This window comes from Dendrobates tinctorius, unplaced genomic scaffold (assembly GCF_039654945.1).
Source record: "Dendrobates tinctorius isolate UK_male_01 unplaced genomic scaffold, ASM3965494v1 ptg000116l, whole genome shotgun sequence".
NCBI lineage: Eukaryota > Metazoa > Chordata > Amphibia > Anura > Dendrobatidae > Dendrobates > Dendrobates tinctorius.
The window spans coordinates 36983125-37127303 of record NW_027361784.1 but is presented as its reverse complement, the minus strand read 5'-3'; the positions used below and the strand labels follow the sequence as shown (position 1 = coordinate 37127303).

Sequence of the window (144179 nt, the reverse complement as noted above, 5' to 3'; positions counted from 1 at the left end):
AGGGCTCTCAGGCTCTGCCTCCCTGCCGTACTCGGCCCCCTTGTCTTGCCCTTCCCCGGCCTGTCCAGGCGCTGCTTCCTTTCTATCCTCTGTGCCCCTCTCCTCTGGCCCCTGCCAGTCCTGGCCCGTCCTTTTGCCATCTCCCGTATTGTGCTTCCCCCTGTGCCTCCGGTCCCCGTTTGTATCTCAGTCCTCCGTCTCCCGAGCCCCCTTAGGTCCGTGGAGCCGTCCCTCTTGGTTCCGGCTGTCGCGCCTCCGTCCTCTGTGGCCCTGCCCCAAACGATCCCTGTATAGGGGTCGGTCTTCACCTGGCGTGCTCGGCCCAGGGGCTCCGGATCCGCGATCCAGAGGGTCCACTCTCTGACGTAGTTTCACCGTAAACACTATACTCACTGTGAGCAAAAAATAAAGTATGCTGCTTGCGTCAAGAAGTGTCAGCGCCTTTCCAGTGGGAGTAACGAGAACTTTCAGTATAATTTATCAAGTCAGAAGAACAGAGCTTAACATTGTACAGATAATATGCATCATAATTGCTAGCAGTTTGGAAACTATAGTTATATCAAGCCCTCTTTTTGGAGGCCATGTCCCTCCATATTTGTTTTTTCCCCTTTACACCCTGTTTACCAATTGAATGCCATGGCTTTGCCCACTGGCAGACCATTCCACCATTACTCCCAGTGAACCATCCAGGAGTTGTAGAACTGGTGCAAAGTTAAAAAAAAAAAATACTTTCTTGAACTTTTTTTTTTAACACATTCTTACATTTTGCAAAATAGCTTAAAAATGTTCTAAAAAACTAGCTTACTTTATACTACAACAGGGAGAAGTGTGTGTGGGGGGGTGGGATTATGCCAAATTTTGTGACTTTTTGACTTTTTTGAATCAGGAGAAAGCATCGGGAAACATTTAACTCTGTCCACAAAGCAGAAATGGAATAAAAGACAGGGGAGGGCATGTAAAATAGACATAAAAAAGGTGCAAAAAAGGCACAAAAATAGACAAAAAAAACAGGTGTAAGGGCAATAATGGTAGTTTTTTTCAACTCATCTCCCCATTTTTCAGGAGCCTCTTAGATATTTTCTAAAGCCTTTTCGCCTGCGGAGTGCAACTACTCCATTGGAGACCGAGAACTACTTGCCATTAAGATGGCCTTGGCTGAATGGCGGTATTTACTCGAGGGGGCTGTACATCCCTTCACCATCCTCACGGACCACAGGAACCTGGCTTACCTGCAGTCTGCCCAAAGACTCAATGCCCGGCAAGCCAGGTGGGCCCTGTTTTTCTCCCGCTTCGACTTTCAACTTCACTTTCGACCTGGTAATAGGAACTTCAAGGCCGATGCCCTTTCCAGGTTGTTACAGTCATCGGAGAGGGATGAAGTCCCATCCTATATTATCGAGCCTACCAAGATGATCACCGTGGCCCCTGTGAAGTTTTCTATTTCTCCGCCTGGTAAAACTTTCGTTCCTCAAGGCAGACGTACAGAGGTATTGCGCTGGGGGCATTCCTCCAAAGTTGCTGGACACGTTGGGGCTAAGAAGACTCTCTTGCTGCTGTCCCGGTACTACTGGTGGCCCACGCTTCGCCAGGATGTGACGGACTATGTAGCCTCGTGCACAATCTGTGCCCAGAACAAGGTGGCTAGGGCTCTGCCTGCCGGTCTTCTCCACCCTTTGCCAGTTCCTGAGGCCCCCTGGCAACAGATCGCCATGGATTTTGTGACTGATTTACCCTGCTCAGCGGGATGTACCACCATCTTGGTCGTAGCAGATCGTTTTTCCAAGATGGCCCACTTCGTTCCCTTACCGGGACTGCCGTCCGCCCCGAAGTTGGCTGAGATCTTCATCCACCAGATCTTCAGGTTGCATGGCCTTCCTCAGAGGATTGTGTCGGATCGGGGGGTCCAATTCACCTCTCGCTTCTGGAGGGCCCTCTGCCGGCTTATGGGTACATCTCTCGACTTCTCCTATGCATACCATCCTCAGACCAACGGGCAAGTGGAGCGAATTAATCAGGTGTTAACCACCTTCCTACGCCACTTCTCCAACGCCCATCAGGACAATTGGGTCGCGCTCCTACCTTGGGCTGAATTCTCACACAATAACCACCCCAGCGAATCTACCTCCAAGTCTCCTTTCTTCGTGGTAACCGGTCAAAACCCAGGTATTCCGTTACCATTTTCCACGTCTACGGGAGTGCCCGCAGCTGATTCCCTCGCAAAGGAATTCTCCCGGATTTGGAGGGAGACCAGGGAAGCACTCAAGGTTGCCAACAACCGAATCAAGAAACATGCAGACAAAAGACGAAGGGATGTGCCTCCATACCATCCAGGTGACAAAGTCTGGCTTTCAACTCGACATATCCGCCTGAGAGTTCCCTCCTACAAGTTGAGTCCTCGATACATTGGGCCGTTTGAAGTGATTGGACGCATTAATGAAGTGGCTTATAAGCTGAGGTTGCCTGCTTCGCTGCGGGTTCCCAACGCTTTCCATGTCTCGCTCTTGAAACCCGTAGTCCTCAATCGGTTCCAACCAGTTTCCATCGTCCCTCCTTCACCGGTTATCTCGGACAACGTCTTTGAGGTCAAGGACATCTTGGCTATGAAAAGAGTCAGGGGTAAGACCCTTTTTCTTATCGATTGGGAGGGTTTCGGCCCCGAGGAGAGGTCCTGGGAGCCTCGAGAAAACATCAACGCTCCCCGGATTCTGAAAAGATTTTTGGCCAATTTTAGTAGAGGAGGACGTAAGGGGGGGGGTACTGTGACATCGGCGGCTATGCCCGCCGATGCCCCTCCTGCGGCTGCACGCGCCACAGCGTTCCCTTACCTGCGCGCTCCCGTCCGGGCGCGCGCCCGTCGCACGTTTGTCCTCACTGCGGCTCCTGGCACCCGCCCCCTACCACGTGCACGCCCCCTCCCGCTCTCTCTCTCCAGCGGTGGGCGGCACTGAGGGGCTGGACTGAGGACGCACTTCCGGGGGTTAGTATATTTCAGGCGTCCTCGCTGTTAGGAGGACGCCTGATGATTGTGTAGTATCTGCACCCTCTGGCCACTACAGTATCCCTGTAGATCTTTGTTCTCTGCCTTGTTCTCCGCCAGGACTCTCAGGCTCTGCCTCCCTGCCGTACTCGGCCCCCTTGTCTTGCCCTTCCCCGGCCTGTCCAGGCGCTGCTTCCTTTCTATCCTCTGTGCCCCTCTCCTCTGGCCCCTGCCAGTCCTGGCCCGTCCTTTTGCCATCTCCCGTATTGTGCTTCCCCCTGTGCCTCCGGTCCCCGTTTGTATCTCAGTCCTCCGTCTCCCGAGCCCCCTTAGGTCCGTGGAGCCGTCCCTCTTGGTTCCGGCTGTCGCGCCTCCGTCCTCTGTGGCCCTGCCCCAAACGATCCCTGTATAGGGGTCGGTCTTCACCTGGCGTGCTCGGCCCAGGGGCTCCGGATCCGCGATCCAGAGGGTCCACTCTCTGACGTAGTTTCACCGTAAACACTATACTCACTGTGAGCAAAAAATAAAGTATGCTGCTTGCGTCAAGAAGTGTCAGCGCCTTTCCAGTGGGAGTAACGAGAACTTTCAGTATAATTTATCAAGTCAGAAGAACAGAGCTTAACATTGTACAGATAATATGCATCATAATTGCTAGCAGTTTGGAAACTATAGTTATATCAAGCCCTCTTTTTGGAGGCCATGTCCCTCCATATTTGTTTTTGCCCCTTTACACCCTGTTTACCGATTGAATGCCATGGCTTTGCCCACTGGCAGACCATTCCACCATTACTCCCAGTGAACCATCCAGGAGTTGTAGAACTGGTGCAAAGTTAAAAAAAAAAATTACTTTCTTGAACTTTTTTTTTTAACACATTCTTACATTTTGCAAAATAGCTTAAAAATGTTCTAAAAAACTAGCTTACTTTATACTACAACAGGGAGAAGTGTGTGTGGGGGGGTGGGATTATGCCAAATTTTGTGACTTTTTGACTTTTTTGAATCAGGAGAAAGCATTGGGAAACATTTAACTCTGTCCACAATGCAGAAATGGAATAAAAGACAGGGGAGGGCATGTAAAATAGACATAAAAAAGGTGCAAAAAAGGCACTAAAATAGACAAAAAAAACAGGTGTAAGGGCAATAATGGTAGTTTTTTTCAACTCATCTCCCCATTTTTCAGGAGCCTCTTAGATATTCTAATAGAGTTAGATTCTGAAATAATCCCAGTATGGTGGTTGTCAGCTTAGACATGGGAGTAATACATTTGGCAGAGCTCCTAATAAGGATTGGGACCCATTCTGAGTTTTGTTATGGGGTCTTATGCTTTCTATGTTTTTTTTTTTTAATAGAGATGTTATCAGACAAGACGTACTAAAGATTATTCAAAGAAACAACCGAAGCTGAAAAAATCTAATAAAATACAGAATTTTTCTTTGATTTAATTAGAAGGTTGACATCGAAGCCTTGTCGATTAGGAGCAGCCACCCCGCCTGATAAAAATAGATGTTTTCAGTGAGTAAGGTCACACACTCAGCATGTCCTCCTTCGCAAATAACAGTGCACAAACATAAGGCATAGAACAAATTAATTAACTCATACATCTCAGAGGTTAAGTGCATATACATAATACATAAACTTCAGAGGGAGATCTGTCTGGAGAAGGGATGTGTGGTTAGAGGGGGTTCATAATGGCTGGGGGGGCTTCATGAATACTGAGCGAGAGGAGGTTATTGAAGGGTCAATGGGATGAGAACAATGAACTATTTAAGCACAGAACAAAATTACTTTTTTAAAGCAGAACTCCACTTGCAGAAAATATTTGCTCTATTTTAAATGTACATTATATATATATATATATATATATATATATATATATATATATATATGTATATATATATATAATATTGTAGGGGTTTATACTCTCGAGTAGCTGCTTGGATACACATGGCACAGGATTTTACAGTATATAATTTGCTGTCAATTGTAAACTACAGCTACGAAATGAAAACATCCTTCTTTCAGTATCAATGGGTAACATAAACAGTCCTTTTCTTCAGGCAGAATGAAACAATGTAAATATAGCAGCATCACCTACCTCGTTACTCCCAGCAGCAGCTAACATTTGCATTAAATGTGTTCACCAAACTGACACCTGTCTGTTTGGCTCCAGCGCACCTCTCTTTCCAGAGCAGACTATCCAGCAGCTCTGCCTTTCTCCAGTCTCATACTCCATACTGCTCAACTTACCCAGCTCCTGATAATAAGCCTGAATCATAGGATAAACTTTTCCCAGCCAGGTTCATTTGGTTACTCAAGAAACCCGGACCCAAAATCCAGTGACCTTAAACCCTCTCAGTAACCTATTGTAACTGGTATAGCTACATTACCAGCACATATCATCCACCTGGGACATCTCATTCTCTTTATCCTTTCTTTTCTCTCTCTCCCCTTAATTTTGCTGGTTGTCACCTGAATCATTCCTTCTACATGTTCTGATACCTCTTTCTACCCAGCTAGTAATGATCTCCAGTATTGGTGACCACTCTGTCTATACATGGATTATACACCATAGCTATGGTCACTGTAAGTTCTTCTGAGTAGAGGCAGATAGAGACCATTGCAAAGTGGTGTCAGGTAAATGTACAAGATGTTGGTGTAAATGTCACTGTTCTCCTGAATCCGGCAATGTTTTTCTTTTGTTCCTGCTCTTCTCCGCTCCTAAGATATGGCCCTCTCTTTCCTGTGTATAAATACAGTGTTAATTCTAAGTGGGCGTGGTCCTCATCTCTTCTCTATGGGCGTCTTCTTAAAGATCACACCCATTTGGCTAAAATACTAGATTTATATACAGGGAATAAAAGTCCATATCTCAGGAATAGAGAGGCGCAGGAAGACAAGAAAAACATTACTGGATTCAGGAGAACAGAATCATTTACGAGAGTAAAAAAAAATAATCTTTATGTTAAATGATAACAATACAGGCTTATGATATAGGGCAGAATAATGGCTCCTTGAAAATCTACAGTTGGCCTTTAAAGCGTTATTCCCACAATTATAACTGTAGATAAAATATTATAAATTATTTATTTCGACCAGGAAACAATTTGTCAACACGACACCTCACCATCACCACCCAAGTGCCGAGCAGCACCCTAGAATCAAAAGTTCCCCCCAATCCAACTGGGGTCTTGAAAGCTCCTTCTTAAATAGAGCGGGGGGGTGCACATGCTTGACCACTAATGCAACATATTGTCTATTGTACTAACGGAAAAAGTCGAGGGTCCACTATTGATCTAGGCATGACACAACATTATTTATGTATAAATATATACTCAGGGGAGGAAAAGCAGGAACATCTAGTGAACCCTTCCTTATTTTCAAAGATGTTCTACAATAATTTCTAAATAAACTGGGACATTATATGGCACAATGAGTCACAAAAGCATTTTTGGGTACTTCATACCAATCACTGTTGACTGATACAAATCTCCTCTTAACAGAGGAAAGGTGAGCAGGGGTGGAGAAGATGGAAAGCAGGGGAGGGTCCAAATATAGAGCAAAGGGGGAAAAGAGTAAGGATTAAAACCTGGGATAATAAAGTAGGCGTCAACCTTGAACTCATCACTGCGGTATACTTTATATCTCCAGCTCTGAACAAATTATTTATAGATGTAAAAATGGAAATTCACCAATATCTATACATAAATTCTATATCGCTGGAAGGTAAACTGTCTGCCCTAGTCTTAGGAGAAGCATTTTTACTACTTGTCAGTGATTCTGATCCATGATATGAGACTTCTGATGCTCGCTGTGACATTTCTCACATGCTGGAAAAATAATTGGCTTGTTAATTCACTAAGCAGATTTTTTTTTTACAAACAGAAATCCCAAACAGCAGGCGCCATATTACCCTCATGCATAATCACACGATGTCAGTACATCGGGGGGGAAATAGGAGAGCAGGGCAGGCCAGACAGGTTCTGGTAGTGGGAGACTCAATTATTAGGGGAACAGATAGGGCAATCTGTCACAAAGACAGGGATCGTCGAACGGTGTGCTGCCTACCTGGCGCTCGAGTCCGACACATCGCTGATCGGGTTGACAGATTACTGGGAGGGGCTGGTGAGGATCCAGCGGTCATGGTGCACATTGGCACAAATGACAAAGTTAGAGGTAGGTGGAAGGTCCTTAAAGATGATTTCAGGGAATTAGGCTGTAAGCTTAAAGCAAGGACCTCCAAGGTGGTATTTTCGGAAATACTTCCTGTACCACGTGCCACGCCAGAGAGGCAACGGGAGATTAGGGAGGTTAATAAGTGGCTCAGGAATTGGTGTAGGAAGGAGGGTTTGGGTTCCTGCAGAACTGGGCCGACTTCTCAGTTGGCTACAGGTTCTACGCTAGGGACGGGCTGCACCTCAATGGGGAGGGTGCAGCTGTGCTGGGGGAGAAAATGGCTAGAAGGTTGGAGGAGTGTTTAAACTAGGGACGGGGGGAGGGTATTCCTTTTATAGGAGGGGAAGACAGTGCAGATAGAGACCTGGGCACAAATAATGACATTGGGGGTGGGGGTGGCATGGGGGGGTGGGGTTAGAACAGTTAATTATTTAAGAAAGAATAGAGGTACAGAGAGATACATAAAGTGCATGTATACTAATGCCAGAAGCCTCACCAACAAAGTGGAGGAATTGGAGCTAATGTTGTTGGAACATAATTATGACATGGTGGGGATATCTGAGACATGGCCGGACGAGAGCCATGACTGGGCGGTTAATTTACGGGGCTATAGCCTGTTCAGAAATGACCGAACAAATAAGCGAGGGGGCGGCGTGTGTTTATATGTAAAATCATCCTTAAAACCCATCCTTCGTGATAATATATATGAATCTAATGAAAATGTAGAGTCCCTGTGGGTAGAGATAAGGGGAGGGGGGAAAAATAATAAATTACTGATAGGGGTTTGTTATAAATCTCCAAAAATAATGGAAGCTACAGAGAATATCCTCATAAAGCAAATAGATGAAGCAGCGACTCAAGGAGAAGTCATTATTATGGGGGACTTCAACTACCCCGAAATACATTGGGGAACCGAAACCTGCAGTTCCAGCAAAGGTGACAGGTTTCTGACAACGATGAGAGACAATTACCTTTCACAACTGGTTCAGGACCCAACAAGAGGGGGGGCACTGCTAGACCTAATATTAACCAACAGGCCAGACCGCAGATCAAATGTAAGGGTTGAGGGTCACTTGGGTAATAGTGATCACAAATTAATAAGTTTTCATGTATCCTTTAATAAGATGTGTAGTAGAGGGGTTACAAGGACACTAAACTTCAGGAAGGCAAATTTCCAACGGATGAGAGATGATCTTGGTGCAATTAACTGGGACGATATCCTGAGACATAAAAATACACAAAGAAAATGGGAGACGTTTATTATCCTCCTGAATAGGACCTGTGCACAATATATACCGTATGGGAATAAACATGCGAGAAATAGGAGGAAACCACTATGGCTAAATAGAGCTGTAAGGGGCGCAATAAGAGATAAAAATAAAGCATTTAGAGAATTAAAGCAAGTAGGTAGTGATGAGGCATTAAATAAATACAGAAGATTAAATAAATTCTGTAAAAAGCAAATCAAGACAGCAAAGATTGAGACAGAGAGACTCATTGCCAGACAAAGTAAAAATAATCCCAAAATATTCTTTAACTACATAAATAGTAAGAAACTAAAAAATGATAGTGTTGGTCCCCTTAAAAATAGTCTGGGTGAAATGGTGGATGAGGATGAGGAAAAAGCCAATATGCTAAATGACTTTTTTTCAACAGTATTTACACAAGAAAATCCCATGAGGGATAACATGATCAGGGATAAAAATTCTCCATTAAATGTCACCTGCTTAACCCAGCAGGAAGTACGGCGGCGTCTACAAATCACTAAAATTGACAAATCCCCGGGCCCGGATGGGATACACCCACGAGTACTGCAGGAATTAAGCACAGTCATAGATAGACCACTATTTTTAATCTTTAAAGATTCCATAATAACAGGGTCTGTACCACAGGACTGGCGTATAGCAAATGTGGTGCCAATATTCAAAAAGGGGACAAAAACTGAACTTGGAAATTATAGGCCAGTAAGTTTAACCTCAACTGTGGGTAAAATCCTGGAGGGTTTTCTAAGAGATACTATACTGGAGTATCTGGAGAAGAATAACCTTATGACCCAATATCAACATGGGTTTACAAGAGACCGTTCCTGTCAGACTAATCTGATAAGCTTTTATGAAGAGGTAAGTTCCGGACTGGACCAAGGGAATGCAGTGGACGTGGTGTACATGGACTTTTCAAAAGCTTTTGATACGGTGCCATACAAAAGGTTGATACATAAAATGAGAACAATGGGGATAGGGGAAAATATGTGTAGGTGGGTTAAGAGCTGGCTCAGGGATAGGAAACAAAGGGTGGTTATTAATGGAGCACACTCGGACTGGGTCACGGTTAGCAGTGGGGTACCACAGGGGTCAGTTTTGGGCCCGCTTCTTTTTAACATATTTATTAATGACCTTGTAGGGGGCATAGAGAGTAGAATTTCAATATTTGCAGATGACACTAAACTCTGCAGGGTAATTAATATAGAGGAGGACAATTTTATATTACAGGAGGATTTATGTAAACTAGAAGCTTGGGCTGATAAATGGCAAATGAGCTTTAATGGGGATAAATGTAAGGTCATGCACTTGGGTAGAACGAACAAGTTGTATAATTATGTGCTTAATTGTAAAACACTGGGCAAAACAGTCACTGAAAAAGACCTGGGTGTATGGGTGGACGACAAACTCACATTTAGCGGCCAGTGTCAGGCAGCTGCTGCAAAGGCAAATAAAATAATTGGATACATTAAAAGAGGCATAGATGCTCATGAGGAGAACATAATTTTACCTCTATATAAGTCACTAGTGCGACCACACTTAGAATACTGTGTACAGTTCTGGTCTCCGGTGTATAAGAAAGACATAGCTGAACTGGAGCGGGTGCAGAGAAGAGCGACCAAGGTTATTAGGGAACTAGGGGGTCTGCAATACCAAGACAGGTTATTACACTTGGGGTTATTTAGTTTGGAGAATCGAAGGCTTAGGGGTGATCTTATTACAATGTATAAATATATGTGGGGACAATACAAAGACCTTTCTAATGATCTTTTTACTCTTAGACCTGTGACGGGGACAAGGGGGCATCCTCTACGTCTGGAGGAAAGAAGGTTTAAGCATACTCACAGACGCGGATTCTTTACTGTAAGAGCAGTGAGACTATGGAACTCTCTGCCATATGATGTTGTAATGAGTGATTCACTACAAAAATTTAAGAAGGGACTGGATGCCTTTCTTGAAAAGTATAATATTACAGGGTATATACACTAGTCTCCTTAATATTGCGTTGATCCAGGGAGCTAGTCTGATTGCCGTATGTGGAGTCGGGAAGGAATTTTTTTTCCCCAATGTGAAGCTTCTGTTGCCACATGGGTTTTTTTTGCCTTCCTCTGGATCAACATGTTAGGGCAAGTTAGGATAGGATATGGGTTGAACTAGATGGACTAAAAGTCTCCCTTCAACCTTAATAACTATGTTACTATGTTACATTGCATTCTCTGTCGGAATTACAGTTGGGGTATGTGCACACGTTGAGTATTTAATTGCTGAAATTTCTGCACCATTTCCGCATCTCCTGGCAGGAAAACGCAGCTTCAAAAAACATTGTGTTTTTACCTTCGTTTTTCACCTCTTGAACGCATCGGGAAAAAAAAAATGCAGGCAAAAACGCACCAAATCTGCAACGTGCGCACACAGCCTTACCGTTTATCAAATAGAGACATTTTATTCTAAATGCTTCATATTAGGAACATTTATTAGCATGTATTCTATGCGTGAAAGAAAATAAAGGAATGGAGAAGTCAATTATTCCAATCCATTACCGATGAGAGGGCTACCCTGAGTGATGGCGTGTCAGAAGACAGTGGGAAGTCAGCAGTGGAAGTAGTATAAGCTGCTGGCTGAGAGAGATGACTTTTTCACCATAAAGACTCCGTGCTTTATAAGATATCTTAAAATCCGTGAATTAATAGAACCACCAGCACCAAAAATGCAGACAACACATAAAAGGAAAAGCCAGGGGGAAGTGCCTGACCCTACCCTACTGCTGACTGGCCCTGCCTTGCCACGGAGTTGGCACCCTACAATAATGCAATCGGCGCTCCTGCTCACCGGTGGCTCACCCTTCTGGCCCTATGAGGCCTTAGAATGAAGGGGTACAGAAACAATTCATCAGGCCAAATTTTTGACACAATATCAACCAAAATGCCAGATACATCAAAAGGTCAGATTCAAAGATAAGATTAAGCACTAGCACCACCATACGCATGTGGTCAGCAGCAATGGCCACATTTGGTTAAATAACCTTCTCACCAATAAAGGACTATGGGAGTATTTAAACATGTGCTGTCCCTGCCTTACAGCGGGTGTTGGCATCCTATGATAGCGTAGATAGAGCCCCCACTCACCGGCGGCTGACCCTAAGGCGTAACAAGAATGAAAACTTACATCAGGTCAAAAGAACATGCCTTCTACCAGGAGATATAATAGACAGCTCTGCTCTCTGCAGCTACTGTGTAGAGTACAGCTTAGCTGAGTGTGATTACATACATTTCCTGCAGCTTTTATTCCAAAGAAGTCAGCGTTGGGGATGGGGAGTAGAGCGGAGTCATGTGTGCGTGCAATCACATCTGCAACTGCAGCTCTCCTCTCACGGGATTGTCAGATATGTCCTTTCCCACACATTGACAGCAGTAAGAGAAGATCTCAAAGTGTTTGTACTCACACTAAGGCTATGTGCACACGTTGCAGATTGTATGCGTTTTTCCTGCGTTTTTTCGCCACGAAAACGCTGTGAAAACGCTTACTCAATGGAACCCATTGAGCTATGCTGTGCTAATGTTGCGGATTTTTCCACGGCGGAATCACATCGCAGAAAAATACGCAGCATGCTCATTCTTTGTGCGGAATCGCGGCGATTCCGCACTCATAGGAATGCATTGTTCCGCTTACTTTCCGCATGTGACTATGCCCACTATGTGCAAAGTAAGTGGATCATGTGCGGATGGTACCCAGGGCCTGGAGGAGAGGAGACTGTCCTTCAGGCCCTGGGTACCATATCCCTGTTAAAAAAAAGAATTAGAATAAAAAATCGTGATATTTTCACCTTACAGGGGACCCCGGAGTCCTTCCCGCCTCTCACCACGCTGCCGGCATCTTCTGGTCCCAGCGATGCCTTGCGACAATGACCTGTGATGGCATAGCGCTCTCGCGTGATGCTACGTCATCTGGGGTCATTGTCGCAAGGCATCGCTGGGAATGGGAGTTGCCGGGAGCATCGCGAGGATCGGGAAGGCTGCTGGGGCCGCCGGAAGGTGAGAATATCACGATTTTTTTTTTTTTTTATTATTTTTAACATTATATCTTTTACTTCTGATGCGGCATAGGCAGCCTCAATAGTAAAAAGTCGGTCACACTTGTCAAGCACTGTGCTTGACAAGTAAGACCAACCTGTCAATCACATTTCCAAAGGATGCTTGAAATCGCTTGCAATGTGCAAGCATTCCGCAAGGGAAAGACGCTTGCAAAACGCTTGTTTTTCATGGGAAAATCGCATGCGAATTTGCATGCGTTTTACCCGCGGCGGGAGTTGTGGATATATTGCGGAAACTTCCGCAGCATTTCCGAGCGTGTGCACATAGCCTCAGGCCTCATTCAGACATCAGTGATTTTCAGTGAGTTTTATCAGTAATTTGGATCACAGTCTCATCAGAGTTTATTCACCTTCTTCTATCTATCAGTCCATACAAACAGACAGCATAGGGAAATCATCAGAGTGCTGTCTGACTTTTTCATAGATTTTCATTACCTAGTTTCCTCTAATACTTTGATCAATATCACACATATCTCCATGACTTTGCATGGACCAAATTTCACGGCAAAAACTTCAAAACGCATGGATGCGTGAACAGCCCCATAAATTAACACAGGTGTAAATGCTATCCCTGAAAACCACAGATACGGGAAAAGGGTCTAACTGCCCCACCCCCCACACTAACTGCTGTGAGATGGAAGCTGTCGGGGTTTGTTATCACACACATACTTTACACAGCAGCTGCAGAGATCTTGGTAATTTTTATTATTTGTCTCACTGGAGAAACGAAGTCACCGCAGGCCACTGAAGCTGCGCTCTGACACTCAGTGTCTCCTGGATGCAGGGCTGAATGGTCGCATCATGCCACAGTTCAGCAAGGGATTCAGATGAAGCAGAGATGGATTTCAGCTTGGGACAAATGAATTATCGTCAGACAGATGAGAAATATGTTTTTTGTTTTCAAAGTGATAAATAGCTAAAAGAGGGAGAGGAATGTTTATTATTATTATATATTATTGTTATTATTTATTTCTATAGCACCATTGATTCCATGGTGGTGTACATGAGAAAAGGTTACATCAAAACACAAATATCACTTACAGTAAACAAACTAACAATGATAGACTGGAACAAAAGGAAGAGGACCCTGCCCATCCAGTCTTACATTGTACAGGATGATGGCGATGGAGACAGTAGGTTGGGGGGGTGTTGTGGCGCCCCTGAGGCTTCAGTCACCACAGAGGTACTGCACCTTCTCCTAAGGTGTAGTGCCCCACCATCCAGGTAAGGTGGGAACTCCTGAAAACACTCCACACCTGCATTCCACACACAGGATAGTTCAGTGGGGCCACCTAACAGCTTCAGGCTGGGGGTTAGCAGAGCACCCCTCATGGAACCCTGCTTCATAACACGAGATGTGCTGGGAGGCGGGTGGAGTGAGATGACAGAGACGAGAGAAGATGGGTGTCTGAGGGACGTGCTGCAGCAGGTCCCAGTGATCTGGGTTGCTGGCACGAGAAAGACCAGAGAAAGAGACTGATAAGACTGATAACCTAACCTTCCATAAGAGAGATAGAACAGATCGTAACGAAGGAGAATAGAAGGACGGTGGGAAGCCGGTTGAAGAAAGATAGAGAACCCTTCCAGTCCAGAGAGCGCAAATGCTGGGGCCCGGTCCCTGAGGTTGATTGGATCTTTATGTCCGGCAACAGACACCGGAGGAGTAGTGAGCCACTAACGCCTTGCTCCCATCATAGACTTGGGACACAACAGCAACTAAATAGAGAACCGGGACGCAGTGAGGAGTCCCCGAAGCAGGCTACAGCTGTCTTTCATACAAGTAGGGACTAGGAACACCTAGAGAGAGGCATTCCAGGGTAACTAAGTACTGGAGTGCTTCGCATCTAAAGGCGCATTGGAGGAGTCATTCAGTGAAGGTACATGTTGGAGGAGTGTGGAAGGGAGAACCCTATCTGGCCTGGAGGTTGGCTGGAGCCCTGACCTGGAGAACACAGTACGGAGGCGGGCGTGTGTGTGAACTGCAAACAGTGAGTAAAGCCTTGGAACCGCACACCCTGGTGTCCTCCAGTTATTTCAGCACCGTTACACCTGGGTAACAACATCTATACCATTCTGCGCCTCTCCTCATCCATTGCACCTACACTGCCCTGGGACTACAGCTCCACCTGTGGGGAGCTACACAATCTTTGCTGCACCACACCATCAGTCCCAGCGGATCTGCCCGCATCATTGGCTCAACATCTTACTTGCCCAACACCACGGGTGGTGTCACGAACTATCCATATAAACTGTATTACAACATCACCGCCATTGATATTGGGCACCCAGGGCCACGGACCGGGTCACCGCTGCTGTGACACGCATCCCCCTGACACCGGCACGGTACTGAGTACCACACAGCCCTGGGTGAGACGGGGCGACCCAGTGGCAATGGCTCCGGTAGTGGTGAGGTGGCAGTGGGGTCATTGCAGGTTGTAAGTTTTAATGCAGAGGTGGGTTTACAGGTTCCGTCTGAAGGATCCCAATGTGGTGGATAATCGGACGTAGTGGAGCACAGAATTCCAAAGGATGGGGGCTATTCGGGAGAAGTCTTGGAGGCGATTAGTTGAGTTATGAATAAGTGTGGAGGAGAGAAGGTGGTCTTAGGTGGATCAGAGATTACCTAAGGGAAGATATTCGTATCCGAAGATTAGTTTGAAGATGTATGGAGGAGAAAGGTTATGGATGGCTTTGTATGTCAGCGTAGTTTGAACTGGATACACTGGGGTAATTGTGAGCTAATGAAGGAATTTGCAAATGGGAAAAGCAGGGGAGTAGCGAGGAGAGAGATTAATTAGTTGGGCAGCAGAGGTAAAGACGGACGGGAGACGTGAGAGTGTTAGAAGTTGGAACACAGAGGAGAATGCTGCTGTAGTCAAGGCGGAAGATGATGAGGGTATGCACAAGCATTAGTAGATTGAGAGTTGAGGAAAGGATAGATTCTGGTAATATTTATTAGCTGGAGACGACAGGAGATGGCGACAGTTTGGATGTGCTGTTTGAAGGACAGGGTAGAGTCAAGGGTTACTTCGAGGCAACGGATTTCCGGTACAGGGGAAAGTGTGATGTAATTTATTGTGATAGATGGATCAGGTAGGGAAGATACACAAGGTGGAGGAAAGATAATGAGTTCAGATTTGCCCACATTGAGCTTGAGGAAGCGAGAGTAGAAGGAGAATATAGCTGATAGACACTCCGGGATTCTGGAGAGCAGAGAGATGACGTCTGAGCCAGAGGAGGCAGATCTGAGTGTCATCAACATACAGAGGGTATTGGAAGCCATAGAATTTTATGGGTTGTCCCAGCCCAAGGATACAGATCGAGAAGAATATAGATCCTAGAAGGGGCTTCAAGATAGAGAGGGCAGGATGAGGGGGCAGTGTGGGAGTAGAAGACGCTAACTGTGCAATTGGTAAGGTAGGAGGAAATCCAGGATAGAGCAAGTTTTTTGATGCCAAAGGAAGACAGGATCTATAGTAAGAGGCATTGGTCAACTGTGTTGAAGGCAGAGGACAGGTGAAGAATTAGGAGCATGGAGAATTGTCTTTTAGCTTTGGCTGTAAATAAGTCATTAGTAATTTTGGTCAAGGCAGTTTCAGTGGAATGGTGGGGTCGGAAGCCGGATTGTAGGTTATTGAAGAGCGAGTTACATGAGAAGTGGGAGGAAAGTTCAGTGTGGACATGCTGTTCAAGGAGTTTGGAAGTAAATGGGAGCAGCGATATGGGACAATAGCTGGACATAGGTCAAGGGATGGATTTTTGTAGATAGGCGTAATTGTGGCATGTTTGAAAGCGGAAGGGAAAGTACCAGAAGTTAGTGTTAGGGATGGTATGTGTGGTGGTGAGGTAGGGGAGGAGGTGGGATGGGATGGGTTCAAGTGCACAAGTGGTGAGGTGTGATTTGGAGAGGAGATGAGTAAGCTCTACTTCAGTGATGTTGGAGAGGGAGGTTATGGGGTGAGGGCATTGATCTGGTATACTAAGAAGTTGGGATGGTTGAACAATAAAGACTTACCTTGTTTTGTCAATCTTATTTTTGAAGTCTGTAGAAGAGTCCTCAGCAGAGATTAGGAAGGTCGGAGGAGGCAGTGGAGGGTGGAAGAGGGAGTTAAAAGTGTTGAATAACTGTTTGGGTTGTAGGATAAGGAAGATATAAGGGATGTAAAGTGTGACTGCTTAGTCAGACAGCTGAAAGGAAAAAAGCGCAATAGGGTCTTACCCGAGTAAAGATTGATATAAAGTCAAATCATTATACTCACCTTATGTAGGAGAGTTTCAGACATATAGGAACGGAAGGTCAGGCTGCTGCACATCCAAAGGGCCACTCCGTGACCACGAATCATCAGATTGTAAGGGAGAAAGTTTCTGGATTAAACGTGCGCTGCTTGACAGATCACTCTTTCCAGATTATGTTAATTGTACTTTTATTTCCCAACGCGTTTCGAAGTTTACACTTCTTCCTCAGGGGATGACATGTCATCCCCTGAGGAAGAAGTGTAAACTTCGAAACGCGTTGGGAAATAAAAGTACAATTAACATAATCTGGAAGGAGTGATCTGTCGAGCAGCGCACATTTAATCCATAAACTTTCTCCCTTACAAGTGTGACTGCTTAGCAGAGGTGAGGGCTGATATGAATGCAAGCACTGCTTGTTTGAATGTGGTGAAGTCATCTGGCAAATGGGTTTTCTTCCAATGCCACTCCGCCACCCTGGACGTTTGCCGAAGCTTTTTAGGGAGGTTATTGCACCAGAGTTGTCTATTGATTCATTGCACTCTGCCATGCATCAGAGCGGCGACCGAGCCGATGTGAGTGGCATTGTAGAAAGCAATTGCTCTATCTGTGTTGTGTTTTGGAGTGAAGATATGGATGCCAGTGGTAGAATAGAGTCAGAGAGTGTGCGAGTGTCTAGATGTGTGAGGTTTCTGTGGGAGTGCTCTATTTGCTGGACATGGGAGGCAGGTGAGGAGGACAGAGATGAGAACGTGAGTAGATGGTGATGAGATGGGAAGAGGGGAGGATGTGGGGTTAGATAGAGAGTAGAGGTGGGTGAAGATAAGATCTAATGTATGTCTGTCTGTGTGGGTTACTGAGGAGTGGTCCACTGAGTAAGCCCAAAGGATGAAGTAAGCGACAGAAGTTAGGAGGCTGCTGACTGACAATTGTCAATGGAGATGTTTAAGTCACCCATGATGATGGTGGGAATGTCAGCAGAGAGAAAGTGAAGGCATAAAGGCATTGGCCGGGCCTGGAGGTCGGTATATAATGGCCATTTTAAGGTGGGAGGGAGAACAGATGCGGACAGAGTGGACTTCAAAAGAGAGGTGGATAATGGAGTGTAGAGGTGGGATTGGGTTGAAGGTGCAGGTGTTAGAAAGGAGAAGACCCATTCCTCCACCATGTCTGTTGGGAGGGCATGGAGGCTGCCATAACACAGCGCACCAAGGGAGCCTGTGTCGAAAGGTGTCAGTCATGTTTCAGTGAGGCCCAGGAAGGAAAGATTGTGAGACATAAAGAGGTTGTGAATTACATCTTATTGCAGACAGAGCGCTCCAGAGAGAGGGAGCAGTGGGGTGGGCGTCAGGGGAAAGGGTTCTACGTAGGAGAGATTGCGGTAGTTCTTATTAAGTAGGGAGCAATAGGAGAGGGAATAAAGGGAAGTATCAGCTGTGGGGGTCCAGGATTGGGAGATATGTGGCCAGCAGTGAGGAGAAGCAGAGAGCGGGAGAGCAGGTGGGAGAAGGAGAGTGGCCGTCTTGTTGTATGTTTTAGTAGGATAGATCTGAGGTTGACGAGCAGGTCAGCAGATGAGGTCAGGTGGGGAGGTTAGGCTTGTTTCACACATCCGTTTTTTGTGTCCGCCAAACGGATCCGTTTCCGTTCTTTGCCGCAAACGGATGCAAACGAATCCGTTTTTTTTAAAAACGGATCCGTTTTTGACGGATCCGTTGTAACCACTAATGGAAGTCTATGGGACAAAAAAAACGGATCCTCCAAAAAAATGGCGCATCCGTTTTTTGACGGAAACCAACGGATTTTGATGGATTTGAAAAAAAGGAAGTGTGATCCAGGCCTAAGAGGGAAGTAGAAATATTTATTTGGGTAGAGGGTGCTGAGGTTTGGGGATAGCGAAGGAGAGTGAGGATTAGTGGAGTATAAACTGTAAGGGCATAGGTAAGCATCGTGAAAAGCAAGTGTGGGGAAAAAGAAAAGCTAAGCACCTATAGTGGTTACTCATACCTTCTGGCATATTTCTGTTGCACACTTAAAGAGCCACAGTTGAGGGAGCCAGACCACGGTCAGACAGACCAGGGACTCTAAATTTATAAAGTTTTAAGTGCACATGTAATAGGCCAAGTGTGAGCAAGGGGAAGGAGCCACAGGGAGACACAGAAAAACAGGAGGGTAGAATTATGAGACAGAAGCTAAAATTGCATTCAGGATGAGTTTGCATTCAGGAAATAGATCAAAGTAATCAGATCTAGGCAAGTGTGTATTAGCATCAATGAATTGAGAAAACATGCAGCAAACAACATACCAGCAAAGACAGATAGATACACTGTGAAAGGGAAGCAGGAAAAAGTTTATTTCAAACAATGACGTCTGTGTCTTTCTTTCAATTAAATGACTTTATTCTTGCTGTGTATTTTTACACAATATGACTATGGGGTTAGTAATGGGGGTGTCTTACAGATGCCTCTCTGTTACTAGCCTTTGGGCTTAATGTCACTTGAAAATGCAAAATTGACATCAACCACAACCCTATTACCTCACTTGCCATTGCACCAGGGCAAGTGGGATGAGCGAGGCTAAGCACCAGATTTGGGGCACCTTATTGATGTGCCATTTCTGGGCCCTCTGAGGACTGATGTTATTAGACTGGGGGGGGCAATATCTCTGACCTCTTCCCTGGCTATTATTATCAGCCCACAGCTGTCTTTTTAGACTTTGCTGGTTAGAATTTATAGGTGAACTCTATGTTTTGTTTTCTGGGGTTCCCCTGTAAACTAGCTAGTAGGGGCTAAGCAAACAGCTGTGAGCTGTTATTAATAGCCTGGAAACATTTAGGCTAATGGCCCCTTTCCCACGTTATTAACATCGGCTCCCAGCAGTCTGCTTTCCCTCAGCTGGTTTTGAAAAATACACGGGAGCCCACGCCATTTTTTTATATCAATGTATTTATTTATTCAATAAATTTAAATATACTGTTGGAAATAAAACACAATTCCTGTAATTAACTGGTTTACAAAGGAACCTAGGCAATTTTCCTCAGCTTACACAAATTAAATAAATTAACTATCATACATTTTATTTCCAGGACAAAATACGGACGTTGCATATGGATACACGGCTGCCACACGGACAAACGGATGGCACACAGTCACGGACCATGGGTCACATCAGTACTGGTTTTTCCTGTACAGGAATCACCAGGACGTGTTAAGGGGGCCTAAATCTGCTTCAAGTTAATCCTGCCACTTCTGCTCTATCCTTGTGCTCGGAGCCAAGTTTGGGTTCAAAAGGCCAAACACAAGTTCTGACCAGTTTCTATTTGGTTTTATGTATTCATCTGCAATGTTCCCATTGCCCTTACTCCTATTAAATATTCAATGCAAATCAAGGACAGAGAAGTGAGAAAATGCAGAAAGGTCTCTGATCTCTGGGAAATTAGTCTTTTTATGTTAATAATGAAAAAATGGATACATTTGTAATGTCCGATGTTTTATGTTTCTCCATTTATGTATTCCAATTGTTTCATCAGTTTTGCTGCAGCTCCATTTATTTAACATATTAAAGGCGGCAATTCCTGCAGAGACAGAAGATAGACTTCTCTTTTTCTCTATATTATTCTTAAAGTTACAGCTTTGTAAAAAAAAAAAAAGCATGTCTTGAATAGTAAAATAGCCCATATTGTGAATATTGATACTGATTGATTGTAGTTATACATGCATGATGAAAATATTGTGCTTTATTTCACAAACGCTTGTTCTTTATCACATAAATACTGTACTATTACTCATGTTTTGCCACAGACCCAAATTTCCTTTCTTGACTTATGCCTTCAAACAACATACTGTGTGACTGATATTGCTGCTAGATGGAACAATCCTTGAACTGGAACCAGTGATTTTGATTCCTGGCGACATTTCGGTGCAGCCCACTAATTTGGTGCAGCCCCTTTAAGTCTTCCAGAGCTCCCTTAGATAGTGGAATGAGCTATGGTCTGCATCAGAAGACCTGAGCAGAGAAGGAAGGAGTTAAGCTCTGCATGGATAAGACATTGGAAGTTGTACTTTGATAGTGGCCTGGAACCCCAAAGTAGCTAAGCTGAGTTTATTATTAATGAATACTACTTGCCATTGAAGTTCACCTGCTAGTGTGCAATTCCCAATTTCTATACCTTCAAATAGTGTAACCTCTAAAGTCCATGCCTCCTAGTACTGTAACTATCAAGCCTATAAACTACTCGTCTTATATAGTGAACGGACAAGCTCATTACTGATCTGTAGCCATCAAGCTCATTGCCCCCTTACTGAAGTATAACTGCCGAGTTTTGTGCCTTCTAGTAGTGTAACCATCAAGCCTATAAACTACTCATCTTGTATAGTGAACGGACAAGCTCATTACTGATCTGTAGCCATCAAGCTCATTGTCCCCTTACTGAAGTATAACTGCCGAGTTTTGTGCCTTCTAGTAGTGTAACCATCAAGCCTATAAACTACTCATCTTATATAGTGAACGGACAAGCTCATTACTGATCTGTAGCCATCAAGCTCATTGCCCCCTTACTGAAGGGTAATTGCTGAGTTTTGTGCCTTCTAGTAGTGCAACTATCAAGCCTATAAACTACTCATCTTATATTGTGAACGGACAAGCTCATTACTGATCTGTAACCATCAAGTTCTTTGCCCCATTACTGAAGTGTAACTGACAAGTTCTGTGTCTCCTCATAGTATAAACTGCTTCTCTTTTACTGCTAACTGCAAAGTCATTACCGATGTGTAACCATTAAGTTCCTTGCCTCACTGCAGAAGTGCAACCACCAAGCTCTTTTCCTACTCCTTGAAGTGTCACTGTCAAGCCGTGTGTCTTAGTAGTGTAACTTTTCCACATAATTAAATAGTCCTGGATAACACATTTAACTGCAGCAAATTGCATGTAAGAGGACTTGACCAGACTGTCCTTAGCCCCTCTTGCAAGAAATAATTCCAGTTTTTGTGTTTGTTGGATATGTTGTTCATCGTGTTGGTGACTTATTAGTTGGACGTATCTCTTAGGCCGGTTTCACATTTGCGTTTAAGACCGCAGTGTCGGCCTGCGCATGGCCGCCACTAAGCCCCGCCCCTGTCACGCCTCCTCCGGTAGCTCCGCCTCCGGGCGCATGCCGCTGCATGCGTCCCCTATCTTTATCACTGAGGACGCAGGCCGTGCGCAGTATGTGTTTGACGGCACCTGCGTCCTTTTGACGATGCGCCGGCACAACCAAATTGCAACAGGTTGCATTTGGCGCTGGTCGGTGCACCGGCAAAAGGACGCAGGCGCCGCCAAAACGCATACTGCGCACGGCCTGCATCCTCAGTGATAAAGATAGAGGACGCATGACTCATGCAGCGTCATGCGCCCGGAGGCAGAGCTACCGGCGGAGGCGTGGCAGGGGCAGGGCTTAGCGGCGGCCATGCGCAGGCCGGCGCTGCAGCCTTAAATGCAAATGTGAAACCGGCCTTAGAGTTGAAAATTTATTATATGTATTTTTATTTGTATATATGCGTCCAACCGTCTGATCCCTAACAGTATTTCTGGGTGAGCACCTAGGTGGTCCAAGGAAATTGGACGTAATTTACATAAGGGCTGCACTGTGTCGTACTTGTGTGGCGTCAAAGTACTTTGAGTAGATTAAAGCTGAGTAGGCATATGAATTCGAAAAGTGGGGCACACTTGGGGAGAAGCCTCAGAAGAACGCTTCCAGCGTGCCCCAATGTATAAAATGTTGTATTTCCCCCTAACAGAGGTAATTTGCCAAATGTTTGAGGAACAGGTGAGTGCCACAAAATTTGAGAACACCCTCGACATATAGGTGAGGGACAACCATAAAAGGTATACAATGTTTTGTCTCAGACGATAATATTAGGAAGAGAAATTGCCTCCATGACTGTCCTGGGCATTGAAGATCAGTCACCTCTAGAAGAGGAACCCACCACCAAGAGAATATGAGTGGCAAAGTAAGTGCCACAGAAGGTCTCTACTCATGGACCCAAAGAAGGGTAGATCCAAACAATAAGAGACTTCAGTGTGAAGACTGTGATCACTAGAGCAGAAGTGCAATGCCTGTGAAATCGAGTGTGTGAGCTTCTCTTAGGTGAAAAGGTGAGAAGATCTGTGAAGACAATGTTGTGATTGAGTCCTGCAGAAAGATGAGTTATGAAGGTCAGAGTAGGCCTGAGTGAAAGCCTAAGGTCGCAATGCTGGATTGGGCATCAGTAAATCACACTTATGCAAAAAAAACAGTTTAAGCAGTCACTCATTCTGAGCTTCATCGGATCCACTAATCCTGAAAGAGGCCACTTCCAACAAATAGATCCAAGAGTCTGAAGCTGAAGGCTAAACCCGGAAACTATAGAGAACCCATAAGGGAAGGCGTTACTTTCATACAAAACAAGTTGTCAGTAAGTAATTTGATGCGTTTCTGTATCGCAGCAGCACAAGATAATCAGAGCAAAGAAGAGATGGTATCAGATAATTGAAACCGTTTATTCATGAGGAACGGTTAATAGCTTGCATATTTATGAAATCATCTGCATGGTACATGAGGAGAGACATAATGTGCGGTCAAACAAAGATTGAGATGACTTTTAATATGAATTTTTTTATTACAATAGTATTGTATTACATTTATTTTGGGCAGAAATTGCACCAAAACAACTTAAAATTAAGACAAAGTTGGAGTATGGGCATGGTGTTCAAATAGGAAAACCTGCCTGTGTTGCCCAATGCAGACAATCACAGCGCAGCATTTGTTTTTTAAAAGCAGAATATAAAATTAATGCTGTGTTGTGATTGGTTGCTGGTTGCTATGGGCAACAAAGATGCTATGTCTTTTAGACCGTATTATAAATCTCCCCCCATTGTTTCTATCAAGGGGTTCTTCACTGTTCCTTATATTTACAATAGTTCCTTGACCAAAAAAAAACTCCATTCATACAACTTACTGTAACAGTACGTCGGAGGAACACACTGGGGGGGTACAAATTTACAGAGGCCACTTTTAAAAAAAAATATGGCAGCATATACCCCCCAATTTGCACAAAGGAGGCCAAAAGAGTGTCCTTTTATCCTTTCATGTGAATAGAGGCCCACATGTACAGATACTTAATGCATTCATGCATAGCTCCCAACCATCCCGCATTCAGCAGAACTGTCTCGCAGTCTCGGCACTTCATTGATTTGTCCCGGCTTCTACTTGAACAGTATATTCTTCTCTCTGTCATCTTCATCGCTCCTCTGGGGCGGGGCCACTTACGGTATCTCTGCATAAATTAAATTTAATGTATTCACTTCTTCCTGTGATCAGGACTGTTCAGGATTACAAACTCACTTTTTTATGTACGCAGGCAGCAACTTTATAGAGGAGCCACAGCTCACAATGATAGACATAATAGATTTTGGTAATCTTGACCTGTATTGCAGGCAGTGACCCCAGAAACAGATTATACATGTACATTTGACTTTGTACTTGTATACTGAAGTGAAAAGAGTCAGATTTTTTTGTTCCTATAAAACTAAGAAAAATAATAAAAAGCTACTGTCGAAACATCTTTTTTTGCGAGTCTCCCACGTAATTGACCCTTAAACCGTCAACACTACAGGTAGGAGTTGAAGATACTGAGCCACAGGCTCTGGTGATGTCATGGGGAGAATTCTGTGTACTTGATCTGCACTGCAGGCTCTGACTCCACAGGAAGATTATACTGTTACATTGGACATGGCAGAGTATTTTTATGTATTTGTATTCTAGAATGAGAATAAAAGAGATTTTTTTTCCTCCCTATAAAATTAATAATTAAAAACACTTAAAATATTGTCAATTTTAATGAGCTTTTTAAAAAATAATAAACATCACAAGTCAAGAAATAGCAAATCAGGAGTAAGTAAGGGAGTCAAAGGTGATAAGTATGTAAATCGGCAATACAAATTTTATTCAGTATTTAGCATATAAAATCACACAATAAGTCACAATACACAATGGAATCCAAAACAGTACAGACAAGGAAAGGAAAGGAGACCTCCCATTAAATATTAAGTGTAAGGGACAAACAATGGTCTCATTAACAATATCCCACCAGGGTAGCCCATACTCAGATCCATTGTAACAGCAGGGAAAGTTCCCATCAAAAAATAACAATAACCAAGGGGCTTACCAGGGTTTAGGTGACAGCAAAGAAGAGGTCCCCAGACCAAATGTCCACCCCGATGCGCGTTTCGCTGGCTCACAACGCCGCTTTCTCAAGGGGAGAAATAGTATGGACAAATCTGGTGTCTCTTTAATCATAATGACCAGCATAACACAACGATCAGATTATTTACAGGAATCAGTAAATGATGTAAAAAATGGCGTGATTGACAATTTTTCTCTATTAAACGTATAAAAAAAAGTAATAAAAATGTAACTCTAAGGCCGTGTTCACACAAAGCATACATGCTTCGTTCTTTCTACTGCCTTTTTTCTGTAGGTGTCCGCGCCACATGATGCAATAACAATCTTCTCTGACTATAGTCTTTTCAGTGGGTTTTTTTTATGTGTTTCCCCCTTATTTGATGCATTTTTGGTGCAGATATGAATCAGAGTTTTTGACGCTTTTTGAATACTACAGAAATTTTTTGATACTGCTCTTAATTGCAACACTGATTTCTTTTTTCCAGGCGTTTTTTTGCTCAGAAGATGCCCATAGAGATAAAATGCACCAAAACCTCTGATTTCAGCAGCGTCTTTAGACGCACAGAGGGTGGAGTTTTCATGGAATCACATCAACTTTGCTTAGACATTTAGACCGTGTTCACATGCAGCGTAAATGCAGCGTTTTTTCTGCTGTTTTTTTTTGCTCTGAAATTCTGCTGTTTAACTGTCCAAGCAAAGTGGATGAGATTTCATGAAAACTGTGCCCCTGAGCGTCAAAAGACGAACTGTGATTTTTTTGGTGCCGTTTTTTCTCTGAACGCATCTATGTAAAAACTGCGGAGGGAACCTGTCACCCCCCAGGGCATTTTTAAGTAAAAAAGCCACCTTGTGCAGCACTAATGCTGCAGTCTGTCAAGGTGGCTCTTTTATTTAGCGTCCCTTCCACCACAGAAATAAGCGTTTTAAAAATGGGTCAGACATGCCTGAAGTTTGACCAGGGGGCAGGTCTTTCCCTCTCTGACACCGACGCGTCGCATCCATCTGTCATGTCCTCCTTCAGTCTTTGCTCCGCCTCCTCTGTGTTCATTTCAAATTATGGCGCCTGTGCTGTACTATATTTTCTTGGGCATGCGCAGTTAGCGTTGCCTGGGCTGTCACATCACTTCCTGGCCTTCCTATCGTGCCTGCATGGATGTGCGGCCAGAGTTCCCGCCCCGCAGTTGTAGGGTATGGACAGGTTCTCAGGATGCAGTGACGAGACACGAGACTGAGTGTGATTTGTAAAATAAACGTTTATAAATTGGTGCCGCTGGGGCTTTGCTGAACAAACCAAATAGGCAACAACAAACTGTCCTCGCAGGGACTCAATAACACTTACAACACTTTTTCTTATATTAAATGCGACTAATCCGGCTAGTCCGGGTGTTGCAGGCCACGTACGGCCGAACTAAGGGTCCTTATTTCCTATGGACAACTTATCCTCCCAGGCGTCGTTCAGGATCGCAGATGCGGCCGCTCAGAGGTTGCTGATGCGGCTGCCTTGATGCCCCGATGTCCCGGGATGATTGGATTCGATGGGCCCTGGAGGATCTGTGCTGGTGGGCACAACAGGCCCTGAAGAATCTGTGCTGACGGGGCACAACAGGCCCTGATGAATCTGTGCTGGCGGGGCACAACAGGCCCTGAAGAATCGGTGCTGGCGGGGCACAACAGGCCCTGAAGATTCTGTGCTGGTGGGGCACAACAGGCCCTGAAGAATCTGTGCTGGTGGGGCACAACAGGCCCTGAAGAATCTGTGCTGGCGGGGCACAACAGGCCCTGAAGAATCGGTGCTGGCGGGGCACAACAGGCCCTGAAGAATCGGTGCTGGTGGGGCACAACAGGCCCTGAAGAATCGGTGCTGGTGGGGCACATCAGGCCCTGAAGAATCGGTGCTGGTGGGGCACAACAGGCCCTGAAGAATACAGCGGGGCAGGCCTTCCAGGAAGTCTTTACCGCCTCCCGCCTCACAGCATAGTCATGACGCTGTCTCTAAAATGACGGTTGGCCGGCCTCTGCTCAGGGTCCCCCAGTAAACGGAACGAGGACCTCTATGGCCGCCTATGGCGAGGTGGCGCCCCCCTGAGGCCGGTGATGACAAGGCCGCAGCTGTGGGAGAAGGCGGGGGGGCAGTGTCCTGACCGCTGTAGCGGATTGATGTTTAGCCGAAGCGGCCGCTTGAGGTTGCGGACCTGTCACAACGGGGCGGGAAACAGCGGGTGCGGCAGTGTGCGACCGTGTGCGGGGAGCGGCCTCAGGTGAAAGTCTCTCACGTGTCACTTGTCGGTGAGTCCGTAGCGTCCCCCCTCACAGACCCCTGACGGTCTCTCCAAAACACACCGCCCTTTGCCTCGTTTCTCTCTATGTCACCCGGCTTCCTGTCTCCTGTTAGGCTCTCTGCTAACTGACACCTGAGCGTGCCCCCTGCTCCTTTTATCCTCACCCCGCCCCCTGTTGCCCTGACAACTTCAGTCGCATGTCTCCCTTCGTTGTCCCCCCGGTGTGGTTCTTTCAGGAACCCTGATGGCGGTTCCCTTGGTTCCGGCCCAGTCACTTTCCGGGGGTCCTCCTCCCCACACAGTATCTTCTGATTTATTCACACTGTGGGGCGGGATCTCGGGCCGCGCGTCCATGCAGGCACGATAGGAAGGCCAGGATGTGATGTGACAGCACGGGCAGCGCTAACTGCGCATGCCCAAGAAAATAGAGTACAGCGCAGGCACCAGGATTTGAAATGAACGCTGAGGAGGCGGAGCAAAGACTGAAAGAGGACATGACTGATGGATGTGAGGCGTCTGTGTCCGAGGGGGAAAGACCTGCCTCCCGGTCAAACTTCAGGTATGTCTGACCAATTTTAAAAATACTTATTTCTGTGGTGGAAGGGACGCTAAATAAAAGAACCACCTTGACAGAATGCAGCATTAGAACTGCACAAGGTGGCTCTTTTACTTAAAAACACCTGGAGGGGGTGACCGGTTCTCTTTAAGTGCAGAATCAAAGCTTTTCTGTAATATAAAATACACATTAAAAATGCGGCTTTACATCTACCCCAAAAATGCATCAAATAAGGGGAAAAGGCCTAAAAAATGCAGCAATAATCAAAGAAGATTGCTATTGTGTAGTTTGGTGCTGATACTGCAGAAAACAAAAAACAGTATTTCTGCAAAGTGTGAACAAGGCTTTACAGACACAAGAAAAAAAACAAAACAGATGTCGTATAGTGAAGCTACATAAAGATGAGAAAGTTCTGGCGACTCCGACTGTGAATGACCAAAATATAAATCCACAGGTCCCCACTAGAGATGAGCAGGACGCACAGATGACGTCGCACCAGCCCTGGGTAAGCAAAAGCTGGAGACGCCAGAACAGAAGAGATTCGAGGCCTTGTGTCCAGCTCCCAGGCAGCAATCATCTGGACGCTGGACTGGAGTCCCGTGAATCGATCCGCTCGTCTCTAGTCCCAACTGTCCCAGATACAGTGAACAGTCCGGATTTGAGTCTACACCCTCCCGTCACAGGCATCTGCCAGCGTTCCTCTGACAACTCCTCCTGCCAAGGTAGAAAATAATGGTACATGGGTGTGGATTGGGGTGTGACCAGGGGCGTCGCCAAAATGAACACCAGCCTAAACAGATGACAAAGTGTCCCGCTGATCACTCAGTGACCGACTGTAATCAGTGGGTAATCTAGCACCAAGTGTTTCCTGTTAATTTGCCAAACATCACAAAATATACTGAGAAATTCAATTTGTAGTGAAGTTATTATCTGTGAAATTAATGTTCCTTACTATATTCTAGGTTCTCTGCAGATCTTACAGCCAAATAAATATTATTAAGAACAAAATATATTTAAAGGGAATTCCCAAGAGCAAAGTTGAGTTTAATTAATACATCTTGGAATAATAATAATTTCCACAATTGGATGTACTTAAAAATAATCTTCCTGTTCTGAGATAATCTCATAAATGTGCCCCTCCTGTGTACTGTGCAATGGCTGTGTCTGACCGTGCAGGAACATGGTCTTATTATACCACAGCTCATGGACAGGGGAAGAAGCAAAAGATACAGACAGGACAGCACAGGATCACATGAGAGTATACAGACAGGACAGCATGGGATCACATGAGAGTATACAGACAGGACAGCATGGGATCACATGAGAGTATACAGACATTACATCATGGGATCACATGAGAGTATACAGACATTACAGCATGGGATCACAATTATTTTGAAAAAAATATGGTTGCATAAGTATTCACACTCTCTTATAATTGGGGATGTGGTTTTGCATACAGAATTAGCCAATCATATTTACACTCATATTACACAATTTTGCTATTCTAGTAGGATTTTGCTGACATTTTCTTAGTTGCATTTTGCAGTAAAAGCCACAATCCATAAACAGCATTAAACACAGCAAAGGGATCTCACTATTGAACTTTCAGTCAAGAGAAGGGCACAAACAATTTTCCAGTGCATTAGATTTACCATGGGGAGAGTCATCAAGAAGTGGCTTAAAATTGGCACAACAGTGAAAGGAAAAGAAGAAAATTGGTCCAGGAGGCTGCTAAGAAGCGTACAGCAACAGTAACAGCCTGGTCCAGATGAATTACATCCTAGGGTACAGAAAGAGTTAGGCCGTAGTCACACTAGAGAGAAATACGGACCAGTGCGAAGCGCAAAAACAACACATTGCACTCGGACCAATGTTTCTCTATGGGGCAGCTCCCATCAGCCGATATTTTTCTCAGCCGTATTTTACGGGCTGAGAAAATCGCAGCATGCTGCGATTGTCAGTGTAATCCTCAAAAATACGCCAATGCAAGTCTATGGGGGCGAGAAAAATATGGATTACACATGGACCGGATGTGTGACTTGCGAGAAATACGCACCGGTGTCCTTTAGCAAAAGCCGGCAATTCAGTGCGCTATATAGTAAAATCACACTGACATGTTTAATAAAGAATAGAAAGAATAGATATAGACACATATGTGGTGCCCCTGTGGGTTCAGTAGCCACAGAGGTACTGCACCTCATCCAGAGGTGTGGTATCTCATGACCGGGTAAGATGGGAGCACTTGACCACACTCCTAACACTGCGCCCAACACACACTAGTTAGTCAGGGCATCTGGGTGTACCCTTCGGGAGGATGGCCTCATCCCAGACTAGCTAGGAAAGGGTGTTGGAGGGTTAGTGGGGAAAGTAGGAAGAAGGGGAGGAGCTTAGAAAGTGGAGTGATTTAAAACAGCAATCATTGACAGCGAGTGGGCGGAGCTTAGGGAAAGAGTGGGAGATTTGAAGTGAGTAGTGGGGAGTTCCCTCAGGGGGAGAGCAAGTGGAAGGACGTGTTGGGGGGCAGCTCCTTTCAGGAGGAGCTGCTGGACTGATTGGCTTGGAAAGAAAGGCTCCCAGAAGGAAGGAGTGATTCTTCTAGAGTCCCACGCTGATAGCTGTCACGTGGGGGAGGAAATTAGGTCGCAGAAGGGTCTCAGCCCCTAGCCTAGTGAAGTGAACATCGAACTTCACTAGCAAGCGGACAGCTGTGGTTACTGTATGGGCCACAGCGAGCTTCCACAGTTACCTTCTCCAGAAAGGCTGCCACGTAGGATCAAGAAATCGCCTGAGTTACGAATTCTGACAGGATCCGCGGCAGCTAGCCTGGGACACTGACTGTGAGATGCTGATAGGAAGGAAGGAGTTAAAGAAGCATTGAGGAGACGGCCTAGGAAGGAATATACTGACAGGGAGTGCTGGAGGGGTGTACTTATTTACCTGGGAGTTTACTGGACCCCTTTGCCTGGAGGACTCAGCACCGAAGTGGGCGTCTGTGTGCACCAGACTGTGAGTAAAGCCCTTTGGAACTGCATTCAACTGAGTCCATTGTCTCCTTTCTGCACCAAGCACCCAGCACGGCTACATCCACCACTCTGCCTGACAAAATCGCCCCTAAAAACAACTCTCAACGGCTTTGGGACTATTGCTCTACCTGTGGAGAGCTATTTTCACCTCAGCTGCGACACACCAACAGTCTCAGGGGAACAACTCCACAGCGCTGGTCACCTCTGACCAGAATACCACAGGTGGCGTCACGTATTCATATATATAACTTTATTCTCATTTTATTACACTCCAATAATAACTCAACATTTTCCATTTGACCGCCTGGGGCCACGGACCGGGTCACAGCCATCGTGACATCCCCCATTGAAGTCGATGGGCCCGGTATCGAGTACCGAGTACTCCACGGCCCCCGGGGCGCATCACATAGAATACATATATACTGTACACTCACTGGCCACTTTATTAGGTACACCTGTCCAACTGTGTGTTAAGACTTAATTTCTAATCAGCCAATCACATGGCGGCAACTCAGTGCATTTAGGCATGTAGACATGGTCAAGACAATCTCCTGCAGTTCAAACCGAGCATCAGTATGGGGAAGAAAGGTGATTTGAGTGCCTTTGAACGTGGCATGATTGTTGGTGCCAGAAGGGCTGGTCTGAGTATTTCAGAAACTGCTGATCTACTGGGATTTTCACGCACAACCATCTCTAGGGTTTACAGAGAATGGTCCGAAAAAGAAAAAAAATCCAGTGAGCGGCAGTTCTGTGGCCAGAAATGCCTTGTTGATGCCAGAGGTCAGAGGAGAATGGGCATACTGGTTCGAGCTGATAGAAAGGCAACAGTGACTCAAATTGCCACCCGTTACAACCAAGGTAGGCAGAAGAGCATCTCTGAACGCACAGTGCGTCGAACTTTGAGGCAGATGGGCTACAGCAGCAGAAGACCACACTGGGTACCACTCCTCTCAGCTAAGAACAGGAAACTGAGGCTACAATTTGCACAAGCTCATCGAAATTGGACAGTAGAAGATTGGAAAAACGTTGCCTGGTCTGATGAGTCTCGATTTCTGCTGCGACATTCGGATGGTAGGGTCAGAATTTGGCGTAAACAACATGAAAGCATGGATCCATCCTGCCTTGTATCAACGGTTCAGGCTGGTGGTGGTGGTGTCATGGTGTGGGGAATTTTTTCTTGGCACTCTTTGGGCCCCTTGGTACCAATTGAGCATCGTTGCAACGCCACAGCCTACCTGAGTATTGTTGCTGACCATGTCCATCCCTTTATGACCACAATGTACCCAACATCTGATGGCTACTTTCAGCAGGATAATGCGCCATGTCATAAAGCTCGAATCATCTCAGATTGGTTTCTTGAACATGACAATGAGTTCACTGTACTCAAATGGCCTCCTCAGTCACCAGATCTCAATCCAATAGAGCATCTTTGGGATGTGGTGGAACGGGAGATTCGCATCAGGGATGTGCAGCCGACAAATTTGCGCCAACTGTGTGATGCCATCATGTCAATATGGTCCAAAATCTCTGAGGAATGCTTCCAGCACCTTGTTGAATCTCTGCCACGAAGAATTGAGGCAGTTCTGAAGGCAAAAGGGGGTCCAACCTGTTACTAGCATGGTGTACCTAATAAAGTGGCCAGTGAGTGTATATATATATACATGTCATTGAAACACACATATATACACTCACTGGCCACTTTATTAGGTACACCATGCTAGTAACGGGTTGGACCCCCTTTTGCCTTCAGAACTGCCTCAATTCTTCGTGGCAGAGATTCAACAAGGTGCTGGAAGCATTCCTCAGAGATTTTGGACCATATTGACATGATGGCATCACACAGTTGGCGCAGATTTGTCGGCTGCACATCCCTGATGCGAATCTCCCGTTCCACCACATCCCAAAGATGCTCTATTGGATTGAGATCTGGTGACTGAGGAGGCCATTTGAGTACAGTGAACTCATTGTCATGTTCAAGAAACCAATCTGAGATGATTCGAGCTTTATGACATGGCGCATTATCCTGCTGAAAGTAGCCATCAGATGTTGGGTACATTGTGGTCATAAAGGGATGGACATGGTCAGCAACAATACTCAGGTAGGCTGTGGCGTTGCAACAATGCTCAATTGGTACCAAGGGGCCCAAAGAGTGCCAAGAAAAAATTCCCCACACCATGACACCACCACCACCAGCCTGAACCGTTGATACAAGGCAGGATGGATCCATGCTTTCATGTTGTTTACGCCAAATTCTGACCCTACCATCCGAATGTCGCAGCAGAAATCGAGACTCATCAGACCAGGCAACGTTTTTCCAATCTTCTACTGTCCAATTTCGATGAGCTTGTGCAAATTGTAGCCTCAGTTTCCTGTTCTTAGCTGAGAGGAGTGGTACCCGGTGTGGTCTTCTGCTGCTGTAGCCCATCTGCCTCAAAGTTCGACGCACTGTGCGTTCAGAGATGCTCTTCTGCCTACCTTGGTTGTAACGGGTGGCAATTTGAGTCACTGTTGCCTTTCTATCAGCTCGAACCAGTCTGCCCATTCTCCTCTGACCTCTGGCATCAACAAGGCATTTCCGGCCACAGAACTGCCGCTCACTGGATTTTTTTTCTTTTTCGGACCATTCTCTGTAAACCCTAGAGATGGTTGTGCGTGAAAATCCCAGTAGATCAGCAGTTTCTGAAATACTCAGACCAGCCCTTCTGGCACCAACAATCATGCCACGTTCAAAGGCACTCAAATCACCTTTCTTCCCCATACTGATGCTCGGTTTGAACTGCAGGAGATTGTCTTGACCATGTCTACATGCCTAAATGCACTGAGTTGCCGCCATGTGATTGGCAGATTAGAAATTAAGTCTTAACACACAGTTGGACAGGTGTACCTAATAAAGTGGCCAGTGAGTGTATACTGTATATATAGATATATATATTATATATATCTATATTTCATAGAGTTCTACATAGCAGAATAGCCGCTAAATCAATTGCCGGCTTCTGTAAAATCATTACAAAACCCAACATGAAATGACACCTGGTTACATACAGTAAACCATTTCATTTCATTTATTTTTTTATATGTCTTTGACTAATAATTAGATTAGGGTATGTGTGTAAAATTTTGAACATGTAGGTGTTAAATTATTGGATAAATTCGTAGAAAAAAATTGTGTGTGCTCCCGCGGTAATTTCTCCGCCAGAGAGGGAAAGCCAGTGAGTGAGGGCAGATATTAATAGCCTATAGAGGGACCATTGTTTTTGCCCCCAGCCACCCCAGAAAAGGTGCATCTATAAGATGCGCCTTTTCTGGCACTTAACCTCTCTATTCCCATTTCCTTTAGCGGTGGCTAATGGGTTAATAATAATGGGTTAATGTCACCTTGCTATTGAAAGGTGACATTAAGCCGGGTTAATAATGGAGAGGTGTAAATAAAGCACCTATCCATTATTAACCCTAGAATAGTAAAGGGTTAAAAAAAGACACACACACATTAATTAAAAATTATTTTAATGAAATAATCACACAAAGTTTTTTGACCACATTTATTATTCTGCTAATCCAAAAAAAGCCCTTGCTCTGTAAAAAAATAAAATAACAAACCAACAATATACATACCTCTCCGCTGTTCAGTCAGGTCCCCCGCTGTTCAGTCAGGTCCCCTGCTGCAATTCATCACAAGGGGTTAACTAGTTTTCAACGGGGACCAGTGCTAATGCTACTGGCCGCACTGTAAACCACTGCAGAATGAATTAAATCATGCCCACGCAAGCGCCCCGGCTGACCGGAGATGAACTAATAAGCGTAGGAAATTTTCTGAACTTTTTCTCATGCTCCTGAGTTCACCTCAGGTCAACCAGAGACTCCACGTAGCCTCACTGACTACCGCTGACGTCACTGAGAGGAAATTGCACAACCACTTGTCAGAATCTTTGAAAAATCCTAGAAAATAGAAGTCCCAGAAGATTGGAGAAGGGCAAATGTTGTCCTTAACTTCAAAAAAGGAATGAAGACGTAGCCACGAAATTGCAGGCCAGTGAGCCTTACTGCTATAACACGAAAGATATTTAAACAAATTATTTAACAGCATGTATGTAAGTATATGGATAAGTATACAGTAATCAACCAAAAAGCCAGCATGGGTTTGTAGCAAACAAGTCATGCCAGACTAATTTAATTTCCTTCTATGATGGAATCACTGATTGGGTGAATCAGGGAAATGCGGTAGATATAGTATATCTCGACTTCAGCAAAGCATTTGATAAAGTATTACATACTATCCTTATTGAAAAAATTGCCAAGTTTGGGTTTGACAAGGCTACGGTTAGGTGAATTCATAACTGTCTCAGCGATCATACTCTAAGAGAGGTAATAAATGGTTGCACATCCAGTTGGAAAAGTGTTTCAAATGGGGTACCACAAGGCTCTATCCTGGCCCCAGTGTTGTTCAACATTTTTAGAAATGATCTAGATAATGGAACTGAAGCTAAATGAATCCAATATGCAGAATAGTTAACACTAGAGAAGACAGAGATAGGATTCAGTAGGATCTAAATAAACTTGAACAATGGTCAGCGACTAATAAAATGTTATTTAACAGGAATAAATGCAAGATTCTACATGTAGGCAAGTAAAAAGAAAATTATATCTATAGAATGGGAGGAATAGAACTAAGCAACAGCACATGTGAAAAAGACTTGGGTGTACTAATAGATCACAGACTGCACATGAGTCAACACATGTGATGCAGCAGTAAAATGGCAAACACAGTTCTAGGATGTATTAACAGAAGCATAGAGTTTAGATCACGTGAAGTAACATAGTAACATAGTAATTAATTAAGGTTGAAGGGAGACTTTAAGTCCATCTAGTTCAACCCATATCCTATCCTAACTTGCCCTAACATGTTGATCCAGAGGAAGGCAAAAAAAACCCATGTGGCAACAGTAAGCTTCACATTGGGGAAAAAAATTCCTTCCCAACTCCACATACGGCAATCAGACTAGCTCCCTGGATCAACGCAATATTAAGGAGACTAGTGTATATACCCTGTAATATTATACTTTTCAAGAAAGGCATCCAGTCCCTTCTTAAATTTTAGTAGTGAATCACTCATTATAACATCATATGGCAGAGAGTTCCATAGTCTCACTGCTCTTACAGTAAAGAATCCGCGTCTGTGAGTATGCTTAAACCTTCTTTCCTCCAGACGTAGAGGATGCCCCCTTGTCCCCGTCACAGGTCTAAGAGTAAAAAGATCATTAGAAAGGTCTTTGTATTGTCCCCACATATATTTATACATTGTAATAAGATCACCCCTAAGCCTTCGATTCTCCAAACTAAATAACCCCAAGTGTAATAACCTGTCTTGGTATTGCAGACCCCCTAGTTCCCTAATAACCTTGGTCGCTCTTCTCTGCACCCGCTCCAGTTCAGCTATGTCTTTCTTATACACCGGAGACCAGAACTGTACACAGTATTCTAAGTGTGGTCGCACTAGTGACTTATATAGAGGTAAAATTATGTTCTCCTCATGAGCATCTATGCCTCTTTTAATGCATCCCATTATTTTATTTGCCTTTGCAGCAGCTGCTTGACTCTGGCCACTAAATGTGAGTTTGTCGTCCACCCATACACCCAGGTCTTTTTCAGTGACTGTTTTGCCCAGTGTTTTACAATTAAGCACATAATTATACAACTTGTTCGTTCTACCCAAGTGCATGACCTTACATTTATCCCCATTAAAGCTCATTTGCCATTTATCAGCCCAAGCTTCTAGTTTACATAAATCCTCCTGTAATATAAAATTGTCCTCCTCTGTATTAATTACCCTGCAGAGTTTAGTGTCATCTGCAAATATTGAAATTCTACTCTCTATGCCCCCTACAAGGTCATTAATAAATATGTTAAAAAGAAGCGGGCCCAAAACTGACCCCTGTGGTACCCCACTGCTAACCGTGACCCAGTCCGAGTGTGCTCCATTAATAACCACCCTTTGTTTCCTATCCCTGAGCCAGCTCTTAACCCACCTACACATATTTTCCCCTATCCCCATTGTTCTCATTTTATGTATCAACCTTTTGTGTGGCACCGTATCAAAAGCTTTTGAAAAGTCCATGTACACCACGTCCACTGCATTCCCTTGGTCCAGTCCGGAACTTACCTCTTCATAAAAGCTTATCAGCTTAGTCTGACAGGAACGGTCTCTTGTAAACCCATGTTGATATTGGGTCATAAGGTTATTCTTCTCCAGATACTCCAGTATAGTATCTCTTAGAAAACCCTCCAGGATTTTACCCACAGTTGAGGTTAAACTTACAGGCCTATAATTTCCAAGTTCAGTTTTTGTCCCCTTTTTGAATATTGGCACCACATTTGCTATACGCCAGTCCTGTGGTACAGACCCTGTTATTATGGAATCTTTAAAGATTAAAAATAGTGGTCTATCAATGACTGTGCTTAATTCCTGCAGTACTCGGGGGTGTATCCCATCCGGGCCCGGGGATTTGTCAATTTTAGTGATTTGTAGACGCCGCCGTACTTCCTGCTGGGTTAAGCAGGTGACATTTAATGGAGAATTTTTATCCCTGATCATGTTATCCATCATGGGATTTTCTTGTGTAAATACTGTTGAAAAAAAGTCATTTAGCATATTGGCTTTTTCCTCATCCTCATCCACCATTTCACCCAGACTATTTTTAAGGGGACCAACACTATCATTTTTTAGCTTCTTACTATTTATGTAGTTAAAGAATATTTTGGGATTATTTTTACTTTCTCTGGCAATGAGTCTCTCTGTCTCAATCTTTGCTGTCTTGATTTGCTTTTTACAGAATTTATTTAATCTTCTGTATTTATTTAATGCCTCATCACTACCTACTTGCTTTAATTCTCTAAATGCTTTATTTTTATCTCTTATTGCGCCCCTTACAGCTCTATTTAGCCATAGTGGTTTCCTCCTATTTCTCGCATGTTTATTCCCATACGGTATATATTGTGCACAGGTCCTATTCAGGATGCTAATAAACGTCTCCCATTTTCTTTGTGTATTTTTATGTCCCAGGATATCGTCCCAGTTAATTGCACCAAGATCATCTCTCATCCGTTGGAAATTTGCTTTCCTGAAGTTTAGTGTCCTTGTAAACCCTCTACTACACATCTTATTAAAGGATACATGAAAACTTATTAATTTGTGATCACTATTGCCCAAGTGACCCCCAACCCTTACATTTGATATGCGGTCTGGCCTGTTGGATAATATTAGGTCTAGCAGTGCCCCCCCTCTTGTTGGGTCCTGAACCAGTTGTGAAAGGTAATGGTCTCTCATAGTAGTCAAAAACCTATTACCTTTGCTGGAACTGCAGGTTTCGGTTCCCCAATGTATTTCAGTAATTATCCCTCTCTAAACCTCCTTGGTCAGGCCTCATCTGGAATACTGTGTCCAGTTCTGGGCACCAGTTTTTAAAAAATACATTGAAAAATTGGAGCAAGTTCAGAGAAGAGCTATCAGGTCCTTCATATATCCGGCCTGTGGAGTATGGTGGCAGAATGAAAGCCTTTCCTTACAAAAAAAAACTTCCAAGCCAGGCTATGTTTTGCCAAAACCTACATCAAGTCTGCCCAAAGGCCAAGGTTTAACTTTTTGGCTATAATTCCAAAGGTACGATTTGCATACATATGACACTGCGAATCACCAAAACAAACCTTACCCACAGTGAGGCATAGCGGAGGAAGATTTATGCTTTGGAACTGTTTTGTAGCTGAAACTGGTGCTCTAGAAAAAAGGTGGAGGGAATAATTATGAATAGTTCAAAATATTAGTCAGTTTAGCATCAATACCTTCAGGCCTTCATGGAAAACTTAGGATGGTGAGGAATTTCACCTTTCAGTACAAAAGTGACCCTAAGCAACCTACAAATTAGCCAAAAAAAGAGTGACTTTGCCAGAAGAAGATAAAAGCTTTGAAATTACTCTACCAGAGACCAGACCTCAATCCAGTTGAAAATCTGTGAATGCCCTGAAGGGCACTGTACACAGGAGATGCCCTCACAATTTGACAAATGTGGAGCTACTGCTCTGGTTTGTTTCAGAATTTTTTGGAGGATTTTTTCCTCTTTTTGAGGTTTTCATGTTAGAGTAGGACTGGCAAGTGTAAGGAAATGTGGAGCTACTACAAAGAAGAGTGGGCAAAAATTACCAATTCTGGATGTGACATGCTCATAGATTCCTAGCCAAAGAGACTGAAAGTGGTCATAAATTCAAAGGGCACTTCATCAAAGTATCAGTTTAATGGCGTGCATATTTATGCAGCCATATTATTTTAGTTCTTTATTTTTTTCGTTTTCCAACAAAAAATATTTCAGTTAATTTTTCAATTGATTTTTACAGATTATGGGTGATATTGAAAAAGGTCTGAAACATAGGTGTGTGAACTTTTTACATCCACTGTAGATGTTACATTTTTGGCCGCCCTTTACGTACAGTACCTTTTACATTTTCATTACTCATACTCTCTTGAGATGTTTTTCATCGTGACAGCAATGTGGGAGCTGGTAATACACCTATTAAAGACTATTCATGATATTTAGCCTGTCTGAGTCCTTATCAATCACTGGGTCGTGAAGCGTGATATGCTTTGCTAATTGAAGACAAAAAGGCAATTAACTAGACTGTTCTATCAATCATTTCCCATCTCTGAGTGATTGCTGCTCAGCCACAGCTCCCTAACTAAAAAATTAAGTACAATCTGCAGAACCAAGATTTAAGCGACTAAGAAACGGAATTTGTCACCGATGGGCTATGATATCATAATGTGCAATGATTCCCTAGCATAGGACTGCTTCTTCTAACTCTGTTTTTGGGGACCTTTCCCCAAATCAATGGAAGGACCCAGCTTTCACTTGTGATTAGAGTTGAGCGAAACGGGTGGGTCAATTTCAAAAGTCGCCGACTTTCGCAAAAGTCGGGTTTCATGAAACGAAAGCCGACCATAGCGTGAGGTCGGCCACGAGGTCGGCGACCAGAGCGCCAAAGTCGCATTTCAAAAGATGCTTCCAGCGCCCTTTTTCAGCCAATGATGGAGGACGCACACTGTGGGCAACGCGATGACATAGGCAGCGGTCACCACCATCTTGGAGAAGGGCATGCAAGTGATTGGCTGGCTTTGTGTGGCGCCAGAGGGGCTATAAAAGGGCGTGCACGCCGACCACCATCTTACTTCTGCTGATCTCAGAATAGGGAGAGCTGCTGCTGCTGCTGATTCTGTAGGGAGAGCGTTAAGCAGGGAAGAAGATACAAAAAACTGCTTCTGCTGCTAGCGATTTTGTCTGTACAACACCCCATTTAGTGTGCAGTGACACAGGCTGCCTTATAAGGCTCCCTGATCGCTGCATTGCTGTTTCCACACTGCTGTGCAAACTGCTTTTTTAAAAGCAAAAATACTTTTCATCCTCTTTTTTGCTGAGTTACCAAGCGTTCATTTTTCTACACTTTTGTGTGCAGCAGTCCTGCTTATTAGGCTGCCTGCTGCCATACTTGGGACTGAGAGCATCATTGGCAGCTTGCTAAAATCTCTAGGGAGATTCAAATTCTCCCCAGTCCTATATAGACATTTTATACACCATCCAATTTCAGCCTGTTATATTGAGGTGTAATCTACACTGGGCCTGAGATATTAGTTCAGTGTCCTCAAGTCTGTAGGGAGATTCAAATTCTCCCCAATACTATATACACCTTGTACCTTGTTTTACAGTACCATATTGCTGGTGGTATTTTGGGTACATTTTCCCAAAATTGAGGAAGTGTGTTGGAAGAGGCCGTGGAAGTGGGCGGGGGTTGCCAATTGGTAATGATGGTGTTGGTGGTGGTGGTGGATCTGCTGGCAGTGGCAAAAGCACAATAGCACCTAATGCAGGAGGTGTTGAGCCTGCATCATCGTCTGGCTCCACAAGACCTCAAAGGCTCCCTTTTCTGGGAGTAGGTAAACCGCTTTTAAAGCCGGAGCTTCAGGAACAAGTTTTGGCTTACATTGCTGACACAGCCTCCAGCTCTATCGCCTCCTCTTATGAACTTTCAAAAAATAAAAGCACTGAGTCGTCATTGGAGGCTCATGGTCATGAACCACACCTTTCCTTGTGTCCTTCACCCCTACCAAAATTGAAGGATGCGGTAGGCCACACTACAGATTACTCCATGGAGCTGTTTTCACATACCATGCCTGGGTTATCAAGTCAAATCGTGAATTACCCAGTCCAAGAAGAATCTGAAATGGAGTGCACTGATGCACAGCCACTGCTAGATTTATCTGCTGGTACATTCACTCAGAGCAATACATTGTCCTCGCAGTGTACTGAGCCAGAACCTGACCCTGATGAAATTCAGGTGCCCCTTCCCGCATACTATACCACCTTACATGGTGACACAGAGGAAGGTGCACATGACATTGAAGAGGAGGTGATGGATGACCCAGTTGTTGACCCAGATTGGCATCCATTGGGGGAAGAGGGTGCCGCTGGCAATAGCTCAGAAGAGGAGGAGGAGCATCCGCAGCAGACATCGACATCGCAACAGCTGTTATCTGGCAGCCCAGAGCAGTCCAAAAACGGGTTACAAAAACCAAAAGAGTTTCAGGACAGCTTGGCCAGACGGTCAAATTAGCACAGCGTGCAAGGCCTCAAAATGTCTTCCATAGTAGGAAAAGTGCAGTGTTGCACTTTTTTGAACAAAATCCTAATGATCAGGCAAAGGTTAACTGTAAGAAGTGCGCAAAGACCTTTAGCCGAGGGAAAAATCTGAGAAATTTGAATACCAGTTGCATGCTTAGACATTTAACCACCATGCACTTGCAAGCATGGACGGACTACCAAACCTCAAGTACCACATGTGCAACTGCTCCCAATGAAGGTAGTCAGCAACGCTACATCATTTCCCCCACTGTAAGCCCACCGGTTAGCACACTACCAGCAGCAAATGTTGAGGTGTCGTCGCAAGGCCAAAGCAGTCAGGGAGTCACAATGTTATTGCTACGAAAGACTGAATCTAGGCCATCAGAAAGAACACCAACTCCATCACCATCATCAGCCCTCTCTCAGTCCGCCATGTCCACCGCTAGTTCCACCATATGCAGCTCTCAAGTCCAGCTCACCCTACCAGAGACTATGAGTAGGACAAGAAAGTACTCATCCTCTCATCCGCGTACACTGGGTTTGAATGCCCACATTGCCAAACTAATCTCGTTAGAGATGATGCCCTACCGGTTGGTTGAAAGCGAAGCTTTCCGCGAACTCATGGCCTACGCAGTACCACACTATGACCTACCCAGTCGGCACTTCTTTTCTCGCAAAGCCATCCTAGCCCTCCACCTTCATGTGAAAGACCGCATTGTCCATGCACTCAAGCAATCAGTGAGTGGAAAGGTGCACCTTACAACAGATGCATGGTCCAGTAGGCATGGCCAGGGCCGTTACGTGTCCATCACTGCGCACTGGGTTAATGTGGTAGATGTAGGGTCCACAGGGGACAGCAGCGGTGGGACAGTGCTGCCTAGCCCACGGTATAGGAAACAGTTGCGTGTAGGCGTTCGACCCTCCTCCTCCTCCAGAAGCGAAAGCTCGTCCACAGAGCGCAGTCGCACGAGCACTCCATCCGCAGATGCCAGTGTTGCACACTCGGTGTCCCACTATCGAACAGCTAGTGGTAAGCGTCAGCAGGCTGTGTTGAAGATGATGTGTTGGGGCGACAGACACACCGCGGAGGTACTGGCCGACTACTTGCAGCGACAAACTGAGTCATGGCTGGGCAGTCTACATCTTGAGGCAGGCAAGGTAGTTAGTGATAACGGCCAGAATTTTGTGGCAGCCATAGCCCTTTCAAAACTCCGACACATACCTTGCCTGGCTCACACCTTGAACCTGGTGGTGCAGTGCTTCCTCAATAATTATCCGGAGTTAACAGGCCTGCTCCATAAGGTGCAAAGACTGTGCTCGCACATCCGCCGGTCACCCGTACAATCCAGTCGTATGCAGAAGCTGCAGTGATTGCTCCAACTTCCCAAGCACCGCCTAATTATCGATGTTGCAACAAGGTGGAACTCCACCCTGCACATGGTTGAGAGGCTGTGTGAACAGAGGCAGGTTGAGGGCAGACATGGAGTTGTCGGGTGTGCAGTGGTCGAAGCTGAAAGACCTCTGTAAAGTCCTTCGGTGTTTTGAGGAATGCACACTACTGGTAAGCGCAGACGGCGCCATCATAAGCATGAGCATCCCACTTATGCATCTGCTCATGCAAACTTTGACGCACATTAAGGAGCAGGCGTCTGCAGCCGAGGAGGATGAGGAAGAGGAGGAGGGAAGCCTTGTTGACAGTCAGCCATTGTCTGCTCCGGGACCTCTCCTTGATGAGGTGGAGGAAGAGGAGGAGGAGGATGATGATGGGGATGATTATTTAGGGGAGGAGGATGCTTCTCGTGGGGCAAGAGAAAATGTTGGCATGGCAAGGTCTGGTACAAGGTTTGTGCGTGACTGGAGGGATGTGGATTTGCCAGAAAGTGCTCCTCCACCCAGCAGTGCATTATTGACACCTGGAACATTGGCCCACATGTCAGATTATGCCTTGCAGATCGTAAAAAGGGACCCCCGCATTGCCAAAATGATGAATGATGATGACTACTGGTTGGCCAGCATCCTGGATCCACGCTATAAAGGCAAATTCCAAAACATCATGCCACAGGAGAACCTTGACCTAATATTGGCTAACAAACAAGCAACTCTGGTAAACCGTTTGTTTGAGGCATTCCCAGCACACAGCAGCGGTGATGGTTCTCCAAAGAGCCGTAGGGGAAACATGGAAGAGGGGTTCGTGGTGCACACATCAGAAGTGGCGTTGGAGACAGGGGTTTCATGACCATGTTGTGGACTGATTTTTCAAGTCCCGCTTACACGACTGGTAATACTGCATCGATTGAAAGTGACAGAAGACAGCAGTTGTCATCTATGGTTACAAACTACTTCTCGTCCCATATCGATGTTCTCCCTCACAGGTCATTCCCCTTTGACTATTGGGCCTCTAAACTCGACGCCTGGCCTGAATTGGCACAATATGCCTTACAGGAGCTCGCTTGCCCTGCTGCTAGTGTGCTATTGGAAAGAGTCTTCAGTGCTGCTGGCTCAATCCTGACATAAAAAAGGACCCGTCTGTTGACCCAAAATGTTGATGATCTAGCCTTCATTAAAATGAACCATGCATGGGTTTCAAAGGATTTTGTCCCACCTTCCCCTGATGACACATAGGTTGCCAGAAAAATGGCTCGCTTTTGTCCTCCTCTTCCTCAGACTTCTCCAATTCCTCCATTTGCAGCTGCTGAATGTCCAACATCAACATTTGCCATTCTTTAAACCTCCCTAACTGGGCTGCCTCCCCCCCATGGCCGGGGTCACCACCTAGCGCACGCAACCATGCGAGTGCCATTGCCCTGGACAGGTGGGTGGGCTGACTCTTGGGCGCCGGCACTGGCACAGGGTCCCTCATTGTGCAATCAAGTGTCTCTGACGGTGGGGGTGCGTACTATGAGGGGCCCAGTGCCAGTACCGATGCCCATGAGTGGGCCCCCCTTGCTTGGGCAGGGCCCCAGCATTTGCAATATTTACCTCTCCCTGCTCCTCCGCTGTGTAGTCTGGGCTGTCAAATCCTTCCCTGGGACTGCCACTACAAATTTGGTGAACTGATAGATGATGGTTAAGACATAGCTATGCCCTGTCCAGCTGGCCGGGCTCTAGCTTCAGATGATCAATGGCTTCCATTTCTTATGGACGTAGACTCACAATGAGATGCAGTGGTGGTTTATCATCAGCTTTCACAGTTTTCCTACTCACAGACGTGTGACATTCCTGCCCACATTTTTAAATGTGTCCTCTCATGCCAATCCAATAGAATCGCCTAAGGCCTGTGGCTTGTGTCTTTTGCACTCCAAAGTTACCTGACAGATCATGATAGGCAGTGAGGACCATGTCTACATCTGTCCCTGTGATCAAAATTTGATGGAGATGAGTAACGGTGATGGGATCAACAGTACTGCGATACAGCAACCCTTTCTTCACAAAGAACTGTTTTCGCTGTCTCCACACACAAAGTAATTGAGGGTCAGCATCGCCTCTGAGAATTCTCCCGGGAGTTTTTCCCCTGATTAGTAATTCCTAAATTTCTGCAATCACTCGACTTTATGTCTGTACTATTATCCATCTCGTTTCCTCTTGCGGAGAGTCTGGACTGTCTTACTGAGACAGAAATATATATGAAGATTTAAAAATACCCCAAGAGTGTATACGGGTGTACGCTTCAAAACATTTCCTTTTTTCTACTTTTTAGATTGTTGTCTAATCCATACTGAGGCTGTGAGTGTCTTTGTCGGACTCCGGAAATAAACACTGAGATTTTAAATGTTTAAACTATGCTATATATACCTGTTATCCGGTGATACTGTACCCTTTCTCAACTTTCTGCAATCTTGTCGAATCCATACTGTGCCTGAGACCGTCTGAGTCTGCCTCCTGATTACAGATGAGTGGTGTTTGAGTGGAACTGTTGGCCAAGTTCAAATTCTAGCTGTTTTGGGCGTTGTTAGATCCGTTCGTCGAGCTACAACACTTTGATTAAAATTCGGCTGTTCGAGTTTCCGTTCAAGAACGTTTCGTTAAACAAAAGCGTATCTCTTTTTTCACATTAATAATGGTTTTCAATGATAATAGACAGTTTTAGGGCATAGTAGCGGTGTCTGGTAGCCAGCGGTGTAGTACACCTGTGAAGGAGCTACACCATGTGTGTTTCTAATAATTTTTTACCGGATATTGTCCTGAAAATCCTTTTGGGCCTAGTAACTGTATCTGCTACTCAGAAGAGGAGCCCACCCGTGAACCGACGTATGCCGCCTGTTTATGAAAGAACCAGTTTTTGACTGCATTTACACCACTTAATACTTTGGGCCTAGTAACTGTGTCTGCTACTCAGCAGAGTTGGCGACCCGTGAACCAAGCTATGCCGCCTGTTTATGTAAGAACTGTGTGCTACTCAGCAGAGGAGCCCAGCTGTTAAGCAAGCTACAACACCTGTGGTTTGGTCACTTAATTTTTTCACATTCTTTCTGGAATGCCGTTTAGGCCTAATTCCGGAATTACGGTTGACCTGCACTTACTGGGAAATGCTTGTTCGCGGGGAAGAAATGTAATCCCAGATCCCCATCACTAACATGGTTCAGCGTGTTATCCGCACCTGTAAGCGATACACGCTGGTCCTTTCATTGTAGCACGCATGCAGCCCCGGACATGTAAGGGCATGACAGACCTGTTATTGGCCGATTTCGCGTGCCAGAGCCTCGCGTGTCCCTCTAGTATGCTGGACGCGGACCATGGGGGCATGTCTGAGTCTCATTCCTTAACGGAATTAAGCTTGATATCTGTGTAGATTTTTTGTGGATGACATGGTTGAGGTTGCCCGTGTTGAGTCCAATTAAGCCGTAGGCTCCACTCCATGTGGTGCCCTTCTGGACATTCCTTTAAGGTTTAGCTTTGCAACCATACTGCCCCCGGAAGCCAAACACTTTTCCTGACAGTGACATTCTGGTCAAAGAGCGTGATGACATCACGTCTGTACGCCCTCTGCCTAAACAGTCCAAGTGCAGAGAGATGGAAGATGGGGACGACGAGGAGTCCAGAGTACAGGGATTCCCTAGCGAGGAGACTTATTTAATTGTTTTAAAGGTTGGGAGCAATTTTTGGGGAGCACGATACTCTGGAGAATGATATATGAGGCCCACCATACACTGGAGCATTCCAAAGGTGGACATCAGTCACTGGAGCAGCATTTACAGGGCCCATTATACACTGGAGCATTAGAAATGGGGCCCATTATATATAGAGCATTATTTGGGCCCATAAGACACTGGAGCTTCATCCATGGTGAACAACATATACTGTAGCATTATGTGGAGCTCATCATATACTGTATCGAACATTATATGGGACCAATAATTCTGTATGGAGAAATATATGGGCCTCATTACTCTGTATGGCGCACTATGCGGTGGCCATAATACTGTATGGAGGAATATACTGTCCGTTTTTGGAGCTATTGGAGAATTTAAAATGGATATCAGTCATGTGATGTAAGAATTGAAGTATTTTTCATTGTACTATACCGCTATTTCTCTGCCATATGAAAGGATCATGAATTGTGTCATGTGTTAAAGGAGGCCAGTGACACTCTTTGGCCCTGGGCCCCCTGGGTAGCCAGCACTACCCCCCCCCCGACAACTTTAGCCAAATAACCCCCAGTTTTCAATGCCTAACTATTATTATAAAGTACATTAAGGTTGACAAGTAGTGTTGAGCGATATCATCCGATATAGAGAAATATCAGATCGGATTGGATCGGACCGATACCCAAAAAGTATCGGGTATCGCCGATTCCGATACCGGAAGTCCCATTCAAGTCAATGGGACAGAATTATCGGAATTAAAAAAACCCCTTTCTTTACTTGCACATACAGTTCGGGAGGGGAGAAGAGTGTGGGCGGTGCGTGGGCGGACAATGTGCGTGTCTGTGTGTGCGGGCGGGGTCTGTGCGGGCCTGCCGGGGGTCTGTATAGGCCTGCCGGAGGTCTGTACAGGCCTGCCGGGGGTCTGTACGGGCCTGCCAGGGGCCTGTGCCGGCTGGCAGGGGTCTGTATGGGCCTGCCGGGGGCCTGTGCCGGCTGCCGGGGGTCTGTACGGGCCTGCCGGGAGCCTCTGCCGGCTGTCGGGGGTCTGTAGGGGCCTGCCGGGGGTCTGTGCTGGCTGCCAGGGGTCTGTACGGGCCTGCCGGGGGCCTGTGCCGACTGCCGGGGGTCTGTACGGGCCTGCCGGGGGCCTGTGCCGGCTGTCGGGGGTCTGTACGGGCCTGCCAGGGGCCTGTGCCGGCTGCCGGGGGCCTGTGCCGGCTGCCGGGGGTCTGTGCGGGCCTGCTTGGGGTCTCGTGTGTGTGCAGGCATCGTCCGATGGGACTACAAGTCCCATCGGGCGATGCCTGCTACAATGACAGTGATTGACACATTAGCCAATGATAGGATAGTAGTAGTCCCATCATCCGGCTAATGTGTTGAATGTAAAAAAAACAAAAACAAAACATACATACTACATACATACTACATATATGCAACATTCATACAACATACATACATACTACATACATACTACATAAATACTTCATACATACATGCTACATATATACAGCATACATACTACATACATACTTCATATATACTACATTCATACAACATACATACATACTACATATATATTACATTCATACAGCATACATACATACTACATATATACAAAATTCATACAACATACATACATAGTACATACTACATGCATACTTCATATATACTACATTCATACAACATACATACATGCATACTACATACATACATATATACTACATTCATACAACATACATACATACTACATATATACTACATTCATGCAACATACATACATACTACATACATACTTCATATATACTACATTCATACAACATACATACATACTACATATATATTACATTCATACAGCATACATACCTACATACTACATACATACTACATATATACAAAATTCATACAACATACATACATAGTACATACTACATACATACTTCATATATACTACATTCATACAACATACATACATGCATACTACATACATACATATATACTACATTCATACAACATACATACATACATAGTACATACTACATACATGTAACATACTACAACATGCTACAGACATACAACATACATACAACATACATACTACATACATACTACATACAATACATTCATACAATACATACATATAGACATACAGTACATATAACATAGAGTACATACTCACCATTACTTGTCACTTTGCTCCCCGAAGCCAGTGTGATCTGTGAAAAAATATGAAAATAACAAACAACCTATATACTCCCTGATCCGCAGAAATCAACGAGTGTCCCACGCCGATATATAGTATGTATGTAGTATGTATGTATGTTGTATGAATGTTGTATATATGTAGTAAGTATGTAGTATGTATGTAGTATGTATGCTTTTTTATTGTTTTTTTTACATTCAACACATTAGCCGGATGATGGGACTACTACTGTCCTATCATTGGCTAATGTAGTCCCATCGGACGATGCCTGCACACACACAAGACCCCCGGCAGCCCGCACAGTCCCCCGGCAGGCCCTTACAGACCCCCGGCAGCCGGCACAGGCCCCCGGCAGGCCCGTACAGACCCCCGGCAGCTGGCACAGGCCCCCGGCAGGCCCGTACAGACCCCTGGCAGTCGGCACAGACCCCCGGCAGGCCCGTACAGACCCCCGGCAGTCGGCACAGACCGCGCATCATGATGCGCACAGACCGCGCATCATGATGACATCATTTCTGCAGCCAATCACAGCCACAACAGTGGCTCATTGCATTATGGGGACTTCCGATTCCGGTATCCGATATTGAAAAAATATCGGTACTCCATATCGGAATTCCGATACAGCGAATATCGGCCGATACCCGATATTTGCAGTATCGGAATGCTCAACACTATTGACAAGCTTAAGGAATAAGAATTGATGTTTTTGGCATTAAAATGGGCACTCTAGGTGTGTTTCCTGTCCTCCACTCACTGCCGACTTTTCTTCCCCATTGACTTACATTGGGTTTCGTGTTTCAGTCGGCCTTCGACTTTTCACGATAATCGGCCGATTTCGTTCAACCCGACTTTTGCGAAAGTCGGGTTTCGTGAAACCCAACTCGACCCAAAAAAAGGCAAAGTCTCTCATCTCTACATCGCTCATCTGTTGCATTTTAGACTTCTTAAAACAAACCTATCACCAGGTTTGGCCGATATGAGATGCGGCTGTGGCGGCCCTGAGGTCCAGTCGCCATAGAGGTACTGCACCTCACCCAGAGGTGTGGTATACCACCTTTCAGGTAAGATGGAGACACCTGACCTAGCTCTGACAACACTACATCTACCACACACTTTAGCTGCAGGTGCTGAGCTTCACCAGCTCTGCTGGCCATGAAGGGGTGTTAGAAGGTGGGTGGAGCTGGAGAGTGAGAGCTGGAGAATAGAGGGAAGTTAGATCAGTCTCTCCTTAGGGGAGGAGGTGAGAGGACATGAGCAGCAGGTCCCGGTCAGCAGGGGCTGCTGGAAGGAGTACTGGTACGGACAGAAGGACGGAAGGAAGCTCCCTGAAGGGGAAAGGGATTTCCCAGAGGTACGGGTGGAGAGAGTGCTCCCCGTGGGGCTCGTTTACGCTGATGGATGTCAGGTGAGGGAAAATCCAGGTCGCAGAAGGGTCTCGGCCCCTTAGCCTAGTGAAGTGTACAACAGCAACAGGGCTCAGCTAGCAAGCCAACAGCTGTGGCAACTTTAGGGGCCACAGCCAACTACCACAGTTATCTTATCCAGAAAGGCAGCCAGAAAGGATCAAGGAAATGTTTTGGGTCCGTTATCCGACAGGATCCGCGGCAGCTGGCCTGGGACGCTGACTGTGAGGTACTGGAAGGGAAGGAAAGTGGAAATCAGCACTGTGGAGACAGCCAGGGAAGGCACATACTGACAGAGAGTTCTGGAAAGGTGTTCTCTATCTGTCTGGAAGTTGGCTGGATCCCTCACCTGGAGGATGTGTGACACCCCACAGTCCGGTTGTCATAGTGACATTGCCTCCCTCTAAGAGGAGAAGTCATGCTTGGAGGCAGGAGGGGGGCCCCCATGCCAGGTAACACAGATTAAATCACAACTCCTGCTGAAGGTCAGAAAAGGGAGCTGCCTTATAAATTCTGGCCGGCAGATGGGGTTGGTGAGTCTAGAAATCAGCTGAGGGAGTTGTCATGGAAACGAGAGCAGCTGTGAGCTTTGAGCAAATGACAAGACAGTTAAAGACGTCAGGTAAAAAGATCTCCCTGGAAGGTCCAGTCAGTTCAAGGAGGGAGCTGATCTGTGAAGAGGGAAAGGACATGAGCAGAGACAGAGAGGCTCTGGGGAAGCTAAAAACTGCATATAGCAGACCCCAGAGCAAAGCGCTAATAGAGAGAAAAAGGGATGCCAGAGTCCTTGGTGGTCAGGAACTGTATGTCCTGATCTCCGAATCTGAAAGTACAGAGGACTGTAAGTTCCTGTGCGACATTGAACACCTGAGGGCACGGCAGCAGATAAGGAGCCCGGGGCTGACGGTGAAAAGGACAGTACCTGTGGAATAGACTCATGCTGACAGCCGTACAGGTTAGTGAAACCATCACGAATAGAGGGTCACAGCTTAGTTACAAACAGCAGAGACCCACACATAAAGCACAGAAGGAAGGTCCCAAACCCCCACCTGGCAGGGTGGATCCCCTGAAAGCCTCCAGGTGAGCCAAACTCAATCCATCACCTGTATGTGATACTCCGGATTGCAACCAATTGCCAGTAAAAGATAAAGAAACTGCACCTCTCTGTGTCCTTCTCTCATTTCTCTGCACCCCAATGTTCACAGCCATTCTTACTATTAATCAAGTATCTTTGCCCTGGAACTATTGCTCTACCTGTGGAGGGCTATTTTCACCTCAGCTGCGACACACCAACAGTCTCAGGGGAACAACACCTCAGCGCTGGTCACCTCTGACTAGAATACCACAGGTGGCGTCACGTATTGATTCATCTATAAACTTTATCTTCATTTTTACCACACTTCAACATCACACTACTTTCCCCCCTATTTAATTACTGGACGCCCCAGGGCCACAGACCGGGTCTCACCGTCCCCCATTGAAGTCGACGGGCCCAGTACCAAGTACCCTACGGTCCTGCGTGGGGCGCTCCAACTGGTGTCACGTACAGAATTTAGCGAGCCTAGCAAAGCTGGGTAAAGGGAGCCTGGCAAAGCTGGGTACTGTGCGCAATAGACTTTATTAAATTGAGTGCTAAAAGCTTTACTGAGCTTTCAAATAACCGCCATAACTGCGTCACACAGTGCGTGCCAGCAGAGAGGGGCGTGCAGTGAAGCTGGAGCTGCGCTCTATTGTGAGCAAGTAAAAAGCAGGAAGAAAAATGCCCAACTCGGGTGGAGATTCAGCGGCGGTCGCAGCGTCAGCCTCAATAATGCCGCTATCAATGTCATATATATCAGGAGCAGCCTGGTTACCACAGTGCTCAAGGGGAGTCGCACACCCTGAGCGATTTTAAAGTAAGACTATGTAGTTTGTTCAAAGTGTACCTGTGGCGCCCCTGAGGCTCAATCGCCACAGAGGTACTGCACCTTCTCCTAAGGTGTAGTGCCCCACCATCCAGGTAAGTTGGGAACTCCTTTCCACACTCCAACACTCGCATCCCACACACAGGGTAGTTCTGCACATCCACAAGCGGCTTTGTACTTAGAGAGTAGCAGAGCACCTTTGGTGGTTCCCTGCTTGGAACATTAGACATGCTGGGAGGTGGGTAGAGTTTAGATATATAAAAGAGTGGGAAAGTATAGAATTACAGATTCAGTCTGACAGAAGGTCGGCGGAGTAGTGGGACTCTCGGAGAGGAGTGAAGATCCCTGGAAGAAGGGATGGAGGAAGGAGTGCTGCAGCTGCCTCAGTGACCTGAGCCAGCTGGCACGGGAAAGGAGAGTAAGGAGAAAGACGTAGAACTGTAACCTACCGTATATACTCGAGTATAAGCCGACCCGAGTATAAGCCGACCCCCCTAATTTTGCCACAAAAAACTGGGAAAACTTATTGACTCGAGTATAAGCCTAGGGTGGGAAATGCTCCATAGATTATTCCCCCATAAGAAGCTCCATAGATTATTCCCCCATATACTGCCCCCATAAGAAGCTCCATAGATTGTTCCCCCATATGCTGCCCCCATTAGAAGCTCCATATTGTTACCCCATATACTGCCCCCCATAAGAAGCTCCATATTGTTCCACCATATACTGCCCCCATTAGAAGCTCCATATTGTTCCCCCATATACTGCCCCCATTAGAAGCTCCATATTGTTCCCCCATATACTGCCCCCATAAGAAGCTCCATATTGTTCCCCCATTAGAAGCTCCATATTGTTCCCCCATATACTGCCCCATTAGAAGCTCCATATTGTTCCCCCATATACTGCTCCCATAAGAAGCTCCATATTGTTCCCCCATATGCTGCCCCCATTAGAAGCTCCATATTGTTCCCCCATATACTGCCCCCATTAGAAGCTCCTTAAGATTATTCCCCCATGTGCTGCTGCTGCTGCATGTAAAAATAAAAAAAATGACATACTCACCTCTCCGTCGCTGGGTGTCAGATACTCACCTGTCCTGCGTCCATGGCTGCTCACTGCTATCTGCCACGTCATCAGTCAGTGACGTTCAGACTGCAGGGGGCGCGGCGCGCACTAATCACGTCACCGCGCCCTCTGCTGTCTGAAGTCACTGACCGATGACAGACAGCAGCAAGCAGCCATGGATGCAGGACAGGTGAGTATCGCTATACTTACCCGTCCTGACGCTGTGTCTTGAGCCCCCAGCTTCTCCGCGCTCTCTCTTCCTGCCTTCAGCGGTCACGTGGTGCCGCTCATTAAAACTCATGAAGATGCGCATATTCATGAGTTTTAATGAGCGGCACTACGTGACCGCTGAAGGCAGGAAGAGAGAGCACGGGGAGAAGCTGGGGGCCCAAGAGACAGCGTCAGGACGGGTAAGTATGACCTGACACCCCCGCCCCCCCTCCCCCTCTGACCCCCCGGTGTATATGACTCAAATATAAGCCGAGAGGGGGACTTTCAGCCCAAAAAAACGGGCTGAAAATCTCGGCTTATATTCGAGTATATACGGTAAGTTTCCATAAGGAAGAGAGACAAGTACGGAACGAAGGCGGATTAGAGAGAACAGAGAGGACGAGGGTTGGAAGAGGAACCCTGCCTATAGGTTCTCAGAGCAAGGCCGGGGCCCGGTCCCCGAGGTTGTATGGACACTTATGGTCCTGCAGCAGACACCGGTGGAGTAGTTGGCTGTAAATGCACTACTCCCATCTAAGACTTGGGGCACAACAGCATCTGAATAGGGAGCCGGGACTCAGGAGAAGGGAGTCCCCGAAGCAGGCTACAGCTGTCTGCTGTACGAGTAGAGAACACAGAAACATCTGTCAGGAGGAACTCCAGCATAACTTAGAGCTTGGCGATCTTCACCTTTAAAGGCGCTATAGAGGAGACGTTCAGGAAAGGTACATGTTGGCGGAGTGTTGGAGAAGAGAGCCCTGACTTGCCCGGGAGGTTGACTGAGTCTCTACCCCGGAGGACACGGCATGGAAGCGGGCACCAGTGTGTACCACGAACTGTGAGTAAAGCATTGAAACGACAAGCCCTGGTGTCCTCCATTTATTTGTGCACTAACATCTTCAGCACCGCTACATCTGGGTACCAATCCCCTCACCGCTTGTGCTTCTCCTCTAATCTTACATCCACACTGCCCTGGGACTACAGCTCCACCTGTGGGGAGCTACACCATCTTTGCTGCACCATCTTATCAGTCCCAGTGGATCTGCATGCAGCGTTGGCTTAACATCTTACTTGCCAAACACCACAGGTGGCGTCACAAACTATTCCATTTAAACTACACTACAAACACCGCCATTGATTTGGGCGCCCAGGGCTGTGACACATCCCCCTGACACCGGCCCAGTAGCGAGTACCCCACAGCCCTGGGAGGGCGACCCATACCCCCTGTCAGAAAGCCAAAAAGTCAGTATCCTCATTGGCCAGTTAACTGATGCGGCCCAGAGGGAAGTAAAGTCCTGGCCGGACACTGATAAAGGGACTGTCCAACAAATCTTTGCCAGACTGAAGAACACTTTTGATACCCGCACTGCAACAGAGATAAAAATGAGATTCTTTGGGTGCAAACAGAGAGTGCAGGACAGTATACAGGACTATGCCCTTAATCTTCAGGAGGCACTACGGGCCGTAAAGCAGGTTGACCCTCAGAGCGTGCAAGATGAAGATAGATTACTAACAGCGAATCTGTCAACCTCACGGTGAGTCTAGGAGTCAAGGGAAGGCAGTCCAAAATACCTATGTTACACAAGTCTACTTATAGCGTAGTGACTAGTGCACCAACAGTAGACATCAGAGAACAGGTCAGGTCATCAGAAATACCTATACTGCGTAGATCCACTCGTAGTACTAAAGGTCAGATCCCTGTCCATTAGAGATACATAATGTAAATAAAGTAATTAGAAAGTATAGTTGTAAGCGTTAAGCATGAGAACCTACAGAGACTTACTGTATGAACCTTTTTAAGTATTCGTAATAACCAGTTAAAGGACAATTGGGCCACAGGACTATGTGTGGTCAGAACTGTATTTGTAAATAGTTACTCTCACGTGACCTTGAAAATAAGCCGCCGGCGTGGCCAAAAAACAGGCCCATCTACAGAGTGCCCTGTAGCCATCCCAGGGAGCAGCACCAAGCGGGTATCTGGGCTGCAGCCAGAACTGTGAGTAAAGCTTTGGAACTGCATTCAGCTGTGTCCTTTGAATTCTTTCTGCAAACACCTTCTCAGTACTGCTACATCCCTTGCTTCACACTACATCACCATCTCTCTCAGCATCTTTCATCTGCCTTGGGACTCAGCTCTACCGTCTGGTCCGAGGGTTTCCGTTGGTCTTGGCCCGGCACCTCCCTTCTTCTTGTGATGCCGCCCTCCTTCTTGCTTCATGTGGAAGACGCGTCCCTGCATTATCCACACACTATACCCGACATTAAGCTCCTGCGCGGGCACACTTCTCTGTCCTGACAAGAGCAAAGCAAAGTACTGCGCCCCCAGGTGCCAGGGGAGGTTACTATAGAATGCTGCCTGAAAGGTGCTGTCTTATCACAAATCAGTCAAACCTGATGAACGGTTCCCTTTATTGACAAAAGAGTAGATCATGGGCAAGTGGGCAAGGAACACCAATTTTAAATGCTGCAGACATGGCAGATGGGAGAGGCTCCTGCTGCAGTCAGTTGTGTTATAGTGATAGAAAGGGTATTGAAGAGAAGGACAAGCACATTACTGGTCTCGTGGGACACACAGAGAAGATTTTTTATATATTTGTTAGATCGAATTGCAAAATGAGACAGATTAGAATCAAAGTAAACAGGCAACAAAGGGAGAGAAAACTGTTGTTTTAAGTATTTTTTAGGTTTAATATTAATTAAAACTTCCATTTAAATAATTGTTTTCTTCTAAAATCATGTGGATTTGATAATTAAATAGCAGTTTACTTCGGATGTTTAATTTAGACAGTGGATCTATTGCACAAGAAGGTAGCTCCTCGGGGGAGGGGCTAGAAAATAACAAATACTTTTTCATGTTACAGCTCTCATGATTGTCGCATTTTCTCTCTGCGATCAGCAAGAGCAGGCATCGCTGATGATAGTTATAGTCAGAGGACATGTGTGTCTCGCGTATATTAAATAAATATAGAGAAGTATGTATTTTTCATAACCAGCAGAAGGAAAGCCGATCGCTGCAGGGGGGCTGATATTAATAATCTGGGAAACGGGTCATTAGCCCTAAATGGCCACAGGATATTAAGAACAGGTCACAGGTGTTTACTTAGCCATTACTGGTTAATTTACAGGAGGACTCTACGACATTTTTTGTCTGGGAAAAATGATGTAGGGTCCCCCTATACATTCTAACCAGCAAAGGCTAAACAGACAGCATTTTTTTCCAGGACAATGCACAGGGACATACGGATGGCACACCGCCTTTCCCACAGACATACGGATGTCACACGGACACACGGATACAGCACATGGCCACATGGATAGCACACGGACATGGACCATGGATCACATCGGCACTGTAAAGGAATCACCAGGGATGTCTTAACTATAGAGCTTAACTTACTATTTGTGTATCTGTTCAGGTTAAATGCACTCTGCTCTACCATGAACATTTTCTTTATGAGTGGTTCTTCTGTTTTTCTGGTTTTCCAATTTCATAAACATTCTGAGAGATCCATGTTATTGCTCCTGTTGTGTGTGCAAAATATCACTCAATGCCTGGTAAAGGCACAAATTGTGCCTACTAACTGATATATCCAATTTTACCAAATATTGTGGCATCCATCTGTAATGTCCTCACCTCACCACAAACCAGTACTGTTCCATTGTCCTGTTGAAAAGTACGGCTGGTAGTAATGTGCAACAGCTTAAGAGGAGCTCATGTAAGAAAGCAAAGCATTGAGACCAGTATTGGTCACAGGTGTCTTCTGACTCGTTTGTCTTGCTTGTACACTTAAATTTATTTTTTTGTTGTGCTTATAACAAAGGTTCCTGGAGATAAATTAAAAAAAGAAGCCTTAAATGGCAACTTCTCTCTGATCCACCATTGACAGCTTGTATAAACACCCTTTTCCTTCCTCTCTCAGGCCAAATAATAAAGACATACAATTGTGGTGAAACATTCATAATATCAAAAGCATAAGTCAGGCACATAGAAGGAACCATGTGTTAGGATTCTCCCTCTGCACAGGATGGATCACAAGCCTTGTCTCCCTCTGCAGTCTCCCATTCTTCTTTCACCACAGTGGGTGCTGCTCAGCAGAGGGACCGGTCTCAGTGTCTTGCTCAGACTCATGCTGTGCATTGTGTTACTGCTGCCTCTCCAGGTTCAGCTATAGTAAATGGCCATAGACAGCGGCAGGCAGTTGATTCTGAGGCTAAATCCAGGATTCACCCTACTGAGCATGCTCGTGAGGTGGCGAGTCTGGCGACCTCTCATTCTTGATTGGTCGTCAGCTGCTCAGGTCCTGCTGCGGATCCGAATTGGCCCACGAGCAAGGTCCTAACTGACTAGAATGTATAAAAGATTCTCTGGACCGCCCGGCGGTGTGCTAGGATCGTATTCATCTTTGCTTTGTGTGTGTGCTTGGGGCTTCGGCTCTGTCTCTAATGGCCTGTGTCTGTGAGTGTGTGCTGTGAGTGGATGCATTAGTTGTTCCTGGGGTGGCAGGTTATCCTCTACTCAGGGCACAGTCTGGCCACGCGCCGTGGCACGCATCTGTTATCACACAGGGCACAGTCAGGCCACACGCCGTAGCACGCATCTGTTATCACACAGGGCACAGTCAGGCCATGCACCGTGGCACGCATCTGTTATCACACAGGGCACAGTCTGGCCACACACCATGGCACACTTCTGTTATAACACAGGGCACAGTCAGGCCACGCGCCGTAGCACGCATCTGTTATCACACAGGGCACAGTCAGGCCACGCGCTGTGGCACGCATCTGTTATCACACAGGGCACAGTCTGGCCACACACCATGGCACACTTCTGTTATAACACAGGGCACAGTCAGGCTACGTGCTGGTGCATGCTTCTGTTAGTACAGGGCACAGTCTGGCCACACGCCGTGGCACACTTCTGTTATAACACAGGGCACAGTCTGGCCACGCACCGTGGCACACTTCTGTTATAACACAGGGCACAGTCTGGCTACGTGCTGGTGCACGCTTCTGTTAGTACAGGGCACAGTCAGGCCATGCTCCATGGCACGCATCTGTTATCACACAGGGCACAGTCTGGCCACACACCATGGCACACTTCTGTTATAACACAGGGCACAGTCAGGCCACGCGCCGTAGCACGCATCTGTTATCACACAGGGCACAGTCAGGCCATGCACCGTGGCACGCATCTGTTATCACACAGGGCACAGTCTGGCCACACACCATGGCACACTTCTGTTATAACACAGGGCACAGTCAGGCCACGCGCCGTAGCACGCATCTGTTATCACACAGGGCACAGTCAGGCCACGCGCTGTGGCACGCATCTGTTATCACACAGGGCACAGTCTGGCCACACACCATGGCACACTTCTGTTATAACACAGGGCACAGTCAGGCTACGTGCTGGTGCATGCTTCTGTTAGTACAGGGCACAGTCTGGCCACACGCCGTGGCACACTTCTGTTATAACACAGGGCACAGTCTGGCCACGCACCGTGGCACACTTCTGTTATAACACAGGGCACAGTCTGGCTACGTGCTGGTGCACGCTTCTGTTAGTACAGGGCACAGTCAGGCCATGCTCCATGGCACGCACACAGGGCACAGTCAGGCCATGCTCCGTGGCACGCATCTGTTATCACACAGGGCACAGTCTGGCCACGCACCGTGGCACGCTTCTGTTATAACACAGGGCACAGTCTGGCCATACACCATGGCACACTTCTGTTATAACACAGGGCACAGTCTGGCTACGTGCTGGTGCACGCTTCTGTTAGTACAGGGCACAGTCAGGCCATGCTCCGTGGCACGCATCTTTTATCACACAGGGCACAGTCTGGCCACGCACCGTGGCACACTTCTGTTATAACACAGGGCACAGTCTGGCTACGTGCTGGTGCACGCTTCTGTTAGTACAGGGCACAGTCAGGCCATGCTCCGTGGCATGCATCTGTTATCACACAGGGCACAGTCAGGCCATGCTCCGTGGCACGCATCTGTTATCACACAGGGCACAGTCTGACCATGCGCCGTGGCACGCATCTGTTATCACACAGGGCACAGTCTGACCACGCGCCGTGGCACGCATCTGTTATCACACAGGGCACAGTCAGGCCACACGCCATGGCACGCATCTGTTATCACACAGGGCACAGTCTGGCCACGCGCCGTGGCACACTTCTGTTATCACACAGGGCACAGTCTGGCCACGCACCGTGGCACACTTCTGTTATAACACAGGGCACAGTCTGGCTACGTGCTGGTGCACGCTTCTGTTAGTACAGGGCACAGTCTGGCCACGCACCGTGGCACGCATCTGTTATCACACAGGGCACAGTCTGGCCACGCGCTGTGGCACGCATCTGTTATAACACAGGGCACAGTCAGGCTACGTGCTGGTGCACGCTTCTGTTAGCACAGGGCACAGTCAGGCCACACGCCGTGGCACATGTGCTGAAGATAGAGCACAGTCTATCCACGTGCTCAGACACATATCTCCTTTGCCGCTCTGTGGAGTAACAGAGCTGGTCCTTTATGTTCAGGTCACACCTTGTGATGTTTAGCGCAATGTGCTTAGCTTTAGGCGCTCTGTAGCATAGTACCGCTCTGTGGAGCTACAGAGCGCTGTACCTTTGCGTTCTGTTCACACTGTGTGCGGGTAACCCAGTGTGCTTTTTGAGAACGCTTGCAGTGCAGCGCCGCCTTTGTTCACATTAGCTGCAGTTTTACACCTCTGCACGGTGAACCCCGGATTGCAAACGCCACTCCATTATATTTTATTTAGTGCGTTCCGCCAATCCTAACAAAATGGATATTGACCGCGCTGATGTAAAAATCACAATCCCAGTATATGGGTAAAAATTAGTATTTTATTCACTATGAAAAAAATAAATTGAACTAATATATATATGTAAAAGACAAGACTTTAATGGTGAAATAAAAAAAGTCAATAAAAAAATAGTTATCTGTGTTGTAAATTATAAAAACCAGGTTACATCATATTTGGACATCCACATATTTAAATATTATGTCCTAATAATATTTTCTTTTACATAGGCATATAAATTAATTCAATTTATTTTTTTCATCATTTTAATAATAAATAATTCTTGCTGTTGGTAATGTCCATAACGCTTGTTCCTTGAACAGGTTTCCTTGAATTTGACATGTGGCTCATTCACTTGATTGCGTGGTGAATTCCTGGCTCACATATTTTTGAGTTAGTTCTGCGGTGTATACTGTATATGAAATCTTTTTTTCCGTTCTCTACAGTATCTTTTCTCTTTTTCATTTTTGACATTTTCTTTGAACTTGATATACCTATAAAAAGAAAATAAGGATGTTCAAATATTAAAATGTTGATTTTTTTTTCATTCTGTATCTTTCCAACATACATTGTCATCTGCTGTATTATGCGCCAACTCTATGAACTTTGACACTGTTCTGACATGTGATTATCTCTTGGCACCAGATTTGAATGTCTGCATCTATATAAACGGTATGTAAGGGTATTGTACACTTGTGCATCTCCTGAGGAAGAAGAATTCTGAACTTCGAAACGCGTTGAGAGAATAGTGAATAAAATACCAATTTTTTATCCAAATACTGGGATTGTGATTGCTTCAGCAGCGCGGTCAATATCCATGTTTCCTTCTATCCGCTATTGTGAATTGGTCAAATGGTTTGACCTGTGGATCTGCGGCAGCTGTTGGCTCTGATGAGTCCTATGGGCTTTTACAGTATGGAAGGCTAGGTGAGTGCAAACTGATATTTATTATGAAACTATCATCAGATAAGACCCTATTTGCGCTTTTCTCTTCTAGAGTGGTCTGTGTATAAGTCAGCCACATGGAATTCGAGTTTCACTTGATACGGCTTCTTCTAGGGCAATTCTTGTCAGCTCACTCATCTGATTGGTCTGTATTACTGTACTTACCTACAGTACCGTATATCCTATTCTTGCTTACATTTTATGCACAATGTGCTCTGATAAAAAAAAATGTTGGAAGTATCCACTACCCCAATATAAAGACCACGCCCCTTCACAAAACGTTTCACCACCCTTTTGGGGCTTTTTAGGAAATTTGGAAAGAATAATGAAATAACATACCTGCAAGCTGCCTGACCTCCGTTGCCAACTTTTGGACTGTCTGCCTCCGTTTATCCTCCCTTTGAACCTCGAGGCATTCTTTCACTGCTGAACCAGCTAGACACCAAACTCCAAAGTCATGGAAAAAGGGATTCTATAGATTAAATCATGTCATCCAACTGGTTCTTTGGCTGTGTATTAAAGGTATCAAACTTCATAGTTCCAGCATATACTAGTAGTTTTGTACTTTTTTTTCTTTCTAATTTCTGATTTTTCTCATTCTGGTTTAACAAACGAGCCTCTAGAGCCTGTGCGCCTACTAATATCATCCCTGCAGCAAATATAAGCTGACCAGGGTGAAGTAGCTCTCGCTGCAAAAAAACAGCACTGTTCTAATGCCAGGCGTCAGTCACTGTGACCGTGGTGCTGCTTAGGCTATACTCTACAGGTGGAGAACTCTGAGATGAGCAGTGAGGCAAAAGTCTATACTTATTTTTATAATGTCCCCTTATGGCGCCTCTATATAGTAATAATGTGCCCCTTGGTGGCCTCCATATAGTAATAATTAGAGTTAAGCGAATATCTTCGGTTCCACGCTTATTCGGCAAGCTATAGCGTTTGCAGCTGCCCAGTTCTTCCATTTGCATATGCATGGCGCTTGTTCTTTTTCGGTGGGCGCCATTACACAGTCCTTTAGCATAGTCTCTAGGCGCACAGGACCCGGTTTACCGGGTCCGTAGATCCTGTTCGTGATGCCAAGTTTACAGCGCCCCCTAGGGCCGGGGCCGGTACCGGGCCTGTCAGTTCTTTAAGGGATGTGTCACGGCAGCAGTGACCCAGTCCGTGACCCTGGGCATGCAATATTAATAAAAGTTGGGGGTAGTAGCTTATGGGGAAATATACTCGTGACGTCACCCGTGGTGTTCAGCAATGAAGATGATAGCCGACGCTGCAAAAGAGATGATGGTGTTAGAGATGATGATGGTGGTTGTGGTGGAAGGCAGGTGATGCAGTAAATTAATTCGAGGACACAGCGGAGTGCAGTTTCCACACTTTTACTCACAGTTCTCCAGTTACATTCCCCAGCCGGGGTGCTGTGTCCTTCGGGTTGGTGGTCCAGCCAGCTCTCAAGTAATTTGGGGTACACCGTGTCAGAATCCCCTTCAGATGTTCCTTCCCTGGCCGTCTCGCTGCGCTGGCTCCCATCTCTCCTGCCCTGCGACTTCACACACAGTGTCCCAAGCCAGCAGCCCTGGATCCTGTCGGGCGACGTGCTCTAGTTCCCCTTAATCCTATACGGCTGCCTTTTCAGTGATTGTGTGTGGATGCGGCTGCAGCACATGCATGACAAATGGGTATTCGTGATTCATGTGAGCTTCCATACCTAGTTATTTAAAATTCTTATTGGCCACCCAACCCCATCGATTCATACCCCAACAAAATAAACACTCCAGAGGTATTTGGATAAATTGGCCACAGCAGCCTTTTATTAAACATATAACATAACATTTTAAACACAACGTCCCAGAAGGGGTGGTCCTCGAAGCCCCAAACCATAAAACTCAGATTTGATATTCCCAACTTGGTCCCCAGGTCGAGTCTTGCCTCTAGTCGTTAAGCACCAGCTCAGAGACACATATCAACCCACCTGGCCAGTTTCCATTACCATTAAGCACGGGTCCACTTTAATCCCTTCCGCGGGATAATTCAATTACCAAAACCATAAAACTCAGGTTTTATATTCCCAACTTGGTCCCCAGGTCGAGTCTTGCCTCTAGCCGTTAAGCACCAGCTCAGAGACACATATCAACCCACCTGGCCAGTTTCCATTACCATTAAGCACGGGTCCACTTTAATTCCTTCCGCGGGATAATTCAATTACCCATCCACTTGAATCCACCCAGGGGGGAGTCCAGGACCTCTTGAGATCCCCCCCCTGAACCGCTATTTACCAGCACCACCAACTTCGAGGACCCCCCCCACGCCACACTGCTGTGACAAGTAATTATACAGACTTACAAAACAAATTATAACCCCAACCCCTAAATACCGCCCATATCCATACAAGAAAAAGAAACCTATTAACACAAGATTAACCCCAAAGCATATACCTAACCAAAAACTAATTAAGGGAGGGTGGGTGGGAGCTTCTTGTCACTATGTGGGGGAACCTAAAATGGTTGCCACACTAAGATTGTCACTGTCTTTAGAATGATAGCTCCTACTCCAGCTCTGACCCCGCCTCACCCTCATCCCAGCACTAGCCCCCACCTTATCCAAATACATTAACTCCGTAGTACCATCCTAATCCCTAACTCCAGCTCACTATATTCCCACTCAACCCTGTCATGTCGGCTTCCCTTTTAAGGCCTGCGGCCCAGTACGGCATCTCTTGACAAATGGGTATTCGTGATTCATGTGAGCTTCCATACCTAGTTATTTAAAACTCTTATTGGCCACCCAACCCCATCGATTCATACCCCAACAAAATAAACACTCCAGAGGTATTTGGATAAATTTGCCACAGCAGCCTTTTATTAAACATATAACATAACATTTTAAACACAACGTCCCAGAAAGGGTGGTCCTCGAAGCCCCAAACCATAAAACTCAGATTTGATATTCCCAACTTGGTCCCCAGGTCGAGTCTTGCCTCTAGCCGTTAAGCACCAGCTCAGAGACACATATCAACCCACCTGGCCAGTTTCCATTACCATTAAGCACGGGTCCACTTTAATCCCTTCCGCGGGATAATTCAATTACCCGTCCACTTGAATCCACCCATGGGGGAGTCCAGGACCTCTTGAGATACCCCCCCCTGAACCGCTATTTACCAGCACCACCAACTTCGAGGACCCCCCCACGCCACACTGCTGTGACAAGTAATTATACAGACTTACAAAACAAATTATAACCCCAACCCCTAAATACCGCCCATATCCATACAAGAAAAAGAAACCTATTAACACAAGATTAACCCCAAAGCGAATACCTAACCAAAAACTAATTAAGGGAGGGTGGGTGGGAGCTTCTTGTCACTATGTGGGGGAACCTAAAATGGTTGCCACACTAAGATGGTCACTGTCTTTAGAATGATAGCTCCTACTCCAGCTCTGACCCCGCCTCCCCCTCATACCAGCACTAGCCCCCACCTTATCCAAATACATTAACTCCGTAGTACCATCCTAATCCCTAACTCCAGCTCACTATATTCCCACTCAACCCTGTCATGTCGGCCTCCCTTTTAAGGCCTGCGGCCCAGTACGGCATCTCTTGACAAATGGGTATTCGTGATTCATGTGAGCTTCCATACCTAGTTTTAAAACTCTTATTGGCCACCCAACCCCATCGATTCATAACCCAACAAAATAAACACTCCAGAGGTATTTGGATAAATTGGCCACAGAAGCCTTTTATTAAACATATAGCATAACATTTTAAACACAACGTCCCAGAAGGGGTGGTCCTCGAAGTCCCAAACCATAAAACTCAGATTTGATTGGTCCCCAGGTCGAGTCTTGCCTCTAGCCGTTAAGCACCAGCTCAGAGACACATATCAACCCACCTGGCCAGTTTCCATTACCATTAAGCACGGGTCCACTTTAATCCCTTCCGCAGGATAATTCAATTACCCATCCACTTGAATCCACCCAGGGGGGAGTCCAGGACCTCTTGAGATCCCCCCCCGAACCGCTATTTACCAGCACCACCAACTTTGAGGACCCCCCCCCACTCCACCAACATAAATGTTTTGATCCCTCAAACATTTATGTCCCTCCACACATCAGAGCCTCTTTTCAATGTCCTCTGGTTCCACCAAATGCCACGTATCCAAACCGACCCTGTTTAGGCGGATCTTGTTCCTCTTCCAAAATTCCCCGTTTACCAAATTCCAACTCCGTGTGGCGCACCACAACCTCCCCATTCCTTGCCATGAAAGACAGGACACTGCTATATTCACCTTGATCCCAGATTTGTTCACTCTCTGAACAGACCTCGCTCCATGCCACACCTTTCCGAAAACGATATCATACCCAACCACCAAAACCTAGGAGACATAGCCATAGCTGCAACTAGAGTTGAGCGACTTTTGGTTTTTTAGGGTCGCGTTTCGTTTCGTGAAACCCGACTTTTCCAAAAGTCGGGTCAAGCAAGATAGTCCGATTATAGGGAAAAGTCGGGGTCGTCCCGAAACACGAAACCCAATGTAAGTCAATGGGGAATAAAAGTCGGCAGTAAGAGGAGGACAGGAAACACACCAACAGTGCCCATTTGAATGCCAAAAGCATCAATTCTTCTTACTTAAGCTTGTCAACCTTAATTAACTTCATAATACAAGTTATGCACTGAAAAATGGGGGTTATTTGGCTACAGTTGTGGGGGGGGAGGGCTGGCTCCAGGTTTTCATGTGCCCTGGGCGAAAGAGCGCCCCTTTAACACATACCACAACTCATCATGCTCCGATACGGCAGAGAAATAGCGGTATAGTACAATGAAAAATACCTCACTTTTTACATCTCATGACGAGGCCCATCTATTTCTCCATACAGAATCATTGGTCCCATATAATGTTTGAAAAAGTATATGATGAGCTCCACATAATGCTACAGTATATGTTGGTCCCCATGGATGAAGCTCCACTGTCTTATGGGCCCAAATAATGCTCCAAACATAATGGGCCCCATTTCTAATGCTCTAGTGTATAATGGGCCCTGTAAATGCTGCTCCAGTGTCTGATGTCCACCTTTGGAATGTTCCAGTGTATGGTGGGCCCCATCTATCATTCTCCAGAGTATAGTGCTCCCCAAAAATTGCTGTCCCAACATTGAAAACAATCAAATACGTCTCCTCGCTAGGGAATCCCTGTACTTGTCTGGACTCCTCGTCGTCCCCATCTTCCATCTCACTGCACAGTATTTCAACTTTGCAAGTGCTGTGATCCTGAGCAAGCAGGGGGGGCCCACTCGCTGGCGACGGCACTGGCACAGGGCCCCTGATAGTACGGTGGTGTGTCTGATGGCGGGTGGGCCGAACCTGCACTTTCATCTGCAGCTTCCTCTTTGTCACCGTGTAAGATGGAACTGTATATGGGAAGGGTAACCTGAGTTTCATCAGGGTCAGATTCAGGCCGTGTAGCGTGCGAGGGGAATGTAGTGGTCTGGGTCAATGTACCAGCAGATTCATCGAGCAGTGGCTGGGCATCAGTGCACTTGTGTCGCCCCCAGGAGTACGGTCGCCACAGTGGCATTACCTTCTTCCTAGGGAGTGTGATGTCATGCTTGGGAGCAACGAACGATCTCTCTAGCAGGTTAACTGATTGGGCGGCGTTATTCCCACGAGTCATGACCCTCCAAACAGCGTTCATGAAGGCAAAGTGTTTGTTTTACGTGGGCAGTATGGTTGCAAAGCTGAACCTTAAAGGAATGTCCAGAAGGGCACCACCAGGAGTGGAGCCTACGGTTAAATTCGACTCCACCTGGGAAACCTCAACCATGCCAGCTACAGAACAGATGCACACATTGCAAGCTTAATTCCTTTAACGAACGAGACTCCGTCATGCCCCGCGGTCCGAGTCCGGCTTACTAGAGGGACACGTGAGGCTCTGGCACATGAGATTGGCCAATAACTGGTGTGTCATGCCCTTACATGTCCGTGGCTGCATGTGCGCTACACTGAAAAGGCCAGCGTTTGTCGCTTACAGGTGCAGATAACCCGCTGAACAACGTTAGTGATGGGGATCACTGATTACAATTATTACCCACGAACAATGATTTCCCAGTAAGTGCAGGTCAACTGCAGTTCCGGAATTAGGCCTAACCGTCATTCCTGAAAAAATGAATAACTTACGTGTGCAAACCACAGGTGCTGTAGCTTGCTTAACAGCTCGCCAGCCGTTCTCACGCCCAGTATGGATTACACGTGATTGCACAAAGGTGAGAAAGGGTACCGTATCCCCAGATAACATGTATGGATAGCGTACACATTCAAAAAATATGTCTATACATCAGGAGGCAGGCTCAGACGGTGTTAGGCCCAGCATGGATTACACGTGATTGCACAAAGGTTAGAAAGGGTACCGTATCCCCACATAACATGTATGGATAGCGTACACATTCAAAATATATGTCTATACATCAGGAGGCAGGCTCAGACGGTGTTAGGCCCAGTATGGATTGCACGTGATTGCACAAAGGTTAGAAAGGGTACCGTATCCAAAGATAACATGTATGGATAGCGTACACATTCAAAATATATGCCTATACATCAGGAGGCAGGCTCAAATGGTGTCAGGCACAGTATGGATTTGACGACCCAGACTACACAGCGGAGGAGCAGGGAGAGGTAAAGATTGCAAATGCTGGGGCCCTGCCCAAGCAAGGGGGGCCCACTCGTGGGCGTCGGTACTGGCACTGGGCCCCTCATAGTACGGCGGTGTGTCTGACGGCGGGTGTGCACCACCACCGTCAGAGACACTTGATTGCACTATGAGGGACCCTGTGCCAGTGCCCGCGCCCAAGAGTCGGCCTACCCACCTGTTCAGGGCAACGGCACTCGCACGGTGTTGTGCGCTAGGTGGTGACCCCGGCCATGGGGGGGAGGCAGCACAGTTAGGGAGTTTTTGAAAGTGGCATATGTTGATGTTGGACATTCAGCTGATGCAAAAGGCGAAATAGGTCAAGTCCCAGGAAGAGGTGGACCAAAGCAAGCCATTTTTCTGTCACCCTATGTGTCATCAGGGGAAGGTGGGACAAAATCCTTGGAAACCCATGCATGGTTCATTTTAATGAAGGTTAGATCATCCACATTTTGGGTTGACAGACGGGTCCTTTTTTCTGTTAGGATTGATCCAGCTGCACTGAAGACTCTTTCCGATAGCACACTTGCAGCTGGGCAAGCGAGCTCCTGTAAGGCATATTGTGCCAATTCAGGCCAGGTGTCCAGTTTAGCGGCCCAATAGTCAAAGGGGAATGACCTGTGTGGGAGAACATCGATATGGGAGGAAAAGTAGTTTGTAACCATAGTTGACAACTGCTGTCTCCTGTCACTTTCCATCGATGCAGTATTACCAGTTGTGTGAGCGGTACTTGAAAAATCAGTCCACAACATTGTCATGAAACCCCTGTCTCCAACGCCACTTCTGCTGTGTGCACCACGAACACCTCTGCCAAGCTGCCCCCGGCCCGTACGGCTCGTGTGAGAACCATCACCGCTGCTGTGTGCTGGGAATGCCTGAAGCAACCGATTTACCAGAGTTGCTTGTTTATTAGCCAATATTAGGTCAAGGTTCTCCTGTAGCATGATGTTTTGTAATTTGCCTTTATAGCGTGGATCCAGGATGCTGGCCAACAGTAGTCGTCATCGTTCATCATTTTGGCAATGCGGGGGTCCCTTTTTAGGATCTGCAAGGCATAATCTGACATGTGGGCCAATGTTCCCGGTGTCAATGATGCACTGCGAGTGCTGGTTGGAGGAGCACTTTCTGGCAAATCCACATCCCTCCAGTCACGCACAAACCCTGTACCAGACCTTGCCACGCCAACATTTTCACTTTCCCCACGAGATGCATCCTCCTCCCCTAAGTAATCATCCCCATCATCCTCCTCCTCTTCTTCCTCCACCTCGTCCAGGAGAGGTCCCTGAGCAGACAATGGCTGAATGTCATCAAGGATTCCCTCCTCCTCTTCCTCCTCATCAACATTGGCTGCAGAAGCCTGCTCCTTAAATTGCGTCAAAGTTTGCATGAGCAGACGCATAAGTGGGATGCTCATGCTTAGGATGGCGTCGTCTGCGCTTACCAGCCGTGTGCATTCCTCAAAACACTGAAGGACTTTACAGAGGTCTTTCAGCTTCGACCACTGCACACCTGTCAACTCCATGTCTGCTCTCAAAGTGCCTGGCCGTGTATCCTCCCACAAATGCATTATGGCCTGCCTCTGCTCGCACAGCCGCTCCACCATGTGCATGGTGGAGTTCCACCTTGTTGCAATGTCGATAATGAGGCGGTGGTTGGGAAGGTGGAGCAATCGCTGTATGAACGGAGTGTACAGGCGACCGGCGGATGTGCGCGCACAGTCTTCGCACCTTCTGGAGCAGGGCTGTTAACTCCGGATAATTTTTGAGGAAGCACTGCACCACCAGGTTCAAGGTGTGAGCCAAGCAAGGTATGTGGCTGAGTTTTGAAAGGGCTATGGCTGCCACAAAATTACGGCCGTTATCACTAACTACCTTGCCTGCCTCAAGATGTACACTGCCCAGCCATGACTCAGTTTGTCGCTTCAAGTACTCGGCCAGCACCTCGGCGGTGTGTCTGTCGCCCAAACACATCATCTGCAACACAGCCTGCTGACGCTTTCCACTAGCTGCTCGATAGGGGGACACCTCGTGTGCAACAGTGGCAGCTGCAGATGGAGTGCTCGTACGACTGCGCTCTGTGGACGAGCTTTCGCTTCTGCAGGAGGAGGAGGAGGGTCGAACGCCTACAGCCAACTGTTTCCTATACCGTGGGCTAGGCAGCACTGTCCCACCACCGCTGTCCCCTGTGGACCCTGCATCCACCACATTAACCCAGTGCGCAGTGATGGACACGTAACGGCCCTGGCCATGCCGACTGGACCATGCATCAGTTGTGAGGTGCACCTTTCCGCTCACTGACTGCTTGAGTGCATGGACAATGCGGTCTTTCACATGATGGTGGAGGGCTGGGATGGCTTTGCGAGAGAAGAAGTGGCAACTGGGTAGGTCATAGCGTGGTACTGCATAGGCCATGAGTTCCCGGAAAGCTGCGCTTTCCACCAACCGAAAGGGCATCATCTCAAATGAGATTAGTTTGGCAATATGGGCGTTCAAACCCAGTGTACGCGGATGAGAGACTGAGTACTTTCTTGACCTACTCATATTGTCTGGGAAGGTGAGCTGGACTTGAGAGCTGCATATGGTGGAAGTAGCGGTGGACAGGGCGGACTGAGAGAGGGTTGATGATGGTGATGGAGTAGGTGTTCTTTCTGATGGCCTAGAATCAGTCTTTCGTTGATATAACAGTGGGATTCCCTGACTGCTGTGGCCTTGCAACGACACCTCAACATTTGCTGCTGTGCTAACCGGTGGGCTTACAGTGGAGGAAACAATGTAGCGTTGCTGACTACCTTCGTTGTGATCAGTTGCACATGTGGCACTTGAGGTTTGGTGTTGTGTCCACGCTTGCAAGTGCATGGTGGTTAAATGTCTAAGCATGCAACTGGTATTCAAATTGTTCAGATTTTTCCCTCGGCTAAAGGTCTTTGCGCACTTCTTACAGATAACCTTGGCCTGATCATGAGGATTTTGTTCAAAAAAGTGCCACACTGCACTCTTCCTACTTTGGAAGACATTTTGCGGCCTAGCACGCTGTGATGTTTTGACCCTCTGGACAAGCTGTCCAGCAACTCTTTTGATTTTTGGAACCTGTCTTTAGAGTGCTCCGGGCCTGCCAGATAACAGCTGTTGCGATGTTGATGTCTGCTGTGGATGCTCCTCATCTGAGCTATTGGAAGCAGCACCCTCTTCCCCCAATGGATGCCAATCTGGGTCAACAACTGGGTCATCCATCACCTCCTCTTCAATGTCATGTGCACCTTCCTCTGTGTCACCGTGTATGGTGGTATAGTGTGCGGGAAGGGGCACCTGAGTCTCATCAGGGTCAGAATCTGGCTCTGTACACTGCGAGGACAATGTAGTGCTCTGAGTGAATGTACCAGCAGAATCATCCATCAGCGGCTGTGCATCAGTGCACTCCATGTCAGATTCATCTTGGCCTGGGTAATTCACCATTTGACTTGATAATCCAGGCATGGTATGTGAAAACAGCTCCATGGAGTAATCAGTAGTATGGCCTGCGTCATCCTTCAATCTTGGTTGGGGTGAAGGACACAAGGAAAGGCGTGGTTCATGAACATGAGCCTCCAATGACGACTCAGTGCTTTTACTTTTTACAACTGAAGAAGAGGAGGCGATAGAGCTGGAGGCTGAGTCAGCAATGTAAGACAAAACTTTTTCCTGATGCTCTGGCTTTAAAAGCGGTTTGCCAACTCCTAGAAAACTAAGCCTTCGAAGCCTTATGGAGCCAGACGATGACGCAGGCTCAACACCTCCTGCATTCGGTCCTATTTTGCTCTTGCCACTACCATCAGATCCACCACCAACACCATCATTACCAGCTGCCAACCCCCGCCCAATTCCACGGCCTCTTCCACCAGCCTTCCTCATTTTTGGTAGAAATGTAGACAAAATCCAACAAACTATATAGTAATGTAAAACAAGGTACAAGGTGTCTATAGGACAGGGGAGATTTAGAATTTCTGCTCACACTACTGGACACTGGACACTTTTGGATTGTGTGAGGCCCACTGAATATCTGAGCGCTATGTCACAGGCTCGATGGCACAGCTGTGACCAAAGTGACTAGAGGATAAGTGAGATTTTGAATTTCTGCAGACACTGGACACTTTTGGATTGTGTGAGGCCCACTGAATATCTGAGCGCTATGTCACAGGCTCGATGGCACAGCTGTGACCAAAGTGACTAGAGGATAAGTGAGATTTTGAATTTCTGCAGACACTGGACACTTTTGGATTGTGTGAGGCCCACTGAATATCTGAGCGCTATGTCACAGGCTCGATGGCACAGCTGTGACCAAAGTGACTAGAGGATAAGTGAGATTTTGAATTTCTGCAGACACTTGTGGACACTTTTGGATTGTGTGAGGCCCACTGAATATCTGAGCGCTATGTCACAGGCTCGATGGCACAGCTGTGACCAAAGTGACTAGAGGATAAGTGAGATGTTGAATTTCTGCAGACACTTGTGGACACTTTTGGATTGTGTGAGGCCCACTGAATATCTGAGCGCTATGTCACAGGCTTGATGGCACAGCTGTGACCAAAGTGACTAGAGGATAAGTGAGATTTTGAATTTCTGCAGACACTGGACACTTTTGGATTGTGTGAGGCCCACTGAATATCTGAGCGCTATGTCACAGGCTCGATGGCACAGCTGTGACCAAAGTGACTAGAGGATAAGTGAGATTTTGAATTTCTGCAGACACTGGACACTTTTGGATTGTGTGAGGCCCACTGAATATCTGAGCGCTATGTCACAGGCTCGATGGCACAGCTGTGACCAAAGTGACTAGAGGATAAGTAAGATTTTGAATTTCTGCAGACACTTGTGGACACAATTTCTGCAGACACTGGACACTTTTGGATTGTGTGAGGCCCACTGAATATCTGAGCGCTATGTCACAGGCTCGATGGCACAGCTGTGACCAAAGTGACTAGAGGATAAGTGAGATTTTGAATTTCTGCAGACACTGGACACTTTTGGATTGTGTGAGGCCCACTGAATATCTGAGCGCTATGTCACAGGCTCGATCGCACAGCTGTGACCAAAGTGACTAGAGGATAAGTGAGATTTTGAATTTCTACAGACACTGGACACTTTTGGATTGTGTGAGGCCCACTGAATATCTGAGCGCTATGTCACAGGCTCGATGGCACAGCTGTGACCAAAGTGACTAGAAGATAAGTGAGATTTTGAATTTCTGCAGACACTGGACACTTTTGGATTGTGTGAGGCCCACTGAATATCTGAGCGCTATGTCACAGGCTCGATGGCACAGCTGTGACCAAAGTGACTAGAGGATAAGTGAGATTTTGAATTTCTGCAGACACTTGTGGACACTTTTGGATTGTGTGAGGCCCACTGAATATCTGAGCGCTATGTCACAGGCTCGATGGCACAGCTGTGACCAAAGTGACTAGAGGATAAGTGAGATTTTGAATTTCTGCAGACACTGGACACTTTTGGATTGTGTGAGGCCTACTGAATATCTGAGCGCTATGTCACAGGCTCGATGGCACAGCTGTGACCAAAGTGACTAGAGGATAAGTGAGATTTTGAATTTCTGCAGACACTTGTGGACACTTTTGGATTGTGTGAGGCCCACTGAATATCTGAGCGCTATGTCACAGGCTCGATGGCACAGCTGTGACCAAAGTGACTAGAGGATAAGTGAGATTTTGAATTTCGGGAGACACTGGACACTTTTGGATTGTGTGAGGCCCACTGAATATCTGAGCGCTATGTCACAGGCTCGATGGCACAGCTGTGACCAAAGTGACTAGAGGATAAGTGAGATTTTGAATTTCTGCAGACACTTGTGGACACTTTTGGATTGTGTGAGGCCCACTGAATATCTGAGCGCTATGTCACAGGCTCGATGGCACAGCTGTGACCAAAGTGACTAGAGGATAAGTGAGATTTTGAATTTCTGCAGACACTTGTGGACACTGGACACTTTTGGATTGTGTGAGGCCCACTGAATATCTGAGCGCTATGTCACAGGCTCGATGGCACAGCTGTGACCAAAGTGACTAGAGGATAAGTGAGATTTTGAATTTCTGCAGACACTGGACACTTTTGGATTGTGTGAGGCCCACTGAATATCTGAGCGCTATGTCACAGGCTCGATGGCACAGCTGTGACCAAAGTGACTAGAGGATAAGTGAGATTTTGAATTTCTGCAGACACTGGACACTTTTGGATTGTGTGAGGCCCACTGAATATCTGAGCACTATGTCACAGGCTCGATGGCACAGCTGTGACCAAAGTGACTAGAGGATAAGTGAGATTTTGAATTTCTGAAGACACTTGTGGACACTGGACACTTTTGGATTGTGTGAGGCCCACTGAATATCTGTGCGTATGTCACAGGCAGAAATTGGCTAGTGTATCACAAACTACAAGGTGTATGTAGAATTGGGCAGAATAGGAATCTCCCTAGAGTGCAGGTCTGTAAGAACGGAACATGTCCTCGACTTATTCTCACAGAGTAACACAGATAGCTTCACTGTGGCTGTGATAACAGCCGTTACACGGTACTGTGTGAGGAGCGTACACCGCTGTATGGTGTGAAAAAATGCACGCTCAGTACCTCAGCAGGACAAAAAAAAAAATTGGGATTGCTTTTAAAAAAGCAGTTTGCAGAGCAGTGGGTAAACAGCAATGCAGCTGTCAGGAAGCCTTAGAAGGCAGCCCAACAACCAACACCACTGATACACCACAATATAGCCTCCCCTTGCACTGCACACACAGTGACTGGTGTGTTGTACAGGCACAATCGCTAACAGCAGAAGCAGTTTTTTTTTCTTCTTCCCTGCCTAACGCTCTCCCAACAGAATCAGCAGCAACCTCTCCCTATGCTAAGATCGGCAGAAGTAAGATGGCGGTCGGCGTGCACGCCCTTTTATACCCCCTGTGACGCCCACCAAAGCAAGCCAATCACTTGCATGCCCTTCTGAAAGATGGTGGTGACCCATGCCTGTGTCATCACGTTGCCCACAGTGTCCATGGATCCTGATTGGCTGAAAAAGAGCGCAAAACAAACTTTTGAAACGCGACTTTGGCGCGTAAGTCGCCGACCTCGTGGCCGACCTCATCCTAGGGTCGGGTTTCGTTTCATGAAACCCGACTTTGCCAAATGTCGGCGACTTTTGAAATTGACCGACCCGTTTCGCTCAACTCTAGCTGCAACATATCAATTTCATATCCTTAATCACATCCCTGCAGGGCCTTTTCCAAAAACCAATCTGTCCCAGATGAATTGCCAGTACATCTGAAGCTTGGGCCCAAGCAAACAAATCTTTTAAATTCGGAGAGTAACTGTTTTCAAACCATCCCCCCGCCTTCTGATCCACCGTGAGACCGCTAGATTCCTTGGCACCCAAGCTGCCAACTATCTAGGCAGACCGCTGCCCTCAATGCTGCCCAGAAGACAAATGAACGTCCTATAATCCACCAGCGCAGTTATCCTTACTTAATCAAATCAACGCTGGACCAACGTACTATCAGAACCTCACAGACTCCCAACGGCCGATCCTCTTCGTCACTTCCTAGTCTAAGCCTCTCCTGACTGTTTCCATGGCTGCTCCCATCAGAAGTTAATGCCCTTTGTAATCCTCAAAAAGGATAACTTCCTAGCCCAAACACCTTTTTTATTGCCTCAAATTGAAAATGTGACAAAAAATAACCATCCTTATGTATCAATAACAGGGCTCCCAACGCGCCCATTATCCACAGAAAGAACTCTTCATATACATCCTCTTAACATATAAGGAGAACTAACCACATCAAACAACCTTGCAACCTTTGCCTTTGACATCCGTTTTGGAGGTACGGATAAATGTCGTCCCTCTGTTCTCAAACCCATTCGCATCCCATTTCCGCAGCACTCCTTCCCAAAATCTAGAAGGACCGATGAACTCCCTCAATTGAAAAGAAAAAAACCAAAATAAGGTTGCTAGGAAAGCACCCTGAAAAGGAGGTAACTCCCGTGAAGAGGAACAGACATCCACTAGCTGGTTGACAAAATCAGTAAATATATGATAAAAAACCAGCCAACTTCCGTCCCATACCCTTAAGGGCATGTCACACTAAGAGATATCGCTAGCAATATCGCTATAACTAGTGACGTTATAGCGATATTGCTAGCGATATCTCTGTGTCTGATACTTACCTACGACCCGCTCCCCCGCTGGTTATCGCTGATCGTGCGAGAACGTTCAGGACTGTTTCTCGTCGTCAGCTTCCTGTGGCGCTTCCTGCTGTGAGGACGAGCGACGCGTGGAGCCGGGCGGGAGGACGCAGGATCGCCTGGTGTGACAGGTAAGTAGCGATCCCCGGCCCCAGCGATGTCGCTGGTGAGATCTGCCTGTGCGGCAGCTCACTAGCAACCACTTAGCGATGTACCAGCGATCCTGACCGCGTCATATCGCTGGTCGGGATCGCTGGTACATCGCTAAGTGTGACAGTACCTTTAGACCAGAAGGATTTTTGCTAAATCCTAAATACCCCTGAACTTAAAAATTCAAAAGCTATATCCGACATGAATTTATTCAATTTAGGAACAGACCAACTCTTCTCCCGACTATACCCAACCAATAACACCGAATTGCTCTCCTCCTCTAACCCTTTGCCCAATGCCGACCTCCAATTCTCCCAATTACCACATGCCTAAACATATTATGTCCACATACATTAAAGACCTAGACAATAAATCCCTTACTGTCATTACTGCCTGGTGGAAAGTTCCAGAACTCCACCGGACACATCCACCTTGTTAACTCGCTCCTACTGTGGACCAGGAAAAGCTTCAAGAATAGAATAGAGTAACTCACGCCACGCCCAACTTCAGCTGATAACCACGAGTCAAATTAGGACCAACCAAACCGAATGCTGTAACACCCTGTCCCAATCACCGCTCAGGAGGAGGTAAGGAATTTTAGGGGCCTATCCTCCCAAACCTTTGAAATCGAAACCAAACCGAATCTTCCACCCTGAAAAGAACTCCATTAACCTACAATGATAGTTCCACCATGATTGGGAATACCTGACCCAAACCCGATTATACGCCAGACCATTATTACTCTCCACATTTGGCCCTGACTCTACCAACCACCATTACTAAACCAAACCCTTTGTCCCGACTCTACCAACCACCCAAACTGAAATGTACAAATCGAAACCATGCTGACCCATCAAGCCAACAAAAGGACCTAAATCCACCAGTGCAATCCAGATGGACCTGCTATTATACAACTCTCTTTTGAGGCAAACAAATGTGTAGACACTGTCGCCATAGATAGCCGACGGAAGAACACTTTGCCCAATGGCATAATCTTACAGGCAAAATTAGCTTGTCCAGTGGAGATTGAGCCTCACGCAACGTCACCATCTACAAATTAACCGACTCGCTTCTGCCTTCATGTCAACCATCATTTTAACCGGTGACCTGCCGTCCAACGCAAATTGTATCAATTTGATACCCAAGAAAAAAAAAAACTCAATACTGTCACAGGGCCCACCGTATTTTTTTTGGGCCACTTAAGTGGCCGAAACTTCCTGGCCATGCTCTTCATTGTCCATTATAGAATGAACAATCAGGTTCCTGTGCCAAACCAGTGACCAAAAATTCATCCAATTAATGAATAGAGGAATTGAAAACAAACATCTCTGTAAGCGACCATTCCAAAAAACCAACCAAGCGTCACAAGAATATGAACATGAAAGGGGACACCCCATAAGTAGACAATGATCAACAAAGAAACCTGATCCCTAAAAAACAACCCAACCAATGCATACTCTCCATTTTGGCCTAGTTCCCTTTCAACACAACCGTACCCAATCCATAGCAGCAACAAAAGAAGTGTACAACACCAAACCCAACTGAGGGTCAATACCCTCAGTTACCGATGACCTTTACGTAAAAGAGTTGTGATGAATTTCTTTAAATGTACTAGGCCCCTCCATTTACCACCACATAAATCGTTGAAACCCTCAAATTGTTGAAGTAGAGCCTATTCAAACAGTCCAGCCCTTTTACCCAAAGCCACATCTTTATATAATTGTGTAGAAAGCAAAGCCCACTTCAAGTTTTGGTAGACAATCAAATTTTAACGTCAACAAGAGGAATCCTGAAAACCGTCCCTAAAACCCTCTCTTACCCGTGGGCTGCCGTCTCATGAAGACACCTATTTAGGAAGCCTCTCTTCCTGACACAATGACCTCGACCCTTTTTTCAATTCCCTCATTATCTCCTTTGCTTTCTTCCCATGAAACACTTTACCACCCCATGACCTACTTAAATAATAAACACTCCACTGCCACCAAGTCTCCTGACCGCTACAAAGTCCCGGTGCATACAGGAAACAATTTCCTATGCCCCAGCCTACCTGGGGCCCTTATCCTGCTTTTCACTGTCGGAAATGCTCAACATATTTAACCTAAAAAAAAAAAAGATACAAAACCCTCACCAATCATATCCATGTAACCACAAATCCCAAGCAGTTTTCCGGGGACCTTTCGTAAACAACTATAGCTAGTATAGCGGATAACTGTACCCATTAGAGAAGATTCTCCAAATTAAATGAACCCTTTTTTTCCTCACCTCACCTTGTCTAAATTAAAACGTTCCACTTGAAGCAATGAAAATATCTCAACATATTGTCCTTTACAAATCGTGTCCCCTACCCCATGTTTCAAGTGCACCCCCAAAGTCCCCTCAAACCCAAACCTCACCCTTAGCATACTCATCTAATGGCAATGAATCCACACTTTCCTCCTCGCCTCCTGCCTTCACTAACAGGCTGCACTTCATGCTGAACTGGATGTATGTATCTCATCCACTCATATCGCCTTAAAAAACACCTATCCTAAGCACTACCCAGCCTTGCTGCGGAAGGTGCTACCCTGCCTTGAGGAGTCCCGGATCCCTATAACCAGACAAAATTCCGTAGCCCATGCAAAATAAACATCATGCCTCCGCTAGCCCCCCTTAATAAAACAAAATTTCTCACACATACACTCATAATAGGCTAGCAAAGGGGTTAAGAGTAAAGACAAAATGATCAGTCTCACCTGGCTGCCTGGTTGCTGTGATCCCAGCAGCCGCAGATCCTGAATCCGGTTGAATCGATTCGTGCTGGTCCCCGAAATGTTGCGGTGTCCTAGTGCTTCATGCCATCCTGGTGATCGATCTGCTGCCTGCATGTTCCATCAGGCTCCCCCTTGCTCTTTGCCCCCGGGCCAGCCTGACACTGCCCGCCATCTTGCTGAAGCGCCCCTTCTGCTGCTGAATGGGTGGTGCCGGCCGGCTGCCGCACGCGATGGTATCCTTGCTGAGGGGCCTGCGTACCAGGCCCCCGTCCCTCTCACCGTATCGTCCTGACCACGCTGAGCGGATCTGCCACTCGACAGGGCGTCCGCCGCACCCGGACCGTAAGCCTTCTGTGACGATGTAGAGACGGAGGCCGACTCGTCCTCCGCCGCAGGCCCCACCGCCTAATTGGATTCCTCCCGGTTCTCGTAACGTGAGCTGCCGGCTTACAGCTCACACCCCGAGCCGGAGAGTCCCAGTAGGGGCTCCTGATGTGGTGCCGAACCAGAAGGGGACCTGCGGACTAAGGTATGCTGGAGAATTAGCTTCCTGCGGCCGACGTCCATCCTGCAGTGCCTGAGGAGACCCGGTCACAGCTCCCTGTAGCAAGTTTTTGTAGTAGTAGATGTAGTTTGCATCCAGCCAGCACCCTGTGACTCCTCAGCATACATCAGTTGTTGGAGCATTGTTTCCACCTCCATAATTCAGATTCTTCAGGAAAAACCCCGCAGCTTCTTGTCACTATGTGGGGGAACCTAAAATGGTTGCCACACTAAGATGGTCACTGTCTTTAGTATGATAGCTCCTACTCCAGCTCTGACCCCGCCTCACCCTCATCCCAGCACTAGCCCCCACCTTATCCAAATACATTAACTCCGTAGTACCATCCTAATCCCTAACTCCAGCTCACTATATTCCCACTCAACCCTGTCATGTCGGCCTCCCTTTTAAGGCCTGCGGCCCAGTACGGCCTCTCTGGTACTGCAGCCTCCAGTTAGCTAACTGAGTCCTCAGCTTCTCCACTAGTCTGGGGCCGATCCCCTACTGCGACTTGGTCCCTCCACTTGACTACGGTCGGCGTGGATTCGGGCGCCACGGCTGGATTCCTCACTTTCCGTGCTCCTAGTAGCCCTTCCTCCTGTCTTCCACTGAGGCTTATCTTTCTGTTTCTTCTGTCTTTCCTCTCTCTTTTTTACTGTCTTCTGGTCTAGGGATGAGCTCCTCTCTGCTTCAGTCTCCAGCACCCACTGACTACTCCACTATCTGTCTCTCTTAAGCTACTCCCCTACTACTTTCTCCACCCACACCCTCTACCTAGCTCCTCCCGGGCCCTGAGAGGTACAGTGTTGGATGTAAGTGTGTGAGTTCTGGGTAGTGTCCCCTCCTTACCTGAGAGCAGAGTACCACACCTCCGGCTGAGGTGCAGTACCTCTGTGGTGACTGAACCCTCAAGGGCGCCACACTTTGCGCTTACTCTACACCCACTGGTTTATCAAAGTCCTGTAGCTGCAGAGCTGTTGGCGTTTCATCACTGGTGGCGTAATGATGTCAGGCTGGCGTACTCGGCAGCTCTGGGCCTCTGATAAGCCTGTGGCTGCAGAGTGAATGCGGGGAAGGAAATCAGTGGCTGTCTGCTCAACAATCGTTTTAAAATGGAGATGCGTCCAAGGAAGCACCTTTAGATGAAAAGACCACTGTCTTCGAAGAGCCACCCTCTTCTTCTTCCTGGTCACATGCCCTATAACCGCCATTGTGAGCCCCTTGGAGCGACTGTTATACATTTGGCATGAGTCTGAACTATGGGCAGGGTTAGTTGCTCTGCCACACTGTATTGCATCATACATATTTCCAGTCCTATAACTGGCATAGCAGATTCATTTTCCATTCACATGCATTTTCAGTCATTTCATGCAATTATCATGTTTTTGTTGCATTATATGGGTGACAGATTCTCCAGATGGCAAACTAATTACTGAATTATCCAGAACTTTACTGCAGGTATAAAATGACTGTGCAATATAGACAACATCTGGTAGTAATGGAGGCACGGGATAAATAAGGTTTTGTTCCTGGAGTCCTTACAGCTTGTCCTGCTCTGGTTTCTCCGCTGCTGAGGATTGTATGATCCTCAGACTGTGTCCCGGCAGCAAGTCAACAAAGGCCGCAGTGTCCGCAACGGATCTAATGAAGACGACATAGCGTCTTGGTAATTACTCAGATCTCTTCCATGTCCGAGAGCTCAGAGGAGGCATTGTGTGTCCTCAATAAGTATATTTTCCCTTGTGATTAAACCCTGCCTTTGACTTAGATTGTTAGCTCTATGGGTCAGTAGTTGTTCTTTTTGTGTGTTTCATGTCACATGTAGCAGAGCTGAGTTTCTCTAATAGTACAAAACTACTGCATGGAGTTCAGAACAACTCTATGAAAGTTGTAAAAAAAGCCAAATGCTCAAACCTCTCCATACTTATAATCAGCAGGACCCCCTGTGAACTTCGTCTAAGATGTATCACCTCTTTAAGACCTCAAATGTCAAAGTCATGCGCATGTAGGAGGATCATTAGAATGTCGAAATACCCCAGGATGTCAAGACCGTGAATAACAACTTCCATATGTATCCTCAGCCTCAGAATCACTAAGTCAATCTCTCGCTGGGCACAACTGACCGAAAGGAACATTCACAGAGCAACTTCCCTGGCAAAAAATGGCACAGACATATGACATGGACAAAAGTATTGTAGTTAGGGATGAGCGAGCATACTCGTTAGGATTCGGTACACGGCGAGTAATGCGGTACTCGCGGTACTCGAATCCTCGCGAGTATTTCACTACTCGCCTCGCAATATTTAGAACAGCCCCCGTACAGCCCAGCACAGTCCCGCACAGCCCAGCACAGTCTCGCACAGCCCAGCACAGTCCCACACAGCCCAGCATAGTCCCCGCACAGTACCTGCAAAGCCCTGCACAGTCCCGCACAGCATGGCACAGTCTTCGCACAGGCCAGTGTGGGGATAGTGACTTGACGGACAGACCTGACTGGAAGTAGGAGGGGACGATTTGTGCACTACAGACGAAGATTGGCAATGACAGAAAGGTAACAGCAGGGAAAGACAGAAAAGGGAGTGCAGTACCGAAATTTGACCACAAGATGGCAGGGGGAGTGTAGTTCAGGACTTAACATCAGCTTACGCTATAGAAACTGCTTAGTCATGGTGGGCGGGGATATAGGAACCCAGGAGGGATATCCCAGTGAGAGAGGGGATAAATAGGACTGGTTGGGGTTCCAGGCAGGCTAGTCCCGGGAGGAGCTCGGCAGAAGACGGAGAACAGCGAAGAGCTCGACCAGGGGACTGACAGGAAAGAGACAGTCAAAGGGGTGGCCCTGACCCGACGGACCGCAGGACAGACGAGGCCCCGGGGGTACCGATTGGACGACGACCTCGAGCAGGTGAAGCGCTGGCGTTCGATTGGTCTAGCACAGCCCCAGCAAAAGATCCGCGAGGGACGTTACATCGACTGGAGGAAAGGTGCAGGTACCCGGGCCTGGAGATGGAGAACTGTAAAGAGGCTGCGGTGCGTGGTTGTGGTCGTCAGGAGGATGATGAATAAAATCCGGACCTGTTACAACTGAATTCTGCCTCTGTCTCGTCTTTGCATCGTCCGGTCGTGGTAAGCAGTGGACCACCCCCCCCAATCCCGGCGCCTACCACACCAGCACAGTCCCGCACAGCCTGGCACAGTCCCCGCACAGGCCAGCACAGTCTTGCGCAGCCGGGCACAGTCCCTGCACAGGCCAGCACAGTCCCGCATAGCCTGGCGCAGTCTTTGCACAGTCCCCGCCCATCCCAGCCCAGTCCCCGCCCATTAATTGTATTTCCCATAGACTTACATTGGACTCGTTATGAGTACCCGAGTATTAGGAGGTACTCATAACGAGTACAGCGAGTTCGAATACTACACTACTCGCTCATCCCTAATTGTGACCCCTCCAGGATCTTTTCAGATCTCTCATTTTACAGCCTCACACATTTTTTTGATTTAACTCTCTTATAAAGCACCATTAACCCCTTCAGCCCCCTAGCCTGTTTTCACATTCATGACCCGGCCAACTTTTGCAATTCTGACCATGTGCTAATAACTCTGGAACATTTCAATTGATCCCACTGATTCTGAGATAGTTTTTAGTGCAATATATTACACTTCATAGTAATGGTAAAATCTGTTCAATATAACTTATGTGTATTTGTGCAAAAAAATGGAAATTTGGCATAAATTTTGAAAATTTTGCAATTTTCAAAGTTTTAATTTTTATGCCCTTAAATCATAGTTATATCACAAAACATAGTTAATAAATAACATTTACCACATGTCTGCTTTAGATCAATACAATTTTTGAAACATTATTTTTTTTTATTATTTTTTTTTTGTTAGGACATTATAAGGGTTAAAAGTTGACCAGCAATTCTCATTTTTTCAACAAAATTTGCAAAACCACTTTTTTTAGGGACCACATCACGTTTGAAGTCACTTTGAGGGGTCTATATGACAGAAAATACCCAAAAGTGACACCATTCGAAAAACTGCACCCCTCATGTTGCCCAAAACCACATTCAAGAACTTTATTAACCCTTCAGGTGCTTCACAGGAATTTTTGGAATGTGGAACGAAAAAATTAACATTTAACTTTTTTTCGCAAACATTTTACTTTAGACCCAATTTTTTTTGGTTTCTCAAGTTGTCAGAAGAAAAATGAATCCCAATCTTTGTTGTTCAATTTTTCCTGAACACGCCGATACCCTATACGTGGGAGAAAACCACTGGGCACATGGCAGGGCTCGAAAGAGAAGGAGCGCCATTTGAATTTTTGAAGCAAGTTACATGTTTGGATACCCAGATAATGGATCTAAGGCCGGGGTCAGACTTGCGGGAAACTAGGACGAGTCTCGCACATCAATACGTGGCACTGCCGTCGGCACTCGGGAGCAGAGCATGTGGCTGCATGTATTTCTATGCAGCCACACGCTCCGCTCCCGAGTGCTTCCGTCAGTGCCAAGTATTAAGACACGCAACTCGTCCCAGTTTCTCGCATGTGTGATCCCGGCCTAAATGTGCAGCTTGCAACACTCAGGAGCATTGCAAACCTGGGGAGGAGTTTAGAGCTCTTTGAGCTTGCGCTAGCTGGAGCCAGTGATATGCAGGAGGGTGTAGGTGGGGACAATCAGGACCCAGAAGTACATAGCTGGGTGACAGTTACAAGAAGGTGTAGGGGGTAATGTGTCAGAGCTCAGTCCTGATCAGGAACAACCTTTTATGATATACCTGTTTGGCTAATATTTGGAATGCAAGCCCAGGACTGGAATCACTACACTCCTAGCAACCAGGGAAACGACTGCTGTAGGAAACAGAGTGCAGCAAAGACCAGACAGCTGTTGGTGGTAAGGGACTCTATAACCAGGCAGACAGACAGGGTCATCTGTGGCAGAGACCGTGAATGCTGGGTGCTCGGGTTCGGCATATTGTGGATCAGATATACAAATTGATGGGTGAGGCTGGGAAAAACCCAGATATCATGGTACACATCGTTACCAATGTGAAAATTAGAGGCAGGTGGAAGGTCCTTAAAAAATATTACAGGGATCTAGGAGAGAAGCTGAATGCCAGGACCTCCAAAGTGGCGGTTTCAGAAATACTATCAGTGCCATGAGCATCACTAGACAGACAACGGGAGCTTAGGGAGAGAAATAAGTGGTGCAGAAATTGGCGTAGGAAGGAAGAGTTTGGGTTAACGAAGACTGGGCCAACTTCTCTGTCGGCTACAGACTCTATGGTAGGGACGAGTTGCACCTCAATGGGGAGGGTTTAACTGTGCTGGGGGGAAAATAGTCAGACGGATGGAGGAGTTTTTAAACTAGGATCTGGGGGAGGGAGGGTAGTTGTGCAAATAAGGGGATAGAGTAGACAGAGAGAGTGAGACAGTAGAGGTCAATGAGGATTTAGGGGGCTGGGGCATGCAAGGGACATAGGAAGGTGAGGAGGAGTACCAAATGTGCTAATAATAACAAATGTCTGCTGGCAAATGCAAGAAGTCTTGCAAACAAAATGAAATAATTGGAGACTCTTATGTTTGTCACAGAATACGATTTGGTGGGTATTACAGAAACATGGCTGGATGAAAGCCATGACTGGGTAACAAATGCAGAGGGTTACACTACTTTCAGAAAGGACAGAAAAGATAAAAAAGGAGGATGGTTGTGTATTTGTGGCACTCCAAGAATCCGGTTTCCACTGTGGCATTGCCTCCCTCACAGGGGGTGATGTCATGCCTGGAAGCAAGGAGGAGTTCCCTGGCCATATAACATCAGCATTCAACACTTTTCCTGGCTCCAGACCAGAAGGGGAGCTCAAAACCCAGTTTTAGGGAAGCTCCCCTATTAGTTCTGGCCTGGAGGTGGGGTTATAGGCAGTCAGTGGTGGGGACTGGAAGACTGAGGAGCTCGATCCCAGACTAGAGTTGCAGTCTGAGTCAGAGAAGAGTTATAGAGGAATAGAGAAGTCTAGGAAAAGCTGGGGAGTGGAGCTGTGACCAAGCTCACCCCAGAACAGAGCTCTAGAACCGGACGCCGGAGTCCGTGGCTGCATGGGTACAACAGTCCCAGCAGCTAAATCCGGAGGGCAGGGAACTGAAGGTCCCCTAGCCCATCAGACACTTGGGGCACAGCAGCATATCAGAGCCCGGAGTCGCCACAAAGGAGCGACACCTGCAATAGGCTCAAGCTGCCTGCCATACGGGCAAGTACAGGGACCATAAGGAACAGAGGCTCGAGCATAGCTTTAAGCAACAAGGACCTCAGAGGACAGCACAGCAAGGAGGCCTCCAACTAGAGCTGGCTTAGGCCAGTTTCACATTTGTAGTTGTGTTCGCAGCATTTCATCCGCATACATCCGCATGCGTCATGCGTACATATCTTTAACATGGTGCACGCATGGACATGCGTTCGCCTGTGTTTGCGTACGGTTGCGTTGTTTTTCACTGTGCGGCAGGACGCGGCGAACGCATCATGTTGCATTTTTTGTGGCATCAAATATCCGCAGCCATCTGCATGCGGATAACTGCGGATGAAGTGCGTAAAAAAAATACATTACTATCTATGGGAATGCAAGCGTGTGCAACGACATGCATGCGCTTTGCATTTGCGCACGCCAGAATTTACATAAGACATGCCCATTGGGCTTGGCTTGTGAAAAAAAATCGCCTGGAAGTAGCATTGGCCTATCGAACGCAACCGCAAATGCATTAGCATGCGTTTGCATGCTTTTTTGCATGCATTTGCGGTTGCGGACGATACACTGCGGACTCAACCGCAAATGTGAACCTAGCCTTAGGGGATCCTAAATTGCTTCCATGCTGTACAGAACTCCATTTCCGTCTGTTAGCAGTGCTCCGGTCTGCATTCCAAACCATCAAGTAAAGGCTACATGCCCCCCCCCCGGAAGAAGGCAAGCGCCGAAACGCGCGTAGGGACCCCCGGCAGCACGATTTTGATCCTGGTAAATTATGCTCTTATAACATTTATGCATATATTTCTTACTGCAGAACCTTCCACTTTAGTTCTACGCACTGCAGCACTCTTTGTAGTGCTCTGGTTAATTAGGTGTTTAGTATTAAATTTCTCTTGCACATTAGCATTTTTGTGCTTGATTTTATGCACTATAGCACTTTTTCACATGAATTATATATTTATATATTTTATTAATAGATTTATATTTTTTGTGGATTTGATTTTTTGGTGCACATCATTGTATACTTAATTTTAGCAATCACTATACTCACATTTTTGTGGCCTGTTTTACATATCTTTTTTAGGTGTTTGCAATAATTAATTTACGGTATATATATTTATATATACATATAAAAAAATTTCCTTTGGGCATATTTACTTAATTACTCTGTCGTTTAACTATATGAAAAATATTTTTCAAACGTGCTCCGTTTTACTCAGCTAATTTTATTCTTATTGTTTAAAATATTGTATACTTAATAAAATTTTGATATATTATACTATATTTTATTTTTGTCTTTATTGCACAATATTTTTATAGGATCTTATCTTAATTTGTGCTTGAAACACGATTTTATATACAATTTGTTTCATCTCTGATAATTTATACTCTGAGGGGGTTGCAATATATTCTGTGGAGGGGCTGCATTATACTATATGAGGGGGGCTGCATTATATTCTGTGTGGGGGCTGCATTATTCTCTCAGGGGGCTACATCATACTATATGAGGGAGCTGCATTATGCCCTATGAGGGGGCTACAGTATATTCTATGGGAGGCTGCCTTATGAGGGGATTGCATTATACTCTGAGGGGCTACATTATATTCTGTGGAGGGGTTGCATTATACTATATAAGGGGGGCTGCATTAAATTCTATTGGGGGCTGCATTATACTTTATGAGAGGGTTGCATTACATTTTGTGGGGTGCTGTATTATATCCTATGACGGGGGCTGCATTACAGTATATGAGGGGGGGCTGCATTATACTAAATGAGAGGTTGCATTATATTTTGTGGGGTGCTGTATTATATCCTATGACGGGGCTGCATTACAGTATATGAGGGGGGGCTGCATTATACTAAATGAGAGGGTTGCATTATATTTTGTGGGGTGCTGTATTATATCCTATGACGGGGGCTGCATTATAGTATATGAGGGGGGGCTGCATTATAGTCTATGAAGGGGGCTGCATTATATTCCACGAGGAATGTCTTTATGGAACTTGGGGGGAAAAAAGGGTCTTCCCCAAACTGTTTCCACAAAACTTAAATCTACAATTATCCACAATATTTTAAGCTGAAGCATTAAGATTTACTTTCATTGGGACTGAGGTGCTGAAGCCACCCCTTGATAACAAGCCCATAGTGTTATCCTCCTGCACCATCTGTACAGTGAGCACAATGTAGTCAGGGGGTAACGTTCTCCTGGAATCACCAAACCCAGCCTTCTTTATGACACGCTAGATAGATCACACTTCTCTATCACTGCACAGAACACGTCTCCTCCAGAGTCCAGTGGTGGCGGCTTTACACCACTCCATCCGAAGATTTGCATTGTGGATGGAGATGAAAGGCTTTATGCAACTGCTCAGCCAATGTCATGAACAGATTTGTTAGCCCAGTGGCTACTATTATAGGACCACGATAGTATCAGTGAGGTCTCCGGGCATTCTGTTGCATGTTATTAAAGGCAGATGGCATAACAGGGCTAGATGTTATACACTGGGGGACGGAGAGGTGGAAGTTACACACCAGGGGCAGGGGGGGCAGAGAGGACTCAGAAGACTGTACTGTCTCATTCCTCAACTACTGCACTGATTAGATGCACCTCACTATCCTAACAGTGCAGGTGTTAATTTGTTCTGATGAGAGCTCCCAGAGGCTTCTCTGCTTTGATGTTATCAGCTGTTCAGTGTTTTCCAATCCCCTGTGTTATATATACTCCCTTCTGGAAAGCAGGCATAGCCAGAGTTAGTTATATGCAACCTGATTCGGGAGTTGGATGTGTTAGTTGTTTGAGGAGGTGTTTATGAAGGTTTTTCAAGAGACTGTTGCTTGGTGATTTGTCTGTGTGCCCATTGTCATCCTCTCCTATTTGTTTTTTCCTCCCTTTACGTCCCGATGTTCCACTCTGTTATTTGTGATTGAATATTTGTATGATTGGTATTTTCATTTATCCCTGTACGTCTTCCCTTGTTAGTGTGGTTTTGTGTATTTATATACACAACTCCCCACTTCTCTCGTTGTGGGAGGGGAACAGATAAGGGCTAATTCCAGAGTTTAGTATGGCAGGTGGCCACGGCGTCTTCAACATCAGGAGTAATCTGGGGAGCAGAGATAGATAGAGCAACCTTAGCTTTAAGGATAGGTAAGGAGCCCCTAGCACCGAGATATTGTATTACTGTGCTGTGACATTATACATGAGGCTAGGGGCCGGATGTTATACACGAGGGATAATATTGCTGGAGGTTATACACTAGAGGAAAGGAGCTTGATGTACTACAATGCCTTTTTCCCTATAATGTAAGTTCAATTAAACAATACAATTTATATATTGTATATAATAAGAGGGGTGACACACCCACAAAGTTCAACCCCAACATGGTGGAACAGATTATACAAATGTATTCTACATAGTTATGGTCTTGCCAACATAATGACTGCATTTTTAGTTATGTTTCAGGAGTTTGCCACTCATCAGTCCAAAGCAGGATGTCTGACTTATGTATATGAGATCTATAAAGAACTTGGCACTTAGATGATGTAGAAAAAAAGATGATTTATTTGCAATCTACAGTGAACATATGACATTTCAGTCTCAGTTTAGACCTTCAGCTATATAGATTGCCATAAAAGAATATAAGACTCAATGCTGAAACTATATGTGAGATATAGTGTGTCTAGAAAGTGGAAATACCGCTAAAGGTATGGCACCCATAGAAGTCAACATGCTGACTTCTATGAGTGCCATACCTTTAGTCATAGTCCCATTTTCTAGACTTTTGTATCCTGTATATAGTTTCAGCATTGAGTCCTATATTCTTCTATGGCAATCCGTATATCTGAAGAAGGTCTAAACTGACACGGATACGTCATAAATGGTCACTGTGGATTGCAAATAAATCATCTTTTTCCTACATCAACTGAGTACCAACTTCTTCTGATATATATTATACTATGGATTGAGCAATTGCTGTGAGGAGAGCCGTGCTCTATGACTACTTATCTAAATGGGAGGTTTTTTAGCTGGTTTTGCTTGTTATCCTACGTCAGGTTTGGTTTGGCTTCTTATCCTAAGTCATGTGTCAAGGCTTGTTAAAGTGTCAATAAGGACTTTTAGGATTGGTAAGTCCAGTAGGTGGCATTGGAGTTCTACTCCTCTTTCTCTCTGAAGAGGATATTACCAGATCTGATCCTTACTATATAATGGGCTCAGAAACACGGGCACAGAGGCGGGAGGGGCATCTGCCCCGGGAACAGAAAGGACGCCAATGAGGCAGTCCAAGGTGTCTCCCCCAGCAGCTACATTTTGCTGCCTCAACACTGGGATTCGTCCATTTTCCGAGTCGACATCCAGTGAACAATTTTAGACATGAGTTCAATTGAAGCCCTGACTGCTGAGTCAGAGCTACGCCAGCAGTGATCACATTGCTGATGTCACTCACTGGCGCGCAGAGGTGTGAAGAACATTGGTGGTAAGTGCTCCAGAGCAATGGAGCTGAAGACACCAAAGATTAAATGTAACTGGGAGGGGGGATTTAATGTTGGGGGTTTACTGTGTGGAAAGATTTAGTGTGTTGGGGAGTGGGGAGGGGTGGGGGAGATTTAATGAGGGGGTGGGGGATATTTAGTGTAGGGGATATTTAGTGTGGGGGAGGATGGTGATTTAGTGGGGGAGATTTAGTGTGATGGAGCTGGGGAAGATGAGTGTAACAAGGAGAAGATTTGATGAATCCAAAGGGAGTTTGTAGCTATATTCCGCGCTGCCGCCTTAGACAAATTCCAGGAGAATGCTGTATGATTGCAGTGGTTTTATTCTACGCGTTTCAGGGGTCTCATGCCCCCTTCATCAGGAAATACCACAAATACATACAGGTATCACAGACATAAATAGGTTTGAAAGGATGCTGGATTTCAAAAAAATGAGTGCCAACAAGTCAGATGGTGCAGTGTCAAAGTTCAATGACACCACATGATTAACAGTAAACCTAAGATATATTACAAAAGAATACGTATTTTAAAAGATTTTTTGATTATCTGTTTTGTAAACGAAAATTTAATCAAAAAATGCTATTTATGTTTGTGATACCTGTATGTATTTGTGGTATTTCCTGATGAAGGGGGCATGAGACCCCTGAAACGCGTAGAATAAAACCACTGCAATCATACAGCATTCTCCTGGAATTTGTCTAAAGCGGCAGCGCGGAATATAGCTACAAACTCCCTTTGGATTCATGATTTCTTTGGTCGCTGAAGACCTGTGGATCTGCAGCAGACGCTACCTACACGCTCTTATCTCATCCTAACCAGGTGAGCATATTTCATGATATACTTTTGTAACGTGGATAAGACCCTATTGCGCTTTTTTGTCTCCCTCTTTTTTTTGCAATAGGGAGAAGATTTGAGGACACAAGTTTGGGGAGCAAGGAAGGGACAGGGGCAGGCACAATATGGGGAGTGGGAGAATTTTGAAGACAAACTATGTGGAGTCAGAGGGTGATGGGGGGCATGTATGAGGAAACAGTATGAGGGGATGAGTGTGGCCATAGTAAGGCGAGTGGGGGGATTGCTGCAGACACAGTATGAGGAGTGAGGGGGAAATGTATGAGGTGAGATGGGTGCAGATACAGTATGGTGAGCGGGGGATAGGTACGGACACAAAATGGGGAGGATGGGTGTGAACGCAGTATGGGGAGAGAAGGGAGAATGTATGCAGACACAGTATGGGGATCGAGTGAGGGGATGGGTGCAGACACAGTATGAGTAGTGAGGGGAAAAATGTATGTGGACACAGTATGGGGAGCAAGGCTGATGGGTTGGGTGTGGGAGGAGTAGCATGGGGAACAGTGTAAGGGCACAGCAAGCAGGGGCAGTAAGCCAAGGAGGGGGAGTGTAACGAGGGTGCACAATATAGAGACTGGGCACTATCAGGGGACACAGTGTGAAGAGGGGGCCAAGTATGGAAAGGAGTGGGGCAATGTCGAGGGAATGTACAAGAGGGTCAGTGTGGGGGTCATATTTTGTGCAGGAAATATAGTGAGGGGCAATGATTTATTCAGGGCTCAATGTAGGGCAGATATTTTTATTCAGGAGCATTATAATGACATTGCTATATTAAAGGGCATACTGTAGGAATGTGCTGCACAAGACCGGAGAAGATGGAAGTCTGCAGAGACGGGCTGTGAAAGAGATAAGTAATCATGGAGTTTGGACACCATGAAGAAAGAGAACAACCCCAATGAGAGACAACGTCATCTATCAGGTACCTGGATGGAAAAATATTTAGTGATACTGTTTCTCCTATTTTTATTTATGTTAGGAACATTAAAGGGGTTGTCCTAGTTTGTAATGAGTTTGCAGTCATACTATGTAAGTGCAGACTTCTGAATTCTCATAGGTCGCCCTGCACACGGTCAGGATTCTCTAGTCCTGGCGATTTGCATACATGAGGTCCCGTGCCGATTAGACATGTAAGGCCTCACTCAATGAAAATGAATTGAGCGAGGCCGGACACGTCTAGTCAGCATGTGGCCAGAAGTATACAAACCTCATTCTTGTGCCCACTCGTGCCACCAGCAAAGGAGAATCCTAAAAGTGTGCAGTGCATGTGCTGTGAGAATTCAGAAGCCTGCAGTCACATAGAGTGACTGCAGACTTTCATCTCAAACCAGGACAAATCTATTAATTATAAAATGAAGCCCTGTAGCCAATCCTAACAGCGTGTAACATACTCACTGTCAGGATTCAGTGTACTTTGGGAGGGGGGGTCTCCAAACTGAATTCTTGCCCTCGGAGCCGGAAAGCCAAGATACACCTCTGCATAGGCAGTGATCCCAGATCTGTCATAAAGCCTGGTGTATGAGATAATTTCTGATGCAAAAATGCACTAGGAGTTGCAGCCACTAGGTGGCATATGCCTCATTACAATATTCTTTACAGCATGTGGCTCGGTATGGGCAAAAGTGTATTAGGCTCATGCACCGTGTAGTAGTGACTAGTGAGTGAACTTCTAGATTAGCAACAGTATCAAAAGATATATAGTAATAAAGTACATATATAAAGTAGCAATATTATATATTATTATTAATAATGTGGCATTTATATTGTGTTTTAAACTGGTTTATAAGCTACTTTGAAACCCCTTCACCTTTTTGAGAAAACCACGCCTCATCCAGGGCATACATTTTATTCCACTATACAATATACAAAGGATTGTGGCCAACTTCTCCATCCCCCTGAAAGACCCCCAAGTAGCTGTCTCAAAAAAGATCACCAGATTGCTGTGGCCTGTGATTGGCTGCATGGGATCAGAATTGGATGTCATCACTTCCTGTCCCATTGGAGACCATCAAAACACTCGCGGTGGAGTGACAGGGAATTATAACTACTTTGCATTTTTTAATTATTTTATCATGTACACTGTGTGGTAGAGTGGCTCACTCGGGTGCACACGAAGGTAGACATGGGTACAATGCGGCTTTAAGAACTTCCTTTGGTTTATTGTAGGCAGCATAAATCAAGGTGTAGTAAAGAAAATAAAGTCCTCTGGGCAAAAACAGGAAAACAAAGCAAAATGGTGGCAGAACAAACACAGTCCTTCTGTGAGCAGGGTTCCTCCTCCTCACGGCTGGCAGAACACACTCTGTTCAGGTTCAGGAAGTACCGCCTCCGGGTATCGTGTTGCATAGTCCATCACCATTAGAATGTATTGGTGCCCTCTGGAGGACTTATCAAGGGGCCCCACAAGGTCCATGGCAATCCTGTCAAATGGGACCTCTATAATGGGAAATGGCAGTAGGGGACTTCGGAAATGGGACACGGGGGCAGTAAGCCGACAAGTATGGCAGGACCGTCAATAGTTAACAATCTCCCTGTGATTCCCAGGCCAGTAGAACCTCCTAAGGATCCGTTCTTGTGTTTTGTCTACTCCCAAATGTCCACCCAAGATATGGGACTGGGCCAGGTCTAAGACCCTACGACCTGTAGGAACCTGGTACTAACAACTGCTCTACCACTTCATCTATCAGCTTAGTGACCGGATACAGCTGCTCTCCATTTAATGCAAAATGTGGAAGCCTAGTGTCAGCCTCCAGCTCTTGGGCAACCACATTTATCACTGTCACATTTTCCAGCCCCCTTTTAGAGTAAGATCCCACATCTGAGCAGTCCCAAAATTTCCACCAGAAACCCCCAGTTCAGGAATCTCAGCCTCACTGGTCACTGTCTCGCCCTCGTCATCAGTCAGGACACACAAGGGAAATTAATCCACTTCCAACTGCGACGAAGTTCCCTCACTTGGTAATCCAGACTTCCCCCAGAAGTCCCAGAATAGGCTAAAGTCCCACCCTATTATCACCGGGTGTAGCAAATCCTTAACCACCTCGACCTCATGCAACTCAACCCCACAGTTAGTTTTTATAGTCACTCTAGCAACGGGATAGTCCTTGGTGTCCCTGTGGATACAGCAGACACCCACGTTTTTCCCTGGGACCAACTGGCGGGGAAGTGTAGCCCTTATCAGGATCACCAAGCTCCTTGAGGTCTAACAGTCCTGTCACCTGCACTACATTTATGGTCACAGGACATCACTGCGGACTCTCTCTGGAGTCCACACTGCAGGTAGGATATGCATAGTAGGAGCAGCGCCTCCCTAGTCTGCAGTCCATCTCTTCGGGCGACATCTCCAGCAAAGCAAGTCTCTCCCTGTGACTTTTGACAACCCCTCAGTGACCCCTTGGGATCTAGGACTCCCCCCAGTGGTGGCTCTACTTGATTTATTGTAGGCAGCCTAAACCAAGGTCTAGTAAAGAAAATAAAGCCCTCTGGGCAAAACAGGAGAACAAAACAAAATGGTGGCAGGACAAACACAGTCCTTCTGTGAGAAGGGTTCCTCCCGCTCACGTCTGGCAGAACACACACTGTTCAGGTTCACTAGTCCAAGCAACACTTTCCTGAAGCACTCCTTCTCCAGGCCCACACACTGAACACTGCAAGCTCTTTCTTTCAGCCATTTAAGCCCAGACCATGTGAATCCTCAATCACGTGACTGATTACATGACTGTGACATCACCAAGGTCTTGACAGCACACAGTGGTGCCAGCTCTGTAGGTGAAGATGTAAGGGGGTGAAGCACAAGAAGAATCAGAAGGGGGTTACCTCCTCTGCTCCGTGCCCGGAACCATATTGCTGGGCAGCAGGGTTGCCAGGGGGAAGACTTTTGGACCTGGACTGACTGCCTCATGGCCCTGTCAGTAGCAAGGGAGAAGTGTGTGCAGGAGACAGAGCAGGTCGCAGCTGCACGCAAGAGAAGAGAGAGAACTCCCGGTCAGAGGGATAAGACAGGACGACATGACATAAATTTCGCTGTCTGTGAGTACGTGTATGCAGAGTCCCCATTGACTAGAGGAAGATGTCCTCCTGACCGTGCAGAGACGGAGACCCGCGCGTGCAGCCCCATTGCCCGCGGTGACAGGTCAGAGACCCTGATTCCAGCAGAGAGACTTAAGAGATTGAGCATTGTTCATTGTAAAGCAGACTCAGAGCGGGGGAGACCCAGTTTGGCCCAGTGTCCCCCCTGTCTTCCTCTTTAACCCCAGAGACTCCGGTTACCCTCTAACAGAGACTACAGCAGGTACAGAGACCACAGAGACTACAGCGTTTACAGAGACTACAGCGTTTGCAGAGACCACAGAGACTACAAGTGCCGCTGCTGTCGGCGCCTACGTTGGAGAAGACAACCCTTCAAGCAAGATTTCTTCAGACTGATAAGTGGCACTAGCACCCATTAATTACTGTTTGATAACTTTGCCTAGATTTCATAAACCATTAACTCAACATTACCTTGCCAGTTTATCCCCCACTGTTATCTCCCTGTGAGGAGATTTTGACCCTTGTACTGTAAATAAACCCTTTAACTTTTGGTCTGTCTCTGTCGTGTGGTGACATACTCAGCACCTGCACGTTATTACAGAGATATGGAGGAACATTCTCCCATCCACTCTATGAATGTCCCCCTAAAAACCAGCCCATAACATAGGTTAAATTAACCCTCGCAAAACTTACTGTGCCGGAGGAAATAAAACTCTGGATTTTATATCACAGACGCCATTAGGCGTAGTGAAACATATGTCTCCTGTACCACATTATCAGTGACTCTGTCACATCTGCCATTTAAAAAAAAAATGCGAAATCAATTCAAAGTTGACATTATTATTGCAAAAGGAAAACTAAAATGCATAAAGGATTTTGAGAGCCCATGAGTTAAAACTCCTGGCTGCCCATCAGTGTTTCCATTATCGTGGCAGCTGTTATTATTATTATTATAGCGCCACTTATTCCATGGCGCTTTACATGTAAAAAGGGGTACACATAGCAAAAATAAGTACAATAATCTTGAACAAAACGAGTCACCAAATGGTACTGGAGGAAAGAGGAGCCTGTCCGTGAAAGCTCACAGTCTACAAGGGAGGCAACGGTATGATGGAACGATGGTTACTGCAGGTTGTAGGCTTGTCGGAAGAGGTGGTTCTTCAGGTTCCTTTGGAAGATTTCCACGGTAAGTGAGAGTCTGATATCTTGGGGTACAGAGTTTCAGAGTAAGGAAGATGCATGGGAGATGTGATTGTATGTGATTGTGGGAACAGTAGATAAGAGGGGAGTAGAGAAGGAGATCTTGTGAGGATCGAAGGTTGCGTGCAGATAAGTACCAGGAGACGAGGTCACAGATGTATGGAGGAGACAGGTTGTGGATGGCCTTGCCATGGTTAGTGTTTTGAACTGGAGTCTCTGGGCAATGGGGAGACAGGACAGGGATTGGCAAAGAGGAGAGGTTGGGGAATAGTGAGGGGATAAGTGGATTTTTAGGGCAGCAGAATTTAGGATAGTTTGTAGCAGTGCAAGATAGTTAGAAAGGAGGCCACAAAACAGGAGGTTGTAGTAGTTGAGGTGGGAGATGATGATGACATGCACTAACGTTTTTTCAGATTCTCGGTTGAGGAATGTACAGATCTGGGACATATTTTTGAGTTGGAGTCGAAAGGAAGTGGAAAGGGCTTGGATGTCTGGTTTGAAGGAGAAATCAGTACAGGGTTACCCCAATTCAGCGAGCTTGGATAGGTTTGTTTCGGGATTAAGTGAGATGGAGGAAACATGATAAATTCTGTTTTATCCATATTAAGTTTTAGAAATCTAGCTGAGAAGAAAGATGAAATAGCGGACAGAAATTTGAGATTTATACTTCACCAGCAATAAAAAATTACCAGCAAGGATGAAGATACAAGGTGTTCATAGGCTCAGAATGTAGTGGTAGCGAAGACTCTACTGTACTGACAAGCAGTGGCTGAGATTCTACTGTGCCAGTACAGATACAAGGTGTCCATTGCTGCCCAATATAACAGTAACTGAGACTCATTGGCACAGGTGCAGATACAAGGTGTCCATAGCTTTCCAGTATAACAGGAGATGAGACTCTACTGCGCAGGTGGAGATACAAGGTGCCATGCTTTTGGAAATCTAGTTCTTATGGACTCTGAAGGAGTAGGACAATCCCTTTCTAGATGCTCCATTAAACCAATACAGCTCTGAACTTAAGAAGAGACTTATTACCAGTTTATTCATAGTTTATTTATTTATGAATTGTAATCGTTTAGTTATTTTGATTAAACTTTTTAAGTTTTATTATATTTGTTATTTTATTATATTTTTGTCATTTTAATTATATTTTTGTTATTATATGTTTATGTGTTTTTTATTACTTTTTTATGCTTTTTTATTATACCCTTTATGTCTTTTTATTATTGTTTTATGATAATTTGTTATTTTGTTTATTTACAGTTTGCAATGAAAAGGTTAAAAAAAAAGACCTTTGGGGAACATTAATCTTCTTTTTGCCCTGCATACCTTATTTCTTCTACGACATATGGTGCAGAGTTACATTACTATGAAGATGTAGCTAACTTTTGCAGTTTATTATGCTACAATATTATCATGATGTAATTAGTATAGAATAATTAAAAGCTTCCTAAATATTTCATTTCGCACTTAAATATTCTGCAGAGGTCACAGCCAGTAAATGTTCAGGGCAGATGAGGATTTGGTGTCCTCCATTGTTGGCTAACTCATAAAGTGACATCATTTCCATAGTATTGGGGATAACTGGTGCCGCTGTTCGCCCTGCAGTATATTACACTGGAAGACATCCAGAAAACGGCTTTGTGGCTTATTTCAATTTTATTTTCCAAAGCTTGGTCCAGCGCTCCAATAAAACTGAAGCGACAGAAAAACAGCCTCCAAGTCCATCATTACTAACACATAGCACGTTCCTCTAATGTCTGCATCACTTCATAGCAATGTACGCTGCAGCGAACAGAAGTCTCCTGTCCTGGGGAAGAGTGCTGACTCTCAGCTGAAATCTTAAATGTGGGAAATCAATAGCAAACTCCCATTTCATCCATTTTCTGTGTTATTGTTTGAATAAATTCTGGTGTTAAAGAGATAATAAAGTTACCAAAAAAATATACATGACTCAGGTAATGCCATCCTCCGCTTACATTGTATCACTGTATCCCTACAATGAGGGATCGACTATGGGAGGCTGGATGGAAAGACCAACTTTTCATCAATGGATCTCTGCTTCCTTCACTCTATTATCATTTTTCTGTTCTTCTATCCCCTATTTTTCCTTCATTTCTGTCTTTTTCATTACTGTATCTCATTATCTTCTTGTATTCCTTCCTCCCTGTCTCTCCTTCCTTCCTTCTTTCCTGCCTCTCTTTCCTTCCTTCCTGTCTCTCCTTCCTTTCTTCCTTCCTTCCTGTCTCTCCTTTTTTCCTGTCTCTCCTTCCTTCCCTCCTTCCTTCCTTACTTCCTGTAGCAATTAAGTAGGTACTAAGGAATCTGATCACGTGGGATAAAATGAGTCTGAGACCAAAGCTGCAGCAAACAAGTGTACTTAACAAAATAGAAATGCACGCAAAACTAACACAGATATTCCAGCAATTGAAGCGAAGTGCACAGCACAATATAGTAAAGAACAGCAAACTGAATATCGGGGTGCCAATACGAACCAGTCTGCAAGGATATGACACAGGAGTGCACGAGACACTTAAACAAGAGAGTCCAGTAATGACACTAGTGAGAATGCACACAGAACTTAAACAAGGGAGTCCAGCAATAACTCGATCACAAGTGCGCAGGGCACTTGTTTGTGGAAGTCCAATAATACGCAGGTGGAGCGTTGACAGGGGAAGGCCTCTAAAGGTACCTTTAAGGGCTGAAAAGTCCGCTCAAGTCCCGCACCACAGCCCAACAGACAAAGTCCAAGAAGGTCTAAAAAAGTTAGCACTTCTTAATGACCGCAGCAGTTCCAGAAGCGAATGGCTACACCCTAGTGTTCCGGTCAGTATGCAACCCCGGTCAGGATCCAGGCGCATACAGAAGACGGAAGGCAGCTGAACGTGGCGAGGCAGACCACCGAGTAACAAGCAGCAGCAGCAGGGAGTTCACCAGCAAACAGGCAGAAGCTCAGGAGCCAACAGCACAAAAACTCAGGCACAGAAGAACACCTGACCTGGACTCCAATAACAGGACACGAAGTTCCATGACAGGGCGAGGCACAAGACTTCATCTCGGACAAGGGCAAACAGGCTCAATGGTAAATCCAGAATCCTTACATTACTCCCACTTTAGAAGCGGCCTCAGGACGATCCGGGACCAGGTTTTTCAGGATGTTTCTGGTGAACCAGAGTAATCTCAGACGGATATCCTTGCCACTTGATGAGGTACTGCAGCTGATTCCTGCAGATCCTAGAGTCCAGAATCTTCTCCACAATAAATTGTTCATGCACATCCACTAACACAGGCTGAGCAGGAGGCATAATACGATCCTGAAAGGTATTCGGAGACATGGGTTTTAATAAGGAGACATGAAGCACAGGATGTACCTTCATAGTCTTGGCAACTTCCGACGACAGGCAATGGAGCTCATGATCCCAGAGATCTTGAGAGGACTGATGAACTTTTGTCCCAGCTTCTGTGACAAAACATTCAATTTCAAATTCTTCCTGGATAACCACACAGAGTCGTCTACCTTAAGCAGAGGTGCAGGTCTTCGGAACCTATCAGCAGATCTCTTGTATCTCTAATGTGCAGTAGATAGCAATTCTTTCAGAGTTTCCAGATTTCATCTTATCTTCCTCCAACTTCTCATCTACTGATTCTTCCCAATCGGGGATCTGGGAAGAATGCTAGGATGAAAACCCTGATTGGCAAAGAAGGGTGTTACCTTAGTGGATGCATTCTTCGAGTTATTATACAAGATCTCTGCTAGAGGAAGGAACTTCAACCAGTGGAGTGGATGATGTAACACCAAAGGTACTGCTCCAGAGTCTGATTAGTCCGTTCTGTCTGCCCATTGGTCTGCGGATGATACGCTGAGGACAGACAGACATTGATACCAAGCACAGAACAAAATCCTTTCCAGAAGCTGAGGGAAGACCAGTGCAAGGAATGAAGTGAGCAGCTTTCGTAAGGCGATCTACCACTACCAGAATAGAGTTCTTTCCCCCAGAGGTGGGCAATTCCACTATAAGGTCCATAGAAATAGACCCCGAAGAGTAAGAGGGGACGGACAGTGGTTGCAGTAATCAAGTAGGTGATACACGAGGAGTCTTAAAGCATGCCGATACCTCACAAGAGAGAACGTAGCTCTTCACGTCCTTCAGACAAGTAGACCACCAAAAGAAATGGCCCAGGAACTCCTGTGTCTTCTGTACCCCCCGATGACCAGCCAACTTGGAGTCATGGACATACTTGAGGACATACAGCCTTATGACCTCCGGAACATAAAGATGTTGATCCCGAACCCACATACCGTTCTTGAGAATCAAGTTCACAAAGTTCACATCATCAGATGGGTTAGCAAGGCCTCCTTAATAGTCTTCCATAAGTCTTATTTTGGATGACTCCGACAAACTTGGAATCAGACAAAATGGTATTGGACGGGGTCCCAGGTACGGAATCCGTGGCATGGATTCAGGATAAAGCATCCGCTTTCTCATCACGTGAACCTGGGTGGTACGAAATGACAAAATTAAATTGGTTCAAAAACAAACTTCAATGAGCCTGACGTGGAGAAAGACATCTAGCAAACCTCAAAAATTCCAGGTTACAATGATCCGTGAGCACAATAACTTGTTGTGCTGCCCCCTGCAGATTGTGCCTCCATTCCTTAAATGCAGCAATGATGGCTAGGAGCTCTTAATCTCCCACATCATAATTCTTTTCCACAGCAGAAAGTTTATGAGAGAAAAAAGCACATGGATGTTGTACCTCTTTGACATTTTTAGGTGCGGGCCAATTAAGAAGCGCCTGAATCTTACTTGCCTCCATGTTAAGCCCCTTTGGCCTAGAAGCTGAATCTTTGTGCGATGGAACTCACATTTCTCAGGCTTGATGTAGAGATGATTTTCTTTCAGGCGTCTTAAAACAGTCTTAACATGTTCTTGATGCTCCTGCAAAGAATCCAAGAAAAACAAAATCCAGATAGATTACGACAAAATGGTCTAGCAAATCTAGCGTGGGATAAAATCAGTCTGAGAACAAGCTGCAGATATAACACAGATATTTCTGCAATTGAAACGAGGTGCACAGCATAATATAGTAAAGAACAGCAAACTGAATAGTGGGACGTGACCGCCAATACGAACCAAGGATATGACACAGGAGTGCACGAGACACTTAAACGAGAGAGTCCAGTAATGACACTAGAGAGAATGCACACAGAACTAGTGATGAGTGAGTATACTCGTTGCTCGGGTTTTCCCGAGCATGCTCGGGTGTTCTCCAAGAATTTTAGCTTGCTCGGAGATTTAGTTTGTGTCGACCTAGCTGCATGATTTGCATGCCTGAATGCATGTGTCAAATTCGTAACAATCAGGCATTCCTCACATGTAGTCAGCCTGTCCACCAACCGCAAATCATGCAGCTATGGGGCCGGACTGGCCATCTGGCATTTCTGGCAAATGCCAGAAGGGCCTGTCTGGTCATGGGCCTCCTTGTCTGCTGCGTTGTTTACAGAATCGGTGTTCTCAAGACACTCATACTGTTAACAGTTGTGACGGAGCACAAAGTCGCTGGCTGTTTCAAGTCTGTCTGTGGCCTGCTGGAGGCCAGTACCAAGCAGGGAACATCAGCGGTGCAATGACATCACTGCATTGTGCGGCTAGTGTCCATTGTGAGAATGGATAGAAGAGTTGAAAGACACTGTGGATGATGAGGAGTCTGGATTAGGCGAGTATAGGGATTTTTTTTTTATTTGAGGGGGAACCATCACACTATGTAGGGTGCTGTGAGATGGACCATCATAGCATATAAGGGGCTGTGGGGTGGACCACCAAACTATATAGTGTACTGTTCGGGGGACCATCATTCTACATAGGAGGCTGTTGGAGGGTCTATCATACTAAACGGGGGACTCTGAGGTGGACAGTCATACTATGTAGGGGGCTATGAAGTGAACCATCATACTATATGGGGGCTGTTGTTGGTACAATTATACTACACACGTGGTCAAAATTGTTGGTACCCCTCGTTTAATAACAGAAAAACCCACAATGGTCACAGAAATAATTTGAATCTGACAAAAGCAATAATAAATAAAAAATCTTTGATAATTAACAAATGAAAGTCAGACATCACTTTTTCAACCATGCTTCCACAGAATTTAAAAAAAAAATAAAACTCATGAGTTTAAAAATCTGTGGAAGCATGGTTGAAAAGTGATGTCTGACTTTCATTTGTTAATTATCAAAGATTTTTTATTTATTATTGCTTTTGTCAGATTCAAGTTATTTCTGTGACCATCGTAACGAGTACAGCGAGTCCGAGTATTTCACTACTCGCTCATCCCTAGCTGTGAGATGTACCAACCTAATATAAAAGTAGCTGTGGGATGGACCACCATACTGTATAGGGGGGCTGTTGGAGGGACCATCATACTATATACGGGGCTGTGGGGGGGCCGTCATACAGGATTGCGGCTATGAGGGACTTTCATAACCTATGCTGGATTTATCATACTGTGTGGGGTGAGTGTGGGTAAAACCATCTTACTGTGTAGGGTGGTTGTGGTGGACATCCTACTAAGTAGGGTGACTGTGATGTGGACATTATACTGTGTGTAGGTCTATGGGGTACGTTATACTATGTTGGGGGCTGTGGTGACCATCATACTGTCATGAGTTCATGAGTAAGACGGCTTAGTGCAGTCGAAATGTGTCGACTGGGTCATGTCGACCATGAAAATTTACTTTTGTATGCACTATATTTTCTTTTGAAAAAGAAAAAGAAAAGAAAAATCCAGTCCTGTTGAGCCGGACTCCCATTTTTTTCAAAAATATTTTTCTAATATTTGGTTAGGGTTTGCGTTTGTATTTGTCGGTAATATTGCAATATTATTATTTTGATATTATAATTATTTAATCTTATATAGCCGGCTAACCAGAAGATGGAAGCAAATGTCGGTGGAGTTATCTGCTGGCTTCTGTTGTCACAATCCATTTTTGGATCTGTGTCAGATTCTGGATTCTCATATATAAGCTTTTTTACTTTCAGGCAATCAGGGGTTAATATTAGTTTTTGCCCCCGGTGGCCACTGGTGTTAATACATGTTTGGTTAGTCTAAGTCTGCGGATGGTGACCACGCCCACCTTCCTATAAAAGGTCACCTGAGGCATCAGCTGGTGTTGGTGATACACTTCCTTTTGGATTCCAACCATTGTCAAGACAGGAACTGGCTGAGAGCAGTGGTGCTTCTGCTGATTGCTGATCTGGTGCCTTACTCTGCTGCTCGGTGCATTGCTTATCTTTCCTTGTTTGCTATCTTTCATTGGTGTTTTATTAGTGCAGCGGTGGGACCAGTGTCCGCACTTACCAATTCCCTAGTGAGAGATAGGAGCAGGGTAAGTGAGGGATAAGGTATCCTGCTCGGCGACAGGTTGAAAGACCCTGTATAGGGACGTCAGGTTAGTCTAGGACTCAGCCGCAGCAGAGTGCAGGAGGTGTCCCTTTCCCCACTCCCTATAGCAGGGCCCACCATTGTAATGGTGTCCCCGGTGTCCCCTTGTTTATCATTTAGTGACCGACCGATTGTCGGGTCACGCCACGCAGGGCCAGTCACATATTGTGACTTCTGTACTGGCTATAGAGGAGGATGTTGCATGTCATGGGAGTGGGGGAAGGTAAGAATAATCGTCTGTTTGTTTTTAAATGTCACTGAAAAGAAAGGAGCCCAGAATGAGAGACATTATACCGGGAAGGAGCACAAGATGGGAGACATTGTTATAGGATGAGGTCCAGGATGGGGGACATTATACAAAGAATGGGCACAGGAAGAGGGACATTATACCAAGAAGGGATACAGGATGAGGGACATTATACCAAGAAGAGGCACAGGATGGAGGACATTATACCAAGAAGGGGCCCAGGATAGGGGATATTATATCAAAAAGGGGCCCAGGATGAGGAACATTATACCAAGAAGGGGCCCAGGATGAGGGACATTATACCAAGAAGGAGCACAGGATGGGGGACATAATACCAAGAAGGGGCCCAGGATAGGGGATATTATACCAAGAAGGGGCTCAGGACGAGGGACATTATACCAAGAAGGGGCACAGGATGGGGGACATTATACCAAGGAGGGGCTCAGAATTGAAGGACATTATGCCAAGACGGAGCCCAGGAAGGGGGACATTATACCAAGAAAGGTCACAGGATGGGGGAAATTATTACTGGAAGGAGCCAGGATGGTTCTCTGTTACTGAAAATTATTGTAGGAAGGAGCTCAGAATGGGAAACATTATTATATAAAGGGCCTGGGATGGGAGGCATTACTACTTGATGAGGAATATTATACCAGGAATGGGAAAAGGTCCCAGGGTTGAGTGCATTATTTTTGGAAGGGGCTAGTATGGGGACATTATTATAGGAAGGGGCCCAGGATGGTGGAAATTTTTACTTTAATGGGCCAGGATGGTGGACATTATTGCAGGAAGGGGCCCAGGATGGTGGACACTATTACTGAAAAAGGCCAGGATGGTGGGCATTATTACAGGAAGGGGCAAAGGATGGTTGACATTATTACGGGAAGGGGCCAGGATGGTGGACATTATTTCGGGAAGGGGCCAGGATGGTGGATATTATTACTGAAAGGAGCCAGGATGGGGTGCATTATTACATGGAGGCTATCACACATGTGTATAAGATCCAGAATGGTACAAGGGCCCAGGAGCCACATGCAGGTGAAGGTCCAGGTCTAAATTTTGCACAGGGAGGGACCTGTTGGACTCTTTTTACACCACTGGCTGTAGCGTATGTAATACTAGGCAAACTTTCTCCAAAATGCCTCCCATACAGTTCACCTTTAAGCAGTCACCACATCTATGATACCAATGCCTGATTATACCGGCTGTCGAAACCTCCGTACGAGGCTTGTAATTTGCAGGAGCCTAGGGTCATGTATCGGCAACTTATATGATATCTCGCGGAGAACCAATAAGCATCTGAATGGCGCATGGGGCAGCAGATATCGGAGCCAACTATGGTCGCTGCTGTTAGCGGCAGCTATTGGTTTCATAACCCTACTAACGTTAAAAAAAACAATTAAATCTTAAAGAAGGAATTTGACCACATTGTAGATGGTCTGGAAAATTTCTCCTTCCTACCGTTATAATCACGATTGATAATATATAAAAAAAAAAATCTCATTACGGGGATGTTAACTGTTTCAGTACCTATGAATGAGAATACAATGAATATCAGGTTTGTTCCCTTTAATTAGCTGATTTCGAGCATTGTTGGCAGCAGCGCGACCACATTCACTTCGTACGTGCCAATTGTCGCCTGCCTGAGTTTTATTTAATATATTGAAAGGACATTTTAGGTACTAATGCGGAGCCAACGCAAATTTACTTATTATTGGCTGCATCTGCTTAGCACATCAAACCTTGTCTTGTCTTAAGCTGTTTAATTTGGAACGTCTCCTGCTTTTAAGAAATATCTGATGATACATAATCATGAGGAATCAGTGGGAGGCGAACCTGGACCGGCGGAAATGTAAAAGATGTAAATCTTTGAATCAACAAAGTTAAGAAGAAAGAATGAACTGAGATTGAGTGTCATTTCCACTTACTTACTAAAACAGCGCATACTTCAGGATATTCAAAGAGCTCCCCTATTACTATGCATAGTTACATAGGTTCATAAAAGACCCGTGTCCATCAAGTTCTCCCTTTCTCCACCAATTGTACATATTGTCACTAAATTAACTATAACCCACAATGTTATGTGTACTGTGGAAATCATCCAACCTTTGTATGAAAGCGGATATAGGGTCTGCCATTACTACCTCTTGTGGTCGGCATTCCACATTCTGACTGCTCTAACTGTAAAGAATCCCTTCCTACTTAGCTGCCGGAATCACCTTTATTCCACCTGTAATGAGTGCCCCTGATCCTTACTATGGTCTTTGGAAGGAATAAGTCATGTTCCAGTTCTCTGTACTGACCAAACAAATATTTATACATGTAAATGAGATCTCTTCTGAGGCGTCTTTTTGTCTAAGCACAACAAGCCCAACTTTTCAAACCTCTCCTCATGTAAGAGGCCTCCATCCCTTGTAATAATCTAGTTGTCCACTTTTGAACTAATACTGCCCCTATGTAAAAGAATATAGCTACTATAATACTGTCCCCTATGTACAAGAATATAACTACTATAATACTGCCCCTATATAAAATAATATAACTACTATAATACTACTCCCTATGTACAAGAATAAAACTACTATAATACTTCCCCTATGTACAAGAATATAACTACTATAATACTGTCCCCTATGTACAAGAAAATAACTACTATAATACTGCCCCTATATAAAAGAATATAACTACTAAAATACTGCCCCTATGTACAAGAATAAAACTACTATAATACTTCCCCTATGTACAAGAATATAACTACTATAATACTGCCCCTATGTACAAAAATATAATTACTATAATACCGCCCCTATGTAGAAGAATATAACTACTATAATACTGCCCCTATATAAAAGAATATAACTACTATAATACTGCTCCTATGCACAAGAATATAACTACTATAATACTGCCCCCTATGTACAAGAATATAACTACTATAATACTGCCTCTATATACAAGAGTATAACTACTATAATACTGCCCCTATGTACAAGAATATAACTACTATAATACTGCTCCTATATACAAGAATATAGCTACTATAATACTGCTCCTATATACAAGAATATAGCTACTATAATACTGCCCTTATGTACAAGAATATAACTACTATAATACTGCCTCTATATGCAAGAGTATAACTACTATAATACTGCCCCTATGTACAAGAATATAACTTCTATAATACTACCCCTATGTACAAGAATATAACTACTATAATACTGTACCCTATGTACAGGAATATAACTACTATAATACTGCTCCTATGTACAAGAATATAACTACTATAATACTGCTCCTATATACAAGAATATAGCTACTATAATACTGCCCTTATTTACAAGAATATAACTACTATAATACTGTCCCCTATGTACAAAAATATAACTACTATAATACTGCCTCCTATGTACAAGAATATAACTACTATAATACTGCCTCTATATACAAGAGTATAACTACTATAATACATCTCCTATGTACAAGAATATAACTACTATAATACTGTCCCCTATGTACAAAAATATAACTGCTATAATACTGCCTCCTATGTACAAGAATATAACTACTATAATACTGCTCCTATGTACAAGAATATAACTACTATAATACTGCTCCTATATACAAGAATATAACTACTATAATACTGCCCTTATGTACAAGAATATAACTACTATAATACTGCCCCTATGTACAAGAACACAACTACTATAATACTGCTCCCTATGTACAAGAATATAACTACTATAATACTGCTCCTATGTACAAGAATATAACTACTATAATACTGCCCCTATGTACAAGAATGTAACTACTATAATACTGCCCCTATGTACAAGAATATAACTACTATAATACTGCCCCTATGTACAAGAATATAGCTACTATAATACTGCTCCTATGTACAAGAATATAACTACTATAATACTGCTCCTATGTACAAGAATATAACTACTATAATACTGCCCCTATGTACAAGAATATAACTACTATAATACTGCCCCTATGTACAAGAATATAACTACTATAATACTGCCCCTATGTGCAAGAATATAGCTACTATAATACTGCCCCTATATAGAAGAATATAACTACTATAATACTGCCCTTATGTACAAGAATATAAATACTATAATACTGCTCCTATATACAAGAATATAACTACTATAATACTGCCCCTATGTGCAAGAATATAACTACTATAATACTGCCCCTATATAGAAGAATATAACTACTATAATACTGCCCCTATGTACAAGAATATAACTACTATAATACTGCCCCTATGTGCAAGAATATAACTACTATAATACTGCCCCTATATAGAAGAATATAACTACTATAATACTGCCCCTATGTACAAGAATATAACTACTATAATACTGCTCCTATGTACAAGAATATAACTACTATAATTCTGCGCCTATATACAAGAATATAACTACTATAATACTGCCCCTATGTACAAGAATATAACTACTATAATACTGCTCCTATGTACAAGAGTATATCTACTATAATACTGCTCCTATGTACAAGAATATAACTACTATAATACTGCCTCTATGTACAAGAATATAACTACTATAATACTGCTCCTATGTACAAGAATATAACTACTATAATACTGCCCCCTATGTACAAGAATATAACTACAACTACTTTAATACTGCCTCCTATGTACAATAATATAACTACTATAACTCTGCCCCTACAGTATGTACAAGAATATAACTACTATAATACTGCTCCTGTGTACAAGAATATAACTACTATAATACTGCCCCCTATGTACAAGAATATAACTACTGTAATACTGCTCCTATACAAGAATATACTATAATACTGCCCCCTATGTACAAGAATATAACTACTATAATACTGCCCCTATGTACAAGAATATAACTACTATAATACTGCCCCTATGTACAAGAATATAACTACTATAATACTGCCTCCTAGCTGTGAGGTTGTGTGTCTGTGGTTCTCCTCATGTCTGGAGCAAGCCCAGGGAGGGGCCACCCTGGGCGGGGAAGCTCCCCAAGCAAGGCCCAGGCTTCCAGGCCTACACTGGGAGGAAACTCCCAACCTTCTCATGTGGATGGAAATCCCAGAGTTGCCTCTGCTGGAAATAAACCTCAGAATGGAAGGCCCAGCAGCATGGAGAAAGATCCTGTGTTGAAGCTCAGTACGGGAAAGAAACAGGAGAAAGCTTTGTCTGTGTGCAAGGATGTTTCTGTTAAACAGTCGGCCAGTCAAGGCAAACAGTGTCCAGAGCCTGGAAGGAAATCCCAGAAGGCATCTTCTGCTGAGACCCTGAGTGCTGGAGGGCAGGTGGCTGCACAGAAGGTGAGGCAGAGTCCATCACCAGCTTCAGGTGTGCAGCTCACTCCAGGCAGACAGAGACGGACATCTCTGGAGAAGCAAACACTCCAGGAGAACCTTCAGCTGGGACATGTGGTGACCAGCATGGCGAGCTCTGGACGCACGAGATTGCAGGCTGGTGGCAGTGGTAAAAGTGTTGCGGAGGCTGGAGTCACAAAACCAGCGACATTAAAAACCAACGTGTCAACCCCTAAAGCAAGACCCCAGAAGGAGCCGCCGCGAGCCCCAGAGCTACAGCTGGCAGAGGAGATACCAAGAGGGGAGAATCCCTCAATGTCTGTCCACTATTTCATCCTTCTTCTCCACTAGATATCTGAAACTCAACATGGACAAAACAGAATTCATCATCTTTCCCCCATCTCACGTGACCCCCCCTACGAACCTATCAATTACAGTAAATGACTGCCCACTCTCCCCAGTCCCACAAGCTCGCTGCCTCGGAGTAATCCTTGATGCTGATCTCTCCTTCAAACCACATATCCAAACCCTTTCCACTTCCTGCCGACTTCAACTCAAAAATATTTCACGCATCCGTTCATTCCTCACCCAAGAATCTGCAAAAACCCTAGTCCATGCCCTCATCATCTCTCGCCTTGACTACTGCAACCTCATGCTCTGCGGCCTCCCCTCAAACACTCTCGCACCCCTCCAATCTATTCTAAACTCTGCTGCCCGACTAATCCACCTGTCCCCCCGCTATTCCCCAGCTTCTCCCCTCTGTCAATCCCTTCACTGGCTCCCAATTGCCCAGAGACTCCATTACAAAACCCTAACCATGACATACAAAGCCATCCACAACTTGTCTCCTCCATACATCTGTGACCTCGTCTCCCGGTACTTTCCTGCACGCAACCTCCGCTCCTCACAAGATCTCCTTCTCTACTCCCCTCTTATCTCCTCTTCCCACAATCGCATACAAGATTTCTCTCGCGCATCACCCCTACTCTGGAACTCTCTACCACAACATATCAGACTCTCACCTACCATCGAAACCTTCAAAAAGAGCCTGAAGACCCACCTCTTCCGACAAGCCTATAACCTGCAGTAACCACCGATCGACCAAACCGCTGCACGACCAGCTCTACCCTCGCCTACTGTATTATCACCCATCCCTTGAAGATTGTGAGCCCTCGCGGGCAGGGTCCTCTCTCCTCCTGTACCAGTTATGACTTGTATTGTTTAAGATTATTGTACTTGTTTTTATGTATTCCCCCCTCACATGTAAAGCGCCATGGAATAAATGGCGCTATAACAATAAATAATAATAATAATAATAATAATACCAGGACTGGTCAGGAGGATGGGTGAGTTGCAGCAGCAGAGGAATCTTCTGCAAATAGAAATTGACTGCATTTACAAGGTGAAGGCTGCTAATCATGGGGATCACTCTGTATATGACCAGAGACTGAATGCACTGGGGGTAGAGCTGGCGACTGTGGTGCGGGACATGGACTGTGTGCTGGCGAGGATGGGGCCCCTGGCAGAGACATATAGGAACCAGGAGCGGTTTAGGTCCTGCGCGCAGGACTCTGCTGGTTCCCGCACAGACATTGTCCCAGGGGGGACCCGGCAGCAGGTACGGCCGGTGCTGCAGCCCGCTAGCTTCTGTTTTAAGGAGGGTCAGATACTACACCAGCAGCCACAACTACCTGCGGCAGACCCCAAGCAGGAGCAAGAGGCTCAGATCCCAGCGGTACCACAAATCCCAGCATGCCCAGCACAACAGCAAGACAGTGGACATGAGACTGCATCTACTGTTGGTGTCCAGGAGAGCACTAGTTCTGGGGATATTGATACTGTTCATGTGGGGTTGGGGGCTGAAGGGGGTACAGAGACTGTGGTGGACATTGCGCATCCTGATGACGCTATTGAGATTGATGATGATGATGATGATATTAATGTGCAAAATGTTTGTGATTTCCCCCCTTTGGTTTCCAGCACACAAGTTGTAACAGGCCCCTCCGCTGCAGACCCTCGCCCTGTCAGTCAGCCCAGTGTGGCCCCACAGGTCCCTCCCAGTAATGTTTGGAGCCGCGGCGGTCCGTCCTTTACCTCCGGCGCCAATTACACCGGGCAGGCTTTCAAAAGGAGGAATGTGGTGCGGTTCAGGCACAGAGGTGCCAAGGAGGATCTGCCGGAGAGGAGGCTGGTGGTCAGGGAGCTTCTGTGCCGCCAGATGGGGTTTGCGCCGGTTAATATCTTGGCGGTCATAAATCTGCCAGACAGACAGGGCTATGATATCAGCTTTAAGCTTATGTCTGATCTGGACAGATTCTGGGCCAATTTCCCCAAGTTCAGGGACGCTGATGGCTGGAATAAGTTTAGCTTCATTCCAATATCTAAGCCAGATACTGCCACGGTTAACATCATCTTTTGGAATGAGGCTGTTCCCCCGCAGGACATTGTGGTGTGGCTCCGGAGGCATTGTGACCTTGTCTCCGACCTCACCAAAAACAGGGATGAGGACGGTATATGGACCGGTGGATGGAAGGTGCTGGTGAAATTGCGCCAGCACAACAACATCACGGCTCACTTACCCAACTCCTTCTTTATCGGGAGGGAGAAGGGGGTTTGCTTCTACCCTGGGCAGCCACGAAAGTGTTTTAAGTGTGGTAAAGTGGGTCACCTGGCAAACACCTGTACCGTGGTAAAGTGCAGCCTGTGTGGGGAAGTCGGCCACTTAGCGGCAGATTGCCAGAACATCAAGTGCAATCTCTGTGGGGAGATCGGCCACCCTCACAGGGACTGTCCAGATGCCTGGCACAATATATGCAAGCTCCTTCCTGATGAGGAGTTAGTGACAGGGACAGAGGCTCAGGAGGAGGAGGCTTTAATGTCAGGGACAATACTGACCAGGTCAGAGGTCCACCAGGGGTCCGCTCAGGTAACATCAGAGCAGCTTTGCACAGAGGGTACAGAGGGGAGCATGGAGGTCGACCCACAGGTCCAGCAGCCACATGTAGCCACCACTTCAGTATCACCATCTCTAGCTGAAGAAAGTGGCTGTAATCAGGTAAAAAGGAAGAAAAAGGACAAGGCCTCCCGTAAACCTGAGGAGGAGTATGTCACTAGCCAGGGTGGCAGGAAAAAAGTCCAGAGTTCGGCAGGTGTGATGGTCATGTCCAATAAGTTTGATGTTTTGTCTGAGTCTGATGGGGACTTGGAGGAAGAGATAAAAAGAATAGAGACTGAGTATGACAGGGACGTAGCGGACCATCCCCCTACAAAACGGAAGCCCGTACTTGCTGACACTGAGATACAGTCTGACATGGAGACCAGTGGTAGTCAGAACATCTGTGATTCAGACTTATGATGGCGGCTTTTACATCTCTGCTCCTCTGTTGTGGTATTGTGATGGCAGACTTCTCATTAAAAGTAACATCCAGTAATGTGAACAGCATTAAGGTGAGGAGGACGAGGCACGCTGTCTATGACCATCTCCGATACCTGGACGCAGATGTCATCTTTCTGCAGGAGACGCGGCTGACAACTCAGGGGCTCATGAGGGAGGCTGAGAGGGAATGGCGGTCTGGTCCTTCTTTTTGGTCACTGGCTGTGGAGCCTTACGCCGGGGTCGCCATCCTGTTTAACACCAGGGATGTGACAGTACATAGGATGACGGAGGTGGTTATGGGAAGGTGTCTGGTCCTGGAAGTCACTGTCCATGGGAGGCGACTCCGGCTTATTAACATCTATGGGCCACAGACGGTGACTGACAGGATACAGTTATTTAATGATGTCAATCCTTATCTGTTCACCTCTCTTCCAGTGATAATGGTGGGGGACTTTAATGCCATACTGACATCTGGTGACAGCTCCTCAGGTAGAACCGTGACGAGGGATGGTAGGATCTTGAATAACATAGTCCTGCAGGCCGGATTAGGTGACGTCTTTAAACGGGGAGGACGAAAGCCAAAATTAACCTATTCCTGCTCCAATAGAGGCAGTAGAATAGATCTGGCTTTTGTAAGTCCCATGGAAGTCATTGGTGCCATGAGTGAGAGAGTCGTCCCATACTCAGACCATCTTGCCCTATATTTCTGCCTAGGGGCCACTAAGCGAGCTGATGTTGGTAGGGGGTTATGGAGACTCAATTCTAGCCTCCTCCATGATGTCTCTGTCCAGAGTTGTGTCCACTCCCTTTTGCAGGGTCATCTACAGAGAGTGGACTTCTATGACAACATGGCCGACTGGTGGGAGGACGTCAAGGATGATATCACATACCTCTTGAAGAGACTGTCAGTTAAGAAAGGCAGGAGTAAGTATAGCCAGTACCTAAGGCTGCGCAAAGAATTGGAGTCACTGTATTCGGAGGGCGGGGGTAACCAAGAGAAGATCGACCGGCTGAAATCTGAGATAAGGCAGTATCAGTACAGCAGGTATACCTCCTTGGTTCTTGAATGGGATTATGGGGTCTTAGGGGCACCTGATCCCTTTGAGAATTGCCGGGAGCGGGTGGCCAATAAATTGGTCACAGATCTCATTGACTCCCAGGGTGTATTGCAGGAATCTCGGGAGGGTATCCTGGGGGTTGTGAAATCTTATTATACTGACTTGTTTCAGAGGAAGGCTTTGGATAAACATAAAATGACTCAATTCTTGGAGGCAACTCCAGCGCCTGATACTAATGATCTGGACTTTTCTCCTTTGACAGCAGAATTAACAGTGGAGGAGGTTAAGGAGGCCATTGATAAGTTACATCTGAAGAAGGCACCAGGTCCGGATGGTATAACAGCAGAATTTTATAAGAAATTCAGAGACCTCCTGGCTCCAATTCTTGTGAATGTTTACAAAAATTGTCTAGAAATCACCTGATGCCCCCATCCATGAGAGTGTCCTCATTAATTCTGCTGTCTAAAGGTAAGGAGCCGAGCGACATCAAGAACTGGAGGCCAATTGCCCTCTTGAATGTTGACAGGAAGATTCTGGCAAAGATCCTGTTTTCTAGGTTAGTCTGTTTGTCCTCGGCACTGTTGGTAGGCTCTCAGTTTGGCACGGTAAAAGGGCGGAACATCTCTGGAGCGGTCATCTCGATACGGGAGATGTTTGAGAGATGTAAAGCTCTGCGGTGTGGGAGATATGTTGTCAGTCTGGACCAGGCTAAAACCTTTGACAGAGTTGATCATGATTATCTGTGGGCCACTTTGTCAAAGTATGGAATTCCAGGACAATTTGTGGATTGGCTGAAGATTTTGTACAGAGAGGCGGTGAGCTTTCCTCTGATTAATGGTTGGCAGGGTGGCACTTTTGGAGTTGAGGCGGGGGTGAGACAGGGCTGCCCGCTGAGTCCACTCCTGTATGTTTTTGCCATAGACCCGTTTTTGAGGTCACTGCAGGAGTGTAACTTTTGGGGGGTGCCGGTCCCCCACTGCTTGCCTCTGAAGGTGGTTGCCTACGCGGATGATGTGACGCTGGTGATAGCTAATCCTCATGAGGTGCAGATGTTGTCTGCGGCCATCAGAAGTTACTCAGAGGCCTCCGGGTCTCTGGTCAACCTTGAGAAGAGTCAAGCTCTGTGGACATTGCAATCTGACCCAGACTTTGATCTGCCGCAGTTTGTTAAGGCCTCCACCCATATTAAGATCTTAGGGGTTAAATTTGGGAGGGAAGATAATGCCAGCCTAAATTGGGAGGAAAAATTGGAGACCGGAAATGCAAAGGTTCAGCGATGGAAGAACTGGAGGCTGACTTACAGAGAAAGGGTTGCTATGTTGAAGACTTACCTGGTCCCCGTCTTCTTGTATGTCTCTGTTGTTTTTCCTTTGCCAGAATCCTTCTCGGCAAGGCTCCTCAGCCTGTTCTTCCAGCTCTTGTGGGGGAACAGGATGAACCTGATAAAGAGGGGAATAACGTACCTACAGCGGAGTGAGGGCGGGCTGGATATGTTGAATCCAAGGGTTTTCTTTGACTCCTTGTTTCTGAAAGTAAATTTTGGGTGCATGGATTAAAACAGTAGCTCCCTGTGGGCGAATAGTATCAGGTATTGGATATTGCCTTTTGCGGAATCTTGGGTGCGAGGCGGCAGTCTCAAGAGGAGGAGATGGACAGGTGACCACCTCCCCCAGTATCTGGAATATGGTCTGAAGTGTGTCAGGAAGTGGGGACTGGAGAAGTCCTACATTGAGAGTAATACGAGGAAAGATCTGTGTGCTCATATATGTAGGACTTTCTTCCACTCTCCACTGGCCCTAAGGGATTGTGCCACCAAGACTCTTCAGGACAGTCTCCGATTCCTCAATGGGAGGCGACTTCCAGCAAAGTTTTTTGACATTGCTTGGCTGTCGCTACATGGGAAGCTCTTTGTGAGGGGGAACTTAAAATATTTGAGTGTTTTGGATCGGAACTGTCCCCTTGGTTGTCAGCAAGAGGAAACCATGGAGCATTTTATTTGTGATTGCTGGGGAGGTAGGGAAATATGGACGGAAGTATCGACCAAGCTGAAAATCCCCAGACTGCTGTCCCTGAAATACCCTGACATTATCTATGGAGTCCCATCCACTGACGGTAACATCGACAGGGGGACAATGTACCTGATCATTACCACCATTAAGTATTACCACTGGCACATGAGAACCCGAGTGTCCCTCCACAGCGAGCCCTTCCATCCCGTCACCGCAGCCACAAAGATACTGTCAGAGCTCAGATGGATAAGAGCGATAGAGATAAAGAAAAGTCAGAGTAATGAGAGACTATGGAGGAATGTGTCTGTGGGATAATAACATGATCGTGTTACTAAAAGTGTTTATTTCATATTCTTCCTTCCACCGGAGTGAACTCTAAGTTACCTTTATTCCTAATGTATTAATTTAGTTCTGTAATTATTGTCTGATGCATTCATGAGAATTTATGTTTTGTATTAAGGAAGAATTCTGTTTATTTTAATTGTATTTGTGGGTTTTATACAATAAAAATTGCCCCTATGTACAAGAATATAACTACTGTAATACTGCTCCTATACAAGAATATAACTACTATAATACTGCCCCTTATGTACAAGAATATAACTACTATAATACTGCCCCTATGTACAAGAATATAACTACTATAATACTGCCCCTATGTACAAGAATATAGCTACTATAATACTGCTCCTATGTACAAGAATATAACTACTATAATACTGCTCCTATGTACAAGAATATAACTACTATAATACTGCCCCTATGTACAAGAATATAACTACTATAATACTGCCCCTATGTACAAGAATATAACTACTATAATACTGCCCCTATATAGAAGAATATAACTACTATAATACTGCCCCTATGTACAAGAATATAACTACTATAATACTGCTCCTATGTACAAGAATATAACTACTCTGCGCCTATATACAAGAATATAACTACTATAATACTGCCCCTATGTACAAGAATATAACTACTATAATACTGCCCTTATGTACAAGAATATAACTACTCTAATACTGCCCCTATATAGAAGAATATAACTACTATAATACTGCCCCTATGTGCAAGAATATAACTACTATAATACTGCCCCTATACAGAAGAATATAACTACTATAATACTGCCCCTATGTACAAGAATATAACTACTATAATTCTGCCCCTATGTACAAGAACACAACTACTATAATACTGCTCCCTATGTACAAGAATATAACTACTATAATACTGCTCCTATGTACAAGAATATAACTACTATAATACTGCCCCTATGTACAAGAAAGTAACTACTATACTACTGCCCCTATGTACAAGAATATAACTACTATAATACTGCTCCTATGTACAAGAATATAACTACTATAATACTGCCTCTATGTACAAGAATATAACTACTATAATACTGCTCCTATGTACAAGAATATAACTACTATAATACTGCCCCCTATGTACAAGAATATAACTACAACTACTTTAATACTGCCTCCTATGTACAATAATATAACTACTATGGTACTGCTCCTATGTACAAAAATATAACTACTATAACTCTGCCCCTACAGTATGTACAAGAATATAACTACTATAATACTGCTCCTGTGTACAAGAATATAACTACTATAATACTGCCCCCTATGTACATGAATATAACTACTATAATACTGCTCCTATATACAAGAATATAACTACTATAATACTGCCCCCTATGTACAAGAATATAACTACTATAATACTGCCCCTATGTACAAGAATATAACTACTATAATACTGCCCTTATGTACAAGAATAAGACTACTATAATACTGCTCCTATGTACAAGAATATAACTACTATAATACTGCCCCTATGTACAAGAATATAACTACTATAATACTGCTCCTGTGTACAAGAATATAACTACTATAATACTGCCCCCTATGTACATGAATATAACTACTATAATACTGCTCCTATATACAAGAATATAACTACTATAATACTGCCCCCTATGTACAAGAATATAACTACTATAATACTGCCCCTATGTACAAGAATATAACTACTATAATACTGCCCTTATGTACAAGAATATAACTACTATAATACTGCCTCTATGTACAAGAATATAACTACTATAATACTGCCCCTATGTACAAGAATATAACTACTATAATACTGCCCCTATGTACAAGAATATAACTACTATAATACTGCTCCTATCTACAAGAATATAACTACTATAATACTGTCCCAATGTACAAGAATATAACTACTATAATACTGCCCCTATGTACAAGAATATAACTACTATAATACTGCCCCCTATGTACAAGAATATAACTACTATATTACTGCTCCCTATGTACAAGAACATAACTACTATAATACTTCTCCTATGTACAAGAATATAACTACTATAATACTGCTCCTATGTACAAGAATATAACTACTATAATACTGCCCCTATGTACAAGAATATAACTACTAGAATACCGCTCCTATGTACAAGAATATAACTACTATAATACTGCCCCTATGTACAAGAATATAACTACTATAATACTGCCCCTATGTACAAGAATATAACTACTATAATACTGCCTCTATGTGCAAGAATATAGCTACTATAATACTGCCCCTATATAGAAGAATATAACTACTATAATACTGCCCCTATGTACAAGAATATAACTACTATAATACTGCTCCTATGTACAAGAATATAACTACTATAATACTGCCCCTATGTACAAGAATATAACTACTATAATACTGCCCCCTATGTACAAGAATATAACTACTATAATACTGCCCCTATGTACAAGAATATAACTACTATAATACTGCTCCTATGTACAAGAATATAACTACTATAATACTGCCCCTATGTACAAGAATATAACTACTATAATACTGCTCCTATGTACAAGAATATAACTACTATAATACTGCCCCTATGTACAAGAATATAACTACTATAATACTGCCCCCTATGTACAAGAATATAACTACTATAATACTGCCCCTATGTACAAGAATATAACTACTATAATACTGCTCCTATGTACAAGAATATAACTACTATAATACTGCCCCTATGTTCAAGAATATAACTACTATAATACTGCCCCTATGTACAAGAATATAACTACTATAATACTGCCCCTATGTACAAGAATATAACTACTATAATACTGCCCCTATGTACAAGAATATAACTACTATAATACTGCTCCTATGTACAAGAATATAACTACTATAATACTGCCTTCTATGTACAAGAAAATGTGAATTAATTAAAGCAGATGTAATATCACCAATACAAATATTTTGTAAGATCGCACCTTGAATATAAAATTCTCTATTAAGCTACAGAATATAAAAAGTATCAGAAGAGCTAACAAGGGTTCAAATGATTATTACTTGGAAGAGGCTGGAGATCTCTCAGTATAAGGCTGAGTTCACACGTGGCGTTTTTTTCGCGTTTCCGCGGCAGTTTTAACCGCGCGATTTTGCAGCGAAAACGCGAAAAATAAGCATCCCATGCATTCCTATGGGATTCCGCAATGCTGTGCTAATGCTGCGGTTTTTACCGCGGCGGAATCGCTTCGCGGTGAAAACCGCAGCATGCTCATTAATTTGCGGAATCGCGGCAATCCCGCACCCATAGGAATGCATTGTTCCGCTTATTTCCCGCATGTGGCTGTGCACACCATGCGAAAAGTAAGCAGAACAATTGCGGATGGTACCCATGGTCCAGAGGAGAGGAGACTGTCCTCCGGGCTTTGGGTACCATATCCCTGTAAAAAATAGAATTTAAAATAAAAAATATTGTTATTCTCACCCTCCGACGTCCCGCGCAGCCTTCCCGCTTCTCTTCACGCTCTCGTTCCCAGTAGTCCTTTGCGAAAATGCTCGCGATGACGTCCCTTCTTGCGGGATCGCGAAGTCTCGCGGTCATTCGCGCGACGTCATCGCGAATGACCGCGAGACGTCGCGATCCCGCGAGAACTGACGTCATCGCGGGCATTTTCGCAAAGAATTACTGGGAACGGATGCGCGGGACGTCGGAGGGTAAGAATAACACCGTTTTTTATTTTTTTTTACATTCTATCTTTTACTACTGATGCTGCATAGGCGGCCTCAGTAGTAAAAAGTTGGTCACACTCGTCAAACACTATGTTTGACGAGTGTGACCAACCTGTCAATCAGTTCTCCAAGTGATGCTACAGATCGCTTGGAGAACGCTAGCATTCTGCAAGCTAATTACGCTTGCAAAATGCTAGTTTTTCCGCGGGAAAATCGCGGGATTTTAAAATGCGATTTTCCCGCGGACTGGAATTCCGGAATTCTCGCGGTAATTTCCGCTAGAGTTCCGGTACGTGTGCACTTAGCCTTAGAAGCATGAAACATTTTGGTTGGTTAGCTTGGTAAAAGAAGTCCCATAGAGGAAGAAGACCGAGTATAACATGTGAGGCATTTAATTATCCCAATGATTGGCATGTCTATGAATTTGTCCCTACCTTGCCCATTTCTGCTTGACTTTGCATACAGTATGAATTAACGTTTCTCTGACTTTTTGACCTTGTCAACCTTATGTTACCTTCCTGTTGTTGATCAAAATCCATACTGACTACATTATAAGACCACCCTGCTAGGATCTACCCAACCTCTCATCGGGGACCCTTTTTGATATCCAACTCGTAAAGTCAACAGAAAGAGAATACAAGGAAACCTCGACTTCTCATCTCTGCCATGTGCAGACCTGCTATCTGGGAACGTCCAGACCGGTTAGGTACTTTTTGTGAGTGATAGTCCATATTGAGTGTTACATCAGTTCCCAATGATGCCAACGGCTGACCCCGGCCAGGTACCTCGTAGTGGTTAATAAGAATTTAATCAAGGTTTTTCCAACCATGGAACCCAATGAAAATATCTCTTTCTATATGTTTTTCTCATCTGTAAATTAGTACTAATTGCACCAATGCTGCAAACTAATCAGTTACTGACTAATGGATGCAATACACTACATGTACCCAGTGATGAACGGCAATGATCCCCACAGCAAGGGCCTATGGGTTGATAAATCCTTATAATTTTCCGATATTAGGTCTACGTCTCGGTGGAATTAGGTGTGGTAAATGTAAGAAATCTCATAATACACGGAAAGTACGACATAAATAATCCTCAGACAGGAGGCGTCTTTAGATGAATTACATTAATAAGGCTATAGCACAAACTAACATACTAATGGAAGAACGGAAGCCAAAATGTAGGTCAGTCGTGTTCTCCATGGATGGCCACTGACTGTATAATATCTCCCTGCAGTTTTTCACCTTTTTTGCAAGAATTTAGTAGAAAAAAGAAAATAAGTTCCTCCAAAACCTTAGAGACATGGGGGGCCTCCATAAGGCACTGACCTCTTTGTAACACCACTATCTATTTAATGGGGTTGTGCATAGTTACCAAGATTCAGGCCGGTTTCACAAGTCAGTGTCTCAGGTACATGATGTGGTGACAGTTTTCTCAAGTACTGGAGACACTGACACACTATGTACATGTCAGCGTGTTTTCACTGCCCGCTGTCCATGTGCAAAACACGCAGACACAGGTCGCAAACGGTGCCGCACACGTGCACACAGAGAACAGTGCACACTGTCCTCCATGTGTACGGATGGCCGCCGGGGAAGTAGCGCTACTGTAAGCCGCTGTTCCCCGGTGGCAGGTACTGAACGCAGCTGTCATTATTCTCCTTTGCTCTGACGGCGAGCAGAAGAGAATGAATGATATACTGACCTGTTGTGACCTCAGGACCGTGGGAAAATATAATTGATGAGGTCACGGCAGTTCAAGCTCTGTCACAGTGACCTCATCACTTGCATTCTCCCACGGTTCTGCGGTCACAGCAGGTCAGTTTTTCACTCATTCATTCTCCTCTGCTCGCACTGATTGTGGCAGAGCACGGGAGAATGGATGAAAGCTGCGTTCAGCACCTGCCGCCGGAGAACAGCGCTTACAGCAGCGCATCTTCCCCGGTGGCTGTCCATGTGGTACTGATGCGGCACATGAGTGGCACATGGTTGCCACATGTGCTCCGCACATAGTACACACACGGACACAGATATCTCCGGTACCGTTTTTTCCAGTACAGGAAATATCAGGATGTGTGAAACCGGCCTTAGTCTCATCCCCGATCCTGCTTGGCAACATCTCATTTGTGAGTGGCAGGTTCTGTAAAGACAACCATGTTTTGGCCGGAGACATCATCAGATTTGCTAGGAGTGTTTGCAAAATAGCAGCACAATTTTGGCAAATTGGGCACCATTGGCAAATATGGTAGTGCTCTTTTCACTCCACGTTTCTGGAGATACTGCTGGATGTCATGGGGCTCTTGATGGAGGGAACTTAAAGCCCTCCTGAGCACCAGAGAAGATTCTGTAACAGACTCCCCACCTACAATGTGATATTTTTTACGCTGATGTTGGCAATGTAGAGGCATTTAAGTTCTGCCCCCACTCCAAAAAAACTGGAACAGTTGGCAACTATGGGGGCTATGATACTGGTGTGGCCAAAACTGGCATCAGAAACCAGCAAGCCCGGAAGAGTTTCGGAGCAGATTGATGACATTTGCGTGCACGGCTTGAATTGAGCAAGTATACAAGAAGAATTCCAGCCATTCTATCCTGCAGGCGCCCAAGTCTAACTGCTGAAATCAAACTGGCTCCAAATGCAGACGTTGAACCCCATAAGTGCCACGGTTGATTGTGAGGCAACAGGTTAAAAGGTTAGAACAAAGGGGAAGGTGACCCTTCTTATAGCCTACTGGACTACACCAAAATGCAATTAACAGGTGCTTATGGCAGTGTCATGGCAGTTGGAGGGTCTTGTAAAGAACCTTGTGTCAGCCATGTTTGTACACCTATGAAACCCATACAACACAGTGCAATATTACAGTATTGCAATGTATTGTACAAGCCATCACACTTTCAAGTTCCATAGAAAAGCCAATAAAGACTTTAAGAACATACAATGAAAAAAATATGTATTTTTATGTAAATATTCATTTCCCCCTTCTCCTGAAATAGAAATAACATCTAAAATAATTGTCACAAAAGTTATAAAATCTCTATATATAAATCTGAATATGTGTGTGTGTGTATCACCAACCAATCACGAAGCAGCAGAGTGGGTCACCAGCCAATCACGAAGCAGCAGTGTGGGACGTGGTTGGAGAGCAGGGCTGAGAACGGATACAGCAGGACAGTGCATGGAGAGCGGAGCTGTGAGGAAGACAGTCTTCAGGACAGGGGCCGAATACTGCCGGCACCCTCCCAGCGCTGTCCCGGCTCAGTCGGTGCTCCCCGTCACCAACTGCGCTATCCCCCTTCAGTCCTGCAGCTTGCCGGCCTAAATTTAGTCCCCCGCTTCTACTGCGGCCTACTACAGTGCTAGGCCACGCCCCCGCAGGCCGCTCAATCACATGCATAGCAGCTCCGCTCTAGCTCCGCCCACTCCGTCCGAACGAACAATCTGCGCACCTCTCTCTCCTGGTCCTGGCTTCACCGCGTGTGGTGCATTGAGAGCGGGGCTGTGGAGGAAGGCAGACAGAGGAGCTGTAGAGGGAGAGAGTGGGAGAGCAGGGCTGTGAAGGAAGAGAACGGGACTGTGGACAGAGACAGCGGGAGAGCAGGGCTGTGAAGGAAGAGAATGGGGCTGTGGACGGGGAGAGCAGGGCTGTGAAGGAAGAGAACGGGGCTGTGGACGGAGAGAGCGGGAGAGCAGGGCTGTGAAGGAAGAGAATGGGGCTGTGAACGGAGAGAGCGGGAGAGCAGGGCTGTGAAGGAAGAGAATGGGGCTGTGGACGGGGAGAGCAGGGCTGTGAAGGAAGAGAACGGGGCTGTGGACAGAGAGAGCGGGAGAGCAGGGCTGTGGACGAAGATGTGGCGCCCCTGAGGCTCAGTCGCCACAGAGGTACTGCACCTTCTCCTAAGGTGTAGTGCCCCACCAACTAGGTAAGTTGGGAGCTCCTTTCCACACTCCAACACCTGCATCCCACACACAGGATAGTTCAGCACTGACCACATTGCAGCTTCATGCTTAGAGGGTAGCAGAGCACCTTTCGTGGGTCCTTGCTTCGTAACATGAGATGTACTGGGTGAGTGGAGTGGAGATCCATATAAAAGGTTGGGAAGGTTTAGAATTACAGATCAGTCGGAGAGGAGTCTGACGGGAGGTCAAGGCGGAGGAAGACAGTCAGTCAGGAGAGGCTGAGGACTGGTCTTAGTGGAACGAACTGCCTAGGAGAGGAGAAAGAAGAAGGAGTGCTGCAGCTGCCTCAGTGATCTGAGCCAGCTGGCACGGGAAAGGAACAGAAGGAGAAAGACGTAGAACTGCAACCTAAGCTTTCATAAGAGAGAGAAGGAACAGCACGGAATGAAGGAGTAGGAGAATAGAGAGGAGTTGTGGGTTGGAAGAGGAACCCTGCCTATAGGTTCTCAGCGCAAGGCCAGGGTCCAGTCCCCGAGGTTGTATGGACACTTATGGTTCTGCAGCAGACACCGGTGGAGTAGTTGGCTGTAAATACATCTGTATAGGGAGCCGGGACTCAGGAGAAAGGGAGTCCCCGAAGTAGGCTACAGCTGTCTGCCGTACAAGGAAGAGTTGTTAGGAACATCTGACAGGAGGAACTTCAGAGTACCACGGTACTGGAGCGCTTCACACTAAAAGGTGCAATAGAGGAGTCGTTCAGGAAAGGTACATGTTGGCGGAGTGTTGGAGAGGAGAATCCTGACTTGCCCGGGAGGTTGATTGAGTCTCTGCCCCGGAGGACACGGCACGGAGACAGGCACCAGTGTGTACCACGAACTGTGAGTAAAGCTTTGGAACTGCAAGCCCTGGTGTCTTCCAGTCATTGTGCACCAACACCGTCAGCACCGCTACATCTGGGTATCATCCTTTACACTACCTGCACCTATACACTGCCCTGGGGTTACAGCTTCACCTGTGGGGAGCTACACCATCTATGCTGCAACACACCATCAGCCCCAGAGGATCTACACGCAGCGTTGACTTAACATCTTGCTTGCCAAACACCACAGGTGGCGTCACAAACTATTTCATTTTATTAACTACAAACCACCATTGATTTGGGTGCCCAGGGCCACGGACCGGGTCACAGCTGCCGTGACACATCCCACTGACACCGGCCCGGTACCGAGTACCCCACATCCCTGGGACGGGGGTGACCCAATTTTTGGCGTCACGAACAGGATGACGAGACCCGTTGCCATCGGGTTCTGTGCGCCTGAAAGTTGTGAGACTTTATACTTTTGAAGATGTGTAGAAGACCTGCTTTAATAGACTGTAAAATGAACATTAGAAATGGCCGCTGGTGCGGAGAAGAAGGGCGTGAAGAGATGGGAGGTCCTAGAAAAAGACTGCGAAGAGTATTGGGCCTTCCCTGCCTGAATTACTATGTGACATCGACATGGCCCACCCCCCAAGGGGTTCGCATACTGGCTTCGTATGGAGGCGCTGGAAGAAGGTGCCGCCCCCGGAAGGAGGGGCAGAAGAAGCCAGTGGTGGGAAAGAGGCCGAGGCAGGAAGAACGCCAGAACGCCATTTTGGAGAGTGAGGGAAGGAGGCCAGCGGAGCGTGGGGAAACGGATCTCCCTGGCGCCATGGCTGACGGCTCCAACCCGAACACCGGAATGAACCGCCAACAACTAGAGAAGGAAATTGCTGAACTGACCACCTGCCTGCGGCTGAGGCAGGAGGCCTTGGAGCAGCTGAGACGGCAGCAGGTCCGAGAGGGGCCTACGCCTGCGGTACCCGCTCCACCGGTACCTGCTGCCGCTGCACCGGACTGTCCTCCGGCAGCGCTGCTCTTCACCTTCACGCTGTCTGTGCGGCTGAGCGTACCGGAGGATCCCAGAGCTGAGACCATGCACCTGCCCGGACCAGTTGCGGCTGCGCAGGTCCCTACTGAAGCCCCCGTGGACCGGAGCCGCCATCGGTATCACCACCTCCAGCACCCAGACCACCTGCACCGGAGCAGACACCACACCGCCAGGAGGCCCCAGGTACGTCAGATGTCCCTCCACCTGGGAAGGCCCTGGGGTACACCACAGCTGCAGCGGCTGGCCAGGTCATGCTACACCTGGTCTGGGACCAGGATGACTGTCCCCAGGGGGAAACATCTGGACCCCTAGCGGTGGTGCTGCGGGCCCCAGTGGGCGAGGGCCGGTCCCGGGATGAGCGGGTGGATGAAGAGAACTTGGCAGGGTGCCGGGCCACTATCCGACAGCTGGCAGCGGAAAACCGGGAGAGAGAGCAGAGAAAGAAGGTTGTGTTGGGCCCGGATCTGGCCCGGAAGGAGAGAGCCCATGCAGGTCATCATCCAGGATGCAGCCGGATGGGGGCAAGTGCTGAATGTGAACAAAGAAAGGGGTTTGGGATTTATTACGGACCCCAAGCAAATTAGTGACTTGTTTTTCTTTTTCCAAAAATTTTATTGTTTAAAACATTAAACAGAAGGGGGGGAGGGGGAGGAGGGAAGAGATAATAGGGAATTAGGGATCAAGTATCAGTTGACAAGGGATGCAACCCTTGAGTCGTAAACAAAGTCAACATTATAATCTGAAATATAATACAAGGGTATTAACTAAGACAATGCAGAATAAACCGCATAAAGAGAGAAACAGTATTACAAAAATACACAATAGCAAGTCGGTATAGCAATATAGAGTTTAGATTGTGTAAGGATGAAGTAATAAAGATATTGCAATATAACACTGATATGTCTTTGGAGAGAAATAAATCAAGTTGGTAGATAAGGCTGAACTCTAGCATGGTAATGTTTAAGTGATGGGAGATGGGAAGACTTGGTCCCATTTTTGCCATTTACTAAAAAATGATTTGAACTGGTTGTTAGACAGAGCGAACTTTAGTTCATGGGATCGATGGCGAGAAACTAATTGTATAATGTCATTAGAGTTAGGAAGTGTAGGCCCTTCCAGTGGTATGCAATGGAGTTTTTTGCTACCATGCAAATATGTAAAAATAATGGTTTTAAAGAAGGTTCCCATTCTGCTATGTCTATGGAAAGAAGTGCAGATTGTGGACTTACAGTCATAGTAGAGCCGACAAGTTTGCTTAGGATAGAAAAAATCTGAGTTCAAAAGGAGTGTGCTATTGGGCAGCTCCAAAATATGTGAAATATGTCTCCTTTTTGCCCACAGTTTCTCCAACATTGAGCTGAGTTTGACGAGCCAAAGTGGGTCGTTCTGGCCGGAGTATAATACCAGCGGGAGGACACTTTGTAATGCGCCTCCTGCAAAGGCATGGATAAAGTGGAACTATAGGTTAGAGAAAGGGAGTCTTCCCAATCTTCTATGGAGAATGTGCGATTGAGAGTTTTTTCCCAGTTGATCATGTAAGGTTTTTTTTTAAAAATTGAATCCACATTGAAACTGTCATATAAGAAGCTATGACTCCAAAATCTTGGATGGTCGCAGTTACATAGCAGCTTCAAAGAGGTCTCAGAGAGGGTGGGTTTCTTATTCAAGAACAGCCTTAAGTTGTTTTTTAGAATCAGGAAATCCATAAATAGTGACGAGGGGATATTGTACTTATTCTTGAGCGAGCTAAAGCTTAGAAAGTCTTTACCGTTAAAGATATCTCCTAACTTTTTGATATTCAAATCTGCCCAAGTAGGAGGAATAGTATGACCAATTATTGTATAAGATAAAGATAGAGGGATTTCATGTAATATTTTTGTCTTTGGAATTTTATTATCTGATTTTAAGATTTTTAGCCAGGCAGTAGTTATTGCTTGGAAGACAGGATATTTTTGTTGGATTTGGTGCCTACGGATTATTTTATCCAGTTTTAAAAATTTAAGGGGTTTGGTATTATTAATAGCAGTTTCAAGATCAAGCCAAGCTGGGTCGAGTGAATTAGAAAGCCAAGACATACTGTGCTTGAGTAGGAGGGTGAGGTCATGTGCATTGAGGTTGGGAAAGCTAATTCCTCCGTGAGATTTTTTCTTTTTCTTAGTGACTTGTTTTTCAACCAGAGGGATGTTGAGCCACATCTGAGGAAGGGACATCCTGATAGAGACCTGCAGCCAGGGGAGTATGCGACATTCACCCGGCATGAGGGGCTCAGAGGGTGGTATGCCCTGAATGTACGTCGCATTCCAGGAGAATTTATTGAGAGGTACAAGCCAAAGCGACCTGTTGGTGCCCCTCCACCCACCGTTGCCACCCCGACTGCACAGGTACCTGCTTCCAGGAACCAGGCTGCTCTTGCATCAGCTCCAGCCCGGCAGCCCAGACCAAAGATCCCTGGCTTGACACCGTGGGAAGAGGAGTACTTAAAGATTGCCGACGACTACTTTGAATCTGAGAACAGTTCCATTTCGGCTTCCAGAACCCCAGGAGGGGAAAACAAGTAAAGAAAAACTTTCAAATCTCGTTACCCAGGAGGGTTTGTTTGCACCAGTTGTGCCTTTTCCTATTTTTCTATTTTTGCTATCATGTTTTTCTGGTAGCACTTTTGTTGCCTTGGTTTTGCAATGGCAGCGTTTTCCCAATTTGAACTAGCGATCATGAACTTGGAGTGATCCAAAAACTTTTATTGTAAATAGTTGCACCTCTTTAGGTGCCCTCTCTTGGTTTTACATATAGAGACACTTTGCGAAGATAATGTTTTTGCATGGACACTTTTCGAAGATGATGTCTACCTCAAAGGACACTGCAAGAAATCCCGTCTGGGAGCGGTGTCCAGCACTTACAAAAATAACTGTTGAATGTTTTACTGTGAAGTATTTGATAATATGTTTCAGAAAAGTATTAGTAACTGAGAAATGGCTTTTATAGAAGAATTAGGAATGTGTGATATAGAAATGAATAAAGAATTTAAAGTGACAGGTGATGGACCAGGTACTTGCTGTCAGCGTCTTGCGTCTAGAGAAAGAGAGGAAAATGAAAGGAAAATGTGTTACAGAGAATAGCACTTTGAATTGAGAATTGCACTTAGAATTTAAAAATTTTTAGATAGAATTGTTTGTAACGTTCAAGATGAGTACCTTCTATACTAGGAAGATTAGTATAAGAAAAGTTTGTTATGCATTACAAAATTTTTGTATTTTTCTGTGCTGTCTACTTTGTTATCTTGCAGCCCGCAGACGTGCTGTGTTTAACAGGGGGGTATGTGGCACCCCTGAGGCTCAGTCGCCACAGAAGTACTGCACCTTCTCCTAAGGTGTAGTGCCCCACCAACTAGATAAGTTGAGAGCTCCTTTCCACACTCCAACACCTGCATCCCACACACAGGATAGTTCAGCACTGACCACATTGCGGCTTCATGCTTAGAGGGTAGCAGAGCACCTTTCGTGGGTCCTTGCTTCGTAACACGAGATGTGCTGGGAGGTGGGTGGAGTGGAGATCCATATAAAAGGTTGGGAAGGTTTAGAATTACAGATCAGTCGGAGAGGAGTCTGACGGGAGGTCAAGGCGGAGGAAGACAGTCAGTCAGAAGAGGCTGAGGACTGGTCTTAGTGGAACGAACTCCCTAGGAGAGGAGAGAGAAGAAGGAGTGCTGCAGCTGCCTCAGTGATCTGAGCCAGCTGGCACGGGAAAGGAACAGAAGGAGAAAGACGGAGAACTGCAACCTAAGCTTCCATAAGAGAGAGAAGGAACAGCGCGGAACGAAGGAGTAGGAGAACAGAGAGGAGTTGTGGGTTGGAAAAGGAACCCTGCCTATAGGTTCTCAGCGCAAGGCCGGGGCCCGGTCCCCGAGGTTGTATGGACACCTATGGTTCTGCAGCAGACACCGGTGGAGTAGTTGGCTGTAAATGCATTACTCCCATCCAAGACTTGGGGCACAACAGCATCTGTATAGGGAGCCGGGACTCAGGATAAAGGGAGCCCCCGAAGTAGGCTACAGCTGTCTGCCATACAAGGAGAGTTGTTAGGAACATCTGACAGGAGGAACTTCAGAGTACCACGGTACTGGAGCGCTTCACACTAAAAGGCGCAATAGAGGAGTCGTTCAGGAAAGGTACATGTTGGCGGAGTGTTGGAGAGGAGAATCCTGACTTGCCCGGGAGGTTGATTGAGTCTCTGCCCCGGAGGACACGGCATGGAGGCAGGCACCAGTGTGTACCACGAACTGTGAGTAAAGCTTTGGAACTACAAGCCCTGGTGTCTTGCAGTCATTGTGCACCAACACCGTCAGCACCGCTACATCTGGGTATCATCCTTTACACTACCTGTGCTTATACACTGCCCTGGGGTTACAGCTTCACCTGTGGGGAGCTACACCATCTATGCTGCAACACACCATCAGCCCCAGAGGATCTACACGCAGCGTTGGCTTAACATCTTGCTTGCCAAACACCACAGGTGGCGTCACAAACTATTTCATTTTATTAACTACAAACCACCATTGATTTGGTTGCCCAGGGCCACGGACCGGGTCACAGCTGCCGTGATACTTCCCACTGACACCGGCCCGGTACCAAGTACCCCACAGCCCTAGGACGGGGGTGACCCAAAGAGACCAGGGCTGTGGAAGAAGAGAGCGGGCTGTGGAGGGACACCGGTACATGGATGTAGAGCGCGGCTGCGGAGGGATAGAATGGAGAGCGGGGATGTTAAGGAAGACAGTGGGACCTACAGTTTATTTACTATGCCCAGGCAATGCCGGGCTCTTCAGCTAGTATCATAATAATTATCACTCTTGATGAATGCCTAAACAATATGAAAAAAAAATTAAAATGGAAGAATTGCTGTTTTTTGTTCACTTTACTTTATAGAAATTGGAACAAAAAGAGAAGTGGTCTACCGAATGGCAGGGGCATGCACAGGAAACCAGAGTCCCAGAGCAAACAGTACCATGTCGCAATCGCAACAATCGGCCTGCACCAGGTCCCTGACTGTGCTGCTGAACTTGCCAGATTCCAGGGTTAGGAAAATACAGTATATATGTATATGACTTTTTATATACAGTATTTACTGTTCTTGTAGGGTAACTCAGGGGGCATTAGTGGGGAGATTCTGGCAGTGTTATTACTATACATGGTAGGGCAACTCAGGGGACATTAATGCTATTTATAGGGAGGGGGGAATCATTACTATATGTGGAGAGACTTTTGGCCATTATTACTATATGTGGAGAGACTTACAGGCCATTATTACTATATGTGGAGAGACTTACAGGCCATTATTACTGTAGGAAGGGGTGACTCAGGGGCTGTTACTGCTATGTATAATATTACTCAAGGGGCAATATACTGTAACTATATATGTAGCCTGCAATACAAATATCTAAGGGGACACGGGGGGCATTATAGCTTTTGATGAAGCATTCTGAGCATTATTACATTAAATTTTAGGGGCACTTAGGGTATTATAGCTGTCAAAGAGGCCTACAGGAGGCATTATTATATTACAGAGGGAATAAGTTGGGCGTTTATACTTTTATACTCACAGGAGCACTCATATTTTCTAGGGGGCAATTTTAACATGTAGAGCACACAAAGGGGGCATTTTACTAAGTAAGGGGCATTATAATGTGGGTCACTAAGAGGAGCACTGTTGCCACACAACAGGTCCTCTAATAAAGATACAAAATGGAAGCTGTAAATGTGAGAAGTCAAATGTAAAATCTACAGATGCGACGTGTCTGGAGAAGTTGTCATGTCAGTCTGGGCCAGATGGAAAACATAGGAAAAGTGAACGACTTCATCAGAAAGAACGTCAGCGGTAAGTCGTTCTATATAACGGTACTGTCATCTCTCATAAGTTCTGCAGGACTGGTATCTGCACTCATATGGTCACCATATGGCAGTTATACCGCTCTCGATCTGTATAAAGTTATTTAGTTATTTTTTTTCAGTAATAACATTGTAATCTTCTGAGATTCCCCTCTACCCTCTATGATTAGAGTGAGCTACCATAGTTATAAGTATGGTTACCTAGGTTTGGGGCCCATTCCGATGTGCTTTGCTCCTTCTCCCTGTGCTGAACCTTCAGATTCTACACTGTGCAGGATACATGTCTAATACCCATCATAAAAATGCAGATTATGCAATATAGGTTTTACAGTCTTGAGTCACTTTCAAAAAACAGCCATAGTTATTCTCTGACCTTTGTCATTATCACTTAATTGCTAATTAAAATGAAGCAGCTGACGATTCCTTCTGGTGATAGCTACGTGCTGGCTTTGTGCTTTAATAAGTTTGGATGTTCGTCGGGAGTCATTAATGCTCTAGTACTAATAAGCCTTATGATACCCAAGGAGCTTAGCATCTCTCGTGTCCCCCAAAACAGAAGCGGACTAAACACATATGACAGCAATAATTGGAGGGCCTATGACAGTATTGGCCGAAAACACGAGCATTCCATTCACCCTGTACAAAAAAAGGAAAGAGTAGTTGTTTCCCCCCATGGAGATGAAGATGTAGCAGCTGCTGAGATATCACACCCAAGCCCTGGTAAATGAGCAGCCAAAAGACCCCCCTCCCCTTCGCCATAAGACAAACAAACCAGAAATCAATGGCACATAGTAGGAAATGAGATTGAGAATATAAAGATAACTACAATAATATTACCCCTATGTACTAAGTCCCAAAAGATCGGGATAATCAAAAACTTTCTACACTCATTGATAATCAGAAGGGACTTTAGCCTGTTCTGAGACTTGTGGGAAAAGGCAAGGGTACCCACTAACTCAGACAGGAACCGGTCCACCCATGAAGAATCACCACTGCAGTCAGAGGCAGATGAGTTCCCCTTGTGTGTCCTTGCTGGTGACGAGGATGAGATGGTGATCAGTGAGGACGAGATTCCTGAGTACGAGATTCCTGAGTTGGGGAATTTTGGGACTGCACAAATGCAGGATCTTACTTTAAAAATGTGTTTGACAATGGACTGTGATAAATGGGGTTGCTCAAAAGCCAACACCAGGTATCTGTATTTCACTTTAAATGAAGAACTGCTTTATCGTGTCACTAAACCTAGAGGGGAAGTGAAAGAGTAGTTGTTGGTGCCAGGTCCCTATAGGCATAGGGTATTATATCTGGCCCCTTCTCATGTCTTGGGTGTGTATCTGAGAGTAGACAAAACTCAAGACCGGGTCCTTCAGAGGTTCTACTGGCCTGGATGTCACCAAGATATTGTTAATTTCTGTAGATCCTTCCCTACCTGTCCGCTAACTGCTCCCAGATTCCATTTCTGCAGTCCCCTAGTGCCATTACCCATAATAAAAGTGCCATTTCACTGGATCGCCATGGCGCTTATTTAAGTCCACCAAGGGTCATCAATACATCCTGGTGGTAATGGACTATGCAACATGGTACCCAGAGGCAGTACCACTGAGAAACTCCTCCACCAGAAGTATAGCGCGAGAGCTAGTTCATATTTTCTCCCGGACGGGCCTGCCAAAGGAAAGCCTGACAGACCAAGGGACACCATTCATGTCCATGGTAATGAGGGAGTTATGTAAGGCCCTCCAGATTACGCAACTCAGGATGTTGGTGTACCATTTGCAGATGGATGGCCTGGTGGAGAGGTTCAACAAGACCTTGAAATCTATTCTGAAGAAGGTCCTGGAGAAGGATGGCTGAGACTGGGCTGGCTTGCTATTGGAACTACTGTTCACTGTTAGAGAAGTCCCACAGGCCTCTATGGGGTTCTCACCATTCAAGCTGTTATACGATGGCACCCTCGGGGACTTCTGGAGGTTACACCCCACCAAAGTGTCAATGAACTTATGACCCAAATGCAAGACAAGATCACAAGGATGATGCCGATTGTCAGGGAGAGCCTCCTTCAGTCACAAGGGGCCCAGAAAAGGGTCTACAATCTGTCGGCAAGACTGAGACAGTTTAGCCCTGGAGACCAAGTGTTGGCATTGCTCCCCATGGTCGAAAGTAAGTTCCTGGGCAAGTGGTACGTTCCATATGAGGTGGTCTAAAAGTTTAATGACGTCAACTACAAGGTACATCAACCAGGCTGGAGAAACTCATACTAAGTGTACAACATTAACCTGCTGCAAATGTGGTGAGACAGGGATCCGTTGAAAGCACCATACCTATGGGGCCAATCCTGAATCAAAGGTCGAGAGACACCGTCACCAGTCCAGAAGCAACAGTGCCGAGAGCTGTTTTAGCGAAACCAGAACCTGTTTTCAGAGTTGACAGGTTGTGGAGCATGAAATCCTGACAGAACCGCATGTGAGGGTAAACCAAAAGCTGTATTGGATACCCAAAGCCCGCCACGAGGTGATCTCCAAACAGGTGAGGAGGATGTTGAGCGTAAGACGCCATTAAGGAGTCAAAGCGCGCATATTGTCTTTATGCTGAAGCCAGACGGAGAGTGGCAGTTCTATAATGACTACAGGAGTCTGAACAAGGTGTCCAAGTTCAACACGGATCCGATGACCTGGGTCGATGAGCCCATTGAGAGGCTAGGGTCAGCCAGGTATATCACCACCCTGGACCTAACGAAAGGTTACTGACAAATTCTCCTGTCTCCAGGTTTTAAGGAGAAGGAGGCCTTCTCCACACCTGATGGGTGCTTTCAGTATACCAGGATGCCGTTTGGTCGGCAGGGAGCCCCAGCTACATTCCAGTGAGCCATGGACCGCGGATACTAGCCCCTCAAAAAAGTATGTTGCAGCTTATCTGGATGACATTGTGATATTCAGCCCAGACTGGGGAAGTCACCTGCAGAAAGTCCAGACAGTCTGAGGAAGGCAAGGTTTAATATAAACCCAAAGAAGTGTGCTATGGGGACAGAAAAGGCAAAACACTTTTGCTACATTGTCGGGAGGGACAAAATAAAGCAGCAAATAGATAAGGTGGAGGCAGTCCAGAAGTGTCCTCAGCCGGTCTCCAAAAAGCAGATTAGATCATTTCTTGGAATTGTGGGATACTATCAGCGAAATATCCCAAATTTCGCCATGATAGCCGCCCCCCTCTCGAGTGATCTTCTTAAAGGCAAAAAGACAGTGATGGCCAAATGGTCTTCTCAAGCTGAGATGGCATTCCAGTAGTTGAAGCTACCAGCTGGTCTTGGTTGCACCTGACTTCACTAAGGTGATCGTGGTCCAGACGGACGCCTCCGAGGTCGGTTTGGGAGTTGTGTTGTCCCAGGAAATAGATTGAGACAAACATTCAGTCCTATACCCCAGCAGGAAGCTGCCATCTTGTAAAATGAATTATTATGTCTTCATAGTAAAAGAGTACTTGGACATCAAATAGGCAGTTGACACCCTCAGATACTACCTGTTAGGCAAGAAGTTCAGGCTAGTGTTAGATCATGCGCCCCTAAGATGGATGGGGAAAAGGGAGGGGAAGAATGCCCGGGTGACCTGATGGCTCTTAGCACTCCAGGACATTAGTTTTCATGTCGAGCACAGGCCAGGGAAGCTGCATGGGAACGCAGATACCCTGTCCAGACTCCCGTTTAGCGAGTGAAGGTGCTGAAACCCCTGGCTTTGGGCAGAGGGGGAATATGTGAAAACAGTCACTGGCAAGGTGCTGGAGGGGTGATATGTTTCTCTGAGGTTAATGGCTTCATTGATGTAAAATCCAGGAGTTTTACTTCAGCACATTAAGTGTTGCAAGTAGTTAACAGCCAATTTTTTTAATGGCTGGGTTTTTTGTGGACAAACATATAGCCGGTGGGAGGGTGTCCACCATAGCTCCACTCCAGAGTGTGGTCTGGAGCTTAAATAGCTGGCCTCCAGAGGCAGTTGGTGTTCGGTGTCTAGAGAGGAACACTCTAGAGAAGTGTTTATGATTATGTTAAAACCTGAACCTGTGTGCCTTGCTATCCCAGAGCAGGCTGATCCCTGCTTCCACAAACACTGTGTTTTGTGCTACTAAAAAATGAAGAAAAATGCAGCACTCGTGGAATCCGTTAAAAAACCATAGTCCTTTATTGAATTAGTTGGACAAGGTCAGCATGAGGGCTAGGTGCGTGAACAACATGCAGGGAAAAAGACTACAGCTGTTTAGCTGTAACACGAAACAGCTGTAGTCTTTTTCCCTGCATGTTGTTCACGCACCTAGCCCTCATGCTGACCTTGTCCAACTAATTCAATAAAGGACTATGGTTTTTTAACGGATTCCACGAGTGCTGCATTTTTCTTCATTTTATTGGCTTTATACTACGTGTGGTGTTATGCAAGCACCGGATTAACCATTTTTAATATCACCCAGACGCCCGGATTTCAGATATCCATATCTCCACCAGTAAGTAGACTTTGCTTTAGTGCCGTTTTGCTGTTTCTCTCTGTTTGCTTTTGTGCTACTACTTTGTTTTGTTTTGCTGTTTTTGACCAGAGGGCCGTGTTTACTTTTTACTTCAGCTTGGTTTATTCCACGTACAATAAACCAATCAAGTTCTTAAAGAGACAGTTTTTCCTTGTCTACCTGCACGTACAGCTGAGTGAGCTGATCTACCACAGGTGTGGCAGCGTTCACATTAAACTTGTGTGATGGCTACAAGAGGTACTGCATGTACTGCTCCTATGTACAAGAATATAACTACTATAATACTGCTCCTATGTCCAAGAATATAACTACTATAATACTGCTCCTATGTCCAAGAATATAACTACTATAATACTGCTCCTATGTCCAAGAATATAACTACTATAATACTGCTCCTATGTCCAAGAATATAACTACTATAATACTGCTCCTATGTACAAGAATATAACTACTATAACACTGCTCCTGTGTACAAGAATATAACTACTATAATACTGCCTCCTATGTACAAGAATATAACTACTATAATACTGCTCCTATATACAAGAATAAAACTACTATAATACTGCTCCTATGTACAAGAATATAACTACTATAATACTGCCCCTATGTCCAAGAATATAACTACTATAATACTGCTCCTATGTCCAAGAATATAACTACTATAATACTGCTCCTATGTACAAGAATATAACTACTATAATACTGCCCCTATGTACAAGAATATAACTACTATAACACTGCTCCTGTGTACAAGAATATAACTACTATAATACTGCCTCCTATGTACAAGAATATAACTACTATAATACTGCTCCTATATACAAGAATATAACTACTATAATACTGCTCCTATGTACAAGAATATAACTACTATAATACTGCCCCTATGTCCAAGAATATAACTACTATAATACTGCTCCTATGTCCAAGAATATAACTACTATAATACTGCTCCTATGTACAAGAATATAACTACTATAATACTGCCCCTATGTACAAGAATATAACTACTATAACACTGCTCCTGTGTACAAGAATATAACTACTATAATACTGCCTCCTATGTACAAGAATATAACTACTATAATACTGCTCCTATATACAAGAATATAACTACTATAATACTGCTCCTATGTACAAGACTGTAACTACTATAATACTGCCCCTATGTACAAGAATATAACTACTATAATACTGCCCCTATGTACAAGAATATAACTACTATAATACTGCTCCTATGTACAAGAATATAACTACTATAATACTGCCCCTATGTACAAGAATATAACTACTATAATACTGCTCCTATGTCCAAGAATATAACTACTATAATACTGCTCCTATGTACAAGAATATAACTACTATAATACTGCCCCCTTTGTACAAGAATATACAGTAACTGCTATAATACTGCCCCCTATGTACAAGAATATAACAATTATAATACTGCTCCTATATACAAGAATATAACTACTATAATACTACCCCCATTTTCAAGAATATAACAACTATAATACTGCCTGTCATGGGGTACTAATCTGGTATTGCACAACAGAGTAAGAGATGAGTGAACATTCCCAAGAACCATTATTGCATGCACATCAAAAGGTTCATAAAACAATTCACCACACAGGGAATAGATTTGTCCAGGAGGATGAATCCAGTCCAGTAATGGGATACAGTGGGCACGGAAAGTATTCAGACCGCTTTAAATTTTTCGCTCTTTGTTTCATTGCAGCCATTTGGCAAATTCAAAAAAGTTCATTTTTTCTCATTAATGTACATTCTGCACCCCATCTTGACTGAAAAAAAACAGAAATGTAGAAATTTTTGCAAATGTAAAAATAAAACTGAAATATCACATGGTCATAAGTATTCAGACCCTTTGCTCCATATTGAGTAGAAGCACCTTTTGAGCTACTACAGCCTTGAGTGTTCTTGGGAATGATGCAAGTTTTTCACACCTGGATTTGGGGATCCTCTGCCATTCTTCCTTGCAGATCCTCTCCAGTTCCGTCAGGTTGGATGGTGAACGTTGGTGGACAGCCATTTTCAGGTCTCTCCAGAGATGCTCAATTGGGTTTAGGTCAGGACTCTGGCTGGGCCAGTCAAGAATGATCACAGAGTTGATCTGAAGCCACGTCTTTGTTATTTTAGCTGTGTGCTTAGGGACATTGTCTTGTTGGAAGGTGAACTTTCGGCCAAGTCTGAGGTCCAGAGCACTCTGAAAGAGGTTTTCATTCAGGATATCTCTATACTTGGCCGCATTTATGTTTCCTTCAATTGCAACCAGTCATCCCGTCCCTGCAGCTGAATAACACCCCCATAGCATGATGCTGCCACCACCATGTTTCACTGTTGGGATTGTATTGGGCAGGTAATGAGCAGTGCCTGGTTTTCTCCACATATACCGCTTAGAATTATCACCAAAAAGTTCTATCTTCGTCTCATCAGACCAGATAATCTTATTTCTCATAGTCTGGGAGTCCTTCATGTGTTTTTTAGCAAACTCTATGAGGGCTTTCATATGTCTGGCACTGAGGAGAGGCTTCCGTCGGGCCACTGTGTGTTACACCGCTCTGCCATACTCACTCGGCCTCCGCTCCCACGCCGCAGTCGCCCTCTGCTCCCACGCCGCAGCCTCTCTCCACCCGACGGCCGCGGCGGTCACCTGAGACAGGCCCGCGACCGATGCCTTCCCTGCATGCTATGCGCATGCGCCATAGGCCGCGGCTACGCCTCCTTCCTGCTTCTTATGCTCCGGCTGTGCCCTGACCCGGAAGCACCTTTGGACCAATGGCTGACCAGACGGGGCCTTTCAGGCCGCTTCCCCCTGAGGGAGGCGCCTGATCGTTGTGTTTCCTGACACTCTGGCCTCGCTCCATCGTGCACACTCTGCTCCTGCAGTTCCAGTCTCGGCTGCTCCTCACAGCAGCTTCTCAGTCCTGCTACCAGTGTTCCTGCCGTCCTACTCCAGTCCTGCCTTCAGTGTTCCTGTCGTCCTACTCCAGTCCTGCCTTCAGTGTTCCTGTCGTCCTACTCCAGTCCTGCCTTCAGTGTTCCTGTCGTCCTACTCCAGTCCTGCCTTCAGTGTTCCTGTCGTCCTACTCCAGTCCTGCCTTCAGTGCTCCTGCCGTCCTACTCCAGTCTCAGTCTTACTCCGGTCCATCCTGAGCCGCCCCTCTCGGTACCGGCTACCGTGGTACTCGAACCCCTGGGCCTGCTCCTAATGGTCCCTGTATAGGGGTCGGTTCCACCTGGCAGCTCGCCCGGGGTCCCTCGGTGCCACGGTCCAGAGGGTCCACTCTCGGAGTTTCCCGCTCCATACCACCCGCGCTAACAGTACGATCAGGCCATGGACTCCGCCGGTATTACGGTTGCTACCCAGAAAGAGTTGCTATTCCTACGGGAGAATCAGAGGTGCATTATGTCAGTCATGAAGTCGATGGACACCCATTTGTCGGCCTTACAGGTGGCCGATCCTGGAAATGTCACTCAGCTGGCCAGTCTCCAACAGGAGCTGGGTCAGCAGCAAGATACTCAAACCCACATTTTGTCCTACATGGCCTCCTTTGATAGTCGCTTGTCGGCCCTCCAGGCTGCCACTGCAGTGCCGACTCCTCCCCTTGCGTCTACTGCTCCTCCGATGCCCCGCCTTGCCAAGCCACCTCGTTTCACCGGGGATCCCAAGCTCTGTAGGGGGTTCTTAAATCAGTGTAGTCTCCACTTTGAATGGCTGCCGCAGCAATATCCCTCGGACTGGGCCAAATTGGCCTTCATCATGTCCCATCTGGAGGGAGAGGCCCTGTCTTGGGTAAACCCTCTCTGGGAACGTGACGACCCGGTCGTTTCGAGTCTCCCGGTTTTCCTGGATACATTTCGTAAGGTTTTCGATGAGCCAGGTCGGTTAGCCTCTCTCACTGAGTCACTCTTTAACTTACACCAGGGCTCTCTCACGGTCGGACAGTACGCTATTCGCTTTCGCACTATTTCCTCCGAGCTCGGCTGGAATAACGCAGCTTTGGTGGGGGCATTCTGGCGCAGTCTTTCTAGTAAAATAAAGGATGAACTCGCAGGTCGAGATACCCCGTCCACCTTAGAGGACCTTATCTCTCTGGCTACCCGCATTGACCTGCGCTTCCTGGAGCGCGCTCGGGAGTCAGCGAGAGACAGGCGTTCCTCCAGGTCACTTTCTCCTTTCACCCAGTCTGCCAGCTCCCGTTCAGTCGGATCCTCTTCCCTCTCTTCGGGTGAGCCCATGCAGATAGATCATCTCAGGTTGGCCGAGTTACGTCAGAGAGAGAGACGGGCACAAGGTCTGTGCCTCTATTGCGGTCATTTGTCACACTATATCCGCACCTGTCCTAAGAGACAGGGAAACGACTCCACCTAGGTCAGGTATGAGAGGCCTTCCTAGGTGATGATGATTCCTCTCAACCCCTTACGATTTCTGTGCTTTTGGTTTCAGGAGGGAGGTGTGGTTCCGAGGTGGCCTACGTGGATTCGGGCTCAGCGGGTAACTTCATTCGGCCGGAAGAGGTAGACAAATACCAAATTCCTGTAGTCACTCTATCTAACCCAATTCAGATTGCCACCGTGGATGGCAAACCACTACAGGTGACCATCACCTTGGTCACTGAAGAGGTGGAGTTGCAAATCGGAGCCTTACATCGAGAGAAGATAGCCTTTTACGTTTTACCTAGGCTCTCTCACGCCATTCTACTCGGTCTTCCATGGTTAAGGACTCATCAGCCTGTTCTCGACTGGTCTTCTGGGGAGATACTCCGCTGGGGGCACCCGTGCCAAGCTCGCTGTCTGACTCCTGTCCGCCTGGTGGCCGCTCCACGGTCACCTCCAGACCTCCCGGGTCTTCCTCCAGCTTACAGCTCCTACGCCGATGTTTTTGATAAGAAGGAGGCGGAGGTCCTCCCTCCACACCGGCCGTTTGACTGCCCAATTGAACTTGTTTCCGGTTCAACCCCTCCAAGGGGCAGAATCTACCCTCTGTCTCCCGCAGAGACCACCGCCATGTCCGAGTACGTCCGAGAGAACCTCACCAAAGGCTTTATACGGAAAGCCTCTTCGCCCGTGGGAGCCGGGTTCTTCTTCGTCAAAAAGAAGGACGGAACTCTACGCCCATGCATTGACTATAGGGGCTTGAATGAGATTACCATCAAGAACAGGTACCCTCTTCCACTCATTCCGGAACTGTTTGACCGTCTCAGAGGGGCTCGGGTCTTTACCAAGCTGGACCTCAGAGGAGCCTACAATCCGGTCCGTATCCGTGCAGGTGACGAGTGGAAGACCGCTTTCAACACTCGAGATGGCCATTACGAGTACCTGGTCATGCCCTTCGGTCTTTGCAATGCTCCTGCAGTCTTTCAAGAGTTCGTCAATGAGATCTTCCGGGATCTCTTGTACTCCTGTGTGGTCGTGTACTTAGATGACATCCTCGTCTTCTCGCCGGACCTCTCGTCCCACAGAAAGAGTGTCCGCCTGGTGCTTCAGCATCCTCGGGAGAACCGTCTGTGTGCGAAGATCGAGAAATGTCTCTTCGAACAGACCTCTCTGCCATTCCTGGGATACATTATCTCCGACGCTGGTCTTAGGATGGATCCCGAGAAGTTGTCTGCCATCCTCAAATGGCCTCGCCCCGTCGGATTAAAGGCGATACAACGATTCCTCGGGTTCGCCAACTATTACCGGCAATTTGTCTCCCACTTCTCCGCGATCACAAGACCCATTTCTGTGCTCACCCGTAAAGGGTCTACTTCCATGGATTGGTCTCCTGAGGCAGAGGAGGCCTTTCTGACCCTAAAACGGGCTTTCTCCACGGCTCCGGTCCTGCATCGCCCTGAGAGCGATCAACCTTTTGTACTCGAGGTGGACGCTTCCTCGACTTGTGCCGGGGCGGTGCTGTCCCAGAGAACCGCCTCCGGTCGCCTGCACCCTTGTGGCTTCTTCTCGAAGGCCTTTTCTCCATCCGAGTGTAACTACTTGATCGGTGAACTTTTGGCCATCAAGTTGGCCTTGGAGGAATGGCGCCACCTCCTGGAAGGAGCTGTCCATCCTTTTGTCATCTTCTCGGACCACAAGAATCTGGCCTATCTCCAGTCTGCCCAGAGACTAAACCCTCGCCAGGCCAGATGGTCTTTATTTTTTGCCCGATTTGATTTCAAGCTCCGATTCCGTCCTGGCAACAAGAATTCCAAAGCCGACGCCCTGTCCAGGGTCTTCCAGCCACACGAATTCACGGAGGAACCGTCGCATATCATTGATCCCACTAGGATCATCACCGTGGCTCCGGTGAACTGGCTTACTCCTCCACCTGGCAAGACGCTTGTGCCAGAGAATCTCAAGCAAAAGGTTCTTCTATGGGGGCACTCCTCCAAACTGGCCGGCCGTGCCGGAACTAAGAAGACCCTGGACCTTATCAAGCATCACTACTGATGGCCCTCACTTCGCCAAGATGTAATCGACTTTGTGGCATCTTGTCCATCCTGTGCAAAAAACAAAGTGCCACGGAGATCTCCGTCCGGCTTGTTGCTTTCGTTGCCTGTCCCTACGGTTCCTTGGGAGAACATCTCCATGGATTTCATCACCGACCTACCCTGCTCTGCGGGCTGCTCAGTCATTCTGGTGGTGGTGTATCATTTTTCCAAGATGGCTCACTTCATCCCTCTGCCCGGTCTTCCCTCAGCGCCAGAGCTGGCCGAAATCTTCATTCATCAAGTCTTCAGGCTTCATGGACTACCTCGACGCATTGTGTCTGACCGAGGGGTTCAGTTTACCTCCAAGTTCTGGCGTTCGCTTTGTAAGCTCATGAACGTTTCCCTCGACTTCTCCTCGGCCTACCATCCACAGTCCAACGGACAAGTAGCGCATACCAACCAGACGCTTACAGGATACTTACGTCACTTCTCTAACGCCCACCAGAACGATTGGGTCAACTTACTCCCCTGGGCAGAGTTCGCTTATAACAACCATGCTGGTGAGTCTTCAGCCAAGTCTCCGTTTTTTATTGTTTTTGGCAGACATCCTGGTGTTCCTCTTCTGATAACTCCTGCCTCTGAGGTACCCGCGGCCAATGCCTTGTCCTCGGAATTTTCTAAGATTTGGGCTGAGACCAACACATCACTCAAGAGATCCGCTGATCAGATGAAGAACTATGCAGACAAAAAGAGGTTGGATTCTCCTCCGTATCGTGTTGGCGACAAGGTCTGGCTCTCCTCCAAATTCGACCGATTAAAACTGCCCTCCTACAAGTTGGGTCCACGCTACATCGGTCCGTTTGAAATTCTGGGATGTATTAACGAAGTCGCCTACAAATTGAGGTTGCCTGCTTCGCTCCGGATCCCGAACACCTTTCACGTCTCTCTCCTGAAGCCTGTGGTGCTGAATCGTTTCCATTCCTCGCTTGATCTTGGTCCTCAGCCGGTGGGTGCCGACGACGTTTTTGAAGTGCAGGACATCCTCGCTGTGAAAAGGGTTAGAGGTAGGACTTTCTTTCTCGTTGATTGGAAGGGCTTTGGTCCTGAGGAGAGATCCTGGGAGCCTCGGGAGAATATCAATGCTCCCCGTATCCTCAAGAGGTTTCTTGTTAACCTCCGGGGGGGCGGCTTAGGGGAGGGGGTACTGTTACACCGCTCCGCCATACTCACCCGGCCTCCGCTCCCACGCCGCAGTCGCCCTCCGCTCCCACGCCGCAGCCTCTCTCCACCCGACGGCCGCGGCGGTCACCTGAGACAGGCCCGCGACCGATGCCTTCCCTGCATGCTATGCGCATGCGCCATAGGCCGCGGCTACGCCTCCTTCCTGTTTCTTATGCTCCGGCTGTGCCCTGACCCGGAAGCACCTTTGGACCAATGGCTGACCAGACGGGGCCATATCAGGCCGCTTCCCCCTGAGGGAGGCGCCTGATCGTTGTGTTTCCTGACACTCTGGCCTCGCTCCATCGTGCACACTCTGCTCCTGCAGTTCCAGTCTCGGCTGCTCCTCACAGCAGCTTCTCAGTCCTGCTACCAGTGTTCCTGCCGTCCTACTCCAGTCCTGCCTTCAGTGTTCCTGTCGTCCTACTCCAGTCCTGCATTCAGTGTTCCTGCCGTCCTACTCCAGTCCTGCCTTCAGTGTTCCTGTCGTCCTACTCCAGTCCTGCCTTCAGTGTTCCTGTCGTCCTACTCCAGTCCTGCCTTC

At 45.9% G+C, this 144179-nt stretch overlaps 1 long non-coding RNA gene across 1 annotated transcript; it reads right to left on the bottom strand.

Annotated features, from left to right (window-relative positions):
* Positions 1-60374: 60374 nt before the first annotated feature.
* Positions 60375-131734, bottom strand: LOC141101386 (uncharacterized). Its single transcript, XR_012234962.1, has 3 exons — positions 131679-131734; positions 101096-101168; positions 60375-60646 (listed from the first exon to the last, which is right to left on the bottom strand). It is a non-coding gene; the product is annotated as an uncharacterized lncRNA (long non-coding RNA).
* Between the last annotated feature and the right edge of the window lie 12445 nt (positions 131735-144179).